Here is a 144,179-nt window from a genome sequence, read left to right on the forward strand (position 1 = left end):
CACTATCTAACTATTTACAATGGCAGCGGGCTAGTCCGACGGCTCACATATTGATGTCCCGGGCCAGGGCATCATTGAACTCCCGCTCAATGTCCTGGAGGCGGTCCTCTTCCATGGCCCGAGGGTTTGCAGGGACGACAACATGTTCACCTCCAACTCCCTGGGAATTGCCTCGAGGCACTCGGCCCACCTCAGGGCCCTCCGCATGGAGTTCTCCGCCCTGACCATTGTGAGCCGTGCCTCTTCCGCCCGCTGCCGCTCCTCATCTATTGTGTGGCCCAACTGCTGCCACACGGAAGACATTTGAAATCAGGGGTCCTCCTGCCCTATCGCTGATGCCTGCCCATCCGATGTTTAAGGCCTCAAGCCATCATTGCTCCCACCATGTTGCTGCTGCTGTGCCTGTGCCTGCGACTGGCTCTTGCTGCATGCACGTCCTCCTCCGGCTGGGGTGCAGTTGTCGTGGTGGCCACCCCTGCTGGACGTCCGAGTTCCGACTGTGACAGGGATGTGTCCTCCACCAGCCTGGCCGCTGGGTCAGGGGCAGCTCCACAGGGTACCCAGGTGACACATGGGTGGGAAGATGGCATGGAGGACGACTGGCATGTAGGGGGTTCAGTGAGGAGGGGGTCACAAGAAGATCCAGCACACGGAGAAATCCAGCACCGGTGACCAGTCCCAGTAGGTCAACGTGGTCAAAGAGGCATGCGAGACGACGTGCAGTCTCTCCACGCTACTACACCTGCATTTGCACAGCATGCTTACCAACACATACCCCATCGATCTGTCTCACACGTAAGAGGACTCACATGTGGCAGCCTCATGCCCCTGTTCATACACATCCCTACATGGCCCTTCGAAAACACATGTGCAACCTGCACACTACTGGCACACCACCACACGCACAGTGTCCAATCAGTATGCATGTACACTCACTGCTCGACTCCAGACGGGTCCGGCTCTCAAGGACCTGGACGTGGAGCGCTGGGCATATGTGTTCCAGGACCCACATCTGGTGGTCGGACAGGTCGCCCGGCCCCCCTTGGCATCTGCTGCCTTCAAGAGGCGCCGGGGGTTGTTGATGGTCCTGGAACTGAAGTCCTCCCAGAGCTTCTTGACATGGTGTAAGTCGCGGACTGCCACCCGCTCCACGTTGATGGCAGTCACAATGTCCATCCAGATCCTGGTCCATCCTTCATTGTGGCGCGCAAACTTCCAAAGAGGGCATCATACTGCCCCAGGACTTGCTCCACCAGGACACCAACTTCCCTGGCACTGAAGCTGGTGGCCCTCTGCCTCTCTGGCTGTGGGTTGCCAGTGGTGCCAGATGGTGTTGTGCCCGACATGGCAACCCCAGAGGCAGGAGTGGGTGGGCAACTGGGTCCTGGGGCTGGGCTGTGGAGCGATGGTATCCCAGTCGGGAGTCTTCGGTTCCAGCAGGGGTGGTCACAGCAACTGCAACCATGGCTGACGTGCAGGCAGCAAATAGCAGGGCACGTGGGCAGCAGGCAGTCATGCATCAGCAGATGGCAGGTGGTAGCGTGCTCGGGGCTCTGGGCGGCAGTAATTCGGCCTTCTGGGCAGGAGCGTGGTCTTCCGTGTGTTGTTGCGTGGCCAGCTTGATACGGAGTGATTTGGCACGTGAAAATCTTGCACGTCAGTGTGTAATTCGAGGAAAGGCCCAACATGCGCATAAGAGCGTCAGCACACGTACGCAGTTTCATTGGACCAAAGGCCGTTAGCGCGTAAGCGCTTCTGTGATGTGACTCGTGCGGGCGTTTCCCTCGTGACATGGGCATAGTGGTTCAGCACGCGTGGAAAACCTGCACGTCCGCGTGTGGATGCGTGTAATCCGAGGAAAGGGCCTACGCGCGTAAGAGACGTGACGCACGCGGGCATTTCCATCAACACGGGTGCATGTTCATCGTACACGTCCAAAAACTGCACGTCCGAGTGTCAGCTCGTGTAATTGGAGGAAAGGGCCTTAGCGCGTACACGCGTAAGTGACGCTGTACGTGTGGGCTGCTTTAAAAGGTGCGTGTAGGACCCCATTCCCTTGTACGTGCTTTTCGTGGAGAGCGAGTGGGTCAATTCTGTACTTCGTGTCGGTTCACACGCGATTACTTCACAGCGTTTCAAGTTCGTACTCCCTGTTACCTCTGAAAGCGTTCTTTATTTTTTTGGGCCTGTTCTTCAAACAGTGTTCACTTCTTCTTTTGTCCTGTCTCCTCAGACAGTATACAGTTCTTCTTTTGGCGGGGGTGATGCCTACGCACACACGCGCATTTTTTTTCACGTTCTTTTTCCAGACAAACGGTGAGTCGCGCACGCATTTACCAACTGTGCTTGCCCCGTGTGTCGCGTACCCCTTCAGAGGTCATTGTAGGCTGCGTGTAACACATGTACGCTTGTTTTTGTGTTTCTGGGTGCCACAGCGTAGTGCGGGTTCATTTTTCCACGCACGTGGTCTACGAGGGGTTGCGTGCATGTTACTTTTTTGTTTTTGGGGTGCCTGTGCGTTGCATGACCCGTCATCTTCCCCCAGGGGTCACAGACAGCCTTGCTAGAGCACTAGGGTACGAATTCCATCTAGTACCCTACCCCTTTCACCCCAATTGTCCAGGACAATTGTTCACTGCAACTCCCATACGCACAACAACATCAGTGCCATGGTTGGGAGGCGACCTAGCGGTAAGGGAGGCAAAGGTGGCCGACCTCCAAAAGGTGGGCGTGGTGGGCACAGTAGGGGACATGGCCAGGATTTGCAGGGTGCCCCTAGACCCCTATGTGTGGAGGACCAATCAGGGACACCCATGCCCCCCCCCATGGTTGAGGGAAACGTGGCTGACACCATCCAAGCTCAGCCCTTGTTGGACCAGCCCATTGTGACACCTGAGCCGGCACAGCATGACTCCCAGGCTGACTTCCAGGTCAGCAAGTCTAAGCCACGTGTGTCGGTGCAAGTTGGTGTCACCAGGCCACATGGATCTGGGCAGCGATGTCATCTGCTTCCCCAAGTAGGCAGGGTGGGGAGGCTGCAGGGGCAGCTGCAGCTCTATCCACCCCAGCTCTGAGTCTCCCAGCCGGGACAGTGTCGCTCCTGGTCCATCAAACTGATGTTGCCCCTGCCAACATCACACTTCAGCCAATGCCTGCACCAAGACCTATGGTCATTGTGCCTTCGCACACTCCCAGTACCCAGTCCACCTGCGCTTCTGCCCATACTGACCAGAGCGGCGCAAGCCACTCAGGCTCTGATCCACCTTTGAAGAAGAGGAAGAAGGGTGCTCTGGCACTACAGGCTGAGACCCCAGGCACGGCTACACAGTCCGGCACGTCCCGGAAGCCTAGCTTTAATGACCCTGAACTTGATGCACTTGTGAACTATGTGTCGGCACGTAGCCGCAAAATGTTGGTGACTGCAGGGTGCAAGACCACACCTGGTCAACGTAGGGCACACTGGAAGACCATCGCGGACCGCATAAGTGCCCTTGGATTTGTGAGGCGCACAGCTGATGATTGCTACCGGCGGTGGAATGACCTGAAACGCAGAGCAAAGAAAAAGCTGCCCTCAAATCATGCCTCTACTCTGGTGACTGGAGGTGGGTCTCCACAAGAGGACAACAAACTCACTGAACATGAGTCTGTTGCTGGGACCTTCGTCACAGAGGAACAGATCCAAGGTGTGGGAGATCTACCTGATTACGACGATTTGTCCGGTGAGTGCCCATGCGTGTGCGTGTGTAATCCATGTGTATGTTGTTTGGGTGACGGGTTCTGATTGAGTGCCAGGTGAGGGTGTGTACTCCTGAGTATTATGGGTTACCCATTTGCTTACTCCCATACATTCACGTGCCTTGGATTTGGGTATGACTGTATCCCTTCTGCCCACAGTTGCCAATTAGTCCCACATTAGTGCACTTTACCTTGAACTGTTATCTTGCAACTACATTGTTCAGATTTTGTAAGTTTCATTCAGGCTGATTGTTTCCACTCTCCCATTTTTGCTACGCATTATTCTGCCCTATTGCAACATATGTGATATGCTTCGGTCATTGTTTACAGCTTACACTGGGCCACTATTTGCACCTGGTTATGTTAATGATTACACCATTCAGGCCGATGGAGTATTGGGCTGCAGACATTTTTTGTTAGGGCCTGTTTGCATGTGGAAGATGACAGATGTTTCCTGTAATGTTAAAGTGATCAACCATTGATCAGCCCACAAGGACTGTGTTATTGGACACAGGATGTGTTTCAGTGTGTGGCATATGCATATTTTGCAACACTATTCAGCATCAATATTTGCATCATGTCGATGTGACATGGATGTGTGACAGTACTCATTCACTGACATATTGCTGTAGTTTTGGAATTTACCATGGCTATGCTACATGACATCTGTGTGGTGGCATGTGTCATGCATGTGTATTGGACATGCCACTCACAGCCTGATGTGTGATGCCAGTGCTACCCAACATGCTGCAAATGTGTTGCTTTTCCATCTTGCTCTCCCCAGTGTCTGCTTTTTTGACTCCACTTCCAACTCTTTGACAGTGCGTGCATGGCAGGGTTATAGTCATGTGGGACATGTGTAAATCATGTACTGGATCTCTGGCTTGTCACGGCCTATGTGTGTGCTATGTTGCTCATGCCTGTTTCCATTTGTTGCCTTTCATGTTTTTGCAGGTGATGACGCACTTGGTGCTGTTGAGGTTGAGGAGATGGTGCAGACCCAGCAGGAATCTCAGGCACGACCGGGCACCAGTGGGGGATGTGCTGTGGTGGTGGGTAAAAACCCAATGTTACTGCAGACCATACTGTCCAGGGGTGCCTCTGGGTGCACCGCCCCAGACCTCTATTCAGGTGCTGAGTCGGATGATGTGACTTATGTGCCGTCACAGATAAGTGTTTCTGGCAGGGATTCTGTTCTGTCCAACCCACCTGGACCAGGGGTAGAACCCTCTATGGGGATGTCACTGTTGGTAGGTCTGCCTTTGGCGGTTACGGATGCAGGGTCACACTCCACAACATCTGATCCTGTTCCTGGGCCAGCAGATCAGAGGGGGAATGCAGTCATGCAGCCTCAGGCAGTGCCAGCACAGCAAGGTGCAGATCGCCTTGCCCCAAACAGGTGTGGTGCCCGTCGACGTGGTGGCCGTGCGCCACAAGGCAATACTGTATGGGAAAACTCCATGTACGGTATGGCAACCCAACAGGCAGCATCAGTAGAAATGATGGCTCAGACCATGGGGAGGGTGGCCACTTCCATTATCCCCCCTGAAAGGCAGATGGAGCAACAACAGCAGGCAACAGACTCCATTTGCCAATCACACAGGGAAGACATGTTGGCGTCCAACAGGGACCGACGGGCGGCACTGGAGACTCTGCGCAAATCCATATCATTAGAGTCACAGCGCCACAGGTAAGCCCTGAGGGTGGAACTCCATAACCTCAGGCAGAGTCTGTTTGAACTTGAGGCTTCCCGAAATGTTAGGGCAGAACAGCAGCTGGAGCAGCTCACACGTTTGCTCTCAGCTGAGCTGCATGCAACACTTGAGGAGATCCGGGCATCATGCGAGGCCATGCATGCAAAAATGCAGGCAACCTGTGACGTGCTGCATGGGGATCTCTGCACTTTAATCCTCCAGAATCAGACCTTCCAGACCCGCATGCTTGCTGCCATGGAGGACCATACCAGGGCTTTGCATGGGCTGCCTCCCATACTGCTACCACCTCCTGATGCGGCAGCAGAGGATGAGCAGAGCGACAGCAGTTCTTCTACGATGGCATAGCCGTGCAGGCCATGAGCCCAAGGAGGTATATTTTTTTCCGCAACATCCACTCAGGTGGGTGTTGGTGTGCACCCTGTCCTCGAACCTCCTGGGTGGCCTCCCCCACCCCCCCTGTTCCCCACATGGCCATTTTTGCCTTGTGTGGCTCCCGTGGGCATCCACTGTATTCCGGCTGGGCACATGCAGGCTTGTCCTGAGTTTGGTTTAGATGCTTGGGTTCATAAGACACACACCCCTCCTGCTTCCAGTGTTCATGGGCTTGCAAAGGGTGTGACCAAGTGACAGTGAATTACACAGTGACGTTGGGCTCCCATGAGCTGTGTGGGCAGTCTGTAGTCAATACTGTGTTGACATCCCTAGTGGATATTGTTGTTGTATTGTACACTGCATGGTGTATTGATATGTGCTTGTGCATCCATGTCTTCCTCCTAATCTGCAGGTTCCTTCCTCATGTCTTCACAAGGCCGTCTACTTTGCAGATGCAGTTCATGTTGAATGCAGTACACTGAGATATTTGCGTGGCAGCAACACTCTACAGTTGGAAGGGGCCGATGTGCTGGCATATTCAGGTTGTAAGACTACCACTACTTGAACTTAGTACTGTCATGTTTTTGCATTTTTCCATGGTGTGTTGCAGCATTGTGTTGGTGGTAAGTGTTTGGTAATATGTGCTGTTAGTTATATATTTCTGGGAGCATATTATTTGTGGGCAGTTTCCATTAGGGACAGTGTACTTTGTGACACTTGTGTCATGTCTTGTGCAATGCTTTGTTTGCTTTCACATTGCATGACATGCCATGGTGTGTTTGGTGGTGGAGCTGGGGAGGGATTGGATGACATGGCGCTGTTCTCATGTGGTATTTAGCAAGGGGGTAATGAATTTAGCAGTATAGATGTATGTCTTTTGATGACACAGCATTGGTGGTTTTTGGGTAGGTAGGTGATGGGTATCATTAATGGGGTTGTGACATTACTCAGTATCTGACATGCATGCATGTGCAGTGGCAATTATACTCACCAAGCAGCCATGTATCGCCATGCCGCCCAGCTTCTAGGTCCCGGTTTAGGGTTGACATTCTGTAAATGAAACTGTCGTGGGTGGACCCTGGATAGTTGGCTTATACTGAGGTGATGATTCCCTTGGCATCACATACTACCTGCATGTTGATGGAATGCCAGTGCTTGCGGTTTCTATAGATGTGCTCAGATGCCCTGGGGGGACGTAGAGCCACATGGGTGCAATCATTGGCACCTAGCACTTTGGGGAATTGTGCCACCCTGTAGAAATCCTGGACGGCAGCCTGCCTTTCTGCAGGTGTTCTGGGCAGGTATATGTGCCTGCGGATTGATGGGCATGCAGTCATGATGGCCAACACCTGGTGTAGGCAGCGTGACTGCGTGGCCTGTGACACCCCCCTACTATAGCGCTTGTCCACTGAAATGATCCAGTGGACAAGAAGTGCAGTACATTGAGGACCTTCTCCAGGGGGCTGAGTGCTTGGGAGCACAGGGTGGGTGATGTGAGGTCATCCTCCCACTCACTCACCAGGTCGAGTATTATGTGAGGTAGAAATCTGTACCTCCCAAACACCTAGTCATCAGGCATCCCAAAAAGGCTGGTTCTGGGTGTAAAGATTCTGGGTCTGACTATCCTCCTCCTCCTCCTGCGATATCCCACGACCACTGCTGCTAGGAACGGTATATTAATCTTGGCGTCTGAGCCTGTTTGTTGTTTGCACGCACTTTTATGCTGCGCGGGTCCACGTACGTCTGCTTCCTGCTGGCGTACGTGTTTCCGGATTAGCACGTCTTTTTTGGCGCACGCATTAGTCCCGTTCGATTCCATGAATATGTGTTGTAGACTCGTGTGTGGGCGTTCCGCGCATTTGTCTCCTGTACTTCCCCCGTGACGCCCACATTTTCACGTGTTTTTCCCCAATCTGCGTGTTATGCCCCCTGTTCCGCCTACTTTTGTTGTGTGCGCTGCGCTATGTGTGCTTTCGCTGTGCGCTTAGCGCCCGCTGTTTAGAGACGTGTGCGCCAGCGTGCGCCACGCAGAATTTTAGCGCATATCCAGGGATTTACATGCGCACGGACTTCCATGAATCGCTATGCGCGGGTTTCACTGCGATTTTCGCACTTGCACTGCGATTTGCACGCTTTCGCCAAAAATTTCAGCGCACATTAATTCCATGAATCGGCCTCCTAGTGTATTAAACATACTATGCAAAAAGTCCAGCTTCAGAATTAGGCAATTTAAATAACACTCTTCTGCATGGTACACCCAAATACTTACAAGAAGAAATTGACTGTATTCAGAGAAAGTATTCTGGAAGTGAAAGCCACTTACAAAATGCAATAGTTTTGGAACATAGTAGCAACAATTATGCACATAGCAACCTTCTATTACACAGATACAGAAAAGAAATAGTACAATTTAAAAGGTCATCAGCTGAAGTACCAAACCATGTGTGTGTGTGTTGCCGCAGAACGTTTTACAAAAGGAACACAAAAAATGTAGTCATAGCATACAAAATAGAAGACAATGGAGATTCTAAATGGTTTGAATTAGTTCTCTACCGTTTAGCATAAAACAAATATGAACTAACTAAATGCCTAATATGTTTCAGTTACTGTAGTACAAAATTAGACAACAACCACACTCCTTCACATGATATTACAAATAATTTGGAATTGTTCCCACTACCAAAAATCCTGCAACAACTCAATTTGTATGAGAGCATAATAATTCAAACAGTTCACCCATTTCAAGCAATTATACGCCTTCATGCAAAAACAGCAAAATTACCTTCCTCTGAATTGGTGAAAGGCATTTGTGGCAAAGTAGTTTATTTGCCATTAGATCTAACGGAAAATGTACACACTCTAGGAGTGCAACGTTCAATAGAGCATTCTTTAATAGTCTTGGTAAATGGTGTACCAACAAAGGACAAAATAATTTGGCATAAACTGGTGGATTTACATAAAGTTAGACAATAATTGGAATACCTAAAAGACAATGGCCCTCATTACGACCCTTGCGGAAATCAACCGACCGGACCGCCATAGCGTAAATAGCGTTTCCGCCATTGCACGATGGAGCAAAGTGCGGCTCATTCCGACCCATTGGGCACGAGCACCACGCCATGGCGGAAGTGCAAAGTCCGCGATGGCGGAAATGACCCCAAAACGGCCCACACCGCCGCCGTACGGCGCCCTAGGTGCAATACCGCCACCCATCTCAGCGGACACCGCAGTGAGCGCCAACCGGAAAGTACGGTGACCGTAAATATACGGAAACGGAAGTAAAAGCATGGTCCCGGAACGGGAAACATCCGGCCGTACACCTATAAAACCACAAATTCCACACAACCATTAAAAATACTACCCTGAGACACATCCCAACCCGTCATCCACCCTAGTGAAACCAAGAAAAATGGGAAAAGTAGCGAAGAAAGCGTGCGACCGCAAGCGGCAGGTCCACTTCTCCCGTGAGGAACTCACCGTGCTCACAGAGACCCTCCAGGAGAATGCTGCCGCCGTCTTCTCCACGCAAATGACCAGGACGGCACTTGCGAACAAGAAGGCCATATGGGCCCTGGTGGCACAGCGGGTAAGTGCGGTGGGGACCGCACCCCGCAACCCACAGCAATGCAGAAAGAGATGGGACGACCTGCGGATACGCGTCCGTAGCATACTTTCTGCCAACCGCAACATTGCCACAGCTACCGGGGGAGGATCGGAATCACCCATCAAGTTGACCCCCTGGGAAGAAATCTGTGACTCCACCATTGGAATGGAGAGCATAGAGGGAGTCGGAGGGATGGAGAAAGGAGTGCAGACATCCGAAGATTCAGGTAGGTGTCCCAAATAAAACAATGCCAAAACCACAATGTCCAATCATGTGAAGTACCACGTGCCCACATAGTGCAACAGGAACACATGTCCAGGAGAACGTCCACATACATAGGCCTGATAGCACACTTTAAAACTCACATCAAATACATAAATAATTAAAAATCCTAAAAACACCCTCTACACGTGCAGCAGGCACACCCTAACTGCAGGCTGCCAAACAACTGCACCCTCACTCCACACACAAATGAAACCACCTCCAAGGCCCCGACCCAAATCACCCTCAGGTACCACCCCAATGCATGTGATACATTGCCATTCCAATTCCCACAGACCCATCAATAACGCTCGCCCTCCTTTACTCCACCACAGGGTCCGATCCAAACGACGAGCTCCAGGACACCCCTACCAGCACACCTGCAAAGAGGGCCAAGACCAACGGCCAAAGACCCTCCACCTCAGCTGCACGCATCAAGACACGGAAGCAGCACAAATCAAGTGGCAGCACAGAGGAGGGAACTCCAACAGGCACCCCAGCAGCCAGCATGCCCACAACAACACCACCACAGGTCCCCCCAATGGATGCCACAGTAGGCACTGCTTCTGGTGGCAGCAGCACCATAGGTGACACTGCATTAATGGCAGCATGCTCCGACACAGAAAACGGGGATGTCGAAGTTAGATCCATCCATGACCTGTCTCAATCCCCCTGTCTGTTCCATCCCGTACACCATGAGGATACCACGCAGGGGCACCCACAAGACGACGACTGGCCATCCCCCACAAGCCCTGTGGCAAGGCAACATGAGGTGATCAGCCACTCTGTGACACCACCGCAAATGGCCATGGCCCAGCAGAGGCAACAGTCCCTCGACCAGGTAATCGTGCAACAGCAGCAACTGGCCACGCTCCTCAAGGACCATGCCGATGAATGTGGGGGCACTAAGGCAGACATAGAAACATCAACTGAGACACTTAGGGCAGAAATGGAGAGAAGTACAGAGACACTAAGGGCACAAATGGAGAGTAGCACCGAGAGCCTGAGAGTAGAAATGGAGAGAAGCACCGAGAGCCTGAGAGTACAAATGGAGAGAAGCACCGAGAGCCTGAGGGGGGAACTGCATGCGACGTCCAAAGACGTATGTGCCGAACTTGCCGCAGTGCGCCGTGTGCTCACTGAGCTCTCACAAACCCTTAGGGACATGCATGGACGTGAGCAGGCAGAGACATCATCCGTTGCAAGTTCCGTCCAGGGCAGCCCCCAACGTAGATCTGGGAGGAACCTGCGCTCCACAGGCAGGGGTGCCCCTGATACCCGCAGAGGGGGCTTGCAATAGCGACTGCCCACTGACAATGAGCATCTTTGGACACTGGTGTTCGGGGGGGAGGTAGGAGGGTGGAGGGGGTGTGTTGGGCTCACTTGGGTGGCGGGTCGATAGGGTGTTTAACATGATATCACATATGCCATAAACAATGCACGATCATCCAATGAGATGTGTGGACATTGATCTTTGTGTACGAGGCCATTATAGGCGTACAGTCCATATTGTGCATGTTCCAGACACACACAGTGCCACGAGTCCCGTGTCCATGTATCAGCCACCAGGCGTGAGTGCTAGAAGCATGCATCTATGAGATGCTGACGAATGTCACAGCCCTCCTGTGCCTCGCAGACTCCTTGAGGTGCTGCCACATCCCCACCCTCATCATGACCATCATCAGGTGCTTGCAGTTCTGCATCAGGGGGCATGGGCACATTTCTACGTACGCACATGTTGTGGAGCATGACACATGCCATGACCATCTTTGCAACCTTCACATGGCGGTACAGAAGTGCCCCGCCAGACCTGCTGAGGCAGCGGAAACGAGTCTTCAGTAGGCCGAATGCCTGTTCTATGACTACACGGGTACGTGAGTGGGCATGGTTGTAGTCCTCCTCATGCTGGTCCCGTGGGTTCCGGACTGGTGTGAGGAGCCATCTCTTCAGTGGATACCCGGCATCACCTGTATGTGGACAATAAAGGAATTTTGAGGAATGCCATTGCTACGTACGCACCCCCCCCCCTTCCTGCCAGGTCATTGCCGCATCACATACCCCACATCATCATGCATGAAATGAGACTCACCGAGTAGCCAGGATCTGTTCCCTGCGTGTCGCTCCATGTAGCGTGGTATAGTAGAGTTCCTCAAGACCATAGAATCATGGGTTGATCCAGGGAATCGGGCACAACAATGTGTAATGATCCTGTTGGAGTCACACACCATTTGTACATTCAGAGAATGAAATTGTTTTCGGTTGCGGTACTGGGCCTCCATGGCATGTGGGACGACCAATTCCACATGGGTGCAGTCGATGGCACCAATGCAACCCGGTATGCCGGCAAGTGCATGGAATCCCACTTTTGTGTTGGTAATTTCCTGCTCCGAGCGTGGTAGAGAGATGTAGTCGTCTGCGTGCTTCAGGAGGGCATCGAGCACTTGCAATAGTGTCCGTGAGAACAGTGGCTGTGATATGCCATGCAACTGTCCGACTGTGTGCTGGTAGGTGCCTGTGGCCAGGAAGTGGAGTACAGACACCACCTTCAGTAGGGGTGGGATGGCGGTTGGGCTATCTATCATGCTGACAAGGTCAGCTTGTGTCATGTCCACAATGGCGGTTATGGTGTCCCGGTCCAAACGGTAGAGGGTGTGGATCTGCTCATCAGTGAGGTTGAACGGATGTGCTCGGAGGCGTTGGATTGCGGGCTGCCTGCGTAGTGGTAGTGGCTGTGCTGGCGGCCCTTGCTGGCCCTGCCTTGCCCTCCTCCTCCTCCTGCGTCTCCTCCGTGCGGCTGGTTGTAGTTGGTGTTCGTCTTCTTCTTGAAGTTGGAGTACTTGCAGTGCTATCAGGTCCCCCAGGGCCAACATAGCTAGTCCTGCCGGTAGCATTTCGGAGTGGGTGTGGTTGTGGGAGGAGACTGGGTGTGCAATTTATGTGTTTTCAGGCTGTATGGCCTCCACCTGTGGTGATTCATTCCACCTGTGCAAGCTGCTCTCCCCTTTGGGCGAGCACGTCCCGCACACAACGCTGCAATTCGACGAATGGCATCTTGCTATTACAATCATGTATTTGTACCCGATGGCAGTGTAACATTGGTTGATATGTTCATTCGGCTATGGTCCCATTGTTTCACATACTATCTTTGCAGTCGCGAACAGACTTGTGAAGGGTCAGTGGAACGTAGTACTCGAGTAACGGTGGACCCTCATGCAACACTGTACCGAGGTTCACCGACGGGCGGGGCGTCCCATTTGTGAGTGAAGGCAGTTGCCATTTTCACACACAGCCGCACTAGATGGATTAATTTGTGAATTCAAGCGGCCACAGATGCCTTTTCGACGTGATGTTGCAAATGAGGAATTCGAAGGGCGGCGCTTTCGGTTTTCAGCTAGCGGCGAGGAGATGCCCACAGGTCTGACTGCAAATATAACGTTCTATTGTTCAATGTCCTTGGGACAGGGGCCATGGCGAGGATGCAATGATTGATATGAATAGTTTGGGATGCGCAATAGCGACGTGGGCGATGAGGCCGGACGTTCCCAAATACATGTTACTTCACAACACTGGAATTACGGGCTGGGGCACAGTGGATTTTGCAGGCTGCATAACGCACAGACTCAATGGAAATTTCACATGTTATGTGAGTATGGAAACAGGCGTTTTCATTACGGGATGAGGGAATGATGTATGGATGCATGGACAGATGATTTGATACAGAGTTTGCCATGTACAGGGCTTCTTGGAATCTATCCGCCTCCCCTGCGCTATGTGATGCAGGGCTGCCATAGTGGGACCATCGTCTATCTGGCCTTGTTGAGCCCTCCCTGTCTCGACGCGCCTTCAGACACTTGTGTCTATGCACGTTACCAATCCCATCAGATGGATTCTGTTTTAACAGACGCATGCACAGGTACACTCGTTTGTGATAGTGTTTTCACCTCGATATAGATAGTTATGATTCGCAAGTGGTTTTTGGGTGGTGATGATCCTTTGGAGTGGGCTAGCATGCATATGGCTGTGGATTTGGTGTGATCATTGAAGTGAGTAATTCAAATGTAGTTCTGATGGCCATACTATTCTTTTTCATTTCATTTGGTTGACAGGTATCTCCTCCCCTTTTGACACTGCCATCTGTATGCCACTCCTGCAGATGGATTTTACTCCCGACACCTGCTGCTTCGTGTTAATCAGTGGAGCAGCATTACGATCTTATGGGACGATCGCCAATGGGCCACATGCCCTTACGCAGTACTAGTGGCTAGGAGCAACATTTCGGCCATTCAGCTGGACTAGTGCCTCCCTATTGGGACGGCCCTGCGGTTCTAGGCGCTTCCATGTTGCCTTTTCGTACGAGAATGTAGCCCCTGTGTACCATGAAGGAACAGGGCGTCACACAAGAAGTAGCTGGTCATTTATTGCGGATGCAGCCCACAATGGTGAAATGTATTTTGGAGTTCATGGCCTAATGGCTGTATGGGCTTGGAGAATTTGTTGTGCATTAAATTTCTATTCTGATATGAACCGTGTAGCGTTCTTCTTTGCAAGTGATGTGGCATATTCCTATTTGGGGAGCAATGTATTGTGAGGAGATCTGCATTGGGTTCCAGCTTTGGGGTATAGTTGCGTGGTACTGTGCTGGGCGCGTTTGCCTACGAAGCCCAGTGAGGTCAGGGATAAGGGCTGCCAATATGACTGTTTTGATGATGTCATGCTCAGGGGCGGGGGATTAGCTTTTGTGTAACAGATGCCGGTCAGCCAGTTGGATTGGTGGAATGATGTGATTATCGGAATATTGCTGGTCACAGGTGCCTGTGTTTGCGTGCGTTTCTTGGTGGGAGACTGAGGTCATGTCCATTTGTATAGCTTCTGTATTCGTGCCATCTGTGCCCTGCAGCTCCCATTGGCCCCTCTTGAGATTCATTTGTTCGTTGGCAGGCATGGATGACTAGTACATTTCACTGGTTGCATTGTGTGACTTCATTGCACCTACGGGGAGTTGTACAATGTGGCCAGGGAGCGGTGTACAGGCACTCAGTAGGGCCGTTTACGGTTGGTTTGCGATGCCGTACTTCTCACTATGGCGGAATGGTACTTTCCGCCGTGCTTGATGGCGTTAGGTGCATGTCCGCTAGGGTCAAAATTCGCGTACCGTTGCGCCATGGTGGTAATTACGGTTTGGCATGGCGCGCGCGTGCGTACTTGGTGCAGTTAGCGTTGGCGTTCACTACGGTGTCGCTAATGGCATCGTACTTTGCGGTGACGGGTCATGATCGCACCGAGCGCTATTCGATGGCGGTATTGCATTTCCGCCATCGTTTTTCGATTTCCGCCAGGGTCGTAATGAGGCCCAATAACAAGTACTACAAGGAAATAAATATTGATGAAAGCTTAAGGGAAACAACTGAAATAATTCAAAAGCCATCAGAAAGTGGACAATTTGAACTTCTGGATCCTGCTACAGTATCCTCTCTTTTGGACCATTACACAATTCATCCATTGAATTCCAACGAAAGCATAAATGATGCACTAGAAACTTACCAAATGCACCAAACCAAAGGGTCACCAATGAGTATATGGGAAAAAAGTATAGAAGCATGTGCTTTTCCACTGCTATTTCCTACTGGCAAAGGTGGAAGATACGATGTTAGACCCACTCAGATTGGGGCATCAGACTACCGCTCTTTACGAATGTATTCGCAAGATCTCAGATTTAGACAAAATGTGGAATACATATTCCACCTACTCTATGAAAGTGTATTAGCAAAAGTATGTTACAGAGTTGCACACATTTTGAAATCTGGAACCCACTTTCAAAATATGTCAGTTACGCAGTTAATACAAAAAGTACAGGAAAAAGATGAGGTTTTGCAATCAAGTATAACAAATTTGTTTGCAAACATGCATGGTACAAAGGAATACTGGTTCGAACGGCACAGAGACGTGCGTTGTATGATCAGAAACCTTGGACCACCAACTTGGTTTGTTACGCTAAGTTGTGCAGAATATGCATAGGAAGATTTACATGAGTTCCTACGCATAGATAACAGCAACAAAGACAACATAGATATATTAACACCTGGAGAACTTTGCTCTCTAGATCCAATTATTGTGTCAAGATATTTCCATCATCGTTTCATTGCCATGCTACAATTTATTTGCAATAAAACTGTTCCTACCCTTGGAGAAGTGCAACACTTCTTTTGGAGAAAAGAATATCAAGCGAGAGGAGCACCACATATTCACATGCTGTTATGGATCAAAGGTGCACCGAAATTTGCTCACGACAGTGATAGCACTGTTTTGCAGTTTATCCAAAAATATGTCACTTGTGAAATCCCTTCACAACAGACACATAGTGAGCTGCATGGGCAGATTTTACAAATTCAAAGACACAAATGTGGCAAATATTGTCGCCGCAAATACAAAAACAAAGGTAAATACTACACCAAATGCCACTTTGGTTTCCCTAGACCAGTTACAGAAACAGGTGAAGTAAACAAGTTCATGTCTTCAGTTCGACATAGTGTTAAATGTAAATCACCTAAGAACACATATTACATACAACGAAGGGAAGAATCAAAATATATCAATGATTACAATGCAATCATTGTCCTTTTATGGAATGCAAACATAGATGTCAAGACATTGCAGAAAATTCAACTGCTGTTGCACGATATGTTACAGCCTACTTAACAAAAGCAGAAAAAACAGAGCTTCAAGACCTCTGGGATGACCTAGCATCAGACAAAACATATCACAGAAATTGTACAGCCTAGGCATAAAAATGCTCTCTCATAGAGAATGTGGCATCTATGAAGCAGCAGATCGTTTAACCGGTACTGCTTTATATGGAAAATCAGACAGCATAGTATGGCTAAGTCTTGGTCCTGCTAAATCTAGAAAAAGAGTGCTGAAATCATATGAGGACATAGAAACAATTGCCAGAATGATCCCAACAGCCAAGACATTTTAAAAAACAATTTACTGGACACATACTATCCGAACAGGATTAGCACTTTGGAAAGCATGTGTCTGTACCACATAGCTCAAAACTTTGCATACAAAAATAATGTAAAACCCGATGAAAGCAAACGCAGATGTAGAGTGACTGATTGTGAAGTGAGCTTAGTGAAACTTACCAAACGAAGCTTAATTAATCATGTAAAATTGACATTAAAAACTCTTCAACAGAAAGAACTATATTACATGTCTCTGTTACAACTTTTCAAACCATGGAGAAAAGAGGAAGACATACTAGAAAACTATGACTGCTATGAAGATGCTTTTAAAGCAAATGAAAACGCTATCATCGATGTGAACTTTACGCAGTACAAAACAATGTTACACAATGAGCAGCATCAGGAAGAAGGACTTCAGGCCCAACTAGATAAGGATCTTCCGACAGTAGTCAACCTTCTGTAACAGGAAGCCAAGAACCACTAGGACAACCACTAATAGCAAATGAGGCTGAAGTAGCTTTGGCAGAAGTAGAAAACACCATGTATCAGTATCAAGAAGATACAGAAGACTTAAATGTACAACAAGCAAAACTTAACAAAGATCAGTGCACCATTTTTGAAGACGTTACAAAACAAATTGTACATGGTGTACAACACGAAAATAAAGAATGTACCTGCCAAAATTACAAACCTATACTGCGGTACGTGAGTGGTGAAGGTGGATCAGGGAAAACATTCTTAATCAAAATCATGAGCAAGTTCCTTCAACAATTGACAAACAACAAACTGTCAGCTGTTGTAACGGCCCCCACAGGTTTAGCTGCCTACAACATAGGCGGTGTCACTTTACACCGATTACTACTGCTTCCAGTAGAACATCAAAATAAATTAGACTACTACAAACTTTCTGCAGAAGCTGCAATGTAATTACGCAGAGTTTTAAAACAAATGAAAATGATATTAATAGATGAAGTGCGCATGGTCTCCAACCTAATGTTGGCTTTGATTCACCTCCGATTGCAAGAAGTACTTAAAAGTAACAACAAAGAACTCTTTGCAGGGAAACACATTATCGTTTTTGGAGATCTTCTACAATTGACACCAGTGAAAGGTGAACCTATTTTTAAAACCTTAGGCCACACACTCTGCTGGAAAACTGTTGGTAGCATAGGTAATGTCAACCTTTGGCAACATTTCCAATACAGAGAATTAACTGAGAACATGCGCCAATCTGCAGATCTCACTTATGCCAACATCTTAAAAAGTATTAGAGTTGGTGTACTATCGCAAGAAGCACAAGTTGTATTGAAAAACTGGCACATTCATGCACTTTATGGCGATAATGCATGTGCAACTGATGCTATGGAACAAATAGCGCACAAAAATGTCAATTGTATGGCCTTAATCCCAACTCTTGCAAGCTGTTACAAATTCAATGAAACAATGTTAAATAAAGAAATGCAACCAATAATGGAAATTAGCGCCACAGACAAACTAGACGTACATGGCATGACAGTACACATGTGTGAGCAAGCAACAACAAGACTAAATAGTTTAGAAAAATCAATCTCAAACACAGCAGGCTTGTAAAAGATATTAAAATTATCCTTAAATTGCAGAGTAAGACTGAAACGTAACCTTGATGTGGACCAATGACTAGTTAATGGAGCACTGGGTACAGTTGTTGGCTTTCAAACATACCCACGTGACAACAACATTCAGTTTGTCAATACTCTCTTTGACAAACTTTCAGAAGTAAAAAGAATAGGACGTTCAACAGCTCGATTCCTTCTCATGGTATGACAGTACACATGTGTGAGCAAGCCACAACAAGACTAAATAGTTTAGAAAATTCAATCTCAAACACAGCTGGGTTGGAAAAAAATATTAAAATTATCCTTAAATTGTAGAGTAATGTTTAAACTTAACCTTGACGTCGAGCAAGGGCTAGTTAATGGAGCACTAGGTACAGTTGTTGGCTTTCAATCATACCCACGTGACTGCAACATTCAGTTTGTCAATATTCGCTTTGATAAAGTTTCAGAAGTGAAAAGGATAGGGCACTCACTTTGCTTGATTCCTTCTCTTCAAAGACATGTATGTACGTAGAGATCAATTTTCTCTAACTCTTGCATATGCAGTTACCATTCATAAATCCCAAGGTCTTACCCTAGACAAAGCATTGATAGATATAGGAAACACTGGGCCTCCTTACGAGTTGGCCGGTAAAATCGGGGTCTTTACCGGTATGCCGGTAAGAGCGGGTCCGTGCTCGTATGAACCCGCTATTAGTGGGTGATTATGAGTGCGCGAGCATGCGCAAACCCCCATGCCGGTAATGGAAATACCGGCATGCCGCTAAAGGCCCTCCAACCCCCTGATAGCGGCATCGCGGGACCCGCCGATACCGGCACCGCCTCAGAGCAACCCCTAAATACTGGCACAGTAATACCACCATGTAAATACCGTGTTCGCAAAAAAGGACCCGGAAATTACGTCATCACTCAGGAGCGGGAAATGGGCCGGCGTCCATCTTTAAAAACACAATCCATTGCCATCCTCCCCAACCAGCAGTCCTTTCGTGTTGTGCAGCATCAGAAAACACTCAGGATGTCCAAGGCAACCAGGAGATGACCCCCCGGAAGCAGAAACAGCATTTCTCTGACGCTGAGCTCAATATGCTGACAGACACTCTGGCCAAACATGCAGACATCATCAGGTCAAACGACATGAAGCATGCTGCCCAGATGAAAAAGAAGCAAATCTGGCAGGAGGTTGCCCAGAAGGTGTTGGCTGTGGGGACCACCCCACGTAGAGTGCGCGACTATCGCAAGCGGTGGGACGACCTCCGCCTGAGGGTGAGGAACATCCTGGCAGTCAACAGGAGTGCGGCCATGGCGACAGGCGGGGGGCCACACTCACCAGCAAAGCTTATGCCATGGGAGGAGACTGCCAGCTCTTTCATTGATCCAGAGTCAATAGAGGGATTCGGAGAGATGGAGATGGGCGCAGAAGGAGGTGAGTGACCCAGTACATCCCTGTAGGGGAAACCATGACGTGGCACAAGTGACGTGGAAGTGAGACTAGACAAGGCAATGCATGTCCCAGACCCACATCTGCATATCCAGTCAAGAATGCGTGCCACACCCTGCCACACACAAATGCATGCTGAGTGCCAATCCCAATACCAACACACGAGCAACATAACTCAACCGTGCCCATGTAACCCAACACACAGACACCATATCAATGGCATGCCACCTGCCATGCATTCATAGCCTACATGCCCCCTCAGAACACCAAATGCCACACCCCTGTAATAAATGGATGCATGAATGTATGGATATTTCACAGCGCAATAGAATGTCACTGGCATGTGACACCATCACTGATGGCCTGCATCTCTTCTATCCCCCAGGCACCGATCAGGAAGATAGGGGGTATGGACCAAGGCCGTGAAGCCAGCGGTGCGGGCTGCACTCCGAAACCACCCCTTAGGGTGTATAAGTTCAATGTAGTTCGAACTAAAAATAACAAATTTCCATTGGTTTACTGCAAAGTGTGATAGTTTAATGTTAAATTCTTTAATCGTGAATTTTGCATCTCGTTAACTGTACATCTTAAGAACAGCAGATGTGCTGGGTGAACTATAAAAACATTAGTTTTGGCCAATGCATTTCGGAACCTTGTTCCTTCGTCAGGGCCAGCTCATTCTCAAATGCATCTGATCCGAATGCAAAATGATAAGCAATCGAATCTGTAATGTAATCCACAAACATATACGCAAGATTAATTGATTAAATATGCATCAATCGCAAAACATATTCACATGAATAATACAGGTTGATGAAACCATTAAAGCATACAGTATTGCATTTTCAATTTATGGATGTGTTCGGCATGCCGATAGTGAGTCCATCATGCCCCAGTTACCAATGTAAATACACAAGTCGAGTCACACAATTCCAAAGAGTTAACCGGGGTGCCAACGTACGCCGGGAAAAGGGGATATTGTTTACAGAATAATTAATGTTTAGGGGATGTATCACATAACCATGGCAAAAAAGTAAAATAGAAAGTATAAATTACATACGTGTCATCCCATATTTAATGCGTGATAACAGGTGGCGGGATCATATTAAGAAAAGGAAAGAAAAACGGTAGAAAAAATCACCAACAGACTGCCACAAATCTTACTGCTTGTCAACTTTCAGTGTCATAGAAATCGACCTGTACTAACCTTGCTATGGTGGCAGAATGGACTGTGAATCGTAAGACGACGCTTTGAAGCTTGAGGCTTGTTGGAAGGCGTTCGGTGAACGTCTGCTGATTCTTATCTAGGGAAGACATGCTTCGCGATCAGTTGTGTAACAATATGATGTTGCTAAAGCGCTTATAATGTCTAGGGCTCACTAGCACACGACCGTGCAGTACGACGCGTCTTACCTGAATGTTCAGATGTGGAAAATCGGCAGAACGCGGCTAAGGACGCGTTCTCGGTTACTATGGTGCTTTATCACGAAGCTTCTTACACGTCGCCTAGCTACGTGAAAAGAGCCACAGAGTTCTGTGAAAAGCCGGCGGCCATCTTACTGCGGCTGCTAGCTTCCATCATACATGTGCCCTAACGGGTATACTATAAAGGATGAAATGTCTAATTGAAATTGTTCAACTAAGGATGAAATATCTAATTGAAAAGTGATACTTGGGGGTGTAGTGGTGGTAAAAAATGTGGCAAAATACGGATAATATGAAAAAATGTTGTGTTATAAAAATTAAAATGATAAAAATATATTGTAAGAAATGTATAGTTAATAAAAAAGTTAAATTAATGAAATAATGAAAGACATAACTAGGCAAAGAACATGCCCGAGAAGACAAATTCTACTGAGACCGATAACCACAATGAGGGCCGGCCTTAGTCTGACTGATCTGGTTCCGTACGGTACACTATTCCTGAAGCTCAGGCTGATTTTACCATTACTGTTATTACTATGTTAAGATTGGAATAAAGCTAAGGGCAACGTTAGATTCAAGGGGTCTCGGTTGCCATATAGCTAGTCACTCTAGGGTGCAGGTTCATTTAAGGAACACACAGAAAAGAAAGGGAGAACAGAATAAAAGTAAGAGGAAAAAAGGAAAAAGGAAAAAGAAAAACAAATTGTTAAACAGACATCTTATATAATTGTGCAAAACGTCACTACTATTCCTTATGATTTACATCAGTCGCGGTGATTCTTGCAAAATCATGTTCCCACTCGGTGCTGCTGATGTTGACACAATCAAAATTATCAAACAAACAGTACAATGTCATAATGCGTTCTAATGTGTCCCATGCTGTTAACCCATTATAGTCTAGTGATTCCAGCATCAAAGAAAACAACTGAGGTCGAACTCCTCGTTCATTCCATTCGGTGTCAATGAGTCAAGTTTGTTGATCCAAAAAGCTTCTTTCTGTGCTCTCCACTGCTTCATATCTCGAGAGTGTCCTTTGGGAGGCATGACTTCAAGTACCAGAAATCTCAACTGGCTCACTGTGTGCCCATTGTCATTAAAATGCCTAGCAACAGCTGACATCCTGTTCTTATTCCTAATATTGGATTTATGCTCATTTATCCTAATTCTGATTTTACGTGAGGTCTCCCCCACGTAATACTTACCACATGGGCATCTGAGTGCATAGATTACATTTTCCGAAAGACATGTCGCATGCTGTCTTAGTGCAAGTTTTACACCAGTGCGTGGATGTGCAATTGTACTGCCTTTAATAATGCTGTTGCAATTACCACAACTCATACATGGATGAGTCCCGGGGAATTTGTCTGGTTTAGTAACTGGTGTTCTCTCCTTAGTGTTCATCAATAAGTTCCGCAAGTTACTGCTTTTCTGATATGCAAATATGGGTGGTGTAGGAAACAGGTCCACTGTTCGCTCATCACTTGTAAGAATATTCCATCTGTTGCGTATTATAGTCTTAATGTGCTTGCTCTGTATGGAATATTTAGTCACGAAGACCAAATCTGGACTGTTAGTAATAGGTTTCTTTACTAGCAATTGTTGTCGTTCCTGGGCATCAGTCTTGGCTCGTGCTGTTACTAAATCTACCTCTGGGTATCCTCTTGCTTGCAGCTTTTGTTGCAATTGTTGTAATCGTAAATTACAATCCTCTGGGTCACTTACGATTCTTTTGATCCTTAACATTTGACCGTAGGGCAAATTCTGAAGTGTCTTAGGTGGATGAAAACTGAGCCGATGTAGCAGGTGACGAAGGAACAAGGTTCCGAAATGCATTGGCCAAAACTAATGTTTTTATAGTTCACCCAGCACATCTGCTGTTCTTAAGATGTACAGTTAACGAGATGCAAAATTCACGATTAAAGAATTTAACATTAAACTATCACACTTTGCAGTAAACCAATGGAAATTTGTTATTTTTAGTTCGAACTACATTGAACTTATACACCCTAAGGGGTGGTTTCGGAGTGCAGCCCGCACCGCTGGCTTCACGGCCTTGGTCCATACCCCCTGTTTTCGTAGTGTGCCAGTCCACGGAGGCACCTTTCCAGCGGGTTTGCACCCAATTTTGAATTCCAATGAGCAGTGGTTTAAACAGAAGGATCTTTCGATAAGAGGAGGCTGTGCACGCACACCACACATTTTTGTTACCGATCAGGAAGATGCCAGGCAGGACAGGGGTGCAAGGGCATCAACATCACGGCAAGGGAGAAGGGCCACCACCACCCCCCAGGATGAGAAACAGGCCAGACCAACAGGCACTGTGCCAGACCGGGCTGAAACCCAGGAAAGTACACCTGCAGCCAGTGTGGGCCACACACATGGAGACCAGCAGCAGCCACCCACAACAGTGGGAGGTGGTCCTGTACCTTCACAGCCAACCACCGCGGACGTTGCGGATGCTAATGTGGACACCCAGGGTGTCACAGTCGTGTCCACTACACCCACCCCAAACCCCATGACCACCTCCCCACCACATTTGGAGGCCGACAGCAGTGACGATCCCTGCCTCCATGACTCCAACCTCGGAGACTCCGACATGTGCACCTTCGAGGAGGACAGCACCCTGGATGTGGGTCCCACACAAGCACCATCAACCACCCCAGCTACCACCACCCCGGCTACCACCACCCCGGCTACCACCACCCCGGCCACCAGCACTCCCGCTACCAACGACACATTTGAGGCTCGCCTGTCGAGGGTGGAGGCATGACAGGAATCGATGCTAGATCTAATGCGGCAGTATATTGCCGATGGGGAGGACTCCAGGAGGGACATCGCTAATGCCATTGGAGAGACCACAGCAGCCATCGCTTCAAACACTGCGGCCATTAACGTGTCCGCAACTCTCATGAGGGACTGTCTGGGGGCAATGTTGCAAGTCCTGACGTCCATCCTGCTCCAAATTCAGCGGCCATGCCTTGGAGCAGGCAAGGGATCAGCCTCTGACACGTCCACTGCTACAACCCCTTCAAACTCTGCCCACTCAAGCCCCGTGCGGATGACCCGGAGGAGTGCGCGGCACTCGGACATGCCACCCCCAGATGCCAAGAAGGCCAAGACGTGCAGCCAGACAATGGCCGTTGGACACATTGACGTTGGTGAAGGGAACAATCTTCAGAGTACATTTGGGGACATCTGGGGTTGGTAGGGTGGGTTGGGGAGTTCACTGGGGTTATTTGGGGTTTGTAGGGTGGGTTGGGGAGTTCACTGGGGTTATTTGGGGTTTGTAGGGTGGGTTGGGGAGTTCACTGGGGTTATTTGGGATTTGTAGGGTGGGTTGGGGAGTCCACTGAGTGTTGGGGGGAGTGTTCACATTGTTGCCTGTCTGAAAAATACACCTGTTGTGTGCCAAAAATTCAATGGCTGGACATTCTTCATTTTGTGCATGTACTTTTAATGTGTGATGGTGTTCAGTGGCCAACTCCAAACAATACAAGTGTGCATGTACACATGGAGCCAGTGTGTCACTGACACATGTCTATCATAGTCCCTGTATTTCAGAAGTATTTGTGAATTAGTGCTTGGTGTACAGCATGGCCATCCCTTGCATCACGTACTGTCAGGGGGGCTACTTCACCTCCGTCTCCATCCTCATCATCCTCACCCGGCCCATGCATGTCAATGTCAGGTGGCAGTGGTACATTTCTCCGGACGCACATGTTGTGCAGCATGACACAGGCCATGGTGATATTTGCCACCTTCTCAGACCTATATAGGAGTGCCCCACGAGACCTGCTGAGGCAGCGGAACCGTGCTTTCAACAGGCCAAAGGTCTGCTCAATCACAATACGGGTACGGGTGTGCACACGATTGTACTCCTCTTCATGGCTGTTCTGCGGGTTCCGCACAGGGGTGAGTAGCAACGGCCTCAAAGGATATCCTCCATCAGCTGCAAGCAGATACAAATAGGTGTGTGTCACTCTGAACTGCCACCTTCAGGGGGCACAGTCATGGCGGCAGCTATTTGGTGTGGGCATGCACATGTCCCTGTACGCATGCAGAAATGTTACCTAGATGCAATCTATACTGTCATGAGGTGTGGTAGTCTGGATGGTGTTCAATAGATGATGCAGGGTGTAATCATGCATGCTGAGGCAGATGTGCTGTGGTAGTGCAACAATGTTAAGCCTCCAATTCATGATGTTCATCCCTCACTATGCATGGTCACACTGACCACATTGCCACAGTTGCCATCCTGTTCATTCATGCATTGCTTGCCATCAACATGGTGACCTGGTTGTGCCTCTTACTTGTTATCATTGATATGCATTGATTGTGATATGTTGCCCAGTGATGTGTCATATTCCGTTTGGCTGGATCAGGTCAGGAGTGTTTAGCTCTGCATGCATTCTCCAATCACTGGCTATTGGCACCCAGGTGCAGTATGCCCCTCGCTTTCCCACCCAGGGGCAGTATGCCCTCCCTTACGCATCCCCACACATCAGTACCCCAAAGCACTGCCATAGTACAGTTGTGCTACTCACCAAGCAGCCAGGCACGTGGTCCAGCATGTCGCTTCATGTGACAGGGTAGCGTGGAGTTACGCAGTACCATGGCATCATGTGTTGATCCGGGAAATCGGGCGCAACAATGTGTGATGATCTTGCTGGAGTCACATACCATTTGCACATTGATGGAGTGGTATTGCTTGCGATTGCGGTGCACCGCCTCTATGGCATGGGGGACTACCAATTCCACATGGGTGCAGTCGAGTGTACCAACACAATTGGGCATGCCTGCCAGTGCATGGAAGCCCACTTTGGTGTTGGCTATCTCCTGGGCAGTCTATGGTAGGGATATGTGGCTGCTTGCGTGCTTCAGGAGGGCATCCAGCACTTGGTTCAACATGCGTGAAAATAGTGGCTGTGAAATGCCATTCAGCTGGCCCACTGTGTGTTGGTAGGTGCCTGTGGCCAGGAAGTGTAGCACAGACACCACCTTTAGTAGCAGGGGGATGGCAGTGCGTATTTCTATAAGGCTGGCAATGTCATTCTGTCTCATGTCCACTATGGTGGTGATGGTGTCACGGTCCAACCGGTACAGGGTGTGGATCTGCTCAGGGGTTAGGTTAAAAGGGCTGGGTCTGGTGTGAGGGATTGGTGGTTGCCTACGAGGCACTGCTGCCTGCGCTGGTGGTAATTGCTGGGCCTGTCTCACCCTCCTTCTCCTCCTGCGTCTCCTCTGTGCTGCCTGTTGTTGCTGCTGTAGTTGTTGTTGTTGTTGTTGCTGTTGTTGCTGTAGTTGTAGCAGTATGGGCATGTCCTCCAGCGCCATGATTGCAACAGCTAGTGGTAGCATTTTGGTGTTGGAAGGGGTGTGGTGTGTGGGTGTGCTCAGTTTATACTGGCTCAGCCTCCATTGACTCCACCTGTGGGGATTGTGTGCAACTGTGGCAGCTGCCTTGTATCCTGATTGCTGTTTGCGGGTGGTCCGCGATGCCTGTATGGCCGGCATCGTGCAGCCTGTGATTACCGGCTTCGCGATGCTGGTATTTACATGTCCACGTCGGTTGTGATGTCCCCCTATTACCGGCATGCCAGTATTTGCTCCACGAAGGGGCACGTGTACGCGCCTATGCCGCTATTGGCGGCACCGTTATTTAGGGTGCCGCTTATACCGGCTTTGAGGGTCGGCATACACCGGAGCGGTAAACGATGCCAGTATTACCATACCGGCATCGTTTTTGCCTTACTGCCAACCTTGTAATAAGGCCCACAACAGTCTTTAAGGAAGGCATGAGCTACGAAGCATTATCACTCTTACATACACTTGACGGTCTACTGCTAATGAACTTTGATGCAAGTAAAGTCAAAGCTGATATTCCTTGCATTCTAGAATACAATAGACTGCGTTCACTGTACACCCCTCATCTGAAACAATATCTTGTTCCAGATAAAGTAAAACGTGGTAAAAGAAACCTAAATGAAACAGAAATGCAACAGAATCCAGCAGCAAATTCCTCAAAGAAAAGAAACGAAGCTAAAGTTTCATCAATTACCACAAACAAAGAAGAACCTATTAGGGAATGTAAACCAGGGACGTCGTCAAAGAACGAACAGAAATTCAGAAAAATGCACACAGATACAGAACTAGTTGGTCCATTCAAATTTTCAAATTGAAGTGGGGTAAGTTGCTATGCAAATGTAGCAATGAATATTCTATTTCAATTGCCACCAATTGTTCACAATATTTACTTGCACAGTACAGACCAATTGTGTTTGCAAATGTTGGTGCTTCATAGAAATGCAACAAGCAATCCTGACAATACATACAGTGTTCATGGAATACGGGAAGAATTGGACGACTGCACTGGAATGGTGAGATTCACTGTGAACTCACAAGAAGATCCACAAGAATTTCTAATGTACTTGCTATTAGTATTGGAAAACAAAATCATACCTGTAAATTAAATCTTCCAGATTTCGTACATGTGGAAACATACATGCACTCCACAGCAATGTGATACAGGAAGAAATCTCAAATGAGCGATTTGTATATGTTTCCATACCAAATTGTGAAAGCATTCCATTTCAGCAACTTGTACAGAATGCAAACCATGGCAGATTATGTACTATTTGCAATTCAGACAAGCGCTCCACCTTACTGATACAATCACATAGTGCCTACATAATACTTATGCTTCTACGTTAGAATGCAGATGGTACCAAAAACAACTGCAAACTGACTGGATTCACACACGGTCAAGTGTCACTTGGAAAGAAAATCTTTACAACAATCGGTATAATCTACCATGCAGGAGCTACAACCAATGCAGGTCACTACACTGCATACATTAAAAAGAAATGTGGATGGTTCTAATGTAATGATTGCACCATTACTCTAAAGCAGAGATTGCCAACTAATCTTACAAATGCATATTTAATCTTCTTAAAGCCAAAATGTAATAAATAATGTGTACTTCAAGATTGCCAAAATATTATGTGAAAGACTACAAACAGAATACACCAACAGGTATCTAACTGCCCAAGAGGATGCAACAACGACACACATAAATGCATATCACAGATTTGTAGGAACAAATGCACAGTTATAATATGCCTACAGGTATCTAACTGTTGTTAAAAATCGGCAGGAAGGCAACAAACATAACATTAATCAGAAAGATGAAGAAAACACTCAAAAGAAACAAGGAAGTAGTTAGTACCAAAGCAAATTAAGTTTTTTTTTTTAATCCGACAATGATTTTTTTCCCCAGACACAAGGATTAGAAAAGCAAACACAGAAACTGAGCACAATGCTCAGTACACTGGTTTGTAAACTAAATATGAGGGTAAAAAAAGGTAAACTGGCTATTATGCAATGTGGTAAGTTTTCATAAAATGCAAACACTAACATACCTTTTTCTTTTATCACAGAAATTAAAAAAGAGATACTTCTGCCAAGTACGAAAGGCATTTAAAAAATATATGTGGATTCTGAACAAAGTAAGGAGTAAGTATATTGGCAGTCATTTTCTACACATGCAAATCTACACGTCTAATCTATGGTAGTAATATGCTGCAGTGGCTGTAGGCTGGCCCTTGCATCTTCGGTGTGTAACCTACGACCTACGCCTTACGACCAAGGTACAAAGAGTATAGTCCCTAGCCACAACCATTGCTGCATATCCAAACCATGGTCCTCGTAAATTATATACTTATAAATGTACTTTTGGGACCATCGTCTGCAGCCATGCAGCCAAGACATTAGGGCGGGCACACAACTAGCACATTACACCACACCCATATTCACTTATAACTCCACTGCTTATGAGTTCAGTCTTGGGTGCATGGCCTTTGGGCATGCAGTCAAGACTCTGGGTCTTGGCCAGAAACACCACATCATATCACAGCATATCAGAACCATTGTGCCTTGTGCCTTGTCATTTCACTATGTAGAAAGTTGGTTTTGGGCCATGCTCCCAAAATGCTACGCCCTCACCACAACCATCTTAATGATGTTGCATAGTACAAGTGTACCAATAGCTGTGATATGGTGCAGTAGTTTGTAACTACAGGCTACAGACGTGAGTTTGAGGCCATAGAATTATCAATGTATGGGTGTACAGTATACAAAATGCACTGTTGCTTACAACTGCAGTGCTTATTACTTTGTTCAAATACTCTGCATCCTGGCCACTACTACCACACCATATGACATCCATTGCAGCATATAACTACATTACATACAAATGTGCTTTTGGGGGCATGGCCTTCGGCCATGCACCCATGATTGCAGCCCCTCCCCACAGCCGCCTGAGTGATGCACTACCACACCATATCCCACGCATTGTGCCTTGTAAGTACACTACATATAACTGTTCTGTTTGGTGCATGGCCTACGGCCATGCACTCATGACTGCAGACCCTCCCACAGCCACCTGACTGATGTTGAATACTAGGGGTGTCTCTGTAGCTCTGAAATGCTGCACTGTTTGTGGGCAGGGCCTAAAATCTTAGGTGTATGTCCATACATTTCAATATATTGTTGTGAAGTGGCATATAACTCCAGTGCTTACAAGTGTCCTCTTGGGTGCATGCTTGGGTGTATGGCATACAGCCGGCAACCATGCACCCAAAAGTACACATCTTGAGCAAAACCACTGCGCTAGATAAAACCCACGTGGGCTTGTAAGTGAAGAGGTTATAGCTCCCCACAACCAGGCAATCGATACGATATGCATTACTATGGGTGTATCCATGGGTGTGACATGCTGCAGTGTTTGTGGCCAGGGCCTAGAGTTTTCGAATTAAGGCCTTCGGCCTTCGGCCGACGGCCATGCATCCAAGACTCTAGCCCTGGCCCCAACCACCGTAGCATGTGACACCCATGCAGCGTACTAATGAATACAATACCCATAGGAAAAAGTAATGCAATTACGGCATGTTGGCAATTTCAATGTTCCCTAACACCACGCGTGTCCTTACAACAGTTACAAGTTTTCTGTGCACTGCATGGACTGAAATGCTACCGTTACTACACCCCTCATTTTCTGTGCGTACACGGTGGCCATAGAAAATACATTGTGAAGACCGACCCCCAGAACAAATGCATTGATCACCCATGTCTTACTGTCTGAATCTGTCCCAACGCTCTGTGACACAGCAAAAGAGTTTTATAAATATAGCATGTGTACACCGGTTGTTGCTCTGCTATAGACGGATCCAAGATGTTGGGTGCAGCCAAACAATCTGACGCAGAACACGTCTCGCAGTAGCCAATCGGCAGAGATGTCGCGTGTCTGCGGTCATGACGCGAGCCCATTAGCCAATTGTTATCTTGTCCACGCAGCGAATAGGGAAGTGTTACCGCGGAGTGGACATAGATATCACACATTTTTTGAGACACACGTTTGGTGAGGATTCGTCCAGGGGGAGCGGAGTTATAAGCTGCCCAAAAAGTGCTCTTGCTCTTCCTATGGAAATAGCAATTTAACCATAACTACACGGCCACGGTATATATATGTATTACGGAGCTTGTGGTAACGTCGCTGCAGTTTTGTTTAAGCAGCTCAACTCATAGTAAGAGCACTTTTTTGGGTGGCTTAACACTTTACTCCTCACCCCCTGGAGAAATCCTCACCAAACTTTGCAAAAAAACATATATGTCCCCCTCAGAAGGATTTTGCAAAGTTTGGTGCAGTTCTGTCGGGGGGGGGGCAAGTTATATGAGGGTCGCAAAATGTGTGGAAATCCTCATAGACGCAATGGAAAAAAAAATTTGTTTGCGCTTACAGCCCAAACTGCTGGACAGATTTTTACCAAATTTCCACCAGGAGTGGGGGCTTGGTCCCAAAAGCGTGCTTTTGTAAATTTGGTGTAAATTGTCCCGAGGTTTTTCATGAAATGGGCAATAAGTAGGATAAAAAAAAAGTGATATATGGATCTGGTCCACAGACTCATTTCCTGATCAAGATTCCGCTGACTCCTCTGGACCAATCAGAGAGCAGCGTGATGTTCGTGGACATCATACATGCTCACTGATTGCTCAATTAAAACATGAGGTGTGTCAATTTTTTTAACAGTCTCCCTGTTGGATCTGTGGACAGTTGCAGGTGTCTGCGTATAGTGCAGTGAGGAAAAAGTGAGGAAAATACATTTGGGGTTATTTGGTGGCTGAAAGAGGACATGGAAATGGTGCGAGAGTGGAATCAAGTTGATATGGAGCTGTTTTCAAAGGTGATAACAAGGTTTACAGGTACCGCTGAGTCTGCGGACATCACCACTGGCCCCTGACATTGCAGTAAAAAATAAAGTGTGGAAAATATATTTTGGGTTATTTGGTGGCCGAAAGAAGGCCCATAAAGGGTTGTGGGGTAGAATAAAGTTGATATGGAGCTGTTTTTATAGGTAAATAAAAGTGTGCAGGGGCCGCTGTGTCCCCGGTCAATTTTAGTGTCCGCTGACATCTTTGTGAGTCAGGAGGTTCAGGGTGAATCTTGCTATTTGAAGGTGCAGTGTACGTACTTGTTACAGGTTTTAATTCTATTGTGGTGGTTGTGAACAGTGTAGGTAGAATTGCTGAAATTAGTTGTTTTTGTGAAAGTTAGTAAAAGTAATTATGTTCAATAGAACATTTGTTTGTGCAGTATATAAAACTCTCAAAAAAATAAAAGAAAGTTTGTTTTAAGAGCCACCATTTCTGAACCAAAAACAAGTTAATTGATTTTAATTCCCCCTCTTCATGAATGCAGTTTTCCAGATGTCTGCGGACATTCATACTGTCCACGGACTATGCAGACTTCAAAAGTTCCTGTGATATTTATTTTTAGTTTGATTTTTTAACTGTGAAAGGTGGGTCCTAAATGAAACTTTTTTTGTCTTTCTGGCTTGTACATTTTTTTGGGTATTTTTTTTTTGTAGGAGCGGTGAGGAGGTAAGGTGGTGGAGAGGAGGGAGGGAATGGGCACCAACCACAGATACAGAGGGGCAGGTGGATAGGGAAGATGTTGGGTGTGACTTAAATTTAAGGTAGGTGGCAGTGTTTCTCGTGCTCCTTGACCGCAGCCTCGAAAGCACTCTGAAACTGCTCACCTCTGCAGTCGTGTGTCACAATACACACAGAGTATTGTGATTTTTGAAAGGTAAGTGTCAACAGTGTTCTTTATGGCATGCCAGGCAGCTGGTGGGATCCTCTGCCCCACAGGAGTAGCCTGTGTGGTGGTAGGAGTGGTTAAGGAAGATGGGGTAGAGGAAGATAACCTACTTCTGCCTAAGAAAGGAATAGCCTTTCTTAGAGCACCTCTGGTGTTGCATGGAGGTGGACACAAAAGAGTACTGCCCAGGTTGACCGCAACTGAGTACGACCCTGCACGTAATGCATTGAACCTTGGCAGCAGGAATGTTGGTACACCCCCTGTCGGAATAGAAATAATATTATGCCTCCTATTGTAATAGTTATATGTATATTGGCCTACGCCAAGTTGTCTAAACATCATGCGCGAACAAACTCCACGGCAAGGTCTTGACCTCAGAGAAATCAATGTAAGCCGCCATCTTTAATCAAGCCACCATTTTAGGTTCTCTTGTTATGTAGAAGTCACCCCGAACATCAAAATGGAGGCCAAATGACATTTCAAATAGATTCTGGCCGTTGTGACCTCAGTACAGCTGAATGATTAATATGCCTGCAGGCTACTTGTCGGGGTCGTGAACTGAGACCTTGTCCTACTGTTGACCTATATGTAAATGTACTACTTATATCAGCGAAACTAATCAAAATGCATATATTAAAGGTTGACCTGGCAAGGAACCCTAGACCAGTATTGTATTTCACAGAATGGGTTACCCACAAGAGGGTTGGCCAAGGGCTGGACAAATTGTATAAATGGCCCGGGTATTCCAATGTGCGGTCTCTCACTGAACACATCGAACCCTCGTTGAAGTTTGTTATGTTATACTGAGAGCCGAATAGCTATCCGTTTGTCAGTTGACTTGGTAACTGTTGTAGCTTGAAATAAAGTACTTGTATGTTTCTTTGTAACCTGTGTTGGTGTGTTTCCTTTTGGGCTTCCCGGCTTCATATTATTTTTCTGTTTTCACACCCCAATAGTTTTAAAGAACTGCCACACCCATGATTCCCTTTTGGTTCTGAAGTTAGGAACTTTCTCTACTGCATCTTCATGTTTCTTGTCATCCTCCTCTGCATCATCATGCTTGTTCACCTTTCCAGGTCCTTCTCGTGGTGATGGTGGTGGTGGTCCCTGGGAAGGTTGGATGGTCATGACCAATGCCGTTCTTGAACTCCTGTAAGTCTCCTGGAAATAGCTCTGAAAAGATGCTCTCACCTGGTCTGCCAGATCGAGAATGACTAAAAGTAATGGCTGGGTCCCTTCAGGAACCGTCACAAACCATGTGGAATACCCAGATGAAAGCAGACCTTGAAAAAAGTTGACAGAGCAACTAAGAATGGGTCTATGAGCTCTAGATGAGTAAACCTACTACTTGAAACATTTTAGGTTGTCTGAAAATGCAGTTTCAAACTGTCTGCATTCACAGACACTGTCCAAGGACACGTTGGCACGCTGCACGAGCACGGTGAAATGATGACATCTGTGGAGCGCCCATGATTGCGGTGAATGTCCATGGACATCAGCGGGCGAGATACACTGGGTGTATAAGTGGGGATGTTTGCAAACGGGTGTGTTGTCTGTGGACTAATTTAAAATGAGTCATGCAAGGCCGGATGTGCAAATAAAGGACGTAAAGTCCACGGATGCCCCATTACACAAACAGACTCCCCGAATGGTTGAGATGTTTGCAGACTATTGATTGGGGTTTTAAAAAAGAAATACAAATGTATTATACAATAATGTACAAGATATTTATAGTACAAAAAATACATGTATTTCTGAAAGGGATTGGGTATCAGAATGGGAATCATAAATGGGAGAGTTTGGAATTTCATTATAAAGTTATCTGAGGAGGGAGGGAGAGAAGTTTCATCAAACAGTGTTGGATTTATGTTTTAGGGGAAAGGGAGCAGGTTCAAGTAGGAGAGAGATAATCAACATTTTGAAATAAAATGTTTTTTAACATTATTTAATAGTTCTTTAAAATGATTGCTATGTTTAATGAATTTTAAAGACAAGATAATTCTGGCAGGGAATTTTTAGGTGAGTCTTGTTATTTGAAGGTGTACTGTACATACTTGTTATATGGTTTATTTCTATTGTGGTGATTGTGGCCATTGGCCAGATTCTTGGGGCATGGCCGTAGGCCGTGACTCCAAGAATCTGGCCACAGCCCACATACAGTATAGTAACATGTTTATAGTTATTAAAGGTACTATAGGGGTAGTTTAGCATATTTGTAATATGTTGGAATGATATAATTGAAGTGTATCTGGTATTTATGGTAGTAGGACAATGAAGGATAGTGTTCCTTGATGTCTCCTCCGCCTTTCGCACGGTCAACCATTCTATCCTCATTAAATGTTTATATGATACCTTTAGCATCATGAACCGGGCACTGGACTGGCTGACCTGTTTTCCTCACTAACCGTCCTTCCCAGCTGCAACTGGGCCATTTCTACTCCACCACTTCACTCTCTAACTGCATAGTACCCCACGGCTATATCCTATCATTGTGGCTCCTCTATATCTATTTTGTCCCTCTGGCTGACCTCATGTCCTTCTTCTTTTCTTATTTCCAGTGTTATGCTAATGAGACACAGCTTTTCTTAAAGTTCCCTCTACTAATTTCTTCTCATTTTTATCCCTGATTGTCTGACCGCCATCTAGGCATTGTGTGCAGGTAACAATCTCTGTCTCAATGCCAGTAAGACGGAGATCCTTCTTATAGTGACACTTGTGCCCTGTTATCCTCTTACCCTCTACCCGCCCTCTTTGGCCCTCTAATGTCACTGTCCTGTGAGGCCAAAAACCTTGGTATCATCTTTAAGTCCTCTCTCATTTAATCCTTACATTTTGTAGCTTGTAAAGTAGACCCACTTTGGGCTTCATCTCCTTACAGGCATTCTACCATTCCTCACCTTCCCCCAGAAGCTCAACATCTCTAGAGCCTTGGTCCTCACTAGGCTGTACTACTGCAACAACTTCTTCTTCAACCTCCCCCTTTTTTGTCTATGCCCCCTTTGTCTAATCGATAATAAAGCTGCAAGACTTATCCTTGGCCTCAAGCCCAGGAATCGTATGGTTGCAGCCCTAGAATGTGTACATTGGCTCCTGGTGGCTGCAATGATGAAAATCAAGATCTTCTGTATCATTGACAAGGTTTTCTGGGGCCTGGAGCTACACTAACTCCAACTTTGTCTCCCTAAATACTCCCCTGCTTGAGCCCTTGACTCCTCTAACTCAAATTATCTGCTTGTCAAACCTTTTCTAAACAGAGAGTGGGAGGCATGTCTCTCCCTTTGGCCAGTGCCTCTCTATAAGAGGAACAGTATAAGTATAAGAGGAACAGCCTTTCTGCTCCTCTTATACTTGAACTGGACTTCCTCAAGTTCCAGAAACTTCTGAAAACTGTGCTTTTCTCTCACTGTTTTACTTAATTCCTTCTGTGCTAGCTCATACCACTGCCACAGAGGCTTGTGGCCTGGTTCCTCTGGAACCTCACATGTTTCAAGCCTGAAATCTAGTCAACACCAGTATATCCCGGCCCCCTTTAGCACTGCCCTTGTCAGTCTACCATTTGGCGTCTGTGTACCCAACTGCTTGTCAAATGTTTTTTTAAACAGAGAGTGGGAGGAATGTCTCTCTTCAGTCAGTGTCTCTCTTTTGAACAGCCTTCCTGCTCCTCTTATACTGGAGCTCATCTTCCTTAAGTTCCGGAAACTTCTGAAAACTGTGTTTTTCTCTTACTGTTTCACTTAATCCCTTCCCTGCTAACTTAATTCACTGCCACTGAAACTAGTGGCCTGGTCCCTCATGAACCTCACAGGTTTCAGGCCCTATATCAAGTCGTCACAAGTATACTTCCCCCCTTTAGCACCACCCTTGTGAGTCTACAGCCTGGCGGCTATCTACCCAACCCTTGGGAATCCTCTGCCGCAGCATTTAGCTAGTGGCCTCCCACTGTGGCATCTCTTGGCACTTTCCTTCTGGGATACTATCAGCACTCGGCAATCCCTACTCCCCTTTTCATTAATGCACTTCTCCTACTGTACAATGCATATGTGCATTTATAGCAGTGGTGTGTACAATTTATTGGGATAAGCAAGGGAAAGGCAGATGCAAAAGATTTCTAGAACATTGTTAAGTGCAGTTGGTGTGTGGAAGTTTAATATGTTGACATGGTTAAAAGTAGCGTTTTAAGATGTGATTGGTGGATAGATGTGTTAATGTTTGAAAGCTGGCAATGAGGGAGCGTTACAAACTTAACAGTAAAAAGGGTAAAAGGGGGTTGCCAGACATTTGGTCGAAAAAAATTGGTCGAGCAGACAAATGGTCGAACCAATTTGGTCGAAAACCAAATGGTCGAATTTTTTTATTTTTTTATTTTAACCCTTTTTTTAAATTTTTTTGGGGGGGGGCCCCCACAACCCCCTTTTTTTCTCTAAAAACCCCTTTTTTTACTAAACGAAAACCCGAAAAATAAATATTTAAATAAAAAAGAAATTCGACCATTTGGTTTTTCGACCAAATTGCGTCGACCAAATTGCAGTCGACCAGTTTTTTTTCGACCAATTGACTGGACACCGTAAAAGGGATGTCCTGTGCGATGGTGTGTATGTGCAATCTGGGTTATTTAATGATGCATGACCTGGAAAGGGAACTGTGGAGATGGAGGATAGCGATGAAGGTCCATGGATTATGGTCCTCATTGTATCCTATAGAAACGTATTTGGGACAGAAAATGTTTCTGTGCTTTTTTCTCTTTCTCTGGTGTACAATTGTCAATTATTTCCTTTAGCATAGTAGAAAATGCTCCTGCAAATGTTGGAGAATCTTATTGAGTCTAACTACTTTACAGAAAAATGTAAAGTAGATGGAGTCTGTAAGCTTATTTTTTTTTTTTTATTTGTGTCTGGTTTATACAAAATAAACCTTTACAAAATCAAATAAAAACATGTAGATAGCTTAAAACAATATGCTATATACCAAATATTTAGCCATTCTAAAACAATGTACAATTTCATTAGGAGTATTTAACATTTTCCTCTAAGGAACCAGAGAGAACAGATAACCTAAAAGAGATAATTTTCCTTCAAATAAATACACAGATCAAATGGAGCTTCTGCTAAATTTTGCATATTTACATCAAAATGGAAGACAAGGAAGACAAAAAAGCAGAAAAATAGGAAACACTGCGCTATGCATTCATGTCGATACTGGGATCAAGTCAAGATTCTTTACAATACTAGTTTTGTATTCTGTAGATGACAGGCCACACACTTCAATTAAGAAGTTTACCACAGTCAATTTTAGGGCATTTAACTTCCCATGCAGCATGTACCACCATAAAGTTTTAGACAGCACCCTAGAGGTATCGTGGACAAATTTACCAAAGTAAATAAGTCGCTGAGGTGCAATTTTTTCACAATAGAGGAGTAAGTGTTCAAGTGATTCCGTCTTGTTTTCACAGTGGCAGAAGCGGCAGGGGAATTTTTGGCCAGTACGAGATCTAATTTCTAATATTTCCCCCGTTGGTAGTACATTAAAGCAAAAGCGTAAGTATACAGCTCTCCTAGATGGGTCCGGGAATTTAATCAGGTAAGTTTCCAACCTACCTAATTCTTTCCCTTCTGCAATTAATTGTTTGTAGATCTTAGATGCGACCACCATATCTATAGTACTTGCCCAGTCCAGCCATTGTAACCGCTTATTCACGCCCACCGGGTTTTGAGTTAACATTGCATGTGTTACATTGATGGACTCCAGAAGGTCTACACAATCTTTCTGTAGCTTCAACATCCATTTCGAGTCACTAGTACCCGTTCTCAATTTACAGCCCAGTAACGTGTATAAGTAATTATTCTTAGATCTCATCAAATTCCGGTACAGTACCATTGTTTCCATTTTACTCTCATTTTTAAAGACGTGAGGCCTAATTCATAACGAATTGCTGAAACGGGCACACTTTGAGGTAAATAAAAGATGATTTTCCGCCATATTTTCGATTCTTTTTTCTGGACCAAGCATGATGTTTCGAAAGGTAAAATTTCGAAACCATATAATATTTTTGGTACAATTTTCTGGTTGTAAAACCTGGTCATGGGAGTGACCGAAAATTTACAATATTTATTGGCGACCTTCCTCATTTTATCCACCTTTTCAAGATAGAAATTCCAATATAATTGCGTGGAAGCAGTTCCAAAGACTGGAAAACCAAGGTAGCAAAGAGATCTTACTTTTACAAGGGTGCATGCATTTATTCGCCAGTTATATTTTATAGGGCCTCATTACACGGAAGGCGGTTATGGTTGACGGCCACCGTTAATGGTAACGGTGACCGTTAACCATTACCGCCTTACTACGAGGTCCCTTAGCGGGTTGGTGCTTTAACGCCTGCTTTTTGCAGGCGTTAAAAACCAACCCGCTAAGGGACCTCAGAGCTAATTACGGCACCGCAAAATTGCGGTGCCGTAATTAGCGCCTTCCCCATTCCCATAGAGCCCTATGGGGCAGAAATGGGAATGGGGAAGGGCAATGGCAGAAGGGGGATTTACCGCCCCACCAACCTTGGAATGGGGCGGTAAATCCCCTTTCCGCCAAGGCGGTGCCGGTATTTTATCGGCATGAGCCATGGCGCTAATAGCGCCATGGCTCACCGCCTTCCGTGTAATGAGGCCCATAGTCTTTTTCCTGGTTGTGAAGAATATTACCACCGATTATTTTTAATTTATAACAAGTGCATTTTCATGAATGTATGTTACCAGAGCTGTAAGTTTGCGTTGTAAACCCACGGGGGGATTGTCAACCAGGAGGAGGTCATAGGCATATGCATTCCAGCATATTTTGATTCCCTCTACACTGGGGGAAATACGTGAAAAAGTCATAAGAGGTCCGTTTACATTAGCCATGTAGAGATTGAAAAGGGTAGGAGTGAACAGACAACCTTGTCTAAGACCGTTATAGGTTTGAATTGTTTTAGCGAGGTCGCCAGACATGTTCAATCTCACTTGAATTGCGGAGTCCTCGTGCAAATTAATCAGAATGGCCAAGAGTCCAGAGGGGAGCCCCATTTGGGCTAAGTTTGTCCAGAGTCCCACCCTGTCCACCTTACCGGAGGTGAGCGAAAGATCTACTGATTCCAGGTATGTTGGAGATGCAGTTTTTTTAGAGGCCTTTTCTAAAAGAAGACAAATTACCAAACCCCCTATCTCCGTTCCCATCCCTTTTCGAAAACCAAACTGTTGTGGGGGGAAAATCTTATTAGAGTCTGCCCACTCCTCGATTCTCTGTAGTACCAGCCCCGCAAAGATTTTCGAGTTGGCATCCATAACCGAAATAGGATGGTAGTTAGTCGGCAGGTTCTTTCCCCCTTTCTGTATTTCGGGACGACATATGATATTCTCCGGGAAAGAGGTATTACCTTGGGTTGTGTAATGGACTGAAATAGAATGGATAAAGACTTAGCCCAAAGTTCCGAGGACCTCTTTAATGTATTATTAGTCAGCCCGTTTGGACCAGCCGCCTTTGATATGTTTGCCCACTTAATCTGGGATTCGATGTCTGCGACTGAGAAATCAAAATTCCAGGTTCCTCTTTTTATGATTAAAAGTTCATTTGTCATCTCCGTGTTACCTTTATATAAAGCAGAAAACTGTTTTTCCCAGGTTGCTGCCTGTACATTTACAGATTGAATAGTGACCTGGTGTTTTTCCAGTCTATTTATCAGGCTCCAGAACTCACGCCCTGACGAACGCCTGAGTTCCTCTAACATAATAATAATGTCATTGTTTTGAAGAACCATCTTATGATTTTTCATCCAGTTTTTTTTGCTTGTTTAATTTGTAGAATGTGTTTCCTTTTTTCTGTTTGAGTCAAATTAGCCTTCAGGGTTGCTCTAATTTGGCGATTTGTAAGATTTTGTTTTGCCTTAGTAAAGGGTCATAGGCGTGTACATAAAGAGGTTTTACAGTGCCTTGTTTTCTCTCTTTTATCAACCTCCCTATGAAGTCTTTGATGTGATCCGTAAAGTTGGAAACAGAGAAACATTGAAGTCTTTTCGACAATGGAGTGTTATTATATTCTTGAACAAAGATGATGTTAAATTTGTTAACATTTCCCTCATGCCAGGTTTTGCGATTTCCACCGCATGACACTATAGACTGCTTTTGCATAATGCTTTATTTAGGAGTTATGGTGTTGGTTATCATTTTAATCTCCACAAATCTGTGGTCACTCATGTTGGTATAATTTATCAATAATACTGAACATAGAGCAGATAAGGATTCAGACATAAAGATGTTCTCAATCTGCGATTTAACAACCACGTTCGACCATGTATGCTCATGCAGAGAGGAGGTAAAGATACCATTAATATGGTTAAATCCCCAGTAATCAAATAAATTCCTCCAAATCTCACCTTTAATTAGCTTTTGTTTAATTGCAAATGGGCCGCCGCCATATTTTTCATGGGCTGCATGGAATTTATTACTGACACACCCATCTTTTTCGCAATGCCTTGGCCATATCTAATTTCTGAATTTAAGTCTCCTGCAATCATGATGTCTTTTCCTCTATATTTGAGCAACATGGAAGATATACAGTTATTCAAATGAGGTATAACGTTACCAAATGGAACAAGGGGATTCCAGTAAATATTTAGCACAAGGATCAATTCGGGGTGTGGATAACTCCCATGTTCCAAAACAATAGCCAGAGCAAAGTTCAGTAATTCCATTGATTCCAGGACTTGTGTGCCTGATACAATTTTGACAGCTGTGAGAAGACCACCAGACAGTCTCCCACGAATCCACGTTTTGGCTAAAAGATGTTTACAAGCAAATCCATCTAAGTGCAAGGCGCTGGTAAGCCATGTCTCTTGTATACAGAGTAGGTCGAATATTTTGAGTTTTGCACCAAGAACCCCCGAATTCACCAAATTCGAGTTACCCCTTGAGTTCCATGAGAGCAAATTCAAGTAGGATTTTTTCCATTTACAGTACTAAGGTTTTTGCCTCATCTTTTGGATTTCGGAGATTGACTCTCTTAAGGACTGCGCAAGCCGGGACCAGTCCTGAGCCTCCTCCCCCTTATAGGCCATGTTAGTTTCCTCTTGTGTGTTAACTTCCTCCCTTGGTGTGTTGGAATTTATTTTTTCGTGCATATGAGCATTTCCATTCTCCCAGCCATTACTAAAGATCAGCATATCATAACCCATTCTATTAAATTGTTCTGTCTCCTGAGTTATCATATCAAAGATCTTTTGTGAGTTGGGACAGATACGGACATGATCTAGGCGTGAGGGATGAATGAAGTCCACTAAACAGATATCCGCCAAAGCAATCAGCCTCAAACGTGGCACCTCATTAAAAAGTGACAGAATGCGCGGTCTGTTCAAGGAGGGTGGTCCTCCAATGTCACACAGATTATACAGGAGAATGCTTGGATATTCCGGAAAGGAAACCTTCCGCCACATTGTATTCCTTAGATCACTTTCCTTTATATGAAGCGACCTAGCTGGTTCATATTGACTAGGGTTTCTCGAATCCTGTGTACCTGTAGATTGGGGCATTGCATGTTCATTGCTGGGCTGTATAGGTGCCCTCACATATTCCTCCCTCCCATGGGGATGTGCATTTTGTGTGCCCCTCCACCCCGAGACAGAATCGGTAGGCAATTTACTCGAAGCCCAACTAGTGTTTTCCTTGTCCCCGGGGTCCCTTCCAATCATAGCCTTGTTTCCAGGTAGTGCAAGGTCAGGGAAGAAGTTCATCATAATCCTTTTTATGGTATCTGGTAGGCACAAATTAAGTCATTTATTCCCTATCAGACCCTGTTGGTCTTCATTCGATTGAAATTTATGCCCCTCATTCATGTATCTCTGAGGGAGGGGTTTCTCAATAATGGGCTTTGTATTCCCATCTATTAGATCTATGCCTGAGCAATTTGAGGTCCCGGGAGGTGGAGGGACTAAGGTCTGGGCTGAGGGTAAGGAGGAGAAGCCCAATCTGTTTGATTCCGCTGAGGTCATAGGACGATGAGCCAGAAGGTTACAGGCATCTTGAGGCAATATCTTTCTGGATGTCGATTTCTCCAAAACCTTGTAGAAATGAGAGAGTTGTAACTGTTTTACTTCCTTGTTATCCCACCCCTGTTTGTTGCAATATTGCTTTTCGTTATCCGAACCCTCTGTCTTATCCTCTGCGATAAGTTTCCTTCCACCCTCCTGTTTCTTGTCGCTATTTTTTGTTTTTTTCAGGTTTTCTGTATTTTTATTTTTACTATTTCCCAGAGTTTCTTCCGGGATATATTTCAGAGTATCATCATTATTTAATTGTAGGGCCTTCCTACTCTCCTCATTCAGTTGTTTAAGATCAGATAGGGCAACTTCATTAGGGGGCATCTTCAGTTCTTTTTTAGGGATGTTTGACTTAGTAGAGAGCGATCCCTTCTTCATTAGCCTTTTTTTTGCTTTTAGTGCCAAACGTTTTTGCCGTCGCGAGAGAAAAAAACATTTCCGCGGACACTTTCATCCTCCTCTTGTTTTTCTTTTGCCTCTTCTTTTGGCCCTGAGCCATCTACGGAGTCCAATATTTTTATTAGGACGGATGGACTATCAGGTGTGTCAGTGGGATTGGAGTCCCCCTCCCGTGCAGGCAAAAGAGTCCCTGAGGGCTTTCCTATGACTGAGCTCCCTATCAATACTTGCATACCTTGTTCCAACATGGACATTTTCACAGAGAGATCCTTGAGGGCCTCCATGATCCTTTTTTCCCCTTCTAATTCAGGCTTTAGGATGTTGTTTCTATTCTTTTCCTTAGCCTTATTCATCACATTACCCATAGCAATCATATTGGCAAAAGTCGGGCCCTCCTTTCCGTTAGCTAAAGTTTGGGATCCTTGCGAATTAGTTGTTTTTAGAGGTGATGGAATATCTATCTTTATTTTGAGTGCCTTAGCTTCCTCTCTGGCCATGAGGAAACCTTCCACTTTGCTGAGTTTTATTTGGGTATCAAGTACAATTCTTTTCAGGTCTCTCATCTTCCAGTGTGTAAGCTCGTGTCCTTTATCTAGGAGGTTCAATATCCTTGAAATCACTGGAAGTGACTCCTCAAATTTATTGTTATTGTCATTAATTGGGGAGCTCGTAAGAGATACGCCTGAGATTGGAGGAGTGTTAATGTGAGAGGGCACCGCAGTATTCGGCAAATGTTCCAGCGGCAAGTGTCCCCCCTGACTCCCCTTAATGGTCTTAGGTTCCTCACCCCACCCTTCTTGTATATTTGTAAATACAGAGGCAGAGGGTAGAGGGAATTTCACATTTGCTGAGAAGACTCTGTAAGGAGTAAGGGTCCTCAACTGAGGAAGTGTATTAAACAGATGTACCTGGTCAATTCCATTTTGGGCTGCGTTAACAGATGTAGAAGGACCCCTTGAGAGCCTAGCACACTTACCCAGTTCCGTCCTCACTGTTTGACCCATCATAGATACATCTAAGTTTATATCCTTTGGCATGGTGTCTGTACCCTCAAAAATGTCTAATTTGTTGATTTTCTTAAACTAAGAAAGCTCGATTGAATAGGAATTTGAGAATCAAAGGACAGACCTGCTGGCACGAAGGATATGTCTTCCTCCCCCAGCGATTGTGCACCCCATTTTGTGTGTAATTGTGAGTGCATGTAGGAAAATTCCACCTCCTGCTTAATAGCATTCCTTTTTTCCCTTTCATCTTCCTCCACATTGGCTAACTCGGAGTTCTCTTCCTGAGTAATGGTACCAAATAGTGGGACCGCAGGCATTTGTACTTCAATCCCCTCTTCCAGGGGAGATATTTCATGTATAACGTGGGATACCCCCATTTGCTTTATCTCTGTCCCCACACATTGCAATATCAAATTATTCTCCACGGTCGTTGGGAGCACCGGGGTCTTTAGTGCGCAGATTTTACCATTGCGTAACACAGTAGACATAATGCTCTAGATTTGTAATAATGAACTGGACAGATAGGGGAAAAACGAGGTAAGTGGGGGAATCTGCTAACCACAGGTTAAGGTTTCCGGCCCGCCGCCCCAAGCCCCCACACACCCGAACAGCCCAACAGCCCACTTGCGTGCCGAACAGCCCAACAGCCCACTTGCGTGCCACTACCGGGTGCGCGCGCGTGTGCGCTAGCACTGTGAGTTCAATGCACGTAGGAGCGGGGCCGTGGGCGGGAGGTGGGGTCCAATGAATAGAAACAGAAAACAGACTCTGGAAGGCAATAGAGAAAGAGAAAATCAGTGGTGCGTTTCAATGCCCCTCGCGGTCACCCACGCAAGTCCCCAAGTCCCAGAACAGGTCCCAGAACAAGTTCCCAAGTCCCCATGTCCGAGCTCTGGGCTACGGTGCTTCACCAATGTCCACAAAAAAGCAGCATGTTGCGCAGGAAAAAGACCCACTGTGCTTCCTCTTGCCGACTCACTCACTCACTTAGGTAGAAAAAGATCCAACATCCACAGAGGCAGCACGTCCTCAGCACAAGAGTCTCCCGCAGCCCAACAGCCCACTTGTGTGCCACTTCCTGGTGTGCGCACGGGTGCGCTAGCACTGGAAGTTAAATGCACGTAGGAGCCGGGGCCATGGGCGGGAGGCGGGTCCAATGAATAGAAACAGAAAACAGACTCTGCAAGGCAATAGAGAAAGAGGAAATCAGTGGTGCATTTCAATGCCCCTCGTGGTCACCCACACAAGTCCCCAAGTCCCAGAACAGGTCCCAGAACAAGTCCCCAAGTCCCCAAGTCCCAGCTCTGGGCTACGGTGCTTCACCAATGTCCACAAAAAGCAGCGTGTTGCGCAGGAAAAAGGACCACTGTGCTTCCTCTTGCCGACTCACTCACTCACTTAGGTAGGAAAAGATCCAACATCCACAGAGGCAGCACGTCCTCAGCACAAGAGTCTCCCACAGCCCAACAGCCCACTTGCGTGCCACTTCCGGGTGCGCGCGCGGGTGCGCTAGCACTGGGAGTTAAATGCACGTAGGAGCCTGGGCCGTGCGCAGGAGGCGGGGTCCAATGAATAGAAACAGAAAACAGACTTTAGGTAGGAAAAGATCCAACGTCCACAGAGGCAGCACGTCCTCAGCACAAGAGTCTCCTGCAGCCCAACAGCCCACTTGCGTGCCACTTCCGGGTGTAAGCTTATTTTGTTCAGTTCTATTTTTCAACTGTGAAAGATGGTTCCTAAAGTAACCTTTTTTCCGTGCTTTTTTGATTTTGTCTATTTTTTTATTTATTATTTAAGGAAAAGCCAGGAAGTAAGGTGGGGGAGGGAAATGTGGGAAGAGGCACCAACCACAGATATGGAGGGTCAGGTGGGGAGTGGAAGATGTTGGGCATGCATTGAATTTAAGGTAGGGTGCAGTGTTTCTCATGCTACTTGACTACAGCCTTGAAAGCACTTCGAAACTGCTCCCCCTGCAGAGTGGTGTGTTGCAGTATATACATAGTTCTGTTGTCTTGGAAAATTATGGATCAACAGCCTCTTTTATGGCTTGCAAGGTAGCTGGTGGGATGTTCTGCCCCACAGGAGTCACCTGTGTGGTGGCAGTATTGGTTGAGGAAGATGAGGTAGAAGAAGACAGCCTACTACTTCCTGAGAAAGGAACAGCGTTTCTGAGAGCACCTTGTGGTTGGATTTGGTGTGGCGGGGCATGGAGGTGGTCCTGTAGGAGTACTGCAGGTTGTCCCCGACTGAGTACAACATTGCACACAGTGCATTTTACCTTTGTAGCCTTAGCCTTCGGTACACTACCAACAGTGGTAAAGAACCACCACACCAATTATTCCCTCTGGCTGCTGGAGGTAGGCATTTCCTCTATCTCATCTTCCTTCTCCTCTTGATTCTTTTCTGCATCATTGCGCTTTTTCCGTTGTCCAGGCCCTCCAGCTGGTGGCTGTGGTGGTGTTGGTGGTGAGGACTTCCGAGGAGGAGGGATGGCCATGGCTGATTCCATTCTAAGCATGAGCTTTCTCCTGGATTGCAGATCGAAAATCAATAAGAATAGGTCTAGGAGCTGTCACATGACACTGTCCGGAAAGCCTGCAATGATTGTAGAAGTTGGCGAATGTTGGCGAACAAAACCCATTGCAAAAAGTTCCATAAAGTTCATAGAAGTGTTAAAAATGTTGCTAGGGAGTGGGTAATTGCACAGTTTTAAGTTGAAACTTTCTAGAACATCAGAAAATGCAGCTATATTGGGGGTAAGTATGAAATTAGGAAGGTGTAGCACATTAGGGTGCACTGGTAAGAAACCCATGAAATTCACTGAAAAATGTTGTTAAAGGAAACTTATGGTTAAGTTGCACTAATAAAAATCTATGAATTTCAGTGAACAAACTTTGTTAAACTTTGCTAAAGGGACGTTATGGTAACAAGTAAAAGCAATCCAGTGTAACTACCCAGCATCCTAGTTCAGTGTCCATTATGCTCTCATAATGTAACCAATGGCCAGTGCTCATGGCTTCCATGGTCAGTCTCCACAATCCATGGGGCATTCCCATCCAAACCTAGGGCTTCAGCCATACTGCTGCCTCAAAAATCAAATCAGAGTACAGGATTATCAAGTAATTGCAGGACGGTAGAATGAGTAGATCACTGCGTTCCATCCAATAATTTAAACAGATTACCCTGCTGCTAGTGATGGGGTTGTTTGTGAAGGTGCCCTTCCTGCTTCAAGTGTTAGTTTTTGAATAGGAGAGTGAACCTTGTTCACCTTAGCACTGTGTTATTCAATAAGTAACTATTGTCGTAATAAAGCAGTCTTGAAAACCATTTTTGGTGCTATGTATATTGTTAGAAGTCAGCCAGCACGTGTTCGACTCTCTAAGGTCGTTTTCAATGCGTGTGGATTGTGGGCCAATCACTGCTGCGAGGTTGTGGAAATGAGTCCGGCATGCAATCCCAATAGCTTGTCCCGTTATGGTTGCAAATAAAGGTGGTTAATTATTTAAAGGGGTGGCCTGGTGACCACGTGGGCACCTGGTTCTGTGTCATTGTTAATTATCTGCTGATTAGCATTGTCTTAGAGTATATGCATTGCTAGTCACAGTGATCTGTTGATGCATTCCTGTGCAGTACTTTGAGCTGTAGCCACAGGCATAATTGTAGCCACACGCAAAAAAAGGGTTTCCATTCAGATCTATCCTGATTTTGAAATACTTTACCACCTAGCCACCCCTGGTGTTCATGCCCACTTTAACCCCATTGCCAGTCCCTCATGATCATGACCAGTAGCCATATTTTCTGATGCATTACCTTTGGTCATGACTCAAATAATCTGGCCACAGTCCATGACTCATACAATCCGGCTACTGTTCATGGCTACAGGCTATACCTCAGTCACCTAAAGCATATCACTGTTTTTTGTGCCTACATTATAACACTTTTCATAAAATAAAACATGGACACTTTTGCAAAGCCATGCTTTCAGGTCCTTGCTAATGCTCCTTGCATGACTTTCCTGCAAACCTATCCATGTTTTATTTTTTGAAAAGTGCCAACATGTACGCACATGAAACATTCATATAACTTACCTCCCACTTGACAAAATCCATAAAGACTTTGCACAATTATTGAAGGTTGGGTCGATAATCTTTCTAAAACCTTTTGTACAAATTTGTCAAATGGCAACAAAGTTATAAGCCATCTAAAAATGTTCAAACCCACCCCCTAATTTTGCACCCTCTTCACAAAATCCAACCAAAGATTGCAAAAACCTTCAAATCATGGTACAAATTTGTGAAATGGCACCAAATTATAAGCCTTTCAAGTATTTAGAGAGCCTCCATAATTGTGTTCCCTCTTGGCAAAACAGCAGCGATCTTTGTAGAACCATTCAAGGTCAGATCTACAATATCAAAAAATGTCATGCATTTTCATTTAGGGGCGCCGATGTTATAAGCCATCCAAAAGCTGCTTTTCACCAACCCTGGAATGCAAAAATATGAATGGATGCCCCCGAACATCTAACATGTTTGTGAACATTACAGGGCTGTCATGAACTTTTCGTAAATATCAAAACACTTGTTTATTGACTTTTCATGGTCATATCCCATCCCATCCTCATCATCCCTCAATTCCCCAGAGATTGTTTAATTAGTTTGACAAGTGCAATGTTGTTTTTTTTATATGTTTTACCGCAATTTCTATGGGCTATGGGCAGTGTTCGCCAATTCAATATGGTGGCCGTTTCAAAATATCCAGTGGCGCTCATGTTTTTCACCATCGAATTAGTGAACACAACCAAATAGGGAAGTGACTCCGCAGACCGGATCCAGATATCACACATTTTTTCTTTCTGACTTTTTGCACGTTTAAAATGTACAAAAGCATGCTTTCAAGACCAAGTCACTGCTCCTGGTGCAAATTTGGTTATAATCCGTCCAGCAAATTGGGCAGGAATCGTGGTCAAATAATTTGTTCCATTGCGTCTACGAGGAAAACCACACATTTTAGGACACCACCTATAAATTTGCACCTCCTGACGAAACAGTACCAAACTACGCAAAATCAATCTGAAGTTTGGTGAAGATTTGTCCAGTGGGAGCAAAGTTATAAGCCGCCCAAAAAGTCCTCTACCTATGGGTTGAGCGACTTTGTCAGTACCTCACAGACCATCCCAGCGGTCTGTCTTCTTCCGTTCTGGAACAACCCTAAGAAGGGTCTCGTTTATGAGGGGGACCTTTCCTATGAAGCACAAACCCAGGTTGACCAATAAAGGGGTGGTTCGCAATTCATATGAAAGAGCAAAAGATACCACCAGTTATAAATGTCAGGCTGTAAATGCAAACAAAACTGTTTTAATGGTAACATCCCAATAGTAGTGAATAAACAGATAAACCAGAAACAACACTTACCTGTCGTCTGGTGGAAAAAAGGCTCTGACTTGTTCTGTGAATATCAGAATAAAGGAGATTGTATAAAATGAAGGGACATAGGATACACTATCTGCTCTTTGGTAAAGAGCCTACCTGGTATTTTAGATATACAAATACGAAATGGAGTATAGCTAGACAAAAGAGGTAAAGCAGGAATGGGAAACCCTAGGTACAAAAGGGTAGGGATGTTAGTAAGGTTAGAGGGAACTACCCTCTGGTGAAATGAGGATTCTCTAACAACAGCAAAAGTGCATCACAAGCAGCCTAGCATCCAAAGTCCAGTCCACTGCTAATTCCCAAAAGCGGGTCAACTTCACCACAGGTCAACAAAAGAAGGTCAGGCAAACTGGAAGACAAGGAAGAAATGTGGCAAACAAAGCAAAGGGAAATCCACAAAGTAATCTGAGGGACAGGCAGAGGGTTCAAGAACCAGTTGTCACGTAGCGAAAGTACAAAGTTGAAATCCAATTTAGAAGTCAAAATAAAAACAAAGGGTCATGTGGAGCACAAGAGACGGCACTGAAACCAAAAATCTGAGCTCTCATTATACAGCCGGCATGTGATGCATAGTGTAGCGCATCAAGGCGGGTCTCCATGGCATCGCAAGATGCTGTCCGACGTGAGAGCAGTGCGTTGTATACACTCCGAGCATTGGAGTAAGCGCCAGGGCAATCGCCATCGATGTGGAGAAGGGAGCTGCGAGGTGTAAGATTTGCATAGCAGCAGGCTACTGCCCTTGTGAAGCATAACAGTATCCTCCCTCAAATATCTAGACACCTACCTTGAAGCGTAAAACCAGGCCAGGAGTATTGGAGCATGGACGTTTTCTGCAGTTTCCCAGGTCCTATCCTTAGGGCCATAACCCTTCCATTCAATGTAGTAGAACCTTTTGCCATTATGTTGTTTAATATCCAATATTGCCTCAAGCTCGTAATCCTCAACACCCTCCACTGAGATCAGAACCTGGCGCCCCAGAAATCTGGTGGTAGGGGCACATGGTTTCAAAAAAGACATGTGGAACACCGGATGTAAATGCCAATGTGAGGGAAGATCCAAGTGAACCGCAGCAGGGTTCAATACATGGACGATATTGTAGGGCTGAAATAAGGTGGCAGTTGAGCTTGCCTGGCATCCTTAGGGTTTTTATGGAGAGCCAAATCCTCATTCTGACTTGGTATGCCGGTGCGGGAGTTCAGTGAACCTCTGCAAATCTTTGTGATTGGCATTGGCATTTTCCAAATGTGCCCTAACCTCAGCATGCATAGCCGTAAGATCTCTAACACAGACATGGGCTGCCTGGTTTTCAGATGGCAATGGAAGAATCTAGTGGTATGGACCTAGGCTGCTGGTCATATAAGGCATAAAATGGAGAAGAACCCACGGAAGAATGTACTAAATTGTTGTATGCAAATTCAGCATAAAGCAGCACTGTGTCCCAATTGTCCAGGTATTGGAGACAGAGGCAATGGAGGTATTGTTCTAATGTGGCATTAAGCCTCTCTGTTTGCTCATCGGCCTGAGGGTGATAAGCGCTAGAACATCTGTCTTCAATACCAGAAGTGGAGGTCAAGGCTTCCCGGAAATGGGACGTAAATTGAGCGCCCCTGTGAGACACGATTGTTGTGGGCAAACCAAAGGAGTGAAACACATGTTTCAGGAACAGGTCTGCTAATACAGGAGAAGAAGGAATGCCGAGGCAAAGGACAAAGATGGCCATTTTTGTAAAATAATCAATGACCACCTAGATGGTGTCATGGTTTTGGACTGAGGGAAGTGCCATTATAAAGTCCATTTATATCATGTAAGAGGGTTTGAGCAGGACTTAGAGTGGTTGCAGCAAGCCCACGCACACATACAGAACATGTAGCTATATACTCTTGGACATCACACAACATTTAAGGACACCAACACCACCTGCACAGTAGTTCCAGGGTCTTCATCCTACCGGGATGGACTGCACTTAGCGAATCACGGCACCATTGGAGGGCAAACAGACGTGTTTCCTCATTGAGAATATGGATTTTAGCTGGAATATACGACACCCATTGATGGTATCAGTGTTGACATTTTCCACCTCATCAGGACTGTGGGAAACCCAGTCCATAATTCTTTCCTTCAACGAGATCTGCAGAGTGCACCCACTGGCTACTTGGTGAGGAAGCAACAAATACGGATTCTCCCTTGGCAGGGGTTCATCTCCACCCAAACCTGAGAGTGCGTCAACTTTGGTCTGCAGGACCGCTGGCCTATAGGTGATGATGAAATCAAACAAAGAAAAGAATGAATCCCAGCATGCCTGTCTAGCTGACATATTTGTTATGGTTTTGAGTGCCAGTAAGTTCCGATGATCACTACAGACCACAGCACAGTGACAGGCGAAAAGCAACAGTGTCTCCATTCTTTAAATGCGTCTTTGACTTTAAACAGTTTGCGCTCAGTGATGGTATCATTACTTTCACCAGTAGTTAATTTGTGGGAGGATTAGGCCACTGGATGAGTCTTGCCAGTGACAGGACATCTTTGTGACAGCGCAGCCCCATTACCCACATCAGAGGCATCTGCTTCTACCAGGAATGGCTGCAGAGGATCTGGATGTTTTAGCCTGTTTTAGTGTTTCAAAAGCCTTCTGGGGAGCTGGATTCCACTGGCATGGCACCTTAGGACTGGTGAAATTGGTTTACAGTGATACAATTAAGGAGAAGGAATGCACAAAGCTGCTAAAAAGGTTTGCAAAGCAAGAAACAACCGAAGGGCTTTCAATGAAGTTGGTGTAGGTCAATCCAAAATGTCTTTCACTTTCGTCGTGTTCATTTTCACCCCGTCACTAGTTATATCGTAACCTAGAAATTCAACTTCAGTGGTGTTGAAAACACTTTTGAGTTTTGGCAAATAACTGGTTCTCCCATAGCCTCTCTAGAACAGAACGGACATGGTCTAAGTGATGTTCGTCGGAGTAAATCAGAATGTCGTCCAGGTTAATGACAACATAACTGTCCATCATATCCTGAAAGACATTGTTCATGAAAAATTGGAAAGTTACTGGGGCGTTACAGAGCCCAAAGGGCATTGCCAAATACTTGAACAATCCATAGGATGTCTTAAAGGCCATCTTCCACTCATCTCCGTGCCAAATTTGAGCTAAATTGTAGGCCACCCGGAGGTCTAGTTTGGTAAATATCATGGTAGAACCCAATTGATCTAGTAGGACCGAGATGAGTGAAAGCAGGTACTGATTCTTAATAGTTATGGAGTTCAGCACCCTGTAATCAATGCACGCCCTCAGGTTGCCCTGCTTTTAGGGTCGAATTATAGCAGAGAGGCTGCTTGTAACTTAGAGGGACAAATAAAACCATTTGCCAAAGCAGTGTCCAAATAATCCCATAGTACTTTGTCTTCCTTAACCGTGAGTGAATACACCATACTACTCGGTGTTTTGGATCCAGGGAGCAATTCAATTGGGCAATCACAGTGTGAGTGAAGAGGTAACCATTTGACTTTCCTTTTTGGCAAAGACATCTGTATAAGCTAGAAAAGAGGGGCTTCTGATTCTGTCAGTACCTCACTGATAATCCCAGCAGCCTGTCTGCTTCCATTCTGGAACAACCCCAAGAAGGAGTCTCCTATATGATGTAGACCTTTCCTATGAAGCACTATCACCCCCGTTGACCAATACAGTTGAGTACGCAATTCACATGAAAGAGCAAAAAATACCACCAGGTATAAATGCCAGACTGTAAATGCAAAGAAAGGAGTTCTAATGGTAACGTCCCAATGGCAGTGAATAGTAGTGAATATACACATAAACCAGAAACAACACTATCCTGGGAAACACTTGGCGATGGACTGAAGCTCTCTCAGGGAGTCATCTGGTGTAAAAAATGTTCTCTCTTGTTCTGTGAACTGCAGAATAAAGGAGAATGTAGAAAATGAAGGGGCAAAGAATACACTATCTAGTCTGTGGTAAAGAGCCTACCTGGTATTTTAGAAGTACAAACCCGAAATGGAGGATAGGGTGGACAAGAGAGTGAAGCAGGAATGGGAACCCCTAAGCATGAAAGGGAATGCATGTTAGTAAAGAAAGAGGGACCTACCCCCGGGTGAAACGAGGATGCTCTAACAACGGCAAAAGTGCACCACAAACAGCATAGCGCCCAAAGTCCAGTGCCCTACTAATTCCCAAAGGCAGGGTCAACTTCACCACAGGTCCACAAAGGAAGAACAGGCAAACAGGAAGTCAAGGAAGAAATCTGGAAAACAATGCAAAGGGAAATCCACAAAGCAATCCGAGGGACAGGCAGAGGGTTCAGGAGCCAGTAGTCACATAGCAAAAGTACAAAGTCATAATCCAATTGGGAAGTCAAAAAACAAAATACTGGGTCACGGGGAGTACAAGAGAAAGTACAAGAGAATGCACAAGAGAAGGCACAGGTAACCAAAACACTGAGGACTCACTTTAATCAGAAGCGCCGTTGCCATAGTACTGTACAAATATGAACACTGTGGAGCCGGCCTGTGAAGAATAACAAACTTAACCATAATATAAATATATTTTATTATAGACACAAGAAATAGATACTAGGTTTGAAATTACACTATTTTTGTTGATTTGGCTGACTAATCAACATTTCAATTAAATGTTATCAGTTTACAATTTACTTTTGTCAGTTTATAAAATAGAAGTAATAAGTAGCTGGATTTAGTAAAAATTAAGACTTCAAAAAACATTAACAACTGTTGTACCGTACACTTCATAAAAATGCATTTAAAACATTTAGTATCCATATTCAATTCAGAATTATGGTTAAAACTAACATTATAACATCGAGGTCTAGCGCTAATAGAAAAAGTATAGTGGCAGTTCTAATTGCTTGTTGAGTAGCAGAAAGAATTGTGATCCAAAATTCATCAGCAGTTAAGGTTCTTTGATTAGCAAACAGTTTTCTAAAACAGTTAATGTGATTCATAGTCAACGCAGGGCACACAGCAATTTGATGTTTTAGAGTTTCTTCGTATTTTGCAAGTTTACAGAAATGACAGATGTTCTCATAATTTTTCAATTGACCTCGTCTGCATAAAATATCACGTGTGTGCCACAGATAAGTCTAAGGGCCTCATTACACGGATGGCGGATAACCATGGCGCTATTAGCGCCATGGTTCATGCCGGTAAAATACACGGGCACCGCCTTGTCGGAAAGAGGAATTACCGCCCCATTCCAAGGTTGGCGGGCGGTAATTCCCCCTTCCACCATTGCCCTTCCCCATTCCCATTTTTGCCCCATAGGGCATAATGGAAATGGGGAAGGCGCTAATTACGGTACCGCAAATTGCGATACCGTAATTAGCTCCCTGGGTCCCTTTGCGGGTTGGTTTTTAACGCCTGCAAAAAGCAGGCGTTAAATCCCCCAACCCGCAAAGGGACCTCGTAGTAAGGCGGTAAGGATTTACCAGTACCGGTATTTTACAGGTACCGGTAAATCCTTACCGCCATCCGTGTAATGAGGCCCTAAATCTAAGGAAGCGATTTCTGAATTGTGGTGACGGAAATTTAGAAAGATAAGAAGCCATAGATTTGACTTTGTTTTGGCCAAAGAGGTGAAAGCTGAAATCTTTATAAGTGGTGCATTGCTCTAAGGTAGAGATCCAATCATGCTGGTACAATTTCACTTGTGCTCGCCTTGGATTGTGTATTAATATCGCAATCGTAATATCAGCTGCATCCAATAGGTTCAAAGTAATATTCCTCCATTTGGTTGGAAATGGATGGGTAGATTGTAACCGGTATACAGCTAAAATATGAGATAAATCAGAACATTGTGCTGAGATTAGGCTTTTCCTCAGTAGAGAACACAACTTCCAAGCACAAGTAGCATAAAGTGATAGGGCATCCAGTTCATATCGAATCAAAGCTAAAGGCGTTGAATTGGGAAGGTTAAATATTGTACGCCAGAATCTGCCCTCAAGTCGATCCCAGAATATCTGTTCAGACCCATAGGTAATAATGAGTAAAACTTTTTACGTATAAAATATTAACACTGGGGAGCATGTACACTTGCAAAATCTGTATAACAACACTTTGGCTTGTGAAATCAGTGTCTGTAACTTGATTTTTATGTCACTGACATAAAGGACATCATTCACCTGATCGCTAATAACGGGGGACATTACGAGTTTGGAGGTAGCCATGGTGTTATTAGCACCATGGCTGCCTCCAAACCCATGTCCGGGTAGTCGGAATGGGGACTTACCAGGTCATTCCAACTCTGGAGGACCCGGTAAGTCCCCATTCTGAAAACCATTTCCCATTCCCATTTGAGCTCCTATAGGGCTCAATGGGGAAGGAGCTAATATAGCACCCTGGTCCCTTAGCAGGTCCCGCTAAGGGCGGCTGGTAAAACCAGCCGACCCTAGTGAGACCCGCTAAGGGACCTCGGAATATGGCCGTAGGGGGTTAACGGCACCGGCATTCTTACCGGTGCCGTTAACCCCCTATTGCCGTACTCATTATGAGGCCCAATGACTCCTAAGTATTTATACTGTGGAGTAATAGTAATGGTTGCTTGTAGATATGTCCAACCAAATGTTTTGCATCTGCCACATTTTGGCATAGCACATTCCATGATCTGTGTTTTGGCTAATTTTATTGACATGTAGTTCTCCTGTACATACTGAAAGGGTAATTCATAGAATTTCGCAGAAAAGTGTCGCAAGCGGCTGGCGCAGAGTGTCCGCGTGCGATTGTCTGCGCCAGGCACGTGTGCTAAAAACGATTTCCGCGCACAGCGTATTCATGGATTTTAGGCTCCCAAACCAGCCGTGGCGCAGAGAATCACAGCGACCCTGCAGCAGCGCCAGTAACGCCCCAAAGAACGCCCTCGCGCAAGGAAAAGCCATCAAAATCGCTAAATCATCGCAAAGGGCTGCGCTAACCCTGGACCAGTTCACCGGGCTGGCAAACAGCAAACGGCAAGTGGGGAACGTGTATTTCAGGGGTGCGTGGGAAGTTACACACGCGATTGGGCCAGTGCGAGCAAGGTATGTGAATTTCAGGGGTGCGCGGGAAGTTCCACACGCGATTTCAGCAGGGTACGTGTATTTCAGGGGTTCGCGTGAAGTTTCTCACGCGATCGGGCCTGGGGGAGCGTGCTACGTGTATTACAGGGGTTCGCGTGAACTTTCTCACGCGATCGGGCCTGGGGGAGTGGGCTACGTGTATTTCAGGGGTTCGCGTGAATTTATTCACGCGATCGGGCCTGGGGGAGCGGGCTATGTGTATTACAGGGGTTCGCGTGAACTTTCTCACGCGATCGGGCCTGGGGGAGCGGGCTACGTGTATTTCAGGGGTTCGCGTGAACTTTCTCACGCGATCGGGCCTGGGGGAGTGGGCTACGTGTATTTCAGGGGTTAGCGTGAACTTTCTCACGCGATCGGGCCTGGGGGAGCGTGCTACGTGTATTACAGGGGTGCGCGGGAAGTTCCATACGCGATAGTCCCAGTGCGAGCAGGGTACGTGTATTTCAGGGGTGCGCGGGAAGTTCCACACGCGATAGTCCCAGTGCGAGCAGGGTACGTGTATTTCAGGGGTGCGCGGGAAGTTCCACACGCGATACCAGCAGGGAATGTGTATTTCAGGGGTTCTGGGGAGTACTACACGTGAATTGGCCGTGTGGGTCCTCCCAGGTGTACGCTCCACAACCTCCACGGCCCCTGCAGGCAGCCCACACCACGGGGGACTACCCTGCCCCCCTGCCCATGTCCCGCAGGCAGCCCATTCACCATGGGCATGCCCCCCAGCCAACCCACATGTCACCTTGCACTACTGATCAACAATGCATGTCTCCCACCACCCCCACCCCCCAGCAGTGCAGGGGCAGCCTCCACCAGGCCCCCACTCATGTCCCCCTGCACCCCCACCCCCCAGCATCCAGGGTCACCCTCCACCAGGCCCACACTCATGTCTCCCACCACCCCCACCCCCCAGCCACCATGGGCAGCCTCCACCAGGCCCCCACTCATGTCTCCCACCGCCCCCACCCCCCGGCAGTGCAGGGTCACCCTCCACCAGGCCCCCACTCATGTCTCCCACCACCCCCACCCCCCGGCAGTGCAGGGGCAGCCTCCACCAGGCCCCCACTCATGTCTCCCACCACCCCCACCAACCTGCCACCATGGGCAGCCCCAACCAGGCCCCCACTCATGTCTCCCACCACCCCCACCCCCCGGCAGTGCAGGGTCACCCTCCACCAGGCCCCCACTCATGTCTCCCACCACCCCCACCCCCCTGCCACCATGGGCAGCCCCCACCAGGCCCCCACTCATGTCTCCCACCACCCCCACCCCCCGGCAGTGCAGGGTCACCCTCCACCAGGCCCCCACTCATGTGTCCCACCACCCCCACCCCCCGGCAGTGCAGGGTCACCCTCCACCAGGCCCCCACTCATGTCTCCCACCACCCCCACCCCCCTGCCACCATGGGCAGCCCCCACCAGGCCCCCACTCATGTCTCCCACCACCCCCACCCCCCAGCATCCAGAGTCACCCTACACCAGGCCCCCACTCATGTCTCCCACCACCCCCACCCCCCAGCCACCATGGGCAGCCTCCACCAGGCCCCCACTCATGTCTCCCACCACCCCCACCCCCCGGCAGTGCAGGGTCACCCTCCACCAGGCCCCCACTCATGTCTCCCACCACCCCCACCCCCCAGCATCCAGAGTCACCCTCCACCAGGCCCCCACTCATGTCTCCCACCACCCCCACCCCCCAGCATCCAGGGTCACCCTCCACCAGGCCCCCACTCATGTCTCCCACCACCCCCACCCCCCTGCCACCATGGGCAGCCCCCACCAGGCCCCCACTCTTGTCTCCCACCACCCCCACCCCCCGGCAGTGCAGGGGCAGCCTCCACCAGGCCCCCACTCATGTCCCCCTGCACCCCCACCCCCCAGCATCCAGGGTCACCCTCCACCAGGCCCCCACTCATGTCTTCCACCACCCCCACCCCCCGGCAGTGCAGGGGTAGCCTCCACCAGGCCCCCACTCATGTCTCCCACCACCCCACCCCCCTGCCACCATGGGCAGCCCCCACCAGGCCCCCACTCATGTCTCCCACCACCCCCACCCCCCGGCAGTGCAGGGGCAGCCTCCACCAGGCCCCCACTCATGTCTCCCACCACCCCCACCCCCCTGCCACCATGGGCAGCCCCCACCAGGCCCCCACTCATGTCTCCCACCACCCCCACCCCCCGGCAGTGCAGGGGCAGCCTCCACCAGGCCCCCACTCATGTCCCCCTGCACCCCCACCCCCCAGCATCCAGGGTCACCCTCCACCAGGCCCCCACTCATGTCTCCCACCACCCCCACCCCCCTGCCACCATGGGCAGCCCCCACCAGGCCCCCACTCATGTCTCCCACCACCCCCACCCCCCTGCCACCATGGGCAGCCCATACCAGGCCCCCACTCATGTCTCCCACCACCCCCACCCCCGGGCAGTGCAGGGGCAGCCTCCACCAGGCCCCCACTCATGTCCCCCTGCACCCCCACCCCCCTTGCATCCAGGGTCACCCTCCACCCGGCCCCCACTCATGTCTCCCACCACCCCCACCCCCCTGCCACCATGGGCAGCCCCCACCAGGCCCCCACTCATGTCTCCCACCACCCCCACCCCCCGGCAGTGCAGGGGCAGCCTCCACCAGGCCCCCACTCATGTCCCCCTGCACCCCCACCCCCCAGCATCCAGGGTCACCCTCCACCAGGCCCCCACTCATGTCTCCCACCACCCCCACCCCGCGGCAGTGCAGGGGCAGCCTCCACCAGGCCCCCACTCATGTCTCCCACCACCCCCACCCCCCTGCCACCATGGGCAGCCCCCACCAGGCCCCCACTCATGTCTCCCACCACCCCCACCCCCCGGCAGTGCAGGGTCACCCTCCACCAGGCCCCCACTCATGTCTCCCACCACCCCCACCCCCCTGCCACCATGGGCAGCCCCCACCAGGCCCCCACTCATGTCTCCCACCACCCCCACCCCCCGGCAGTGCAGGGGCAGCCTCCACCAGGCCCCCACTCATGTCTCCCACCACCCCCACCCCCCTGCCACCATGTGCAGCCCCCACCAGGTCCTCACAATCCCCAATCATGTGCGTAATGGTCAGCCTCCACAGCCAAAAAGCCCTACCAAGTAACCCATTCACCCACATGGAAATGGAAATCACATGTTACACCCGCAATGTTCATGAAGCTAATGAACCCATGTCCGTCACACACATTTTTTGCAATTGAATGGGAAAACACACAACATGACATGCATGAAACCAATGAGATGATACCACACAGTGAACTATGCCAACAAAATTGTATTGAAAAAAATAAATAATGCTAAAGAAAGAAAACTAACTACAATGTAAATGTGAAAAAATAAGCTGCATGTCCGCATAAAAACACAAAACTTGAAATCCAAATCCTAAAAAATTTTGTCCAAAGTCAAATGTAAAAAATTCTCCATGCAACAAAGAACTATGTACAAAAATAACAAGGGTCCATGAGCCCAACTGAACTAAGGAAACCTCCTAAAAAACCTACCTAAATATCAACTATATACAAAAAGTGGAGCAGTGTCCGTCGACTCCAAATCATAATAAGAACGAAAGGAAACCTAAAACTAAAGAACTATATACAAAGGCGGCGGGCAAGTCCAGCGGCTCACTCTGTGGTGTCCCGGGCCAGGGCATCATCGAACTCCTGTTCGATGTCCCGGAGGCGGTCCAGTTCCATGGCCCCGAGGGTCCGCAGGGACGACGCTGTGTCCTCCTCCAACCCCCTGCGGATTGCCTCGGGGCACTCGCCCCGCCTCAGGGCCCTCCACATGGAGTTCTCCGCCCTGACCATTGTGAGCCGTGCCTCTTCCGCCCGCCGCCGCTCCGCACCTATGGCGTGGCCCCACCGCTGCCACACGGAAGACACTCTCTGTCCTGGGTCCCCCTGCCCTCCGGCCGATGCCTGCCCCTCCGATGTCGAAAGCCCCGAGCCTTCATGTCTCCCACCATGTTGCTGCTGCTTGTGCTCTGCCTCTGCCCGTGCACTGCCTCCTGCTGCCTGCACATCCTCCGCCGGCTGGGGTGCACTTGTTGATGTGGCCACCCCTGCTGGACCTCCGACTCCCGACTGTGGCAGGGATGCCTCCTCCACCAGCCTGGCCGCACCATCAGAGGCAGCTCCACAGGGCACCCAGGTGACTGATGGGTGGGAAGATGGCACAGAGGACGACTGGCGCGTAGGGGGTCCAGTTGAGGAGGGGGTCGGAGCAAGCCCCATCAGACAGCGGAATCCGGCCTGGGTGACCTGTCCCAGCAGGCTGACGTGGTCAACGAGCCATTCGAGATGACGTGCAGTCTCTCCATGAAAAGACTGCAGGTCACCTCGCATGGCCCGTTGATGCAACGCCACACCAGCCAGGACAGGCTCAACCCGGACCTGGATGGCCACGTCCGCAGGCAGAGGAAGGCCAGTTGACGTCAGCTCATCCCCTGCCTGAAAACGGGTCTGGACGTAGGCATCCCTGCTGGTGCAAGATGATGCAGGGACAGGATCGGGGACAGGATTGCACACAGGCACCTCTGCGGCCGCCTGTGCTGCCTCCTGTCCCTGGTCCTGCACTGCACCACTAGCACCAGTGGGATCCCCACCTCCAGAGCCCGTCTCTGGTGCTTGCGCGGCCCCCTCCTCCACCAAACCCCCCACCAACCTGGATGACTCCGTGCCATCTTCCGCTGTTGGGCCCTGTGGGGTCCCAGCTGCCCCTTCTGCTGCCGAGGAGTCCAACTGCAAGCTCCGCCTCTTGGACCTCCCCCTGGCAGCTGCGGCCTGGGACGCGGCACCGGACTCCTCACTCCCCGACGAGATGACAACACGGGAGGGGAGCCGGGCCTTGCGTCTCCGGCTGGCGGTCGGATCCCCTCCGCTGTGCTCCACAGCACCTTCTCCGCCCTCTTCATCAGTTGACGCTGCAGACAGGGAGAAACAAAACACAGGCATCAGGGCACTGTACAATGGACACATACACGCATGACAGTTGCACATGAGTGGCATTGGCAAACCTCAGACATGTCATCACAATCCCCAACACACATGTCATTGCAACTGGCACACATGAGCCATACCACAGCCATATCGCAACTGCCAGCACCATCCCTACACATACAACAACATCAGCAGCCAAAGGGGAGCCAGACATCACATGCAACACAGGAAGTGCACCACACATGTACACACACCACCACACTTGCATGCATGTCTACACCTCTGCCAAGTGTCGCACTGTTCAGACGGGCATCCATGTCACATCTGCCAATCAGGCTTCCACATACCGCTGTCACATGCATCCATGTTGCATCACTGTTGCACCCTTGTCAAATACACACACATGCACATGTACACAGTGCTCATACATGCAGCCGAAAACGACATACATGCCTGACATCATGGACATGTCTACTTACATACACATTCATCCAAACATGTGTGCACGCACAACTGCATTTGCCATGCAAGCCCACACACACAAGCACCATCCATGTCTCACACATTACAGCCCTCGCATGTGTCAGCCCCACGGCCCTGTATACACCCCCACCCATACTCGACCCCATACAAACAGATGTGCAACCGGCACAATGGCGAATGATCACCACACGCACTGCTCACAACCAGGATGCATGTACACTCACCACTCGACTCCAGACGGGTCTGCTTCTCTATGACCTGGACGTGGAGCGCTGGGGATATGCGTTCCAGGACCCCCATCTGTTCTTCCGACAAGTGGCCCCGGCGCCCTTTGGCATCCGCTGCCTTCAAGAGGCGCCGGGCCTTGTTCAGGGTCCTGGACCTGAAGTCCTCCCAGCGCTTCCTGACATGTTGTAAGTCCCGGACTGCCACCCCCTCCGCGTTGATGGCAGTCACGATGTCAGTCCAGATCCGAGTCCGTCCTTCCTTGTCGGCGCGGGCACTTCCAAAGAGGGCATCATACTGCCCCAGGACTTGCTCCACCAGGACACCAACTTCGGTGGCACTGAAGCTGGTGCCCCTCTGCCTCTCTGGCCGGGGGTTGTCAGTGGTCACAGATGGTGTTTGCCCCGACATGACAACCCCAGAGGCAGGAGTGGGTGGGCAACTGGGTCCTGGGGCTGGGCTGTGGAGCGATGGAATTCCAGTTGGGAGTCTTCGGTTCCAGCAGGGGTGGTCACAGCAACAGCACCCCTGGCTGATGTGCAGGCAGCAAATGGCAGTGCACGTGGGCAGCAGGCAGTCAGGCAGCAGCAGATAGCAGGTGGGAGCGTGCTCGGGGCTCTGGGGGGCAGTAGTTCGGCCTTCTGGGCAGGAGCGTGGTCTTCCGTGCTTACGCGTGGCCAGCTTGGTACGGAGTGATTTGGCACGTGAAAATCCTGCACGTCAGCGTGAAAACCGAGGAAAGGCCCTTAGCGCGTAAGCGCGTCAGCACGCATACGCGATTCTATTGGACCAAAGGCCCTCAGCGCGTAAGCGCGTCTGTGACGTGACCTGCACGGGTGTTTCCCACACAGCACGTGATGACAGAGCACACGTGGAAAGACTGCACGTCAGAGTCTCATCGCGTGTGATTGGTGGAAATGGCCGTACACGCAGAAGTGACAAAGCGTGTAATTGGTGGAAATGGCAGTACGCGCAGAAGTCACAAAGCGTGTAATTGGTGGAAATGGCCGTACACGCAGAAGTCACAAAGCGTGTAATTGGTGGAAATGGCCATACACGCAGAAGTCACAAAGCGTGTAATTGGTGGAAATGGCCGTACACGCATAAGTCACAAAGCGTGTAATTGGTGGAAATGGCCGTACACGCATAAGTCACAAAGCGTGTAATTGGTGGAAATGGCACTAGCGCGTACACGCCGCATAAGTGACGTTGGACGTGTGGGCCTGTATAAAAGGTACACGTAGAACACCATTTCCTTGTACGTGCTTTTCGTGGAGAGCGAGTGGGTGAATTCTGTACTTCTTGTCGGTTCACACGCGATTTACTTCACGGCGTTTCAAGTTCGTATTCCCTGTTACCTCTGACAGATTTTTCTCTTTTTTCTCTTTTACTGGTTTACCTGGGCCTGTTCCCTCAAACAGTGTTCCCTTCTACTGTTGTCCTGTCTCCTCAGACAGCGTACAAATCTTCTTTTGGCGGGGGTGTTGCCAACCAAACGCGCTCCTTTTTCACGCTCTTTTACCTGGCAGACGGTGAGTCACGCATGTATCTAACATCTGTGCTTGCCCCGTGTGTAGCCTACCCCTTCAGAGGTCATTCTAGGCTGCGTGTGACACGCATACGTTCATTCTTGTGTTACTGGGTGCCACAGCGTAGTGCAGGTTTTTCTTTCTGCACACGTGGTCTAGGAGGGGTTGCGTGCACGTCATCTCCCTTTTTTGGGGCTCCTGTGCGTAGCGTGACCCGTCATCTTTCCCCAGGGGTTACAATCAGCCTTGCAAGAGCACTAGGGTACAATTACCATCTGGTACCCAACCCCTTTGACCCCCAATTGCCCAGGACAATATTTTACAGCCACTCCCATACCCACATCAACATCAGTGCCATGGTTGGGAGGCGAGGATTCCGTAAGGGTGGCAAAGGTGGAAGAGCCACAAGTGGTGGCCGTGGTGGATCTGGTAGGGGACGTGGTCGTTACTTGCAGGGTGAGCCTGTCCCCCCATGTGTGGAGGACCAGTCAAGGGCACCCATTATCCCCCCCCCTCCCGTTGAGGCTGATGTGGCTGACACCATCCATGCTCAGCCCTTGTTGGACCCGCCCATTGTGGCACCAGACCTGGCTGACTCCATGGCTGACTTCCAGGTCAGCAGGCCTATGACACGTGCGCTGGTGCACGTTGATGTCACCATGCCACGTGCATCTGGGGCAGCAAGGTCATCTGCTGCACCAAGTAGGCAGGGCGGAGAGGCTGCAGGGGCAGCTGCGGCTCCATCCACCCCAGCCCTCACACACCCAGCCCGGACAGTGTCGGTCCTAGTCCATGCTGCTGATATTCCCCCTGACACCATCACACTAGAGCCAATGCCTGCACCAACTCCCATGCTGAGTGTGCAATCCCACACTCCTGATACAGAGTCCACCAGGGCTCCTGCCCCTAGTGTCCAGAGCGGCGCAGGACACTCAGGATCACCACCACCTTCCAAGCGGAAGAGGAAGAGTGCTCGTCCGGCACAGGCTGATGCCCCAGACACCGCTACACAGTCCGGCCCGTCCAGGAAGCCCAGCTTCACGATGACGAACTGAATGCACTTGTCGAGTATGTGTCCGCACATGACAACGAGATGGTCATTGTTGCAGGATCCAAGACCACACCTGCACAACGCCAGGCACACTGGCAGACCGTTGCGGACATCGTAAGTGCCCTTGGAATCGTGAGGCGCACAGCCAATGATTGCTATAAGCGCTGGAATGACCTAAAGCGCAGGGCAAAGAGTAAGCTGGCCTCAAGTCATGCCGCAACTCTAGTGACTGGAGGTGGGTCTCCAGTAGTAGACATGGAAGTCACTCCACATGAGTCAGTCGCTGGGACCTACGTCACGGAGGAACAGATCCAAGGCGTGGGAGATCTCCCTGATTACGAGGCATTGTCCGGTGAGTGCACATGCATGTGTGTGTCATCCATGTGCATGGTGTGTGTGAGGGCTTCTGTTTGTGTGCCAGGTGAGAGTGTGTGCGCCTGAGTCGTATGGGTCAGCCATGTGCTTCATGCAATACATCCTGCGCAGCTGCATTTGGCCATAGCTGTATCCCTTCTGCCAACAGTAGACATGTAGTCCAACTGCACGCCAGTTGCCCTTGAAGTGTCACCTTGCCACAACATTGTTGCAAAATTTAGCACTGTTCATTTAGTCAGATATTTTCCATTCCACCACTTTTACTAGGCATGTCGCAGTCCTCTAGTCACATGTCTGACATGGCTATGGTAAAGTTGAGTGACTTCGTTACCTGGATATCATTTGTTCAAACATGTCCCTGTGCAATTGCACCATTTCGGACTGGCAGCTCCAGGGGAAGAATCTGACCTGTTTGAATTAGAAAAGCTATTACATGCGGGAACTGGACAGAATGAATAGGTGCTGCCCTCCTCTCCATCTTCACTCAATAGCAATGGTACATGCCATCTGTGTGATGGCATGTGTGTTTCACCTGCCAATCACAGGCCAATGTGTGATGCCACTGCCAGGCAGCATGCAGAAAATTTGTTCATCTTCAATCTTGGTGTCATCAGTGTGTGCCATTTGCCTGCCCTTCATACGCAGTGAGGGTGCATGCATGGGAGGATTTTAGTCATGTGGGACATGTGTCAAACAAGTACTGGTTCTCTTGCTTCTCAGCCCTCATTGTGTGCCATGGTGCTAATGCCTGTTTCCATTTCTTTGTTTTTATGTCTTTGCAGGGGAAGACGCACCTGATACTGCTGGGGTTGTGGAGATGGTTCAGACCCAGGAGGGGTCCGAGGGCCGACCAACCACCAGTGAGGGACGTGGTGTGGTGGTGGGTGAGAACCCACAAGTGCTGCAGGTCGTGCTCTCAAGGGGTGTCTCTGGCTGCACCTCCCCCGAGCTGTACTCAGGTGTTGATTCGGATGAGACCTACGTGCCGTCGCAGGTGAGTGTTCCAGGGAAGGATTCTGTTCTGTGTCACCCACCTGCACCAGGGTCAGAACCCTCAATGGGGATGTCAGTGTTGGCAGCTACGCCTTTGGTGGTTACGGATGCAGGGTCACACTCCGTGACATCTGATCCTGTTCCTGGGCCAGCAGATCAGAGGGGGAATGCAGTCCTGCAGCCTCAGGCAGTGCCGGCACAGCAAGGCGCAGTTCGCCTTGCCCCAGACAGGTGTGGTGCCCGCCGACGTGGTGGCCGTACACCACCTGGCAATACTGCATGGGAGCAATCCATTTACGGTATGGCAACCCAACAGGCAGCATCATCCGAGATGATGGCTCAGGCCATGGATAGGGTGGCCACTTCCATTGTCCCCCCTGAAAGGCTGATGGAGCGACTAGAGCAGGCAACCGACTCCATCTGCCAGTCACACAGGGAGGACATGTTGGGGTCCAACAGGGACAGGCGGGCGGCACTGGCGACTCTGCAGGAGGCCATCTCCATTGAGTCCCAGGGCCACAGGGAAGCCCTGAGGCAGGAGCTCCTTCACCTCAGGACGACTCTTGTTGAGCTTGAGGCTTCTACACACCAAAGGACAGAACAGCAGCTGGAGCGTCTCACCCGTACGCTCTCAGCTGAGATGCAGGCAACGAGGGCGGAGGTCCGGGCATCCCGTGAGTTGTTGCATGGGGACCTCCGCACACTCATCCTCCAGAACCAGACCTACCACACCCGCATGCTTGCAGCCATGGAGGAGCAGACTAGGGCCTTGCGTGGGCTGCCTCCCATAGTGCAACCACCTCCCGATGCAGCTGCACAGGGTGATAATAGCGACAGCAGTGATACTCCCACAATAGGGTAGCCGTGTGGGCCATGAGCCCATGGAGGTGTTTTTTTTTCCCCAGGATCCACGCAGGTGGGTTCTGGTGTGTATCCTGTCCTCGGACCTCCTGGGTGGCCTCCCCAACCCCCCCGAGCCCTTCAATGGCCATTTTTTTTTATTTTATTTTTTATTTATTTTTTTATTTTTATTTCATTTATTCCCAATTTTTTTGGGACGATTTGTTGGCTTCCGTGGTTCCTGTGGGCATACGCTGCATTGTGGCTGGGCACATGCAGGCTTGTAATGTATTTGGTTCAGATGCTTGGGTTTGAGTCACACACACCCCTCCTGCTTCCCGTTTCCATGGGCTTGCAAATGGTGTGCCCAAGTGACAGTGAATTACACAGTGACGTTGGACTCCCATGAGCTGTGTGGGCAGTCTGTAGTCAATACTGTGTATACATTCCTAGTGCATATTGCTGTTGTGTTGTACACTGCATGTTGCATTGATGTGTAACTCATCTTCTGTGTCTACCTCCCAATTTGCAGGTCCCTTCCTCATGTCTACACAAGGACCTCTAGTCTGGAGATGTGGTCCATGTTGGCAGCAGTGCACCTACAACTCTACAGGCGCCAACACTGCACAGTTGGTAGTGGTGGGAGTGCAGGCATTTCCAGGTGGTGAGACTACTAATATTATACATTAGTGATGTCATGTTAATGGTAGTACGTGCTCAAGTTTGTTGTTGGTCCGGCATTACTGTGAGCATTTCAGGTGTTGCAAGTTTCTAATAGGGACACTGTACATTGTGACACTAGTGTCATGTTGTGGGGATTACTTTGTTTACGTGCAAATAGCATGACATGGCACGGTGTGTCGTGTGGCGGTGCTGGGGTTGGGTTGGCTGACATGGCACTGTCCTCTTGTTTCATTTTGCAAGTGGGTATTCATTTCAGCTGCTTGAATGTGTAACTTCACAAAACTGCATTGGTGGTGTCAGTGTGGGTAGGGATGCACACATTGTGACACTTCCAGGTGAACAATCTCAGGCTGATATGGTTTTCACGGTTCTTTCTCCAGACATTCAGGATCAGTGTCAGGTTGAGACATCATTGATTGTCAGATGGAATGTGCCAGGGCAGTGTGCACTCCACAGGGGTGTGATTTCTATGTGAAGTAATTAGCCACTAGCTGTGTACGGGCTGCCTCCCCCCGTGCCCTTTCCCCTCCCATGCGCAGCGGCTGTGCATGTGGTTGGGGATGGGGGGGCACCACCATGTCCACGGCCAGGCCCCGGCGTGTTGCAACGTTGTGCAGGACACATGCTGCCACTATGATCCTGCACACTACTGGGGGAGCGTACAACAGCTGCCTGCCAGAACGGTCAAGGGAGCGAAAGCGTGACTTCAGCACTCCAAATGTGCGCTCCACTACGCCCCGGGTTGTAATGTGGGCTGCGTTATATCTTACCTGGGGTGGCGTGGTGGGGTTCCGGATTGGCGTCATCATGTGGGGGCTGAGAGGGTAGGCACTGTCCCCTGTGGAGGTGGTGATTGGTATCATTGGTGGGGTTGTGACCTTGCTCAGTATCTGACATGCATGCATGTGCAGTGGCATTCATACTCACCAAGCAGCCATGTATCGCCATGCCGGCCAGCTTCTAGGTCCCGGCTTAGGGTGGACATTCGGTAAATGAAGCTGTCGTGGGTTGACCCAGGATAGTTGGCATATACTGAGGTAATGATTCCCTTGGCATTACATACTACCTGCACGTTGATGGAATGCCAGTGCTTGCGGTTCCTATAGATGTGCTCAGATGCCCTGGGGGGACGTAGAGCCACATTTGTGCAGTCAATGGCACCTAGCACTTTGGGGATTCGTGCCACAGCGTAGAAATCCAGGGCGGCAGCATGCCTTTCTGCAGGGGTTCTGGGCAGGTATATGTGCCTGCGGACTGATGGGCGTGCAGTGATGATGTTCAAGACCTGGTGTAGGCAGCGTGACTGGGTGGCCTGTGATACACCACCCACAATGGCACTTGTCCGCTGAAATGATCCAGTGGCTAAGAAGTGCAGTACATTGAGGACCTTCTCCAGGGGGCTGATTGCTTGGAAGCACAGGGTGGGTGATGTGAGGTCGTCCTCCCACTCACTCACCAGGTCCAGTATGATGTGTGGTGGAAACCTGTACCTCCCATGCACCTGGTCATCAGGCATCCCGAAAAGGCTGGTTCTGGGTGTGAATATTCTGGCCCTGACTATCCTCCTCCTCCTCCTTTGGTAGGCCACGCCCACTGCTGCTAGGAACGGTATGTTCATCCTGGGTCTGAGCTAGTTATTTTGTTAGCGCGCAAATTAATGCGTTGCGCGTGTTGTAGGCGAGCGTGTGACCCGCGCACCCCTCAAATCCAGTGCCCAGTCCAATAACGTGTGGAAATTGGCGAGCACACCGGGCTACAGGTGTGCTGACGTACTTGCGTGTGTAAGTGTCCGCGCACACCTGATATACACGTACATAGGCCAATCGCGTGTACACGCACTTTTGTCCAATTACACGCGATGAGACTCTGACGTGCTGTCCAATTACACGCGATGAGACTCTGACATGCAGTCTTTCCACGTGTGCTCTGTCATCACGTGCTGTGTGGGAAACACCCGTGCAGGTCACGTCACAGACGCGCTTACGCGCTGAGGGCCTTTGGTCCAATGGATTTGCGTATGCGTGCTGACGTGCTTACGCGCTAAGGGCCTTTACTCGGTTTTCACGCTGACGTGCAGGATTTTCACGTGCCAAATCACTCCGTACCAAGCTGGCCACACGTAAGCACACGGAAGACCACGCTCCTGCCCAGAAGGCCGAACTACTGCCCCCCAGAGCCCCGAGCACGCTCCCACCTGCCATCTGCTGCTGCCTGACTGCCTGCTGGCCACGTGCACTGCCATTTGCTGCCTGCACATCAGCCAGGGGTGCTGTTGCGGTGACCACCCCTGCTGGAACCGAAGACTCCCGACTGGAATTCCATCGCTCCACAGCCCAGCCCCAGGACCCAGTTGCCCACACACTCCTGCCTCTGGGGTTGTCATGTCGGGGCATACACCATCTGTGACCACTGACAACCCCCGGCCAGAGAGGCAGAGGGGCACCAGCTTCAGTGCCACCGAAGTTGGTGTCCTGGTGGAGCAAGTCCTGGGGCAGTATGATGCCCTCTTTGGAAGTTCCCGCGCCGACAAGGAAGGACGGACTCGGATCTGGACTGACATCGTGACTGCCATCAACGCGGAGGGGGTGGCAGTCCGGGACTTACAACATGTCAGGAAGCGCTGGGAGGACTTCAGGTCCAGGACCCTGAACAAGGCCCGGCGCCTCTTGAAGGCAGCGGATGCCAAGGGGCGCCGGGGCCACTTGTCGGAAGAACAGATGGGGGTCCTGGAACGCATATCCCCAGCGCTCCACGTCCAGGTCCTAGAGAAGCAGACCCGTCTGGAGTCGAGCGGTGAGTGTACATGCATCCTGGTTGTGAGCAGTGCGTGTGGTGATCATTCGCCATTGTGCCGGTTGCACATCTGTTTGTATGGGGTCGAGAATGGGTGGGGGTGTACAGGGCCGTGGGGCTGACACATTCGAGGGCTGTAATGTGTGAGACATGGATGGTGCTTGTGTGTGTGGGCTTGCATGGCAAATGCAGTTGTGCGTGCACACATGTTTGGATGAATGTGTATGTAAGTAGACATGTCCGTGATGTCAGGCATGTATGTTGTTTTCGGCTGCATGTATGAGCACTGTGTACATGTGCATGTGTGTGTATTTGTCAAGTGTGCAACAGTGATGCAACATGGATGCATGTGACAGCGGTATGTGGAAGCCTGATTGGCAGATGTGACATGGATGCCCGTCTGAACAGTGCGACACTTGGCAGAGGTGTAGACATGCATGCAAGTGTGGTGGTGTGTGTACATGTGTGGTGCACTTCCTGTGTTGCATGTGATGTCTGCTCCCCTTTGGCTGCTGATGCTGTTGTATGTGTAGGGATGGTGGTGGCAGTTGCAAAATGGCTGTGGTATGGCTCATGTGTGCCAGTTGCAATGACATGTGTGTTGGGGATTGTGATGACATGTCTGAGGTTTGCAAATGCCACTCATGTGCAACTGTCATGCGTGTATGTGTCCATTGTACAGTGCCCTGATGCCTGTGTTTTGTTTCTCCCTGTCTGCAGCGTCAACTGATGAAGAGGGCGGAGAAGGTGCTGTGGAGCACAGCGGCGGGGATCCGACCGCCAGCCGGAGACGCAAGGCCCGGCTCCCCTCCCGTGTTGTCATCTCGACGGGGAGTGAGGATTCCGGTGCCGCGTCCCAGGCCGCAGCTGCCGGGGGGAGGTCCAAGAGGCGGAGGTTGCAGTTGGACTCCTCGGCAGCAGAAGGGGCAGCTGGGACCCCACAGGGCCCAACAGCGGAAGATGGCACGGAGTCATCCAGGTTGGTGGGGGGTTTGGTGGAGGAGGGGGCCGCGCAAGCACCAGAGACGGGGTCTGGAGGTGGGGATCCCACTGGTGCTAGTGGTGCAGTGCAGGACCAGGGACAGGAGGCAGCACAGGCGGCCGCGGAGGTGCCTGTGTGCAATCCTGTCCCCGATCCTGTCCCTGCATCATCTTGCACCAGCAGGGATGCCTACGTCCAGATCCGTTTTCAGGCAGGCGATGAGCTGACGTCAACTGGCCTTCCTCTGCCTGCGGACGTGGCCATCCAGGTCCAGGTTGAGCCTGTCCTGGCTGATGTGGCGTTGCGTCAACGGGCCATGCGAGGTGACCTGCAGTCTTTTCATGGAGAGACTGCACGTCATCTCGAATGGCTCGTTGACCACGTCAGCCTGCTGGGACAGGTCACCCAGGCCGGATTCCTCCGTCTGATGGGGCTTGCTCTGACCCCCTCCTCAACTGGACCCCCTACGCGCCAGTCGTCCTCTGTGCCATCTTCCCACCCATCAGTCACCTGGGTGCCCTGTGGAGCTGCCTCTGACGGTGCGGCCAGGCTGGTGGAGGAGGCATCCCTGCCACAGTCGGGAGTCGGAGGTCCAGCAGGGGTGGCCACATCAACAAGTGCACCCCAGCCGGCGGAGGATGTGCAGGCAGCAGGAGGCAGTGCACGGGCAGAGGCAGAGCAGCAGCAGCAGCAACATGGTGGGAGACATGAAGGCTCGGGGCTTTCGACATCGGAGGGGCGGCCATCGGCCGGAGGGCAGGGGGACCCAGGACAGAGAGTGTCTTCCGTGTGGCAGCGGTTGGGCCACGCCATAGGTGCGGAGCGGCGGCGGGCTGAAGAGGCGCAGCTCACAATGGTCAGGGCGGAGAACTCCATGCGGAGGGCCCTGAGGCGGGCCGAGTGCCTCGAGGCAATCCGCAGGGGGTTGGAGGAGGACACAGCGTCGTCCCTGCGGACCCTCGGGGCCATGGAACTGGACCGCCTCCGGGACATCGAACAGGAGTTCGATGATGCCCTGGCCCGGGACACCACGGAGTGAGCCGCTGGAGTTGCCCGCCGCCTTTGTATATAGTTCTTTAGTTTTAGGTTTCCTTTCTTTCTAATTATGATTTGGAGTCGACAGACACTGCTCCACTTTTTGTATATAGTTGATTTTTAGGTAGGTTTTTTAGTAGGTTTCCTTTGTTCAGTTGGGCTCATGGACCCTTGGTAGTTTTTTATACGGACATGCATGTTTTTTTTTTCGCATTCACATTGTAGTTAGTTTTCTTTCTTTAGCATTCTTAATTTTTTTTAATACAATTTTGTTAGCATACTTCACTGTGTGGTATCATCTCATTGGTTTCATGCATGTCATGTTGTGTGTTTTCCCATTATATTGCAACCATTGTGTGTGACGGACATGGGTTCATTAGCTTCATGAACATTGGGGGTGTAACATGTGATTTCCATTTCCATGTGGGTGAATGGGTTACTTGGTAGGGCTTTTTGGATGTGGAGGCTGTCCATTACGCACATGATTGGGGATTGTGTGAACCTGGTGGAGGCTGCCCCTGCACTGCTGGGGGGTGGGGGTGGTGGGAGACATGAGTGGGGGCCTGGTGGAGGGTGACCCTGCACTGCCGGGGGGTGGGGGTGGTGGGAGACATGAGTGGGGGCCTGGTGGAGGCTGCCCCTGCACTGCTGGGGGGTGGGGGTGGTGGGAGACATGGGTGGGGGCCTGGTGGAGGCTGCCCATGGTGGCAGGAGGGTGGGGGTGGTGGGAGACATGAGTGGGGGCCTGGTGGAGGCTGCCCCTGCACTGCTGGGGGGTGGGGGTGGTGGGAGACATGGGTGGGGGCCTGGTGGAGGCTGCCCATGGTGGCAGGGGGGTGGGGGTGGTGGTAGACATGAGTGGGGGCCTGGTGGAGGCTGCGCCTGCACTGCTGGGGGGTGGGGGTGGTGGGAGACATGGGTGGGGGCCTGGTGGAGGCTGCCCATGGTGGCAGGGGGGTGGGGGTGGTGGTAGACATGAGTGGGGGCCTGGTGGAGGCTGCCCCTGCACTGCTGGGGGGTGGGGGTGGTGGGAGACATGGGTGGGGGCCTGGTGGAGGCTGCCCATGGTGGCAGGGGGGTGGGGGTGGTGGGAGACATGAGTGGGGGCCTGGTGGGGGCTGCCCATGGTGGCAGGGGGGTGGGGGTGGTGGGAGACATGAGTGGGGGCCTGGTGGAGGGTGACCCTGGATGCTGGGGGGTGGGGGTGCAGGTGGACATGAGTGGGGGCCTGGTGGAAGCTGCCCCTGCACTGCTGGGGGGTGGGGTGGTGGTAGACATGAGTGGGGGCCTGGTGGAGGCTGCCCCTGCACTGCTGGGGGGTGGGGGTGGTGGGAGACATGGGTGGGGGCCTGGTGGAGGCTGCCCATGGTGGCAGGGGGGTGGGGGTGGTGGGAGACATGAGTGGGGGCCTGGTGGAGGCTGCCCCTGCACTGCTGGGGGGTGGGGGTGGTGGGAGACATGGGTGGGGGCCTGGTGGAGGCTGCCCATGGTGGCAGGGGGGTGGGGGTGGTGGGAGACATGAGTGGGGGCCTGGTGGAGGCTGCCCCTGCACTGCTGGGGGGTGGGGGTGGTGGGAGACATGGGTGGGGGCCTGGTGGAGGCTGCCCATGGTGGCAGGGGGGTGGGGGTGGTTGGAGACATGAGTGGGGGCCTGGTGGAGGGTGACCCTGCACTGCCGGGGGGTGGGGGTGGTGGGAGACATGAGTGGGGGCCTGGTGGGGGCTGCCCATGGTGGCTGGGGGGTGGGGGTGGTGGGAGACATGAGTGGGGGCCTGGTGGAGGGTGACCCTGCACTGCCGGGGGGTGGGGGTGGTGGGAAACATGAGTGGGGGCCTGGTGGAGGGTGACCCTGCACTGCCGGGGGGTGGGGGTGGTGGGAGACATGAGTGGGGGCCTGGTGGAGGCTGCCCCTGCACTGCTGGGGGGTGGGGGTGGTGGTAGACATGAGTGGGGGCCTGGTGGAGGCTGCCCCTGCACTGCTGGGGGGTGGGGGTGGTGGGAGACATGAGTGGGGGCCTGGTGGAGGGTGACCCTGCACTGCCGGGGGGTGGGGGTGGTGGGAGACATGAGTGGGGGCCTGGTGGGGGCTGCCCATGGTGGCTGGGGGGTGGGGGTGGTGGGAGACATGAGTGGGGGCCTGGTGGAGGGTGACCCTGAACTGCCGGGGGGTGGGGGTGGTGGGAAACATGAGTGGGGGCCTGGTGGAGGGTGACCCTGCACTGCCGGGGGGTGGGGGTGGTGGGAGACTTGAGTGGGGGCCTGGTGGAGGCTGCCCCTGCACTGCTGGGGGGTGGGGGTGGTGGTAGACATGAGTGGGGGCCTGGTGGAGGCTGCCCCTGCACTGCTGGGGGGTGGGGGTGGTGGGAGACATGGGTGGGGGCCTGGTGGAGGCTGCCCATGGTGGCAGGGGGGTGGGGGTGGTGGGAGACATGAGTGGGGGCCTGGTGGGGGCTGCCCATGGTGGCAGAGGGGTGGGGGTGGTGGGAGACATGAGTGGGGGCCTGGTGGAGGGTGACCCTGGATGCTGGGGGGTGGGGGTGCAGGGGGACATGAGTGGGGGCCTGGTGGAGGCTGCCCCTGCACTGCTGGGGGGGTGGGGGTGGTGGGAGACATGAGTGGGGGCCTGGTGGAGGCTGCCCCTGCACTGCTGGGGGGTGGGGGTGGTGGGAGACATGGGTGGGGGCCTGGTGGAGGCTGCCCATGGTGGCAGGGGGGTGGGGGTGGTGGGAGACATGAGTGGGGGCCTGGTGGAGGCTGCCCCTGCACTGCTGGGGGGTGGGGGTGGTGGTAGACATGAGTGGGGGCCTGGTGGAGGCTGCCCCTGCACTGCTGGGGGGTGGGGGTGGTGGGAGACATGGGTGGGGGCCTGGTGGAGGCTGCCCATGGTGGCAGGGGGGTGGGGGTGGTGGGAGACATGAGTGGGGGCCTGGTGGAGGCTGCCCCTGCACTGCTGGGGGGTGGGGGTGGTGGGAGACATGGGTGGGGGCCTGGTGGAGGCTGCCCATGGTGGCAGGGGGGTGGGGGTGGTGGTAGACATGAGTGGGGGCCTGGTGGAGGCTGCCCCTGCACTGCTGGGGGGTGGGGGTGGTAGGAGACATGGGTGGGGGCCTGGTGGAAGCTGCCCATGGTGGCAGGGGGGTGGGGGTGGTGGGAGACATGAGTGGGGGCCTGGTGGGGGCTGTCCATGGTGGCAGGGGGGTGGGGGTGGTGGGAGACATGAGTGGGGGCCTGGTGGAGGGTGACCCTGGATGCTGGGGGGTGGGGGTGCAGGGGGACATGAGTGGGGGCCTGGTGGAGGCTGCCCCTGTACTGCTGGGGGGTGGGGGTGGTGGTAGACATGAGTGGGGGCCTGGTGGAGGCTGCCCCTGCACTGCTGGGGGGTGGGGGTGGTGGGAGACATGGGTGGGGGCCTGGTGGAGGCTGCCCATGGTGGCAGTGGGTGGGGGTGGTGGGAGACATGAGTGGGGGCCTGGTGGAGGCTGCCCCTGCACTGCTGGGGGGTGGGGGTGGTGGGAGACATGGGTGGGGGCCTGGTGGAGGCTGCCCATGGTGGCAGGGGGGTGGGGGTGGTGGGAGACATGAGTGGGGGCCTGGTGGAGGGTGACCCTGCACTGCCGGGGGGTGGGGGTGGTGAGAGACATGAGTGGGGGCCTGGTGGGGGCTGCCCATGGTGGCTGGGGGGTGGGGGTGGTGGGAGACATGAGGTGGGGCCTGGTGGAGGCTGCCCCTGCACTGCTGGGGGGTGGGGTGGTGGGAGACATGGGTGGGGGCCTGGTGGAGGCTGCCCATGGTGGCAGGGGGGTGGGGGTGGTGGGAGACATGAGTGGGGGCCTGGTGGAGGGTGACCCTGCACTGCCGGGGGCTGGGGGTGGTGGGAGACATGAGTGGGGGCCTGGTGGGGGCTGCCCAGGGTGGCTGGGGGGTGGGGGTGGTGGGAGACATGAGTGGGGGCCTGGTGGAGGGTGACCCTGCACTGCCGGGGGGTGGAGGTGGTGGGAAACATGAGTGGGGGCCTGGTGGAGGGTGACCCTGCACTGCCGGGGGGTGGGGGTGGTGGGAAACACGAGTGGGGGCCTGGTGGAGGGTGACCCTGCACTGCCGGGGGGTGGGGGTGGTGGGAGACATGAGTGGGGGCCTGGTGGAGGCTGCCCCTGCACTGCTGGGGGGTGGGGGTGGTGGTAGACATGAGTGGGGGCCTGGTGGAGGCTGCCCCTGCACTGCCGGGTGGTGGGGGTGGTGGGAGACATGAGTGGGGGCCTGGTGGGGGCTGCCCATGGTGGCTGGGGGGTGGGGGTGGTGGGAGACATGAGTGGGGGCCTGGTGGAGGCTGCCCCTGCACTGCTGGGGGGTGGGGGTGGTGGGAGACATGAGTGGGGGCCTGGTGGAGGCTGCCCCTGCACTGCTGGGGGGTGGGGGTGGTGGGAGACATGAGTGGGGTCCTGGTGGAGGGTGACCCTGCACTGCCGGGGGGTGGGGGTGGTGGGAGACATGAGTGGGGGCCTGGTGGGGGCTGCCCATGGTGGCTGGGGGGTGGGGGTGGTGGGAGACATGAGTGGGGGCCTGGTGGAGGGTGACCCTGCACTGCCGGGGGGTGGGGGTGGTGGGAAACATGAGTGGGGGCCTGGTGGAGGGTGACCCTGCACTGCCGGGGGGTGGGGGTGGTGGGAGACATGAGTGGGGGCCTGGTGGAGGCTGCCCCTGCACTGCTGGGGGGTGGGGGTGGTGGTAGACATGAGTGGGGGCCTGGTGGAGGCTGCCCCTGCACTGCTGGGGGGTGGGGGTGGTGGGAGACATGGGTGGGGGCCTGGTGGAGGCTGCCTATGGTGGCAAGGGGTGGGGGTGGTGGTAGACATGAGTGGGGGCCTGGTGGAGGCTGCCCCTGCACTGCTGGGGGGTGGGGGTGGTGGGAGACATGGGTGGGGGCCTGGTGGAGGCTGCCCATGGTGGCAGGGGGTGGGGGTGGTGGGAGACATGAGTGGGGGCCTGGTGGGGGCTGCCCATGGTGGCACGGCGGTGGGGGTGGTGGGAGACATGAGTGGGGGCCTGGTGGAGGGTGACCCTGGATGCTGGGGGGTGGGGCTGCAGGGGGACATGAGTGGGGGCCTGGTGGAGGCTGCCCCTGCACAGCCGGGGGGTGGGGGTGGTGGGAGACATGAGTGGGGGCCTGGTGGAGGCTGCCCATGGTGGCAGGGGGGTGGGGGTGGTGGGAGACATGAGTGGGTGCCTGGTGGAGGCTGCCCCTGCACTGCTGGGGGGTGGGGGTGGTGGTAGACATGAGTGGGGGCCTGGTGGAGGCTGCCCCTGCACTGCTGGGGGGTGGGGGTGGTGGGAGACATGAGTGGGGGCCTGGTGGAGGCTGCCCATGGTGGCAGGGGGGTGGGGGTGGTGGGAGACATGAGTGGGGGCCTGGTGGGGGCTGCCCCTGCACTGCTGGGGGGTGGGGGTGGTGGGAGACATGAGTGGGTACCTGGTGGAGGCTGCCCCTGCACTGCTGGGGGGTGGGGGTGGTGGGAGACATGAGTGGGGGCCTGGTGGAGGCTGCCCATGGTGGCAGGGGGGTGGGGGTGGTGGGAGACATGAGTGGGGGCCTGGTGGAGGCTGCCCATGGTGGCAGGGGGGTGGGGGTGGTGGGAGACATGAGTGGGGGCCTGGTGGAGGCTGCCCCTGTACTGCTGGGGGGTGGGAGTGGTGAGAGACATGCATTGTTGATCAGTAGTGCAAGGTGACATGTGGGTTGGCTGGGGGCATGCCCATGGTGGATGGGCTGCCTGCGGGACATGAGCAGGGGTGCAGGGTAGTCCCCCGTGGTGTGGGCTGCCTGCAGGGGCCGTGGAGGTTGTGGAGCGTACACCTGGGAGGACCCACAAGGCCAATTCACGTGTAGTACTCCCCAGAACCCCTGAAATACACGTACCCTGATGGGATCGCGTGTGGAACTTCCCGTGCACCCATCTAATACACGTACCCTGCTCGCACTGGCCCATTCGCGTGTGTAACTTCCCGCGCACCCCTGAAATGCACGTACCCTGCAGAATTCGCGTGTGTAACTTCCCGCGCACCCCTGAAATACACGTACCCTGCTGAAATCGCGTGTGGAACTTTCCCCGCATCCCTGAAATACACATACCTTGCTGAAATCACGTGTGGAACTTCCCGCGCACCCCTGTAATACACGTACCCTGCTCGCACTGGGCCAATCGCGTGTGGAACTTCCCGCGCACCCCTGAAATACACGTACCCTGCTCGCACTGGGCCAATCGCGTGTGGAACTTCCCGCGCACTCCTGAAATGCACGTACCCTGCAGAATTCGCGTGTGTAACTTCCCGCGCACCCCTGAAATACACGTACCCTGCTGAAATCGCGAGTGGAACTTCCCGCGCACCCCTGAAATACACATACCTTGCTGAAATCACGTGTGGAACTTCCCGCACACCCCTGTAATACACGTACCCTGCTCGCACTGGGCCAATCGCGTGTGTAACTTCCCGCGCACCCCTGAAATGCACATACCCTGCAGAATTCGCGTGTGTAACTTCCTGCGCACCCCTGAAATACACGTACCCTGCTGAAATCGCGTGTGGAACTTCCCGCGCACCCCTGAAATACACATACCTTGCTGAAATCACGTGTGGAACTTCCCGCGCACCCCTGTAATACACGTACCCTGCTCGCACTGGGCCAATCGCGTGTGGAACTTCCCGCGCACCCCTGAAATACACGTACCCTGATGGAATCGCGTGTGGAACTTCCCGCGCACCCATGTAATACATGTACCCTGCTCGCACTGGCCCATTCGCGTGTGGAACTTCTCGCGCACCCCTGAAATGCACGTACCCTGCAGAATTCGCGTGTGGAACTTCCGCGCACCCCTGAAATACACGTACCCTGCTCGCACTGGGCCAATCGCGTGTGGAACTTCCCGCGCACCCCTGAAATACACGTACCCTGCTCGCACTGGGACTATCGCGTGTGTAACTTCCCGCGCACCCCTCAAATACACGTACCCTGATGGAATCGCGTGTGAAACTTCCCGCGCACCCATGTAATACACGTACCCTGCTCGCACTGGCCCATTCGCGTGTGGAACTTCCCGCGCACCCCTGAAATGCACGTACCCTGCAGAATTTGCGTGTGGAACTTCCCGCGCACCCCTGAAATACACGTACCCTGCTCGCACTGGGCCAATCCCGTGGGGAACTTCCCGCGCACCCCTGAAATGCACGTACCCTGCAGAATTCGCGTGTGGAACTTTCCGCGCACCCCTGAAATACACGTACCCTGCTCGCACTGGGCCAATCGCGTGTGACACTTCCCGCGCACCCCGGTATACACGCACACGTATTTTTTGTCAGCGGGTCCGTGTTTGTGGGTACCCCTTTGCACGTCATTTGTCCTGGAGGGCCACAGTATAGAACATTCATCATGGCAGTATATAGGTGCTATTTGTTGGCGCACCTTTTGGCGCACATTTCTTACAGCCGCAGAGACGCTACCGCCTGCTTTCTTGTGGCGGTCGTGTTTGTGCCTGTGCGCTGGTTTGAGCGTGCGCTTTTTTGCCCTATTCTATTCCATGAATACGTGTTGTAGGCGAGCGTGTGGGCGTTCCGCGCACTTGTGCCCTGTACTTCCCCCGTGACGCCCACGTTTTGGGAAGTTGTTCCCCATTCCGAGTGTTACGCCCGTGTTCCGCCTACTTTTGTTGCGTGCGCCGCGCTATGTGTGATTTTCGCTCTGGCCTGTGCGATTTTCGCTGTGACCTGGCGCACGCTTTTAGATGGCCTGTGCGCCAACGTGCGCCGCACACTTTTTTATCGCACATCCGCTGGTTTTCTCGCGCACGGACTTCCATGAATCGATGTGCGCTGCTTTTCGTGCGATTTTCGCACTTGCACTGCGATTTTCGCTATTCCACTGTGATTCGCACGTTTTTGCCCACTTGCGCCGCGCTAATTATTCCATGAATCGGCCTGTGAGAGAGGCCTTCAATCAACCTTTGAAGGCCACTTGGTGTTTTCGATATTAAAATAAGATCATCGGCATAGATAATCCATGCAATTTGGTGAAACTACACTTAAGCTTAGTCTTAAGAAGTCCTCTGATATGTCAAGCCATAGTTCTTCCTCACGGATCCAAATTAATATATCTGGAACATAGCCCATGAGAGGGTCCGGCTCCTTCAAATCCCAAGAGTAGCTGTAGCTTTAAGTGTTAACATGTGCTCCAGGGATTTAGGAAAAGCTATGAATTGCATACGTGCTTGTATGCATTTTGGATCCACAGAGATCACCAATGGTCATCCTTAAGTATCTGAATATTTTTCATCATATCGCTTGCCAAGTAAGGAGTGTGAAGCAAGATGAAAGTCACTACAGATTTGTTAGAATCAGATTCATGAAAGCGATTGACATATTAGATTGGAGTCCTGGGAAGAGCTATGGTTTGAAACATGTGTTGGCTTAAGGAACTAAGAATAAACGTAAGGATTTGAACGCTTAAATTATCAATTGGGTCTAATAATTCATTAATGAGTGACATTTCACAGTACTTTTTAGGACTATGGTTGAACGCTGTTAGAAACCTAGTATATATTTCTTGTTTTGTTTATCAATTGGGTCATATGGGGAACGGTGAATCTTCTAGGTTTCTCTGCGGCACCAGACACAGGAGACTTCCACCTACTAGTGCATAGGTGGGTTTGGCTCCCCACTTTGTTGTATTCATGTACTTATAGAACTTTGATTGGGCAGTCACTTTTTTGGGACGGTAATAAAGTGCTGTTTGGATCACTACTAGTTCACCTTCACACCCCTCTTAAGACCACAGTTTTCTCTCGGCCCACATTGCCGCCAAAGGTGAAGGAAGTATATCTCTTAACTGTCCCTGTTTTACCTTTCTGATTCAGTTGTATTTTGGTTTGTAGAAGTGAGAGGCTGAGTGGGCAATGTTACCCCTACTCACCCTTGTACTCCTGTGGAGCAGAATCCAATTTGTCATAGCCTCTGGGTGCATCAAGTGAAGAGAATGTAATAGCCATATACAAGTGGCCATGCAGTTCCACACATGTATAAGGCAAGGGTCTGTAATAGTCAATATTCCCATACTTTTCCAAGTATCATTGTATAGCCCCACCAAGCACAAGCATGGACAATGCCAGATATTTGGGCCAAGCTACTACATCTAAAAGAGGGGATAATCGTAATGTCGTAAGGATATATAACATGAAGCATTTCTATAAATAATAATAAATTAGGGCAGGACAAAATAAAAACAATAATTACTGTCTCCTGAGATAAGCCGTGGTGGCTCGAAGAGACATCTGGCTCACTTTTCTGCCAGTGGACTACTTTAAGTCCCAGGTTATTGAATTACTATATACTGAGTGTGCATGTGGGGAATCATCTTGTCCAAATATGCTTATCTGCTCCTATTGTTAGTACATCAACATGTTGGGTTTGGCTGAGATTGGAGAAGGCTAATGTAAGGTTTTAGTTGTTATCCATATCTCAGTAATACTTTGGATGACTAGAGAAATGACAGAAGTAACAAACTCTGGCCTCTCTCACAAGTGGCCCAGTGGGAGCCTTTCCACCATGTTCTAAATGTGGCAGAGGAACCAGGGCAAACATGTTTCTATTTTCTTTACTCATGCCTACATCTTCATCAATGACCAGCAATACAGATTCCTAAATGATCCTGTGTGTAATGATGTCTGGTTTTGTCTTGACCGCTGACGTGGCATCATTCACTGGATGGCCCCTTTAATGAAATGTTACCTACTGCCAGTGACAGGTTATTTTCTTCAGCAGTATTAGAGTATAAGTATAACTTCAATGATACAATTGCAACTGTCATTGCCCCCAATACCAAATTCATAGTTTTGTTATTAAATGGGCACTGAGTGAGACAAAATGAGCAACACATTTGAGGAAAAACTACTTTTTAAGATGAAAAAAGATTGGCTGGTTCAAAAAATAAAAAATCCTGTGTTTTTCTTTGTGTTAGTTTTAGGTACTCTAACACATTATGGAGGAGCTGACAGCCGAGAGCCAGCCCAGTGACACACTGACTGCTCAAGCTGCTTTTTTCAGCTGAGGGAGGGCTCCTGTGCTGGCTCTGGCTGAACTGTCAAAGGGAAACATTGGGCCTCATTCCGAGTTGGCCGGTAAGGGTTTACCGGCACCGGTAAGGATACTGGTGCCGGTAAACCCTTACCGCCCTATTCCGAGGTCCCTTAGCGAGACCCGCAAAGGACGTGTGGTCTGACCACACGTCCTTTGCGGGTCCCGCTAAGAGACCAGGGCACTAATAACAGGCCCGCTATTTGCGGGCCCGTAATTAGCGCCTTCCCCATTCCCATTGAGCCCTATGGGGGCCCAAATGGGAATGGGGAATCGTTTACTGAATGGGGACTTACCGGGTCCTCCAAGGTTGGAATGACCCGGTAAGTCCCCATTCAACCAGACCGGACCCGGACCCGGGTTTGGAGGCAGCCATGTTGCTAACAGCACCATGGCTGCCTCCAAACCCGGAATGACCCACATTGTTTCCCTTTGACAGTTTGATTCCACAGCTGTGCAAGCTCAATGAGCCAGGTAAGGATGGGGGCGTTTGCTTTCCCAGCTTTTGCGTAGCTCATTGGAAATGCTTGCTGGAGTCCTTGCACAGAGAAGGTTGGAGTGGGACGTTTTATCACTCATGCTCTTTCCCCTGAATTCATGTCCAGGAACCAGGAAGTTGCCTGATTCATGTTCATGCAAGCAGGGGGTGGAGAGCTGGGGTGGAAATTTCAGGAACGGCGGCAGGAGGTAAGTTTATGTTCATGCTTTTATTATTTAAATATGTGTATGGATGTGTGCATGCTTCTGTTGTTATCAGTGGTATATGATGATGGATGCTCCTGGGAATGAGTGATTGCTATGTGTATGTTGTTTAAAGATGTGTGTTTGTATGTTCATTTATTTATTTAAATATGTGTATGGATATGTGTATGCTTGTGTTATGAGTGAGTGCATGATGATGGGTGCTTGTGTGACTGAGAAAGTGCTTGCTGTGTGAATGTTGTGTGAATGTGTATGTGCGTGTGCCGTTCCATGGAGCTGATTTTTGCAATTGGGGGAAGGAGTGTTGTACAACAAAGGCATTTTGAAAAGTGCATGTGTTGCACAACCCCCCTCCCAACCAGTCAAAATCAGCTCTTCTTCTGAGATGCTGTGGAACCCAGGGGACAGGGATAGTATTTTTTGACTGCACATCTAAGATAGATGTCTAGTCAAACATACCATGCCGGCCCGTGTGCCCCCAGGCACCTTGTAAACACACATAATCACTTTGATTGTGTGCATGTGTTGGGCACAGTGGGGCCCAGAAAACAGGCATGGGATTTCTTTACTGGATATCCATGATAAAAGACCATGCCCATACCCTGGAGCCCCAGTGCCTGGCATACACACATAATCACATTAATTGTGTGCATGTGTGAGGAGCTGTGGACCTAGGGAACACTCATCTCATTTGTAAAATATCAGACCTGACCCCTGTCCCCCCAGTGTGTCGCATACACACAATTACATTCATTGTGTGTGTGTGGCACTGGGGGACTTGGGGGAGGCAAGGCATTCTTTTACTGGGAATGCCCAGTAAAGAATGCCATCCTAGTCCGCTGGGATTCCTAGAACCTCACATGCAATGTCATGCCTGGCCCCTAAGCCCCCAGTGCCTCACATGCACAAATAATGATATGCACATGTGAGGTGCTCGAGGGCCCAGGAGGAAGGCATGCCATTTATGGGTGTGTGTGAGCAAAACATCACTTCACATTTGCCCATAGATATCCTTCTGTTTGTATTTGTGGAGGAAATGGAGGGCTTTAAAGGTTACCACCTTCTGGCCACTGATGGCGATCCATTGAATGACACATTTAGGGTGATAATAAACTCAAGGATTTGTCGTTGCGTTTCTGTCACTTTACAGCAATATATACAGTGTTTCACACAGTGCACTGTGCTGTCCCTTTCAGTTATTCATATGGAACATTCATATGGTGCTAGGTCCAACAGATTACTAGCCTTCGCAGACCATCCCTTGCGCCTTCTCCCTGTCCTGTTCAGAGGAGCCTCGGCCAATCACTCGAACATGGCAACGTTGTAGAAACAAGCACGACATTCAAATCAATGCATTGTAGGTCACAGAAGACGTGACAGTAACGGGCGATAAGGGACTTCGTACAACACTATCCAACAGCGATAGCTTTCTGCATTGCACGTGAAGAGGGAGGGAATGAGGGCTGGAAGTGATGAGTCGGCGTGTCATGACCGAAACTCAATGCTGCTTTATTCAATACGTGGCATTTGTTTCTAGATTGAGTTGTGATTTGCATCGGGCACGCTTTATGCTCTGGGCAGGCATGGGGGGCGGGGACAGGAGGTCATTTCTATTCAGACCCTCCAGGTTATTGCAGCGTAAAATTGAATATTTTATGGCATAAACAAGCGCATTTTCTGGCACAGAATTGTATTCATTGAACCATGTTTTAGGCGCATTGTGTATAGACTGCAGGGTGTAAGATTGGCAGGTTGAAAGAAAGTGACTGTTTCCGAGGCAACAAGAAAGCCAGGTTGTCATTGTTTGCACCTTTTGGAGCAATTTAATAGCCGGAGTCACCGATGCCTCTTACTTGACAGAACAGTGTTTTCTTGCGTTACTTTGTCGGTTTATTGTGCTTGCTTTTTTGATATTACTAACTTTATTGATCATGATCAGCTATAATGGGGAACATATTCCCCATGTATGTTCGCCAAAGCTACAAGCGCCAACACCCCTCACACTCACCAATTCCCCATCATAACTTACACTATCAACCTCTCACTCTGCCAAGTCATGCACATACTCACATGTTCTGCCACACTGCCAAGCCACAGCGTGCAGTCCCCAGTCCCTGGCATTCTCCCAGCCATGCTCCCAACTTGCATCTTTCACCCCCAGTTCCTCTTGAAGTCTGCAGCCCTTCATTCATTCCAGCTCCTTCTGCATCTTGCACCCTTTCTTCCCACTGACCAGCATCCATTCTCCCAACCTGCAGCTCAATGCCTCTTTCCAGCCAGCCACTCTCTCTCTGCCTTCTGGCCCACGGATCCCCCAACAGCCCACCGCTCCCTCTGCTTTCTGACCTTTTAATCTCGCTCTGCATTCTGGTCCCACGCTCCCTCTCTGTTTTATGGCCCACCGCCCCACTTCCAGTATACTGAGCACCCTGTTCTTTCGGGCCCATTGATCCACCTCCAGCCCACCACGTTCTCTGCTGTCTGACCTTTCTCTCTCTCACTGTGCTTTCTGGCCTTTTACTCTCTCACTCTGCTTTCTGACCTTTTACTCTCTCCCTCTGCTTTCTGGCCTTTCACTCTCTCACTGTGCTATCTGGCCTTTTACTCACTCGCTGTGCTTTCTGGCCTTTTACTCTCTCACTCTGCTTTCTGGCCTTTTACTCTCTATGCTTTCTGACCTTTCTCTCTCTCACTGTGCTTTCTGGCCTTTTACTCACTCACTGTGCTTTCTGGCCTTTTACTCTCTCACTGTGCTTTCTGGCCTTTCACTCTCTCACTGTGCTTTGTGGCATTTCACTCTCACATTGTGCTTCCTGGCCTTGCTTGACAACAGGGTGCTATATCAAGCAATTTTTTTATTTTGTGGTGTATTCACTATTCAGACCTTCATCCGCTGATGATTTTGTGCTTTGACATCTATGGGAATGAAAACGCTCTCCAGAGAAGTCAACAAATCACCAGCCAGACTTTCCGGAGCACAGCCACGGTCAAGATTTCCATGGCTCTGTTGTGCTGTCATTTGTGAGTGGCCAAAAGAAACTGTCCCCAAGGAGTAGACACCACTGACCAGAGGCCTACATTCTTGAGAGAGTGAAGCCTGCTTTCAGTGGGACTGGGAGGGAGACTTAATTTTGTAGCTGAATGAGAATGGGCAGGTAGAGTGTGCCAAGATGAGACTGGTACTGAGAGAATGCTAGGGAATACGTTGATTGATTGTTTGATTCAGTATTTATAATGCGCCTATACACAAAGTGTTTCAATGCGCAACAAGACAAGGGGTGAGGGAAGGGAGGAAAACAAAAACAAAAAACGTCCTACTAGGCCTTGTGACATTCGGAACGTACAAGTGCAATAACAGAAGTCCAGGGTAGGGGGGAAGTGCCAGTCAGGGCAGAGTGCCTGTGAGAAAAACTAGTGCCGCGGGAAGGTGAGGCCAGGTGGACAGAGCCAGGGGAAAGCAGAGAGTGCAGGGGAAGGAAGGTCCACAAGTTAAGTGCAATGTGCGGGCTGGAAGGTCTACAAGGGTGCAGGCCCCACAAAGTGCTGGGGGGCAGGGCACATGGTTTCATGCATGACCACCGTCACCTGCCCCTTCTACTCTACCTACTCTGTTTCACCTGACTCTTCCTCACCAAACTTCTATCCCTCCAGTGTTTCACTCGTCCTCTCTCCTTCCTCCAGTCTTCAATGTTAACCCTCCTCCCACTCCTGCTCTACTCCTCCTCTACTCTACTCCTTCTCCTCCCACACTACTGCTCCTTATTCCACACTACTACTGTTCAGGAGGAGAGGAATTCGCTGACAGGCCCATTGGTCAGCACTCACCCTCTAGAACTTGTAAGACAAGATAGCTGCACCATGTGGGGACAGGGGGTACAAGATTCACCTACGCAAAAACAAAGAGGTGATGGCTGGAAGGTTTAGACTGAATCTTAACCACTGGCATTGCTCGGGGCAACCCTCCAGACCATCGTTCTTCGCCTGCCAAGCCATTACTGAAGGGGAAAGACCATATGCAAATCAGGCTTGGCCCCACCCCAAAAGGGGCAGTCCAGCCCGAACTGCTAAGTCACCTCCCTTTTGCACGAGACCACAAGCATCCCCAAACATGTTTCGCCCTTGTTGGGGCTCATCAGTGAGGATTAGCTTGGATCTCTGGGCCCAGCAGGCACGGGATATGGTCTTTCCCCTTCTGTAATGGCTTGGCTTGGCAGGCGAAGAACGGCGGTCTGGAGGGTTTCCCAGAGCAATGCCAGTGGTTAAGATTCATTCTAAACCTTCCAGCCATCACCTCTTTGTTTTTGCTTTGTCACCCCGAGTGGGACGGGTATGCCCAGACGTGGGTCCCGAGCCTGCTAGGCCTAGAGACCCAAGCTACTCCTCACTGATGAGCCCCAACAAGGGCGAAACATGTTTGGGGATGCTTGTGGTCTCGTGCAGAAGGGATGTGGCCTAGCAGTTTGGGCTGGACTGCCCCTTTTGGGGTGGGGCCAAGCCTGATTTTCATATGGTCTTTCCCCTTCTGTAATGGCTTGGCAGGCGAAGAACGGTGGTCTGGAGGGTTGCCCAGAGAAATGCCAGTGGTTAAGATTCATTCTAATCCTTCCAGCCATCACCTCTTTGTTTTTCCAAGATTCATCTACTCCAGCACGACTCAGTAAGGAAGACTCTGTAAGTTGGCAAAGGGAAGTCATTTAATGGCAAACACATCAAACAGAGAAACAAATAGGAATCAGCTGTAGTGCGATCACCTGTCTCGCTCCGACTTCCTCGAACTTCAGTTGAACAGCATTTCTTATAGACAATATTCGTCATCATTGACGTCTGACTCTACAAAAATTTGGCATGCAATCTAATTGGTTAGGAAAGGTAACTTATATATAGGTACTATATCTGCATATGATAATAGGTAGGGGTGTACCGAATAGTGGAATTACTATTCGGCCGAATATCGAATAGTTGGTCCAGCTATTCGGCCGGAACAGAATAGTGAGCCGAATAGTTGCTTTTTTAAACAAATATGTTTTAGAACATAATAAACAACAGTTCATTAAATAAAATCAAGAGACATTCTATTGCAGGAGTATTCATGTTTATTAAATGGGCATATAGATCTCACTAAGTTTATTAAAAGCTTGTTAAAAGATAAAAAGAAAAAAAACATAATGGGGAAACGCTCATGCAAAGCATGAGCATTTCTATTTTGACTAGGTCAGTGCCGCCAGGTGTCTTTTCAGACCTTTAGCAGCATTGAGCTTTCCCTGAGGCTGCCAACTTTCTGACACTGACATGGCAGCTTGATGTATAAAAAGAAATAAAACAATAAAGGGAAAACGCTCATGCAAAGCATGAGCATTTCTATTTTGACTAGTTCAGTGACGCCACGTGTCTTTTCAGACCTTTAGCAGCATTGAGCTTTCCTTGAGGCTGCCAACTTTCTGGCACTGACATGGCAGCTTGATGTATGAAAAGAAATAAAACAATAATGGGAAAACGCTCATGCAAAGCATGAGCATTTCTTTATTAACTAGGTCAGTGCAGCCAGGTCTCTTTTCAGACCTTTAGCAGCATGTCAAAATGGGCCAGTATTTTAGCCAGAGTGGGCCACTTTGATTAGTTGGTTCAGTATGTAACTAGTAGTTTTGAACAGTGGTACTGAACACATCTTTTAAAAAGTGGAATTTGCAACACATTTTACCAAAAAATGCCCACTTAGGTATATTTATAAAGTGCCATAATGTAAACAACCAAGAAATCATAAAAACGAGCATTTGAAAACCTTTCCCTTACTGATTCGCCCATCATAGGCATCCCATTGTAAGCAGCCTCACTGCTTGTTTTGGTGTTGAGGATAGTGTTCTGATGCCAGCTGCGTTATGCTGAATAGGTTAACTGCTGCCACTGGCCTCGGGTCGTTGACCTTCATTAGCCTTCATTTAAAGCCCTCCATGCCCTTCACACCTTCACACCCCAGGAAGGTGAGCCCCCAGTATGCACACATTGTCATGCAGTTTGGGAAAAGCACCAGGTGTCCCTGCCTTTGGTGCCTCTGGTGCCCTGCTGTGAAGATAGCATGGCTGTAACCCCCGCCTCTGAGGCCCTTTCATCCTGCTCTCGGGGTGTGCAGCTGCTGCAGGAGCCCTCGGTTGCCAATGCCGTGCAGACAATGTTCCCGGAATGCCCCAGGCCACCAGACTGCCTGCTGTTGTGTGATTCCGGGAGAGGGGCTGCAGGACTGGCAGTGATCGTACTGTACCCTCTATGTTTTATTAATTTCACCCTATCTCATTCGGGCACTGCCTTTTTATCTGCCCCTTTCTTTCATCTGGCGCACCTGTGCGGATTGCATGGGAGCCCTTCTCAGAGGGAGTGTGCTAGCCAACCCTCTCAGGTCCTATGTGCGTGCCCTAGGGCAGTATTTAGTAACGCAGGGTTAATTCCCCAGGCCGCAACATTGTGTGGGCCTGTGTCTCTTCACCAGCGGATCCCCACTGGCTACTGGTGGTATTGTCGTAGCTTGAGTGGTCGTATTGAAGTCCTGGGCCATTCGTTCGTTTATCACTTACACGGCCTCATTCTATGCTCAGTGTTCATCAGTGCTCAGATCTGGTTGTTGCACTTCACACTCAGGTCCTTCTTCTCTCCAGCATCCCTCGGTGTTTGGTGCTGCAGGAGCCCTGGATTGCCGACGTGCAGACAATGTTCCCGGAATGCCCCAGGCCACCTGACTGCCTGCTGTTGTGTGATTCCAGGGGAGGGGCTGCGGGACTGGCACTGAGCTCACTGCCAGCAGCTCATGTTTCCTCGGGCTGGAGCAGACGCTTCCAATGAGAGGGGCCTGGGGAGGCTCACACTAGAGCCAAGACCTGCACAGTAGCCCGTCTGCTCCTTGCAGGATTACATCTATGCGGACAAAGGGGAACCTATTCGGCTTCGAGTAATAATTAATTAATTATTCGGCCGGATGCCGAATAGCTAATTTAAGCCGGATTTCGGCCGAATAATTACTCGAAGCCGAATTTCGGTACACCCCTAATAATAGGGCATGCGGATTGGATAACTCTTATCGGGTGAGCGTCTACGCCCATCCCACTACATCACACGTGATTGACGTCACTACAAGTACGACGTCTCATTGGTTCTACTATCTATAAGACTCCAGATAACTTGTTCCATTGTGATTGGTCACGTTACACCCCTAGACATAAATCCACATTTTAATTAGCAGCATGCAGAATGGACACCTAAGGGTCTAGTGTACCAAGTTTCCCCCTGCCTCCCTTCCATCAATCAGTATATTAGGGCTATGTGTCAATTAATTGGCTGGGTTTGGCCTCGAGACTGTAGTCTCTTATCGGGAAAAGTTATGGCATCCTGGGTTCTGGATGACATCAGGCGATGGTACCTCTTTGCGCCTGGCTGGTCACGTGTCTGTTCACCATGGATCTGCTTCAGTTTCCAGCTTTCATTGTATTTAATTCTGCTTCGGCCCTACTACCTGCATGGGCCTCTCTTATCTTGACCTTCACGGGCGAGCTGGTATGCTCCGAAGTTTGGTTCTTGCGAGTTGACACTCTCCTCTCTTCTCTGGGTGACCTCGATTTCCCAGGCATGAGCCGCTCTCTGATGTGTTTCGATTCCGCTCTTCCTCTCTGTTCTGGCTGAGTTGTGAATCTTGGCCTGCCAGGCCTCTGGCAGCCTGGGCTCATTTCTGCTCTACAAAATGGAGTCGCACTTGTATAATGTGCCTCTTGAGGTAGTTATATAGTTGAGCATGCCGCTTCTAATATTCTACTAAGCATTGCAAGCAGTATCGATTTCTTAGCATCTTGTGTTCCAAGCCTATTTGCACACGGTTAATCAGGTTGGTTGCTTCTATCTTGTCTTGCAGCTCTGTTTCCTCACGTTTTAACATTGTCTCTTCTCTGTGTCCATTATATTTATTTAGTATTTACTTACGTTGGCGTGTTCTAGTCGATAGTGACCTTTTTTTCATTCACAAGTCTATTCAGGCCCTTGTGTCATTTCCACTAGTCTTCCATTAGGGCTCTTGGGGTCTCTTCGTATGTAGGCACCCCTCATTTCATATTGGTGGCAGGTATGGCTGTCTGATAGGGTACCGTGCTGCCTAGGGTTGTCTGGTTATGGGCACTTCAACAGGTACGGATCTTCTAATGTATACTGGGCAGAGTCCTAGTGCAACTCTCTGTTGGTTCATTTGCCCCTCATACGTCACGTGCCTTGGCGAGTACCTTCCAGGTACCTCGAAAGGAGGGGCAGGGGTGCAAGTCATGCTGGGACCACCTTTACACTACCCATCCTACTCCCACACTACACATCCTCCCACAGCACTAATTAGCTACCCTCCTTTCACTCTGTTTCAGTCTTCTCACACCTTACACTGCCCTCTCTACATACTTATCTTACACATCCACACACAAAGACTGAAGAACCACTAAAACTCCTAAGCCTCTCCTGATCCAAAACTCTTCTCTGCAAGACACTTCTCCCTCCTTCCTCCTGCTGGTCTCTTGGTCACCGTCCACCTCCACTCCTGGCCTCACCTCATACATCCACACATGCGGTTTTCTGCCCCTACCTAAAAAAAAAAACCCTCTCCATGTGCCAGTGGGCCATTTGTCACTAACAAATATGCTTCTCTTTTTTTCCTTCCATGGCATGTGTGTGCATAGAACACCATTAAAATGGGGTTCAGCCCCACCCACTTTTTCAGCATGACCTTGCCGCTCATTAGACTTTTTGGTGTTGGAAAAGCCATATTGCAGTTTGTGGTTTTGGGCCCGTTGTTGCGGATTGCCTTAGTGAGCTTGGGGAATGTTTCCCTTTTTTAGTCCTTGGTGGTACAGTGGATTGTTTCTTTCTCATGTGGGTTTACCGGAAAGCTCTGTCAGTCCCGATCTGTGGGCTTCCACTCTGTTGTGCTGCTTAGCAACAGCTGATGTCTATGGCTCATCCACCACTCTGCAGCTGCAAACTGTTCCCTTTGGCACTGGAGCTTCGAGCATGCAGTTATTTCTTCCAGAGTTCCCCGGCTTCTCTTCTCATCTAGTGCTAGCATATGCAATGTGGAAAAACACTGGTGAGTATAACACAGAGAGGAAAGGCTGGACACATGGTTTTGCACATATACAGATTGGCATGTAAAAGGGGGCAGGATTTGGGACCCTTTGTTCTGTCACTGTCCTCTTCAGAGGTAGGACTGGCTCTGGATTCCTCCCTAATAGGCCTCCCACCCCCAGCTGAGAGAGTCCTCTTTGACAAAGCCAGGTGTGTGGCCTTGTCACAAAAGCTTAAGTTGAGACATGTGTGAATATGGTGGCATATTTTACCTGGGCTGTCATGCAAAGTGCAGGCATTTATCGCAGCCACTTTTATGCGAAAGGTCATTACCAGGCTGTAAATGACAGCGTGGGGCATGCAGGCGAGGAGGCGGTGGGGAGGGAGTTCGAAGGTGGTAAGGAAGGGTCTGAAGAGGGTGAAGAAGGGGCGAGAAGAGGCGGGGACGAAAGCAGCAAGTAGCAGAATGTGACCCTGGAGCAACAGAACAGCCATTAGGAAATTGAGGCTGGAGGGCAGAGAAGTAGGACCCTGATGGAGTGTAAAGGCGAGGACCCCCATTTAAGAGAGACTTTCTGAGAGCTGGATGGAATAAAGGGGTGGTCCCCTCTTTAAACTCCAGGAGTGGGGTATGGCATAGGAAAAGCAAGCACAGGTAAGGTCCACGTGATGAATGTAGCATGCTTTTTCCAGCATGCGGCAGACATGCAACCATGAATAGGGCCATGGAAAAACTCAATGGATGGGTGCTTGAGATCAAGGTGGAAGCTTGTGATGGAATATACAAAGTCATGATGTGATGATAGAGGAGCTGATCTTGGACACTTGTCAAGTGGATTTCTGTAGGTATCTTGTTGGCCCCATAGTGGCTAACTCCAAACTTCAGGCTGTACCTGTATGCCAGCGGGTCTCTTAAAGGGTAAACGAGCAGAGACACTGACCTCCTGCAAAACAGCATCAAACAAAACTTCAGAGGTACATTTTACAATGGTGAAATCTCATTTTTGGTTATATGATCTTCTTTTGGTCCTTTAGCGTAGGCACACAATAAATAATGATCAATATTGTCACACTACAAAATTAATTGGCATACAAGTCCAGGCATTTCTATCACTAAACAGGGTATTATCAGAATCCCACAAAGAGGACATCGAGATTGAAATGGCAAACACTTAACAACCCAAGCCAAAGTTTCCAAGTAAGGGAAATGTCTACTGTACATAAAGCAAACTATGAATTTGAAATCATGACAATAGATGCACCTCATGAGTTAATTCAGGCATTAATGAAGGATCTTAAGAGATGTATTTGGGAAATCAATGGCCTGGGAACATAGATGACCGAGTTCTGCACTACTGAAGCTGCAGAAGTCATACCGGTTCCCCATATCACAGGATATTGCTTAGCACACCAACTTGCACAAGTGCCACAAATTGCACCAAGACAGACTAGACCTCATGAAAGCAAAAAAGAATATATATTCGATAGAACCGAGTTTGATTTCTTTAAATGAATATGGGCATCATAGGAGCTGAATTTGGAGATGGACTTGGGATATGATGGTGTGCCTTAGAACTTTAGTTATTTTAGAACATGGCACATGTTCTTTTGTAGTTTCTGTGGCTGATTGCAAAAGACTGTTTTAGTAAGATTATGGATATCGTTGTATGCATTTGTTGGCATGAATGTATTTTTTTTTTCATTACACGTGCATCAGTTGTATTTTCAATTGTATGGCTTTGTAATAAAACAACATTGTAAATCCAGAACGTGTAAATGACAGAAGGAATTGACGACGTGTTAATAGATCAATGCAGTGAGCCATTACAACTCCTCTTGTGGATCCCTGGCTGTAGAACTAGCTTTTGATGAAGAGATGAGTATGACACACCACAGCAACAACTCGTGTAATGCATGATGTGAAGACACAATGGGAGATGCCAATGAAGGCTGCTTGTGAAACTATATATCTATATATTACAGTCAAGGGCGATTTCCAGAAAATGTCAAATGTCAAACAGAAAAGCATTGGGATAGGAAATTAAATTGTATATGCCAAGAGGGTAAATTGATCCTATTGGTGAAGGCCTCAGGGAAATCAGGCAAGTTCAATCAGGGTTTGTGCTGCAATAGCAGTTTCCCTATGCAGCCAGATCAGCAGCACAAGGGCACAATGAGCGGTGTATGGCCATTTTTGCAATAGCATCTTTTAATCTGATGTCATTGTATGGGGGTTGGTTGTCCAAAGGCACTAGCGTGAGACACCATAACACCATGCTCTGGACCTCAGCACTATTAAGGCTATTTATGTAACTGGTACGTGTTTCTATGGAATCTAACTAAAGCGGACTGGTGCCCAATTGAAATGTGATGAAGATGCCCAGGACATGGGAAATCATGCCTTTTTACATACGCTCTCATATACCAAAACGTTACAAAGACTGTCGGGCTTGGACAATCACCAACTTGTCAAAGCATGAAAGAAGCTGGATTGCTTCTCCCCTTGTTACAACAAAACAAGACATTCGAAAATAAGTAGACATTTATTCCATTGCAAGTGACACAAGGAAATAGGGAGAAGTTCAACCAATCGAGAGGCAAGTACATTTACAGTCTATACACGTTACACAATAAACACGTCCAAAGACAGGCCTGCCAAACCTTAAAACGAAGTGATCTGCACATATTATAGTAACCTATAAAGTTAAAGCAAGACTATTTTAAAGAATTAGGAAAATATTAAATATCGGGTTCCTAACTTTAATTTGTTGGGGGTACTAAATTATTGTAATGCGCCATTTCAATGCAATCAGTTATGGATTATATAAAAACGTCTATAATTGATAAAAAATATGTATTATTGTTAGTTTTTCTCGTTTTTATTTTTACAATTTGCATTATAACAAATAACCATACATTTCAATGTAACACCGCTAGACAAATAATGTCCTTTTGATGCACATATTCAAGTCATAATTTCCTATTGCACTGAATCGAAATTAATTGTCTACTGAAAAAGGTTGGGGTTAATATAGTGGGAGGTTGATATTAAAAATCTGATTCAATGCTGAAGGAAACACATTTGCAGCATATATACGAGTATACTGTGCTTAACTGGAGGAAATAGAATTTGATCATTCATTATATCTTATATGTAGCCTTTTAGATTGTTTTAACACATTTCCAATCTGTATTGAATACCTTTAATTCTAATTTATATAAATTCTGCCCTGACCCATATATCGACAAACTATTCATCATTTTAAATATTGGATTTCAGCGGTGTAGGACTACGATAAGAGAGAGGTGTTTATACTCCTTCTTTTCAAAAGGCAGGCTTCAGCACTGCTCGCCAAAGACGTCGAATCTCTCTGGTACTCTTCATAAAGTGGTCTTTCATGCAGGTCTGCAGGCTGAGGTAACGATTTCCCCCGTCCCATTGTATAAGTGCATGCTTGTATTTGAACCCAGGTCAGAGAATTCCCCATTCAATGTAAAGATGCAGAGAGATGACTTCTCTGTTAATCACCTTTAAACAGCATCATCATTGATAGTCAGTGCAAACAAGGACTGAGACTTTGGGCCCGAATCATGGAATTATTTGCAGGGAGAATCAGGACTTTGCCTGCCATTCTGCACACAAACCCCCCTCCGTTGATTCATGGAATCAACTCTGCAGAACTTCTCCAGACCTCGCTTGGACTTTGCGCAGGCCCAGCATGTCTCTGCGAGTGGTCGAGTGCCTTGCGAGATACTCCTCGTAGAGTGCGTGATGGTCCTACGCAGAGACCCAAATAGGGGTGGAACATGCAGAAAAAGAAAGAACAATGGAAAATGTGGGCGTGTCGGAGGTCGGTCCATGCTTAGCAATTGCACGCCCTTTCCACTGCCAACCCAACCAACTTTAGGGATTTCAATGCACCAACTCGCATAGGGAAAAGTTACATGAAAACCATATGATACACCCGACACATGACAGAAGGTGTAAGGGCGAACGTGCAAAGGATCCAATGTGTATAAAGTGTGCAATGCACACAAAACTAACTTCGGACAGCTACAATGAACCCCGCAATAGCAGGAGTTATCGTACATGGATACAGAAGGAGAAAGAGGATACCCAGGGTCTGGATTTTCACGCAACGCACCACACTGTTCGGGATGGCTGATGACCAGTTGTATGCTAGGTACTGGTCCCTCCCATGTTATCCTACATATTGTCAGGGAGTGGGAGCAAGGCGTATCATCACCCACCATCTGCTCCCTGGCTCTTGCCCCCCTTGAAAATGTACTGATTGCATTACATTTCTTGGCCTCTGGTTCCTTCCAACATACCACGGCCTAGTTGGTGGGATATCGCAGGCCACAAAATCCTCCAGTCGTCACCAGGTAATGGCCTGCATAGCAGCATGTGTGTGTGCAGGCACATATACATGCCTAGAACACTATAGGAAAGACAACGAGTGTGCCAGGATGTCTACACAGTAGCACACATTCCACCTGTACTAGGTGCAATTGACTGTACAAATGTGGCACTACACCCCCCAGATTGGTGGAGCACATATACTGCAATATGATTGCAAGCACTGGCATTGCAATAATGTGCAGGTACTCTGTGATGCTAATGGACTGATCATGGACGTGTATGTACAATCCCCTTGCAGCATGCATGAGAGCTACATCTATCAAAACACTCAGCACTCCACAGGGCCCTGGCATCAGGAAAATATGGCACCACCTGGCTATCAGTGAGTATGAACTGTCAAGCACATGGATGAATGTGACACACTGAACAACAGACCATGACAATAAATGCCAATAACAACCTTGCACAAAATGTCAGGGGACTGTGCCTACCTGCTATGACTGTTCATGATGACACCATATGGGAATCCTGCCACACCACCTGATGTAAGATACAATTTAGCACATGTAGCCACCAGGGCAAATTGGAGTACACATTTGCGGTGCTTAAGTCACATTTCTTCTCCCTTGACCACACTGGTGGGTTTTGCTATATGCCCCACCAGTAGTCTGTAAAATCATAGTGGCAGCATTTGTACTGCACAATGTCGCCACACAGTGTGGCGTACCAGTGGAAATGCAGGTGGGACACTGCCCTCAGCCTCAGGCACCACCCTTGCCCTTGCTTGGCCAAATGGCACATGGAAAGGCTGCACACACCCAGCTCGTGCAAACATATTTCACCTAAAAACCTGCCCCTGAGGAGCACACACAGTGAGGCCACCTCCCAGGTGCCATTCATTGATGAATTGGGACCTATCCACTGTGACAATAACAAACCCTGAGAATGTGTATCTAGGTGATGCAAATTGCGTGCATCCATTAGAGATAAAACAACCTGGAATACACAAAACGGAGCGCGCGGGGCAGACTTGAATGCATGTGCGCGTCGAGCGGGCCGGAGTGTGTGGAACCAACTGGGATGCATGAAGGGGATAGGAGTGCATAGACCGACTGGAGCGCACAGAAATGCGTGACATATATAGTATGGTCGGGAATGCAGAGAATGCTCGAAAGATCTTATATCACATCATAACACACCACCACACTTACTCTCTCCCTACACCACCACTCAACTAGAACACAGAGATACTATGACACCATTCAGTATAACTGTTCTCATACCAACATTCTGCCTCATACTCCCCATCACTCTAAATAAACTCTGCTGGTTACCCACCCCCCAGCCAGGCGTTCTCTTCAGGCCTAACGCAGCCACAATCGATCTGGATAAATCCAGCCAGAACGAACACATACTCCTGACCTCTCAACCACCACACCTACCGCTAAGAAGCAGCTATTACACGAATACCGCACCAGCTGCACACATAGCCGGTGCTCACGCGCACCTTCAACCCTCTCTACTCTCTCTATTGACCTGAACTTCGGTTCCCAAGGGCGTTCAACCTACCAGCGCCTTCAGACTATACCAATGGTATATAAGGCGCTATATAAATCCAAATTAACATAACACAACATAACATGAAATAACATGCATCAACAGTGCTGCCGATAAGATTTGTGAGTGGGAGTATTTTACTCTCTATGTTTTAAAGTTGGGATTAAAATGATTTTATAGGGAGTAAACATGTAAATCCAATTCCCAAAGAGAGTAATTCACAAGCGAGTAAAAATATGTTTAAACTGGAAAACAGCATTTTTTGGTCATATATATTCCTTTGCACCTAGTCATATATGCTCATCAAATGATACATGTTTACTTCTTCCAATCAAGCAGTTAAAATGGTATTGTCCACTTGTGGTACTGCATGCACTACTGTGCCAAGCATATCTATGTTGCTCTGAGTGTAAAAGCAGGGGTGCAATATTCCACATGTCTTTTTCCTTTTTTTGTTGGGAGTATTTTTACTCCCTATAATTGTTTTTCCGGAGTATTTGCCAATTTATAGGGAGTAAACGTGGCTGATACACCCCTTATCTGTAGGGCTGTGCAAAAATCACCAACACAGGCATAGCAACTGGAACCAACAGTGGCCATGTAGTCCACCCGAAAGCACACAACATAAGTAACAACATCCCTGACACCAGCACATGGACACCAACCAGTATTCTGCACATAGCTGCCAAACTACATATATGAGAACACAATTAGGAAGGCACAGTACAAAATGGAAATGAGCAACTAACACAAGTGAGGAGTTCCCTGGACCCCCTATGCATGTTCCACAACAATATACAGGTTGAGTGGCCAACCATTCCATGACAGCAAGTATTCTTACAATACACATTCACACCACAATAGTCATACAGACTTTGAGAAATGCAAGTGCACTGCAATAAAGATGTATATCTCACCTTACAACCTTTACCATGAGAGCATTCATCAGCTGTACCCTGGAATGCATGGATGTCCCTCTCAGTAGGCCTGTAAACCACCCAACTCTGATGATGTGTCCTGTACATGTATACAACACCAACGTCCCCTTCAATCACAGCAATCATCTTCCCCCAGCAGAATGCCTCTGTAGAGAACAACACAAGGTTAAGACAGGCAACACACCCATGCACCCAATTATACTACTACTGAGTGGCATTCAACTAATGCAAACAGCAAGTCACCAGCCACCAATCACCATGTGTCCCTGCACCCATGCAGCCAGATACACCAACCTCATGTCAATACAATGAAAACAACACACGCTGTGACACCTTAACCACCCACAACACCTACATTGCCTGCCCCCAGAGTGTCATGCAGTAAAGGACACAGTACCACCTACCCCTTGTCATGGCGATGGGACATTGTGAACACTCTGATCTGGCTTCAGTCAGTATCACACGGAGATGACTCCCAAAAACAGATCACTGAGAGGTTGGAAACACTTGATCTCCCAGGAAGTACACCCAATACCATGATATGGCATCCCCTGATTAACATGGCAGCAGGACAGTGCAGTAATCACTGGCAGGGGAGCCGTTGATGTAAAGCCCAAGACAATGGGATGCAAACATATCAGTAATTGCATCAAAGACAGGATCCGGCAGAAGGCAGCTGTTCACAGAGGCAGCAGTCATAGAGGACGGCAGGGCACAAAAGCAACTGGCATGAAGGAGACATGAGACATGCAGAAATGAGAAAGGTATGAGAAACAGGGGCCATGGGATCTGCCACACAAAAGGGAGCAGGCACAAGGCAAGAGGAAGGGAAGGCAGATATCACAGGGACTGGATTTAACAGGGACAATGTGCTTGGAACTAAAGGGAGCGTTGAGATTCACTGAGCGCTATCAATAGGCTGCAAACTATCTGCTGGTATCCAGTGTATGGCACATGCTCACCATGGTAAACAACAACACCTGGACGATGGTGTGTGATGGTGTCTGTGGTGAACCTGGCATCCCCCAAATGGCCATCAATGCTCTGCTGTCTGTAGGTTTGTCTCAGGACAGCACCCCAGAAGGGGCAGAAGGACCTAGAGTGGACTGCCTGCATGGGTAGACTTGACTAGAAAAGCTCAGTGAACGGGATGTCACGCAGCACACAAGACACATGCAAAAACTGCAAGGACACACTTGCCATCACTCACCTCACCATGTGTCCCAGTACACATCCACCCGGACTTGCCACCCTCATGACACCTCACCAATTAAGGCCCTACACTGACAGTCTCCCTCACAACATTCATCTGCTACCAGTGCCACCCTGATTGTCTTGATAAAAACAGCATGCATAGACAGACCAGCCTACCATCACCATGTGTCACATACACCCATGAAGCTGGACCTGCTCACTTCAGTACAAGGAAAATCCAATTAACCCCACGCAGGACAAGACTCCTTGCCACCAATGACACAAGTGCCACCCGAGTGTCCTCTATTTACCTGCATAAGGTACCCATCTGGCTCATATCCACTACATCACATCAGAAACAACATGTTGAACGTGCAAAGACATGCATTGTATCAATATAAAGATACTGGACAGCCATGACAACTCCCGCATGGAACAAGGAAATAGGCATGGACCACCCAGTGTCAACATCTGGAAATACAAACAACCAAGTGTGAGAAACCATCAACATCACACCAGCAAAACTGACCAACAGAGAAATCCATGGGAGCAAAGCAAACACTTTACAAGAACAGCACAACATGCACCCTTGAAATAGGTGTCACTCAGCCCTGGGATTTGGGCCCAAGTGGGGACATTGATTGCAGGCATGCAAGTTCTGCACACCCATTGTCAGGTCTCATGTGTGCCTTTGAGTCAACCATGGATGCAGAGTAGGAAAAGAACACCAAGTGAGGAGGTGATGTTCTGGGAGTGGCTGTACAAGTGTGGTAGCTGATGAGAAGGATGACAGAGGGCAAGAGGGAGACAGGGCACAGAGTGATTAATGCATTGCAGTGGAGTGAAGACAGAGAGAGTGAATGGGGAAATGTGGTGCAAGGAGGAGACTGCCTGGTGGGGAGATGAGGATGGATATGCCTGACATCACAGTGGGTAAGGGCAGAGAGAAGGTGGCCAAAAGATGAAAGCAGAGACATGAACACTTGTTAAAGAAGCAGCCTGGTCAGAGAGCCTGGAAGACACATACATCGAAAATTGTACATGTAGTGGGCGAGTAAGGACACAAGTGGGTAATGGAGAAGAGCAGACTGGCAAAGAAAGGCCACCTGTAAAAGGTCAACAACATGCACAACCCACACTGACATGCACAGCAGAAAGAGACCCATGTCTGCAACATACCTGCAAACAATTGCCTACAACGACAAACCCATACGCTGCACCAACCACCAACCCCCCTCGAATGTTGGACACGGTTGTAAATGGACTTCAGGGCAATATGCAGCTGTTCACTCACCCTGCAGTAGACCACACACCCTGTGTGGGACAGTCCAATAAGTGTGCATGGATCCAAGAGTGCACTGTAACGACAACAGATTAACACAACCTGGGGGGAGTGGGCGATGTACCACATGCATGGGACCACAATATGCACGCACACCATACAGTCACGCACAGGGCTGGATTAGATCAACAAGTAATGTTAAAAAAAGTCATTAAATTCATCCAGGATTAGAGAACATACAGAAATGAACAATGAACAACAAGTGACCAGATTGGGAACACAGGAGCAGTCCATCGTGGCTACACATGCACATATCTGTGCAACCGGACATACAGCAAGTGTGACAAACCTGTCCTGTGGAGTCAATGTACACAAATGACCAGAACTGTGGCACCAGAGGCAACGCTATGAAGTGGAGCAGCTGAGGATGTGTAGACCTGACAATGGTCATGTGTGTATCATGTGGAATAGTAGTAGGGCAGGTCATGTGAAGCGATAAGGGAGTGGGGTGGGCAGTGGCACAGGTCAAAGAGTAGAATGGACAAGGAGCACACCTGCAGAGAGTAGAAGGTTGTCAGTAAGAATACATCATCAAAGTCAGGGAGGAAAGTGTTGGACCAAGAGACAGAGAGTACAGATGCACAGAGAATGCATGTCATTAATTAGCATGCACATCCAGAATGTCTGAAATACTGCCATTGGCTCAAGTGTGACAAGTGATGCACAATCCCTTCCACTTTTGTCGTCAATTGTGTAAATACATTCTCCAAAACAATGCACACGCACTGTGGCGTAACAGGAAATGTAGGGGCCCCCCTGCGAGCCATGCTGAGGGCCCCTCCGCCAACTCAGCAACAAATCACGGGTCACGCCACACTCTGGGCTGGCCTAGATGGTCACGCGTGTGTAATATACACAAACGTGCTGCTGAAGGGGTATGCCGCTCACTGCACTAGGAGAAAGATATAAATGTGTATTTTAATGCAATATACAGCACACTTTCTGAGAAAAATTGGTTATAAAGCCACAGTGTTTGCAATTGTTTTGTAGGGCAAGACCAATCCAATACATCTAAGTCACCAACAGTGCACAGGAACATTAATACTTTGCTATTAAAAATGCCATGCCACAATGAAAACATGTCCAACTGGCTGCACAATGTAGACCAGTGTAGACACGTAATAACATTACAGTAAACCATGCCAGGGCACATTTAGATATACCTAGATTGGTTGCACCAAAATACCATTCAAAGCAATAACACTCATCGAGAAGAGAACACACATTAAAGCCTGCGCCTCCGTGGCCTCTGCCAACATGGCCAAACTCTTTAAAGTCTGCAAGGAACTGGTCAATCATGTTGCAGTCTCTACCTCTCCTTTTCCCTCCAAGGCCCTCTGTATGGCTCTGGCCTCTCACTTCTCTGCTAAATCTCAGGACATCCTGTCCTCTATCTCTTCTTCCTCTCCCTCTTCCTCTCTCGGCCCGCTTTGTCCATCTCTACCACTCCCCCTCCTTTTTCCTCTTTCTCTCTGACAACACCTGACAAGGTTTCTAGACAAGTCTGATCTATGAAAGTGTTGTCCAGACAGGTGCTCCCCTGCTCCTCCAGGACCATCAAGGACCATATTGACATTGAGGCATTGGAACTGCTCTCCTGAGCACCTGTGAAGATCTGCATTCTAACCTTAATTGCAGCATTCCTTCTGTCCTCACCCTCCTTCTTTCATCTGCTTTCAACACTGTCAACAACGCCATCCTGATCAATCAACTCCTTGAGAACCTGGGCATCACGGATCAGGCCCTGGATTGACTGACCTCCTTCCACTTGGACCGCCCCCCACCCTCCCAGGTCCAACCTTGTCCTAATCTCTCTGTCACCTCTCTCTACCTGTGGCTTTCCCCAGGGCTCTATACTCTCACACTGGTTTTTCAACCTCTACTTGGCCCCTTTGGCCCACCTGATCTCTACCTTCTCCTCTAACTTTCAGTGTTATGCGGATGACTCAGCTTTCCTTCAGGCTCCCCTCAGCCTCCTCTCCTCTCTCGCTCATTCCTGACTGTCTATCCGTGATTCAGGATTGGTGTGCATCCAACGATCTCTGCCTTAATGCCAGTAAGACGGAGATCCTTCTCATTAGGACCCTGGCACCAGCTTTCCGTCTCTCCCTCTGGCCATCCGCCTTGGGCCCTCTTCCTTCACCGTCCTGCGAGGCAAACAACCTTGCTGTCATCTTCTATGCCACTCTCTCTTTATCTCCCCACATCTCGGATGTCACCAAGAAGTTCCACTACCAGCTGCTCCTCCTCAAAGGGACTCTTCCCTTTCTCACTTTCCACCAGAAGCTCAGTGTCTCCAGAGCCCTGGTTCTCTCTAGGCTGGATTACTGCAATAGCCTCTTTCTCATTCTGCCTTCCTCTTCTCTCCGTGATCTGCAAGTAATCTAGAAAAGGACTGGAAGACTTATCCTTGGCCTCAAGCCCAGGGATCATATCTCTCCAGCCTGAAATCTCTCCACTGGCTCCTGGTGGTTGCAAGGATCAAGTTCAAGACCCTTTGCATTGTTCACAAGGCTTTCTGGGGCTGGGGCCCGCACTACATCCAACACTCTCTTCCAAAATACCTTCCTTCTCGAGCCCTTCGCTCAGCTACCTCCAACTCTCTAAGGGTTAGATGCTTCTCCAGGCAGAGAGTGAGGGGTAGATCCCTCCCTGGCCTCCCTGGCCCTTCAAACTTGAGCCGGACCAACTGATGTTTTGGAAGCAGCTCAAAACCTTCCTTTTCACCTCTGCTTTCTCTCTCTGCCTGCCCTGCTGACCTACCTGACTGCTGTGCCGACCGGTTGGTTGGATACCCTCAGAGTCTCTCTGAGTCAAGGCACTTTCTTGATTGGCCCCCCTTGCACTGTGTCCGTGCCTACCATGCACTTAGGGGCTGTAACTGTAACCCTGCAGCCCCTTGTTCTCCTTGCACTACCCATAGCTGCACTGCGCTGGCTGCACTTACTCAGAGCATTGCAGCCCTGTTTTCCCCTCCCCTCTCCCTTGCACTTCCCCCCTCCCTTTCCTCTTGCACCTCTCGTTCTCACAATGACACAAGGCCTAGTGAGATTGTTTGTCTTGTCCTCTCTTTATCTTCCCTCCCTTGTCTTGTCGAGCATAGAAACACGTGTGTACAGGCGCGTTATAAATGGCTTTTATCATATAATTTTATCGCAGATGCCCAGAAAAATACAAAATGCCGCAGTAAGAAATGGCTAGACTGGCAGCACCCAAATGCCAATCTAGCCAGGTAATTACACTTAACAGAACTGCAAGAAATGGATAGACTGGCAGCACCCAAATGCTAATCTAGCCAGGTAATTACACTTAACAGAACTGCTTTATCAGAAATTCCCAGTTAAAAGAAAGTCATACCAAACTGAGGAATGACTAGACTGGCTGCACCAAAATGCCTCTCTAGCCACTAATAACAAATATCATGCCTGCTTAGCCTGGACATGGACAACCATTCTAATTTATCGCAAAATCCCAACACCCCACACATCCCCTCTCCCTCCCATCCCCTAACCAACTTCCAAAATCAGCTCCTTGTCCTAGAATTACCTGCACATCCCTCTTCCTTGTCCCAGAGGTTACATATGAGGTTCCTTGCCTCATAGGTAAGTACTGGGATGAGGAAGAGTGGGACTAGGTGTAATGAAGATTGCAGGTAGCTAAGCCAGGCATTACCTGCATGTACCCCCACCTCATCCCATTACTTGTGTATGAAGCAGAGTACACAAGTACTGCCTCATACATAAGTACTGGGACAAGGAAGAATAGGGCTAGGAGTAATGAAGGCATTAAATACAAGTAGTGACGCAACACCATTGAGTTGTCTGGGCTTCAGCACTCCCCCCTGACATTTTGGGCTATGTTGACTCAACCTAGCTGACCTTTAGAGCAGTTGCCAAAAAGAACAGGACACAGATGTCAAATGGCACCTGTGCTTTGCTCTTAATAAGGCCCAGCAATTACCAATGTAAAGCATTTCACTGTTAGTACCTGCATTCAAATGCCACATTATTTAGGCAATTGAAATCGCGATGTGGTTCTAATACTTGCATGCCAGGGGATCGATTGGAAGGGTAGAGAGGGAATAGGAGACTTAAAGGAGAGAGTTAACTGCTTGTAACATTGAAGCTGCACTAGAATAGTCTCATTAAAATGCGTAAAGATGTTAGATGCCCCCACACAAATAAGCTTGCCCCTCCTCACCACCCATGAAGTTAGCGCCTCTCCAAACATTTGAAGGTTTAGCCCCCCGAAATGTAGGTTTTGCTGTGCCCCTGTACACAAGCACACAGGCATTCACCATATACACACCTAGCCATCCATACATTTAGGTGTGCACCCTTTCACCATACAGGCACATCCAGGCAGCCACCCATACATTTAAGTGTGCACCCTTTCACTGTACACCCACACACGCACACCCAGCGACCCATACATTTGTGTGCACCGTTTCACCATACACTCACACATGCACACGTCATGGGGTTCAGGCAAGCCCTATTACTTCAAAAAGAAATTGGGGCTCATTACGGGTCCGGCGGTGCCTGACTTCCCGGTGCCACCGGGCTCTTCTAAATCTGACGCCCGTGAAGTCAGGCACTGGTAATTTCAGTAATCCCATTCCCATATGGGATTGGGGACACAAAAGCACCGGCACCATTGCAACAGTGCCGGTGCTTCCATGACGGATCTGCCAACCGTGGCCGCTGTGCGGGGGTCAGACCTGTCGTGCACAGCGGCCCCAGCAGGTAGACCAGTAATATACTGGTCCGGAAACAACAGTGCCAGTAAGATTACCAGCACCCTTGTTTCTGGGCCGGCATTATCAGAATGAGCCCCATTATTCAGTTAAGGACAGAACCATAACGGAAATCATTTCTTTATGAAGGCATAGTGACTTCAAAAATAAAATATTTATTTTTGAAGTCATAGGGCTCCCTCCGACCCCATGACATTGACCCCTCCTGCCTAGGGTCTTCCATGTCATGGGTTGGGGGAAGCCCTCAGCCTTCAAAAAGAAAGTGTCTTTTTCTAGTCACTCTGCCTTCATAAAGAAATGATTTTTGTTACAGAAATATTACTTTAATAATGCAGAGTGAATTAGAAACTAAACTTTATTTTTTTGTTGGGAACATTTTTTTTTTCTTCAAGTGCCCCCCCCCCCAGGACATGTGCTGGCAGGGCCCCCTCTTATGCCAGTGCACATGCATTAAAGTGGAAATGCACATACACACGCATGCGTGTGGACAGACACACATCTGCAGTGACCTTTCCAGTGGCTCAATGGTTACACCTCCAGCTAGAAAATAGGTGGAATCCATGCAAAGACCTTGGTGGCCGATAATACAGACATAGCACAAGAGACAGTGCACATCCTTACCTGTTGACAGAGCTGGCTTGATGTGATTCACTCATCACCAGAATATGAACCTCCAAATTCATGAAAGGAGGGCCAGTGCCTGGCAGTGGGTATGGGGACTAGGGACGTGAAAGGGTGCAGGGAGGACCTCCCATGGAGTGCATTCACCAGATGAATCAGGATCACTGCAACAACATGCAACATTGTATTTCACCAGTCATAGTCGATAATTATACATACAGCACATATGTGTCAATTTTCCATCAACCCACTGTTACCTTGCCATCCTGTCATCTTCAAGGCAACCATGGCAGTTGAAACACGCATGTCCACTACTGCACTCATCATTCCTTTGAGAGGGCAACAACACATTTCTCAAGGAAATAACAAATAAATGAAAATGTGTCCATATTGAATTGTGTGAAAAACAACACATGGACAGGGGTTTAGAAACATATGAAAAAAGGGTCCATCCTGATCAAGGGGTTAAAAATAAAAAGCAAGAGTGGAGGCTGCAGGAAGAGAATTTGGGGAAAGACATTTTAAGCCTAGAAAAGCTGATTACATGCCCAAGAGTTGTACTACAGGGAGCACTTGGAAAACCTTAAACAAAAAAGGGAAGACCTGAAAGCGCTGGGAAAGCGAGACGTAGTGAGAAAACTAACATTGCTAAAGCAGAATTGTTACGAAAAGGGGGATAAAGCAGATAAACTATTAGCCTCCAGACTGAGAGCCCAAAGAGCAGAGAGATAGGTAGAGAGAATTAAAGTGGAACAAGGGGACTGGGCACAAGCACCAGAGGAAATAACCACCCACAAGAATTTAGCATGTCCAGGGGAACTGGCCCCTCTCGCCGCTCCTCTACGCCTCATCCATTGAACCATTGGGAAATGGGTAATGGAATTAGAAAAGACACCACAATAGAGAGGATTAGGGTGGGGGTCATAGAATATAAACTGGGCATGTTCGCTGGTGATATACTTCTCTATCTGGTGCTATACCCAGAGGGTTACGCAAAATTCAAGAATTTGGCAAGTGGGCAGGGGCGAAGTTTAATGCAGAAAAGTCCACACCTTTTCCATACAAAATGCCTAATCACCCAGGAGTCGTAAGCATGACTACAGGAGGAAAACTCATGGCACACCAACCCCTAAAATACCTCGGTATCAATGCCACGAAAAAGGCAGAAGACCTATATGAGCAAACCTCCCACCACTCATATCAAAATTATCAAAGGATCTGGAAAGATGTAAAAAACTAACAGTATCCTGGATAGGTTGCCTGAACGCCATAAAAATGGTGGTACTTCCCAAAGTCCTGTATCATTATCAGATGCTCCCAATCGCTATTCCATGAAGTCACTTCATAGAAATGGAAGACATTATCCAAACATTTCTGTGGCAAGGAAAAAAGCAGTGAATATCCCATAGCACCTTAATCTAGCCGAAGGACAAAGGTGGGGTATCTCTACGTATATTATCAGGCGGCTCAATTTAGAACACTGGAGCCGCACCTGAGAGTGGACAAGCAAAAACAGTGGGTGGCCATTGAAAACCCTCTTCTTCGTCCAGTGACACTCAGAGAATGACTTTGGCTGCCCAAAAAGACATTTTCCGCCAGTGTGCTCACCCATTTTGCACTGGGATCGCTCCTGAAATTGTGGTGGACCAAAGGAGAAATGAGAGGGCTTATGACATAGCCTTCCCCTATGAGCTGTGTTTGGGCACACCAATCAGAAATGATGTTCAAGACCCACAGCGCTATCAAAAATGGTATGAAGCAGGCCTGGAAAGAGTGAGGCAAATTGTAAAAGCGAAAGGATGCATATCAATCCAAGATCTAGAAATTGGACTGTCAAACCAGCTATGGTCCAAATGTGTAAATCAATGCATAAAACCTGTCTCAGCACAATATAAGCTTCATGGAATAAAATTGTTGCACTGATGACAATACGACCCTAAGAGACTCCAAAATGTTCGAACAAACAATCTCCCAATGTTGGAGGGGATGCAGCGCCCAAACCGACGCTTGGCACATGTGGTGGTCATGTCCAAAATCCCAGGCTATTGGAAAGAGGTGCTTGGGTGGATCAGAAAGATAGACGGGATCTCACTGGAATGTGATCCCAGACTGCTGCTATTCGGGCTAGAACAACAGGTAGGCAGGTGGAAACTGGCCCCCCATGTGACACAATTCCTACTACTACCATCCAGGGTCTGCATGGCCATAAGCTGGAAATCACAGACTCTCCCGTCTGAAAGGATATGGGCCCGAAAAAAGCGTAAGAACTCTGTGACATGGAGAACATTACAGGTGCCCTCCACGAGATAACCCCAAGCAGAGAAATTGAATGGGCACCCTTTCTCGATGCCTACAAATAACTGGAGATGCAACCCGGATGATGTGGCCCACACAAAAAACGGACTAGGGGGTTGGAGGGTGAAGGGAGTTTAAGTTGAACTGAAAAGTGTATTTTAAAACTGATGTCTACTTTTTGATTTATGTAAAATCAGGAATGTGACAGTTATTTATCTTATGCTAAGAAAATGCTTAATAAAGTAAATTTGAAAAAAAAAAATAGACCACTTTGATCGTGTAAATAAACGAAATTAAATATCCATCCTGGACTGGGGGGAAAAAAGTCCACCCTGGAGGCGGAGGGGAAAGGTGCATTTCATATTCACATGAGTGGAACAAAATAAAAATTAAAAATTCCCTCCATGGGCTCATGGATATCATGGCAACTGTGGTTCAGGAGGTGTGGGTGTGCATGGCACCCCATCCTGTGCCAAGGTCTGGTCTTCACTGGCCACAGCCAGTTGTGACACAGATGCATGTGCCAGCACACCAATAGTGGTAAGGTCTTGATGCACTTCCTCACAAGTGGCCTTGTGACAAATTGAGTTGCTGGGACAGTGTCTGCCTCAAGGCAGCCATCTCCTCATGAAGATATGTTCTTGTGGCAGATGGTTTATCATGCATTCCAATCATAAAGGCCTCCATCTCACACCTCAGGGCCTCTCTAAGTGCCTGAACATCTGCATGCAGGGATCCCTGCAGACACCTTAGATCAGCCCGTCGGCCCTTTATGTTGGCCTCCACGCCCAGTCTGTGGGAGTGGCTTGAGGACCGTATGACCTGCAGCTGTTGCGCTTCCTGGGCTGCTGGTGAGGTCATGCTCTTGGCCATTTGATCCATTCCCTCTGCAATTATGTTCAACAAATTGCAATGTCGAATGGTGGCATGCAACATTTGCTGCTCCCATGCTGTCTCACCAGCCTGCACACATTCACCATGTATGCAAATCCCACAGTGGCCTAATGCAAGGGACCATGCCCATTGCTTTGGTGCCCCTGTTGTTCACTGCAAGTCTGTAACCCTCTGTTGGAAATCAGTCCCAGAACCTGACACCAACTCATGGGAGGGTGGCCTTGCATCCGAAACCAGCGCGGGCATGGGGCCCATCACTGACTGGCCTTGTGAAGGCAGCTACACAGCCGCAGACTCAATGGCCCCTATATGATCTGCCTGTTGGGGCACTCACCTTGTCCCTCTGTGATGCAAGCACATCTGGTTCTGCCACCAAATCAGCAGAGTCAGAAGAGAAAGGCCTCAGCATGACTAATGAATGTCTGAAGCACCAGTGGGTTTTCATGGTGAACGACACCACAGCCTCCACGGATGGTCCGATGTACTAACGCCTCTTCTTCCTCCGCCTCCTCTGCATTCGGTTCATCCTCACCTGCACATGGACAGAAAATGATATTTTGAGTCATGTGCCACCAGACAAAAATCAAAAATGCATATGTACACCAAAGTGCAGACAGACACAAAATGGCAGGACACGCAAGCATCGGACATCGTGACTTCCCACACTATAAGCTGTAAACCACAGAGGTATGCCTTTTGCTGACATGCGGCACCCCCCGCTGGGTCCTGTCCATGCTATCAGTGGACACATTTACATACGAAAGTGGCGTACACAATGACGGATGGTGCCTGCAACTGTCTTGTCAGCACACAACCTAGGAACAAGTACTACACATGGGGCATTGCAATTCTGAAGTCAGTCACATGGCATCAGTCAGCCACCCAAATCCACAAATATTACCACCATCAAAACATGACACACGATACATGATTTCAACTGAGAACTGGACAACCGTGTCCAGTCAATGCACACATGTAGACTGTTCAACAATTAGCACCCTCACTGCACATGCTGCATGCCTGAGATGGTTAACTGTCATATCCTTTGTAAATTTCTCCCATGGCTGTATTGGGACATGGCATACATGCATTCCCTTATGGTTGCATCCAATCCATCCAACCAACATGACAACCACTACCACATGTCACCTTAATCCAATATTGCACCCTGACCAGGACAGCATGGCCCATTGCATTGTTGTGCGAGCGTAGTGCTTGTACAAAAACGTGATATGTGTGCAGCAAAGATGTGTGTGCTGTAAAAATCACAAACCTCTCAGTGTAGGGCTCCCTGTGTCTGGCAGTAAAGTGACCACACATATGACTGCTACCGTGTGATGTGTCACATCAATGACAACACCAGGTCTCCCGGCACCCTGTGTGGGGCTCCATTTCGGCGTGAGCCCCCTGCTGTATGCCTAGCAGAAGTCAGGAATAAGCATTGTATATTGGCATTGTGTGTGATGACAGTGCCATTCACATGACAATGGCATACAAAGTGTCAGTGGATGGCAGGCCATGAGTGAGTGACCAACAGTCATTGACTGTCGTGTATGACACTGTCATCTCATAAAATGCAAACTGCTACTGCACATCATGGGTATATGTTTAGCACCATATTAGTCCTTGCCATGTGTGGCCCCCCAACTTGGTATCCCCTTGCACCAGCACTACACCAATAGTGCCTTAAATAGTGAAGTGGGAATGTTGACATATGCATCTATCATAAGTGTGCCATTCAATACACACTATCTATGGCATGCATCAATCACTGATTTCTCCACAAATGCAATATTCCACTGTATCACATACCCTTGCTACACCACCACTACATGGGATTCACTGGCTGCTGGCCCACACGGAGTAGTGACACAGATGCCAGCACTGTCAGTAGAAACATGACCCTGCTCTTTTAGTCACACTCCACCCATGATGCTGAGGAAGCTGTCTCTGTGCACATGTCGAGCCCACAGGATATATTTTTTGGACATACTTATGAATGTCATGCAAGGTCCAGGAGTATCATGTAAGTGCAAAAATCATTCCCTACATTAATGCCTCTGGGATAGGTGTTATTATTTGAATAGGTCCCTGTCTATGAACATCATCCCACGATGATGGGTCAGTGTTCTTGACTGTGCATGCTTGGATGGTGGACCTGCACTTTCTGAAGTTCATCTCACATGACACAACGAGCAACAGAGCCATCATGCCACATCTGAGTGGCGATTTAGCTGGCATGTATTTCCTCATCAAACAGATGAGGCAAGTGTGGACACGTATGCATGTCTCAAGTACACAGACGGGCAAATGTCCGTGCGAGTGTACAGCACAGTGATGCAAGCGACAAGGCATGTGTCTGTTATGTATCAACTGATGGACAAATACAGGCCGTCCATGTCAGACAGGTGCTCTAATTTGAAGTGAATAAACATGTTTGAACTACTACCATGCACATACAAGAAATGATTATCTAGTGATTCCTTCGAATGCAAAGCATCAAATGCAAAAGCCTCGAAGAAAATGCATCGAAAGAATGCATTTTTTTGTTGGTAAAGGTTTTTTTTTTTAAATTAAAATGTGTTTTAATGGGTGAAAAAAATGGGGGTTTGGAGTGTCCCCATTAAAAAAGGAAAAAAATGCATTGTTTCGATGCATTTTTTTCGAGGCTTTTGCATTCAATGCTTTGGATGTCGAGGCTATCACTAGGAACCAAGAAATGGTATGCACACAGACACACTCATTGGCTTTAACAATGCCTGTTACTGATCACATGGGCTGGCTACGGACACATCATTATCAGATTGCCAGGTTGGAAACCTCTGCATGGTGGCACACAAATATGAGCTATAGTTCAGCATCTAGAGTATAGTGTAACCCCTTACACCATACAAGTGTAATTGCATCAGCATCATGCCTAATAATGGGGCAGTGAACTGTGGGCACTGAAGCACCGTCAGTCTGGTCACACCACAGGTTATCATGACAGACAGCTCTGATATGCATCATGACAAGGCATCCCATGGGAGCAGGTGGCAACTTTAATATGCAGCTCAGCATCACATGATGTGATTGGTCAACATCTATCCCATTTACCTGTTGAGCAATGCAAAGTAACAGGCCACAATAATATAGCTCTAGGTTGGCATTAATTGGCCATGGCACAGAGAAGTACCCTGTGGGTGATGTATGCCTGTCAGAGGGACATGTCATGGGGTCTGGCAATTTGCACATGTTCTTGAAATTGATACCCTGCATGCATGTACTGACACTGCTGTGTAGGCCAGAAGTCAGTGATGTGTACTTTCACACAAACATGTGCCACACATGCCAACCACACAAGACTCTCCCAGAATGAAGGCCCTGTGACATGAGCCAAAACGTTAGCAAACATTCATTCCCCAAGGATGTTATACAACTGCAGCTAGATGTACCACTTCACATATATGTGGAGTCATACATGATTGGCGATACCTACGATGCACAAGAAATGCCACTCACCATATGTGTCCTCATAGTTCTCCAGGCCTCCCATACCTTGCACCTGCTCAAGGGTGATGTATTGACCCGTGGCCTCTTCATGCAGTGCCAGCTGCTCCTCCTCTGGTGGTCCCCCTCCAGTGGCCAGTGCAAAGGCCAGGTTGACACTGAGCTTGTGCTTGGTCCTACATGTGAGATCATTCCACCACTTCTGAAGCTATTCAGCAGTGTGCATCTCCACACCTATGGCGTTGATCTGGCCTGTAACCCGCTGCCAATGCACCATTCGTTGTGCAGGTGTATGGGTGCTCCCTGCATACTGGCACATCTCACGATAGTTGTTGGTTAGGTAGTTATTGAGGATTGTGAGTTCTTCATTAGTTAAGCACCTCTTGCTCTGTGGTCCGGTCCCCCGTGCAGTTTCTTAGGATTAAGCCTCTTCCTGCTAAGCAGGGCACCCCTTCTTGTCCCGTGAGGCCCTAGGTGGTGGTGCTTCACCTGTCTGTCTGCAACCACGTTGGTGTCCAAGTGCCAAGTCACCTGTGGCCTGAGTCCCACCACGTCCTCCTAGGGTTGGGGCAGATATGTCCTCACCGCGTCCCGACTCCATCTGCTCCCTTTCCCTCTTGAGGCCTTTCCACTCAGGATTCAGGTGTAAAGGATAATTGGAAGGTAGACTAAGATATCATTCTGGGCAATATGAGGAAGGGAAGAGTCTAACGTAAATATGTGGTCCAGCAAGGCACCAATGTACCCCAAAAGCAAAATAATACGGCACGCGATACACAGAGGCACCCCTAAACTCAAAAAGGTGATATGCGATACCCGGAAAGCTTCCAAAAAGTGAAAAAAAAGCAGTATGTGACACGCAGAGGCACCCCTACACCAACAAAAAAGTGCATAAGCGACACACTGTAGGCCTCAAAATGGAAAAGAAATACAACCCCCATAAAGAAAAATGTGGTACACATTAGCTGCGGGAAACGGCTTGTGTAGCACCCCATATACATGTTTGAGATAAGCGTCTGGCTGATACTTTGCACATACAAACAGTGATGCACGTCACAGTGCCTTATATTACACCACCATTGCTGTGAGCTGCATAGGCGTGCTCGATAGATGTGCTGGGTCCCGCCCGTCCATCTTAACTTACACATTAAGAGCCTTTACTCTATTATCATCAGCTGCTACGGATGAGTGACACACACCACAGTTTCTCCTGCCCGTAAACTGCTGATTGTGCCTCCTCCAGCCCTGCTTTGCCTCACTCATGCCTTATCTGCTGCTGTCCACTTGAGTGTGAGTGCCTACTTACAACCAGCACCACCTTGGAGTGCCAGCTATCCTATTTTTGCCTGTACTCCTGAGTTGGGCCTGTGACCATCTCTTCTGTACTTGGGACTTCCACCTCTCCCTTCCAACACCACCACATCTCCACAGTACCTACCCAGGAACTTGCTAAGCCATACCTGCCTCAGCGGTGCACTATTAGGTCAATCAACATCCTTAGAAGAGTGAGCACCCCCACCTCAAGGCAGAGGGCTTCCAACTTCATCTCAACTGAAATTGGCATCCAGATGGATCGGGTCCTGGGGGCCTATGATGCCCTGTTTAACCCAGCAATGCAACTGGGCAATGACACAAGGCTGAAGATCTGGGATTACCTCATGGCTGCCATCAACTCAGAGGAGGTGACATACCGCACAAAGAACATGGTTTGGAAACATTGGGTTGACTGCCTGAAGCCATTCCAAGGTGGTGGTTGCCCTCATCAAGGAACCCATTGTGTTTGTCTACAGTGCAGGCAGCCAGCGGTTCACCCAGGTAGTTCTGGGTGTCCTGGGGAGGTTCTGTCTGGACCTTCATGCCCAGATCTGTGTCTGGAAAAGTCATCTGGAAGCTACTGGTGAGTACCCATGTGGAGAGATGCTCTACAGTGTATGTGTGGCATGCATGTTTTCAGATGCCACATTTTGTTTGCAGCTTGTGTGTGATGTGAGATGCAGCAGCTTTCTGACTCATGCCAATTCTCGGTGTATGTGGTGTCAGAGATTGTATACTGGCATATGCATGGGTATTAGCAGTGTATTCATCAGTAACGTGTTGCCCTCGGGCACATGCTGTGTGAGATCATGGACCAAGTGCAGTGACAGTAAGGATGCAGGCATGCTATGTTGTAGGCATTTGAGGGACATGCATGATGGACACCTCCATGTGTGGCTCAACTGCAAGTACATCCATGCAGTTGAAAGTGCTAAGGGCGACACATGCACATTGAATTCTGTGAATGTGAAGTTGTTACATTGACCTCTCCAGGACAGGGATGTGACAGCTCATCCCACTACATTTGGGGGACATGTGTACATGAAATATGTGCATGCTGTGCCACAAAACATGAGCAATTGGTTCACATGTATAGTTGGTGGTACTGCTTGCTTGCTTGCAGATCATGCTGTCACATACACATGTTGGTGACTGTGTTTGTGTGGGCAGGTGCCCTGGCGCACCTCCAATCCCACTGGCTGCATGCCATCCGTGTGTTGGTTGGTCATTGGTATGGTTGTGTCGATAGTTTTGAGTGATGTGTTGGTGGCCACACAACAAAGTGCTTTGTTGACACAATCTCCACATTACACTCATACATCAGTTGACCTGCAGTTTGCATAGGCACGTACATCTGTATGTGCATTGTGTGTGTGTCAGTTCCTGGTTGCTAGATGCTGTATGATTGGTGATGTTGATGTTAGGTATGCCACTCATGAATTTACAACGATAACTGATGTCAATGACTTTTTTCCCATTTTGCACAGTTGCTGTAGCACGTAAAGAGGGTGGAGGCATCGCTGTGCAGCAGAAATGCAGGGACGAGCCCACCAGACCAAAGTGCATTCCTCGGCCAGCCAACATTGAGACAACCTCATCTGAGAGAGAATCCGCAGGGGGTTCGCACGTATAATCTAGTGGAGCTTCTGAGGGTACATCCCAGGAGGTTGGTGTGGTGGGGGACACCTCAGTGGCTGTGGGCTAGGGTGTCATAACAGGGGGGCCATCCAGCAGGGAGGAGGGCTCTCTGGAGTCATCCATGTAGATGGAGGGGTTAGTTGAGGAGGAAGAGGAGGCAAGTGAAGGCCAACACACAGGATCTGATGGGGACATCCAGGTGGGTGTTTAGACTGCAACCCATGGCCAGGGATGCAAGGATATGCAGTGCACCGTGGAGGAAGCTGCACAACCTCCTGCCCCTGGTCCATCTACGGAAGCCCTGCCCACTGTCTTGGATGCCTCCACCCAGACCAAGCCCTTCCTTGTGCACGAGGAGACCAGCCCTGAGTTGATGCACGCCCTGCTGGCTTGTCTGGCTAGGCGGACATCCACAATTCGTGATGCTGTGACAGCTACTCGTGAGGAGCTGTCACAGCATCACAATTCCATTTGCCTCTACCTGGGCCAGCTGGCACGTGCTCTACTCTCGGGTGTTCATTCACTTGCCCCCTCCTCCACTGACTCTTCTGTGTCCCAGTCATCCTCTGGGGAGCCTTCCTTGCAAGGTAACATCAAGGCCCGCTCTACACCAATCCCACCCACACAGCCCAGTCTGGTGGCGAGCACGTCCCTGCCTCCGGTGGAAGTCCCAGCTACCAGAGAAGGGATTGAAACTGATGGAGAGCTAGTTATAGTTAGTTTTTTTCTCCTTTTTCACTTACAGAACATCTGTTTTAGACTGATCTACTGCACTCTAACTATATACCCCAGAGCAAGTCTGTACACTCTATGACCTAAGGGCTCTGCAACTAGGTGACCATTACAGAATCAGTTAATTATTGGTACTGGATTTTCTAAGAGGCAAATCAGATATTTTAGACTTTTTAACCAGTGATTTAGAACTTCTTTGAATTCACAATAGTTCTTTCGTTTTTTTTTAGGTCCAGTTACTGGAGAGTAGACCACTAATGAATAAGGAACCATTAGTGTTAGGGGGAATTCTCTGTTTAGGCTGAATTTCCTAACCTAGTGTGTCCCCCAGGAGCTTTGCTGGATTCCTGGAGTTTGTTTTTGTCATCCTGCCAAGAGTGAGACTCTTTTCTCCCACTCTTGGACATGATTTGTGGTAAATTGCTTTGAATGTCAGTGTGTTCGATGGGCTATGGGGTCTTTTACTCCATAGGGCCTCATGTGTTTTGCTATGTGTGTTACACAGCACCCTCTGTGCCGTAACACTGGGGTGTTCTAGGTGACCCCCACCATAGACTCCATACCCTGGGCCTGACTACTGTCTCCCAGGGCATGTAAAGTCACTATTGGCTTTACTAGGCCTAAATTTAATAACAGAACCCGTACAAACCATCCTATTGTGGATGTACTGGTAGGGGTAATTTGATTACCCCTGGTCTGTTGTTCGAGGGGGCACTGTCCCGTCCCCCCTTGTCGAGTTTTGGCTGGTGGGAGTGGAAACTACTTTTTATATTCGACCCTGAATATATTCCTATGGGATTCTTCCCATTGTTGGAGGCTAATACCTTTTCACGTTAGTCTCTAACATACCGCCGGTTTATTTATCTTAAATAAATCCACCGGTTCGTATTTTCTGCCAGAACTTGGTTTTTAAAATGGCGTATGTGTTCGCCTCTGTAACTCCGAACCAAAGGTTGAGCCCTTTGTTCCACTTTTGGCGGGCTTCTGCACAGAAGCCGTCCAAAGTGGTGCCATTCTGTCTGGGTACCACAGGGGGTGTGGGAGGGGGTTTAGGCACCCTGGACTGAGTTGCCTTGCCAACTCAAGTCGCAATCTGGTGTGATTGACCCAAGTGGTGAGCCACCCCGCTCACCACTTAGCGTGGTTTGATTGACAGCTAGGCTGAATGAATGGGGGTTTTCTGCATAAAAGCAGGGCTTTTGGGACTGGATCTTCAGAAGTCGCCACAGGACCTAAGAATCCGACGAGGGTAAAGCTGAGCCGACCTGCAACGACGACACCTCCGGTGGAGCCCTGCTGAACCGACTCACCACTTCCCAACGACAGAGGAGATCTCCCTGCTGGAGAGTCTTCTTCCCCTGACTGGTGGGAACAACCAGTCCCTTTGCTTTTTCTTCGCTTCCAGGGCGTAGTGGTCGAATTGCCCGTGCTGAGCACCCCGGGAACCGGATAGACACTAGCCCGTACCACGACCAAAAGGTGGTGCCTTCTGACGGAGCACTCCGCGGCTGGTCTCTTCCCTGGTGGTGCAACGATCTTCAACTTTCCTTCGACGACGAGACCATCTCATCTCCTGGCAAAGCCCCGACTTGCATCCACCACCAGGAGCTGTCTCTTCACTTACAAGGTACTGTGTCCGCCTGCCTTCCCTTGTGATGGTTAGCGTGAGGTGTCTTAAATCCTTACCTTTCCATTGGGTCACCTCCAGACCTTCTTAACTTTTTGTTCTAAACTGGTCCAACCTTTCTGTGACAATTTGCTACAAAGACTCCGAAGTGCATTTCCACTGTGATACTTTTTGGGACATATCGCCTTGCCTCTCTCCGAGTGGGCCTGGCCTCTGAACTTTGTGATCTACAGTAGACCCTGCCTTACTTGCCTTGCAGTTGCTTCGTAAAAGTGTTGGTACCGAGTTGGTTTCATACCCTGCCTTTTCTCTCCTGTTCTAACGAATAATAGAGTGCCATCTAGGTTAAAGCATTCACCTCTGTCTGTAAATAAGTGGTGCCGTTGAACCTAGACTTGTCGAAATATTGTTAGGGGATCGATATACTTATAGTAATTGTAATTGAAGTTGTTTGCCGTATTAGTGCCAGTGTGTTTTTCATAGATGTGTTTTTACAATAAATAATTATATATCTTTACACCGAAGCTCTGTTCCGTGTCTGCTTGTTCTACTGTGTAAATTGCCTTATCTTGTATACTCCACATACTGCCTAACTTTTCTTGAGGGAAGTCTGACTGCTCAGCCACAGCTACCAAGTGAATCTGTGTGGTAAAGACTGCTACCAAGCGGGTTTACTGCCAAACACCTGTAGTCCTAAATCTTTTGCAGTGGTCCCAGAGGGAACCGGGTGTCCAGTCAACTGGTCGAAAAAAAACTGGTCGACTGCAATTTGGTCGACGCAATTTGGTCGAAAACCAAATGGTCGAATTTTTTTTTTTATTTATATATTTATTTTTCGGGTTTTCGTTTAGTATAAAAAGGGGTTTTTAGAGAAAAAAAGGTGGTTGGGGGGGGGACCCCCCCAAAAAAAAAATAAGGGTTAAAATAAAAAAATAAAAAATTCGATCATTTGGTTTTCGATCAAATTGGTTCGACCATTTGTCTGGTCGACCAATTTTTTTCGACCAAATGTCTGGCAACCAGGGAACTGCACAGGTTTCTGCCTAACAATTACTACAAGAAGTATTAACTAACAGATCACACATCCAGGTGATTATAAGATATGAGTCATTGGGCCTCATTACACGGAAGGCGGGAATCCAGGGTGCTATTAGCACCCTGGACCATGCCGGTAAATTACCGGCACCGCCTTGGTGGAAAGGGTAATTACCGCCCTATTCCAAGGTTGGCGGGGCGGTAATTCCCCCTTCCACCATTGCCCTTCCCCATTCCCATTTTTGCCCCATAGGGCATAATGGGAATGGGGAAGGAGCTAATTACGGCACCGCAATTTTGCGGTGGCGTAATTAGCACCAAGGTCCCTTAGCGGGTTGGTTTTTAACGCCTGCAAAAAGCAGGCGTTAAAGCACCAACCCGCTAAGGGACCTCGTAGTAAGGCGGTAATGGTTAACGGTCACCGTTACCATTAACGGTGGCCGTTAACCATTACCGCCTTCCATGTAATGAGGCCCATTGAGTCATGACAGAGGAAAATGATTCCATTTAACGCCAACTAAAAATATTTCTATCTGTTATACACTATAGATATACTGAAAAAGAGACACTGCTGGCAGACAACTTCTGAAGAAGGGGAATGTGTTACCCCGTAACGCGTCAAGTGAAAAGCATTTCAGGACACTCTGAAATTATATGACTTGATACAATGAATTGTTCGGTTTTATATATGTGTTAACTAGAGGTGACCTATACCATGCTGTTAAGACTGATTTTCTATACTCTGGCCTGGTGGACAGATGCATAGAAGGCCAACCTATATTGTGACAGGGACAACTCTGGGAAGCTGTAGCCAAACCAATTTAAGGTAGCAGTGAAAGGCGGTCTAGGCTAAGTTCTTCAGAGGGGTGAGAGTGTAAAGGGTCCACAATGAGGTCACTCAATAGGAGTCACAAATTACACTTAGACAGGATGTATACAAATACAGTTATTTAATTATGGCCAAACGCACTATAAGAAAAATGACTAGAATCAGGTAGATGTATGAACCAATACCATCAAACTAAAATACATATATACAGTCACAGGTTCAAGTACATAATACAATCAAAATGTTACTGCAAGGAAATGAATAGGTGAGTATCTCCGACAAATGGGGTGCATCAGAATTGATTACCGAAGGCAGTTGATGGCGGAGAGGCAGTGGGCTATGATGGCAAGGGTTGCTACTGCCAGGACAGAGGGGTGGAGAGAAAGACCCTGAGGCAGGCTGCCATCCTGAACGAGGCTTGCAGGGATGCAGAGGAGGAGGAGAGGTGGTTGTTGGGGGCCTGCAAGCAATCCAGGAGAGGACTATGCCCGCCTCTGAGTAGTGGACAAGCAATGCAACTCTGCCCTGGAGGATGTGATGAGAGAGTATTGAGCATGCTTCCTGTTTATACAGTTATTTGAGTGAATTTTTTTTTCTCACATTTGTTCATTTTTGGCCTTGGCCATTTCCCCCTTCCACATAGTAGTTTTTCAGGATATATGTGATTTGGCCATGTCATAATTGTTTGCAGCAGAATTGACCGTAGTCAATTGACCATGGCCAAAATCCACACATCTATGCACCTCTCCACCCCGCCCAATACATCAACACACTACACCCCACTTACTTTTTGCATGTCCGCTTTATATCTGACCCTGCAGCGTCAGTTTCATACCTCTTACACGGGTTGGATCCGACACCGCAGAGTCCGCTTTTGTCATTTTTTTTCCGTCCCCCGTCTCCAATCCTCAGGAAGCGGGGGATACCCCTGCTACCCCAAAGGCCATCAATACCGAACATGTGGAGTGGGGAAAACGCCCACAACCCCTGCTCTCCATGCTCATTAGTGATACCACGGCAAACTACATGGATTACAGAACATGAAAGGGACCCAGATGGCAAGAGAACAAAAAGGGTAACTTTTGAAGCAAGGATTTCAGGTAAATGTATGTGTATATGTTGGTCAAAAGGGAAGAAGGTAAAAATGTAAAGCGAAAAGCAGGTCAAAAAGACAAAATGTTAAAAGAACAAGCAAATTGGGTAATACCATTTTTCATAGTGTACATATTTTTAATGCAGATTTGAGTTTCTTGATTACACAGTTGTTGGTGTCTCTTTGTTCATATGCTGCATTTAGTTTACTTTGATTTCGGTATGCATTTGTTCTGTTACTTGGGTTGGGGCCTAACTGTGGATGTTTAGGATACGCTCATCACTTGTACAGTCGTTATTCGTTAGGTGTGTCCCTCCCAGTGCATGGCAACCCACCTACACAGATCAGCTATCACCCAGTGAATGCCCTCATGTCATGCCACACATCTGCCAATCAAAGGTTTCATCTTCACGTGTGAGTTTTTTAAGTCTAGCTGTACACATCATCCATCTCCTTGGCTCACACACTCTCAGACATTTTTCACATCACTCAAACACATGCCTGTTCAACTTGTGTTAGTTGCAGGAATTTTGACTGCTATGCTTTCCTACCTGACTCCATTCATTCATTGAATTTTACATGCTAATATGCAGACACATTACAAGTAACTCTGTCCTATCAGTGTTGTCTTGGACTTGTGTCCTTATAGGTCATTCACCTACATCACTTTGTGGCCCATGGGCACATTATACATCACCTTGCATTAAATTGCTTTACTATGCCACATGTACATGGTGCATTCACAGTGTAGCTGGTGCAATATTCTGCTATCCTGTTGTTGTGCAACTGGTTCTGATGTACCAGAGAGTCCTGTGATGAGCTACGGACATGGTTCTGCATCAGTGACCCCAGTTGTTCAGTCTAGCAGTGTGTATTTGGCTGGTGTGCTTCATGTTGGGGGCAGGCCAGTGGAGTTGTGGTAAGTTGCTAGTCAACATTGGACTGGTAGGGGTGTTATGTGGCAGGGCCAGGTTGGGTTGCTGTCAGAGGTGATGGGGCCTGGTAGGTAGTGTCAGGACCAGATGGGCTGCCTGGAGTGGTCTCGGAGGTGACTTGGGCTGCTGGGTAGTGTCAGGACCTGAGGGTCTGCCTGGGAGTTGTGTCAGAAGTGAGAGGGTTGGTGGGTGGTGTCAGGACCTGAGGGTCTGCCTAGGGGTGTTGTTGGAGGTGATGGGGGCTGGTGGGCGGTATCAGGACTTGTGGGTCTACCTGTGGGTTGTGTTGCAGGTGAAGGGGGCTGGCAGGTGCTGCCAGGACCTGGGAGTCTGCTTGGGGATGGTTTCAGAGGTAAGGGGTGCTGGTGCGTGCTGTCAGGACCTGAGGGTCTAACTGGGGGTGGTGTTGAAGGTGAGGGTGGCTGGTCTCTGGGCATGATGGCACTGCTGTGCAGTAGGGGTATATGGCAGCAGTTTTGGTGTGATGGGAGTAGGGGGGACAGTTTGCAGAATCGCAGGGTCGCAGTTGTTACTTACATGGGACCTCACGCAGATTGGCACGGGTGAAGCCGTTAAATACGGGGGACCTCACGGGGAATCGCAGGGGTGTAGATGTTACTTGCGTGGGATCTCACGCAGATTGGCAGGGGTGCAGCCATTACTTACAGAGGACCAAGCACAGAATCGCAGAGGTGCAGCCATTATATGACCTAGCACCTTGTGCTAGATGTTATTACCAATAAAAGATTGCAGAACAAATACCCGGATAGTATCAAAGAATATGGCAAAGTACTACTTTATTGTTATTTTAATAATGCAGGGTACCCTGACAAACATCGGCTGCGTTTGCACACACACAGACAAACTTGATTACACAGGGGTCTTGGGGTCTTATACCCCAATATTTGTCATCTATGGCATCATCCTACATGGAAAACCATAAAAACTACTGGCAGGATAGTCAGGGAACATCTCTACATATAGAAAGTATACGGGTTAGTACTTTATTGGAGGTCTCTAATCTGTAAGACACACCTCAAACTATCTCTAAATATGTATGATTCTGATTATAGCGGGCGAAATTGCAGTGAATTGGTCAATGCAACATTGTTTAGCAGGTTGCCCCATAGACCCACTGATTAGTTGGCATCCCACCCAACCTTGGACCTTCGGCTCTCTAGCAGAACATAGGGAAATCGAAACCCATGTGCTTCGTCATGTCAGATTTCTCCCCATGTTCCCAATTAGGCCATCATCTCTCATCAATTTGACCATAAGCCAAAGTTTCCCATCTGTAGTTGACCTTGGCATTGCACTCTGTTCTAGGACATTCGAGGGAGTATGAGCACATCATTTATCTTCAACCACAGCCTAATGAGTAGGCTTTGTTTTCGTCTTCTGCATCACGTGTGAGGAGACCACAAATTCTTCCATTTTGACCTCCTATTTACTGCTATTTGATTCAATTCAGTTTGGTGCTGGTGCTCCTTTGGCCTCTAGCGACTTGCTCACTGCATCGTGTATGAGTCTTATTCACTGTTAATTGTCCAAAACTTAACTCTTGTAAATGTATTCATCTTCGTTAATCTAAGAAAAATGTGGCTCATCCTTATGACATTATCTGTCTGCTTCCCTTTGTGCTCCTGGAGTTATTTCTTGAAATACTATCCTTGATCCAAGGCCAGCATAGACTCTTCTTTGTTTGCGTACAAGGCCGTTTTTCAGCATCTCCTGATTCTTCACTCTGGTCTGTTTCTGAGGTAGTTAGAATGAAATTTTGCACAAGTCAGCATCCATTTTCCAATCATGGCCATCCTTGTCACGTTATATATTTGTCTATAGCAAGCTTCTATTTGTCTCATCTACATTGCGTTGCTGCGTATTTACACCTATTGATACACAAGTTCATCTTCTTTTTGCATGCATGATTAGTTTAATCATTTCATACATTTTTCCCTTGTCGCTTCAGTTACATTGTCATTCTTATGTATTGTCATATTGTTTCAACACATTCTCATATATCTTCTTCATGACATCACTCTGCTCTTGTCAGTTAGGGTTTATGTGTCTACTTGCTCCTCTACAGTAACTTATGTGGGACCGCATACAGATTGGCAGGGGTTCCGCCGTTACTTACGGCGGACCTCACGCAGGATTGCAGGGGTGCAGCCGTTACTTATGTGGTACCTCGCACAGATTGGCAGTGGTGCAGCCGTTACTTACTTGGGACCTCACAGAGATTTGCAGGGGTGCAGTTGTTACTTACGGGGAATCTCGCACATTGTTGTTGGGGTGCTGGATGTTTGGTCAGACGTGGATACAGAGGTTTGTGGAATGGTTGGTCTATGGCTGTGGCTTTGGTTTGCGGGTGGGCGTGTTGTGGGCTTTCCTCCCACATCTCTGATTTGTTTTGCGGATGGGGTTGCTTTGCGATTTGGATTCCATGAATATGCAGATCATGCATTGGAAACGTGCACAGATTTTTTTTTGGCGCTCATACTTTCCAGGGTAAGTACTAACTTTTCCATGAATCGGGCCCTTTGTCTTCTGCTTCATTGAGCTTTGGGGAGAAAGAGAGGGCCTGGTTCACCTGCGTGTATTATAATGGCGCAATCCAATTGGAAAATGCTTTCTCAATAATGCCCATAGTCTTATTTCTAAAGCAATTCAATAACTATGTGTGACCTCTCTCGCCTCATTTCAGAAAGTGTTCTCTGATTCCATGGCCTTCTGCAAAGCACCTCCATCTTGCCCTAATAGTGGTTTAGTGTGAATGTGCTCTAAACACATTAGTGATATCATGTCAATGAGCCCACCAAATACCACGCCCCAGGAAAGAGCTATGATTTCTCTCATGGATGCATCTCGGCTATTTCTACTCTATCGTTAGGCGCCAAAATGCTGAACAATGATATTTGTTTGTTTGTTTGTTTGTTTATTCATTTATATGGCGCACCAGACCAGAAGGTATGAGGGCGCAGGCATTACAAGTATATTCTCAGCTTAGTAGATTTGGTTCTGAGGGCCACTATTTCTTCCAGTCACCCACTGCCTCAGGTCGCTGTTGCCTCTTCTATGTGCTGGTTGTCGGTGCCCATCGCTCAGTGGCGGAGGTTTCTATAGGCTCTTTTGAATCGAGGAAAGCACTGAATATTTTGAGGGCAGTCAATGATACTGGTATTAATCAAGCCGGCGATACAAATAGTGAATAAACCATACATAGGAATATATGGGTTGCACACCTGCAGCGGGTGACGTCTTCTTTACAGCTCTTCATTTAAATCATTATGCTTTTGCATCTAATGCATATACATCTATTCCTCTCATTGTTAAGGGAACACGACAACCAGGCGTAGAAATTGGAAAGGGTTAAAATATCCCCCCTATTTAAAACAGAAATAAATCAAATGCATAAGTGCCAATGCAATCAATAGAACTGCATTAAAAAGTAACAGCCGTAGACGTGTAGAATGGTACAGAGCATTACAGCGTGTTTCCATAGAGAGGGGACACTATGATATGATAGGTTATTTATAACGGGCTTAATACCCAGAGATGTCTAAGCGCGGACCCTTGGTCCGTGTTGTCTTGCTTCCAAGGCGAGCACGTCGCCCCTGGGCTATTCTCCCGAGACTATGATCAGACTGTCATTTACACGCTGCACAGAAGAAAAAAAAGTTTGTAATAATTTGCTTCACCTCTTGGATTTCAATGAGGGATGGAGGAAAGGGTACGCATATATATTATATATTCCAAGGTAAATTCATAATGCAGTTAAATCATGTATTTTAATCAATATATTATTCTTAATTATGTAATACATGCAGCGCCACTGCCATGTGTGCCTATGGATACCAACGAGATTAGCCGGTCTCTGACATCACTGTCTGCATGCCTTGGCACCCCTGATTGTAAGGGTCGTTTTAGGAGGTGCGCCCTGAGAGTCCGTGAGACATAGTTATTAAGAGATTTCCATAAAGCCGACCCACAAGGTTGAAGAATGTTTTTTAAAGAGGACGGAATTAGCCTGATTTATGTTCCCCACTGACACCCCCCTTTCCAATCGATTTGGAGTCTCCATGCTGCGGGAATCTATCAGAGGGAGAATGGTTTATATGGATCGGCGGGGGAGCTGAATAGAATGAAATTGATTCAGCGTATTTAATAAGCAAATGGTTCAGTCATAACGAGGCGCAGAGTAGGCCCATGGAAACTAGCAGCTTTGCTTTGCTTGAATCGATGCTTTGCTTGCCTTCATTTTTTTTAATACTATTTGTCCCACCGTTAAATGAGTCCCCGGGGGAATGAGTTTAAATTGAGACTACGAGGCGATACACGGTTCTGTGGGATCTGGAGGACAAGATGGCGACAGGCGTGGGTTGTGACGAAAAGGGGCGACGTGAGAGAAGGAGCACCGCGACACAGTGAAGGCATGGCCTGTAGAGGAACCAAGAAAACAGGCAGATATGAGGAAACACACATAGGATATTGAGAGGAGGAGAATGGAACGTGGAGAGAGTACCAAATAAGATCATTGAAGGGATTTACGAAGAACAGGGAATCGAAGGGATGGAAGAACTGGAGAAAGCAAGAAAGCAAAAGAAAACCTGAAAGGATGGAGGATGTGTAGAAAAGAGAAACTACATGAAGGAGAAAACCGGCATATGACTCTAGGCTGAGAAGGAGTAGAGGAAATAATAGAAGGAGGCAGGGAGGAATGCATGGAAGGAAATAAGGTGGTAGCAGGGGGAATGCATGGAAGGAAATAAGGTGGTAGCAGGGGGCAGTGGAAAGATCAAAGGAAGCAAGAATTGAAGGAAGGAGTGAATGAACGGAGCAAAGATAAAGCACTGGGAATGGGGCAGAAGGGGAGGAATATATGTGCAAAGCAGGAAAAATAGAATGAAAAAATTGAATAACATGTAGAGGAAACTAAATGATTAGTGGCGGTGAGTGAGTGCAGGCGATCCCTTCTATGACCGACTGGCAATCTTTTGCTTGATGGAACCCTTCATTTACACCAGCTTAGTGTCCTGGCCTCTGCATTTGGCCTGTCCAGCTTCTGGAAATTGAAAATAACTCATTAAAATAGCCTGAGTAATGTCACATGGGCTAGAGAAGTACCTGGCCCCTGGCCGGGATACAGTATATACTGCAGGTAGTGGATCTTTTTAGAGGTGCCTGAGCTTCATATGGTCTATAGCGCAGCTACACTATAATTCAGAACTATTTTCTAAGCGAGCTGAGTTAATGCTAAAGGAAAACTGCACATGCGCTGTTATGACACATGAGTTCAGAAAATATTTTGGGCCTAACATTGTCTCTGATGCAGGGCATCCTTGGTGTATCCTCTGCCCACACTTGACTTTTAAACTTGGAACACTGGCATACAGTAACTCTGACTGGTAATAGGCACAAACGTGAAAAATATGAGATACAGAATAGGCCATTGCAGCTAAGCCACCCACGGGACAGTGCCTCCCAGTAGACAGTTATCTTAGTTCCCTGGGCAATGCAGGGCAAAATAGCTCCATAGCATGTTTTGTCCTCCAGAAAGTCTACTTCCCCCTCCCTCTCCTCCACCTTTCATTCTCTTTTCCCCCACTAATCTTCCTATTTCTGCCCACTCCTGCAATTGAGGCATTCACTTTGACTCTTCCCTCTCCGATTCCCACCATATTTCTCTTACCTCTCGTGCCTGTTGCTACCACCTCTTCAATATTCGCAAAGTCCACTCCTCCCTTACCTTCGATGCAACAAAACTATTAATTTCCTCCCTTATCTTCTCTCGCCTCTTCTATTGCTCCTCCCTATTCTTTGGACTACCTGCTTCTCATCTTGCCCTCTCAAATCTATCTACCACTCTGCCATCCGTACCCTCTGTCTCCTTGCCCCGCATGACTCAATTTCTTCTTCACTTTCCTCCCTTGGCTGGCTTCCCTTCCACTCCCATTTCCTCTGCCTAGTCTTTAAGTCTCTCCATGACCTGGCTCCCCCTTATCTCTCCTCTCTCCTCTCTTTCTATAATCCCTCCCGCTCAGCCGACCACTTCCTTCTCACCGCCCCCCCTTCCCCATGTGCTTCCTCCCGTTTCCGCTCCTTTCACCTCCTAGCCCCCCTGCACTGGCACGCCATACCTCTCTCAATCCGCTCCATTCCTACCTTTTCCTCCTTCTGCTCTTCCCTGAAATCTCTCCTTCTCCATTCCCCGCCAGGAAACCTTCCCCACCTCTCATTCTCTTCCTTTCCCTTGAATCTTCCTCATGATCCTCTCTTCTCTCCCCCTTCACCTTATCCTCCCTCATTTCCCTCCCTTGCCCACCTCTCATTCTCTTCCCTTCCTTTGAATCTTCCCTATAATCCTCTCTTTCCTCCCCCTTCCCCTTATCCTCCCTCATTTTCAACCTATTCCCCTCCTGTTTTCTCCCTCCTCCTTCCTTCCCGACCCCTTCCCCCTCCCCCTACAGTTTAATTGCTCTACTTACTGTTTTTATTGGTTCGATTCATGATTGTAAATTGCTTCTATTGTTATATTGTTTATGTATTCTGTTGCTTAATGTAAAGCGCTTTGGATGAAAGCGCTATATAAACTAAATAAATACAAATACACATACAAATACTTTGTTTTGTAGGCCACTGCTATTTTATACATAGCTTTAGAAACCAAAGACAGACAGTTCTCAAGATTGCATATAACAACATAAGCATTTCACCCTGTTTAGGGATCATCAATTCAGTGTAGCCTGACATCCCTCTGGTTGGAACTTTGGGGTGGGCTTTGCAACATCATCAATGCTATGATTGGTTTAAAAAGTATATAGTATCAGTGCTTTGTGATCTCAACATCCCAGTTGACCTTTCCTGTGCTGGAAACAGTGGTTGTTAGCCTCAATGGGCAAAAATAGCAATGTGCCAGCAAAGGATTATTCTGCCATGGAACGTTCTGCCGAAATCAGTACTAACAACACTTTATAAAGGCATACAGCATATCATTGTTGTATATTACATAGTGTACAAATCCAAATGTCTGGTTGGTCGGTTCTAAGTGATTATAAAAAATACATTACATAGAGGGATGTTTCACCTAAAACAAAAAACAGCAAAACAAATATCAAATGTTGTTTTTCTATGTGGGGGGGGGGTACCTATGTGTTTAAGCCCACCCTGAATCCCTCCCCACCAGTGGTATCCCCTTACCCCACCCCATCTATGTTTCCACAAATAATTGTTTTTGTTTTGTTTTTGTTTTGTTATAAATTCCCTCTCTATAATTGTTTTCTCTGTAATCACTGGATAGCGGTTCGTTGAGACCCTATACATAGGCTGCCTACTCCAGAAAGGGGTCCCAGCTCCGCCTGTCCATCTTCATCCACGTGGGCCCCTTCTTGTGCATCATCAGACATACAGATGCGACTAATTGGCAATTATATGAAGAAAATCAATACTGGCTCTATCTCTAACCTGATACTGCAGACATGGGTTAAGAGGATACATCTAGGCCAAGCTACAGCTTGATTCCAGAAATGTTGGCGCTCAACCAAAATTCTCCACAATCGTTTTAGCTATGTTGCTTTATCCCTCCCGGCATCTGGCAGCACAAATTCTGGAACCTATAGTGAAGGCAAATGATCCATTTTTTCAGATATTTTCTGATCGATTGGGGTTCTAACAGTTTCATGGTTGGTGGTCTGGAACTGGCTGATGGCTTGGAATGCTGGGGGTTTTGCAGCCGGGTCTTTCAGTGCTATTACTTAGAGCTGGGAGAGAAAGGGTCAGAGGCTCACGCCCTCCTTCTCATGGCATGACTTTTCACAGTGAGCTCTCAACTCCCTTGTGCCTTACAGAGTGCATTCCTTCTAAGATACAAAATGTTGGCAACATGACACAATGAATGGTCTATGAATCTCTGCAGCTCCGGCCTTTCTCACCTGTCCCCAAGCTACATCCTATTCCCACCTACATACCATTTATTTCTGTGTGTTTGTGGTTTAGGCCTGGGGCCCCGGTTTCAGCACAAAACAAGGCCTCAATTCCAATATGGATACTACTATCTAAGATGGCATTTGATCCCCCATGTATCCTTGCCCAAGAGCATTCGCCACCCTCCCCTCACTTTGACCCTCTAGCGACACCCCTATCCTCCTGTTACCTTCCCTAGATCCTACTGACCATTCTTAGGCCTCTGTTTCATCTGGAATAACTGGGGAGCCTGTGACGATCACCCCCCCTTCCCAACAAGACAAAAGTCTGCCACACCGGAATGCCCAAACTCCTAGAAGCCTCTGAAAAGAGCATGGCATCTTCATAAGGAATCCACTTAAGATAGGAGACATAATGATTCACACAGACCATTCCAATGGTCTTTTGTGAAGACCAGAATGATAGTTTCCTGCGGTTGAGTCCTCTTGACCCTATGATCTATGGTCAAATTGGCAACTGGATATCGGCGCCAACATTACAGCACAATGCCAGTGGTGCTTCATAAATGAAAACTGACAGAGGGTAAATTCTAAGAACTGAAGTCTGTAAAGTCAGTGAAAAGTAACCTGTGGGGAAAGAACGCACCAAAGAGGCGCTGGGGTTTGTGAGATCAACAGGAGCCAACCTGCTTACTCTTTTGAGCTAAATGGAGGCAGGCCCAACTTCTACGGTCTGCTTTAGCACCAGGACCCATCCAGAGGTTTCCAAATCTCCTACATTATCTTTACAATGTCTGGTGGCATTGCTAATGCATGACAGTTGATGCTGCATAAACCAGAACCTTCAGCTCAGGGTGAAATTCATCACAGAATTATCATGCTTAGAACACTGTTTCCATGGGGCGGATGTGTGTCTTGCTTCTGAACTTTGAGACACCTCTCCTGTGGAACATTTCCACATAGGCCACAGTGCTTCGCTGTAGGCAACAACTGAGCACATCTGGCAGTGTAGCGGCCATCTCCAATGATGTATGTTTTAGGCTTGATGATTGAGGATGATCTCCATCGTCAGGACTAATCCCAATCTTCTGGCTGATCAAGCACACTGACTGCATGCTTCGAGCTGTGATCCTGCTCCTGTTTAAAGCATACCCTAAAGGAAGACTCAGGAGTGTTCTTGTCTTTTTACGGCTCGCTATAAACCTGTAATGGGACTAGATGGACCCCATGACATTATTCTTCCTAAGACTATATTTAATGCATTATTCCTTTTCAGGTATAGTAAATACAACTCTCATATTTCTATGCTGATTTATGAACTGTTTTTTTTTCTAAAATGCATTGCAACTTTGATTGTGAACCTTCCATCCGCCAGTATCTGTGTTGCTTATTTAGTCCTGGATATAGCCTTTGATGCTATCATGCTTACAGGCAAGCAAAGGACTTCCCAGGGAGGCTTTTGCCCACTGTCTGGTTGCAAACAATTGGGTGCAGTGTTGTTGGAGCTGAATAAGAGTGCATAGTTTGTTCACACTAGCTTCTCTACCACCTGACTTCCCCAGTTTGTTTCATTGTAGAATGATGTTTGCTGTGTGAGAGTAAGTGTTACAAGTCAATAAACATCTTCTATCTATGAAACGAGTGATACCTAAGGTCAGACAGGTCTGGATGCCACTACTCGATCTCAAGCTTCTCTTAATGACACCAGATGAGACGGCAACGACAATGCAAAGGGAATTAAACCTAGTGATAGGGACGCAACCAGGAATGGTGGGAAAAAGTAGGATTCTCAGGATCTAATCAGCCATTACACCAACACTGGGTCAATATAAAAGTGCCAAATCAGCAAATGCCATCACAAACCTTCTGTTATAGTCAATTAAAATCCTCAAATGACACAATATTTGTAATATTGCAGGTCTTCTCCACATCTATAGGGCAATGTCAGAGATTCACAATCACAGCGACATCTCCTACACATAGAACAACACACAAAATCTGAAATTATTTCAATATATTTAGCCATGTGTTCCAGCATGCAGACTGCTACTACCACTACTAGTAATACAATTGTTACACCAAACTAGACTACTTAATCTGTATGCATCAAAATGACTGACATAAAAGCCATTACCCCACAACTCCACTATGCTACACTAGTACTCAGCCATGAGAGCAAAGCTAAACAGAATAATGGTGGGCCTTCAACCCCCCCTCCAATATAGTACCCAAACACATTACCTTTACCTCAAAGACAAACTCTTCTTAGTTGTCCAGAGAAACAGAACGGACTAACCCAGCATAAGACCTGAGGAATAACCAACACTCAACACTCACATGTAACTTAGATGTACCCCTTATGGGAAACCTGAAGGTGTCTCACTTACTAGTCCCTGGGGATCTGTCATCCAGGAGGCCAGGACATGGCCATTGCTATTGGATCCAGTTCCTGGGGGGTGGACCAGTGCAGGAAGATCACCTGGATTGGGGTGTGCAGGGAGTGTAAGTGGGACACTGACGGGTGAGACACGGTAGCCCCTTCCTTATAACACCCTTTCCCCATCCTACGCTGTGGGATATTCAGAAACTCTACCACGTCCTTTCCCAAAAACAAACAGTTTCTTACACCAGGGAAGACAATGGACTAAGACCAGGGCCATTTACCTGACTTGTACCACACAAGGGTAAGGTAGAGTCAGGCAATTGACAATAACTGCACACATGTGACGGCCCTTTCCCTTCCCCACCAGGATAAAAGGTGAAGCAAGAGAGCATACTGGGAGCAAGGGAAAATGCACAAGGAGGCGGCTGTTCCAGGACGGCAATTCAAAAGGAGAAGAAAAGCAGTGAAAGCTGAAAAGACGACAAGGAGGAACTGGCCTGACCCTTTTGACCCAGAGCTGCAAAGGTGAATAGAGGGCATCGCCCCAGAGTACTCTGGAGACACGGTTCGTCAAGAAAGATTCAAACAAATTCCATTGCCCCATTGGAAACATTTGCTGCAGTTTCTATGGTGTGTTAGAGGCACTGGTGGTCTAGTAAGTCAAAAACTGCCGAAGGGTCCAACAGGACCAGAAGACCTGCTTTGACCTTCTCCATAATCCCTAGCATAAATGATTGAAGGTCAATTAGATTAGAGCTGTTTCAGTGCTATGAGCTGGCCTAGAGCCTGACTGTCCTCCATGTAAGATGTTGTTGGTCTTGACATGGGATTGTAACAGAGATGTGGTGACTTTATCTAGGATCTTAAGAAGGAAATGGCAGTTTGTTATTGGCTTAAGATCCAAAGGATCTGTGGGATCATGGCCTATCTTTTTGGGAAGGGCGGCGACCGTAACAACCTTGATGGCACCGAGTCAGAAAAGGGGCGAAGAGGGTGCTATGCTCTAAGATGATTTAAAGTGGCATCACATTTTCTGCACATGAGGTGGGCTTCATGCTGGATAGTATTTTCTCCATCTCAGGTACCAAGATCGAGCTTAGGGCGCATTTAGGGGAGTTTAAGAGGTCCCTAAGTGGTGTCCCGGGGCTCCTGTGGGGGACTGGGATATTTTGAGCCATGACAATTTGGTTCCTTGCCTTAATGAATTTGCCTTCGAAAGCCACCTGGACATCTGAGGGCACGTGGGACGTGGCTAGGGCAATAGTTTTTCTAAAGACTTTAGGATTTGGAAGAGTTGACCTGTTTTATTTGGGTTATCTTCTATTTGGGTATGTGTATGCGTGGAGGAGTGTTCACAATCCTTTATTGTGTGAACACTCCATTCTCCAAGGGTCGGGGAATCAGGCGGCAAAGAGGACTTATGGGAAACGGCTAGAGCATTTCTATAATGAATTGGAGCTGCTATGGTCACGGGTTGGAGAACTGAGTTGGGGAAAACCTTTGCATTTGCTTTTTGATTTAAACGGGAGTGGACTGGTTGCTGGCATGATAATTGTGCAGTTATGTGAGAATGTTTGAGTTCAGTCAAGAGGTCTGGAAGTGATAAAACGAATGAAGGAGAAGTTTAGGATTGTTCGTCATATGTAGTTGGCCACTGTGTTGTGGTGCACACACAGGTTTTGCCACAGACTGTGTGAAGGGGAGAAACACAGCCGGTGGCTATTGTCAAGACAAGGATGGAGATGATTAACAGGGAGATGTCAGGGTTCTTCAAGAATTTAGGGGTCATGGGGTGGTACATGCAGTCATTACTACTGATCAACAAGCATATTTCCGGCAGGCCAGGTCCATCTTTCTTTAATGGACACTGAAATGTATTTTCTGAAGCTGATAGCGGTAGTTGATGAATTTGCAATTGTGCGGCTGTAGTTGAAATGGCAGGGTGCAGCAAAACACCACCTGGTCTGGGTTATGCAGGGTTCCACAAAAAAAAAAGAGTTGAGAAAACCTTAAAGGTTAAAGGGTGGTTGGGTTTGAGGATTTAGGAGCAAACGGGAAGAAGGATACCTACCTGATCCTAGAGCTGGCAGGTGTGACTGAAAAAGGAAGGGGGAAAGAGGGGAAAAGAGGAAGGAAGCTACGGGAAGTTAGTATGTGGTAGTAAAAAGCAGCAGGAGCAGAGGATGATACTTAACAATGTAGAAGTGATGATTGAGGGGTGGGGATTGAAGAATAACATGTTTGGTAATTGGAGAGCACCTAAACGGAATCAATATGACTGAATGTTTTGATTGTGAGTGGAGCTGGCTTGAAATGTAGAGGTCTCCCTTTAAACATGAATTGTGTGCCATCAGTTATTTCTGTTGCACCTCTAACAGGGAGCACAGGAGGTGGAGATCATCGTCGTCTGCCTGTGGGAGATGCTTGGAGGAGGAAGCAGCAGGGTGGAGTGATGCAGGGAGAGGATTCTGGCAAGGAGATCAGTGAATGGGAGTTGCGCACCTCGCACTTAGGATTTGGACCAGGGCTCGAGTCGAGGGTACACGCGAGTGGAAGGAGTCCCCCACTTTTTTTTAGGAGTCTACCCACTTGTCTCAGAGGACACCTTGATATGCTAATTTCTGGAGACACCACATTCAATTGGTATGTTAATGAGTTCCTCCAACTTTGTTTTTTTAGGACTTGACCCCTGATTTGCCCAGGAGTGTTCCTGCTCCTTTCGGCAACGAGAGTCGATGATGGCCTTGTTTCTGTCCCTGGCATAAATTATATTGAAGGGAGGGGATTATGGGGCTGTAAGGGAAGGGGTGCCGTGTTTAGGGTCAAGACGGGTTTGCATGATAATGTTGTTGATTTTGCGATCGTTAATATTCTATTTTGGAATTGTTTCTCAGACAAGTCCCGAAAGAACAGTTGAGAAAACTTTGGGAAGAACAGGTTCAAAAGTCAAAAGCAGATCGGGTTTGAGAAGTTGGGGGCAAAATGGGGAACCAAAGAGTGGGGAAAAGGGGAAGGACGTATGCAGCTGGGATAGATGAGGCTATAATACACTTATGGAAGGAAGGTGTGACCTGGCAGGAGCGGGGTTGTAGACTAATATGTTTGCAAAAAGGGGAACATAGGCCATACATGACAAAAAGTTTTGCTTGTGAGCTGACCTACCATGAAATAAAGCATCCTTTCTACAAACAAAAATGAAGTACCATGGGTTCTCTGAATCGAGAACAGCCTATGTAAACCTCCTCATTCACAGCCAAACTGTTCCCAATAAACTGCATCCAGCCCGGTGCTGCTGAGTGCACGTGAGGGGCTCTAAACCAACCCGGCCTTAGACAGCAGGGCACAGCGCGCTCATAAAAAAAGTAAATTAGGATGTAGTGAAAGACGAGGAAGGCAAGAAGAGATCTCGAATTAGTTTCAAGCACCCGGGAAATTGCTCACTAATTGTTGAAGCAGCTGCCTGCAAACACTGGGGCAGGTAAAGAAACATTCCCAGCGTGGCTCAATCAGGGAGCACGACAGCAGAGTGCATTTTGCTGTCGCTTTTCGTCTGATTCTGTTCATTAAATCTTTGAACTCCTGGGCTGTAAGTGTGCTCAGGGGTGATGGGCTGGCAATGTTCACTCTCAGGCAGGCCTCTGCTCGCATGATACCCAATCCATTTGCAGGATTGGCTCAAGAATTTCCAAGACTCTGAGCTGTGAAACACTTGCGAGGCCTCTTCATTCGCACGTGTGTTAATAATCGCAAAATTGACATTAGATGTAAGAGACAAAGGGCCTCATTCCGAGCTCGGGGGTAAGGGATAACAGGCACCGGTGAGGAGACCAGGTCCTGTAATCCCTTACCGCCCAATTCCAAGGTCCCTTAGCGGGGACCGTAAAGGACGTATGGTTTGACCACACGTTCTTTATGGGACCCGTTAAGGGACCTTGGAGCTAATAACGGGCCCTCAATTAGCGGGCCTGTTATTAGCGCCTTCCCCCTTCCCATTGAGCCCTATGGGGGCTCAAATGGGAATGGGGAATGGCATTTGGAATGGGGACTTACCGGGTCCGCCTAGGGCGGAATGTCCCGGTAAGTCCCCTCTCCACCACACCGGACTCGGACACGATTTTGGAGGCAGCCATGGCGCTAATAGCGCCATGGCTACCACCAAAGTCGTAATGAGGCCCAAATACTTTTTTTGTGGTGTCTAAGATGAAGTGTTATCTTTTATAGTTTGTACATATGCAGAACACACACGCTTCACACATTGATGGATTGTTGGGGGTAGGAAATACACCAACCTTAGATGGAATGTCGGGGCTGGGAAATGTATTACTACTAACTAACCATACTAAAATCTCAGCCCTCTGCATACTCACCCTCAAACGCTGAAACTAAACACAACCATACCTTCAACGCACCACAAACCACACCCACTTCATACCACCCAAACCATACAAACCCAGACCTCAACACAACATTACGGCTAATGACCGAAAACGCACCAACACTCAGTGAACGGTTTCTCTGAAATGAAGCTGCCAAGAGAACATCAAAGCTCTCTTGCTGTTCTCCCTCTGAACCCCACTAATATGCCCCCAAACCCACTCGCATTGCAGATCCACCAGGGTGTCAAAACAAGTGGCGCCAGTGCTTGGTACAAGACCATTAACATTAGAATTTGTTTAAGAGCAGAAAACCGGGATTCGGTCCTAGTCTTATATATATATATATATATATATATATATATATATATATATATATATATTATATATTTTTTTTGCATTTGTATGTAGCACTCTGAACCCTTAGGCGTCTAGGCACTGGTTACATTGTGAAAAAGAAATGCCAGTTATATACAATATGATACGGTCAATAAAAACTGAGTGCAGTACGATTTGCAAGCAGTAGGTGAAGAACCGAGATTTTAAATTATTTCTGATTGTCCAGCAAGATGGTTCTTTTCTGAGTGCAAGAGGGAGGTCATTCCATAGTTTGGTATCCGTGACTGCAAAGCTTGTGCCTCCGGCTCTCATTCGTTTGAAGGTGGGCGCATTGAGGTAGTGTACAATCAATGATCGAGTTGGGTGGGATGAGTGGTATTTCCAAACATGTTGAGATGGGTAGGCTGTGGCCATGTTGGTGAGGCAGCGGTGTGTAATGGAGAGGGTCTTGAATTTAACACATTCACGTATTGGGAGCCGGTGCACATTTCTTCTGGCTTCAGTGATGTGGTTGTAATTGGCCAGCCCTAGGGCAGATTGGAAGCATTCCTTTGGATGATTTGGAGTTTGCACAGGTTTTGATTTGCGGTACCTGCTAAGAGGCTGTTGCAGTAATCGAGTCTGCCTCCAATGATGGCTTTGGGCATAGTGAGCTGATTGTCCATAGAAAGGAAAGGTCTACTGGCGTTTAATAGTTTGGTGGTGTAGGCGGCAGAGTAGGCAATGGCATTTATTTGAAGGGACATGTCAATGATGGCATGCAGGTAAATGCCCAGGGTTTTAATCGAAGGCGAGGTGGGGATTGAGTTCCCATCTATGATGAATCCTCTGTAGGCTGGATGAAGCGTACGGACTGTGATATGGGTGCCTACAAGGAGGATTTCTGTATTTTCATTGTTGAGGCAAAGGAGACGGGATGCCATCCTTTCTTGTGGTGTTGATGGTTGAAACATCTTATGGGTAGCTGCCCAATAGTAAGAGGAGGATTTGTGTGTCTTCTGCGTAGTTCATGTATGAGATGCCAAGGGCATCAAGGTGGTCTAAGAGGGGTTTTGTGCACATGTTGTAGAGTGTAGGGTATATGCAGGAGCCTTTTGGGATGCCACAGATTACAGGGGTAATGGTGCTGCATGATCATCAGCGAAAACACGAGTGGAGTGACGTGATGATGGGAGTGAGTGCTTCGGTGCAATCTTTGATGACTGGAGCGACACAGATGTCTCCTTTGCAGAGTGAACGTTTTAGACTTTTTATTATGTTTGCTTCTTTCTGCTCTGTTAGGGAGTGGAAGTTAAATGGGGCAAGGAGAGAGAAGGAAACTTTGGTTGCAAACGGGTGGTGTGCTGTGGTTTGGGGCGAATGGCAAGCTGGTTGGCACTGATTGTTTCTTGTATTGTGAGTATTTTTCCACTGAGTGCATCTTGAACCGTGGAGTACCAGGCTACATCTTTGATGAGGTCAGCGGGGGCAGTAGATGGGTTTTTGAGTTCACATAGGATGGATAAATATTCACGAGTATGAGATTTTGCATGGACTATTCGAGAGTTGTGTGTGGTGGCTTTGGCAACATGTATTGCTTTTCTGTTTTCATTTGCAAGGTTTGGGAAGAGTAGTTTGTTGCCATCTGATGGTTTTTTCTCCATGATGCTTCAGCAGTGCATTTCTTATCACGGGTGGCAAGGAGCTCGGGGCTGAACCATGAGTTTTTGTGGATAGGTGATTTGGCATTGAGCAAGTTTAAGGGGTGCTAGTGTGTTTACTGCTTGCAGGATTGCACTATTATAGACATCCACAAGGGCCTCTGGGTTGGATGCTGATTTTGAGGTGTTCTTGTGGTATTTTAATAGTGGTAAGAAACAGACTTTGTTGAGGTTTTTAGTGTAGCAGGAAAGGTCTTCCGGTAGGGCTGTGTGGGCACTTAAATGGCGTTTGCTTGTGGGTATGGTCACGGTGATGATATGATGGTCTGGCCAGGGCAATGGAGAGATGGTTAGTCTAGAAGTGCAGCAGTTAAGGTCAGCTAGCCAATTTAGGATGTGTTCTAAACTGTGGGTTGGTGCAGACTTTTGGTGCATGAGGCCTAGGTGGTTGAGGGCTGTGGCTTGGTTCATTGCATTTTTGTCTGCAGAAGTTTGGATTTGGGTTTGATGTTAGATGTAAGGAGTTCTAGAAGGTCCTCTTCACAGGATTTGGTTGGACCCGGTGGTCAGTAGATGAGTTGAAGTGTTATGGTTTCTGTGGGAGATAGGGAGAGTTTGGTGGATAGTAACTCACACTTTGATGGTGTGCTCGTGTTGACAGATCTGATGGTGATTGTTTCTTTTTGTATATGTGCTACTCCGCCTGCTTTGGTGTTTGTTTGTTTGTTTATTTGTATAGCGCTCTTGACCCAGGGGTATATGTGCGCTTTGAACATCAAGTTACAGGCAACAGTAGGGAACAATAGTACAGCAGTAATGAGGCAAAGTAAAGGTTGTCAAGCAGGCAGTTAGTGCATAGATGATAATAGGCAAAACATAATAAGAAACATTTGTACATTAGGTATGCATACATTCATGGTTGGTTATTTGTTGAGTAACCAAGTGATGACCTTAGTTCTGAAGGGTTGGAAGGTGGGTGTGGATTTGATATCCAGTGGAACAGTGTTCCAAAGTTGTGAGGCCAGAGTTGGGAAGCTGGATCCACCAGCTCTTTTGAGGGAGTATTTGGGCACCGTCAGTTGTAGTGTGTTAGAGGATCTAGTGGTTCTGGTGTTCTGTCTTAATGTAAATTTGTTAGTGAGATAGGGTGGGGCTAGATGGTTAAGAGCTTTGTATGTGAGGCAGAAGGTTTTTAGGTCTATTTTTTGTTGGATGGAGAGCCAATTGCATGCGATTCTTGTAGCGGAAATATGTTCTCTTCTAGGAATATTTAGGATGGCACGGAGTGCGTTATTTTGTAAAACTTGCAATTTGTTGATTACTGTTTTGTTGGCACCTACATAGAGGCTGTTACAGTAGTCCAATTTGGATTGAATGAGTGCTCTGGCTAAAGTGAGGCAGTTGTTAGGGGAGATCAATGGTCTGCAGGCCCTGATTAATTTACCAGTGTAGGCAGTGGCTGAGGCTGTCATATTAATTTGTTTGGCTAGGTTGGTATTCGTGTCTAAATAGAAACCGAGGGTTTTTACACTCTTGGCGATGGGTATGGTGTTACCGTCAATGGTAAAGCTGGTGTAGCTGGGACACAGTATCCGGATGGTATTGGGTGAGCCGACAAGAAGCAGTTCGGTCTTATCATCACTTAGGCATAGGCCATGTGTGGCCATCCATGCCTGAATGATGGAGAAGACTTCATTGATCCATTTGGCGTCCGGATAGGGTGAGGAGTATCTGGGTGTCATCTGCGTAGTTCGTGTAGGTGACACCCAGATTGTCCAGCTTGTCGAATAGGGGCTTTGTAAATATATTGTACAAAGTAGGTGAGACACAGGAACCTTGTGGGACACCGCAAGTAATGGGAATAGGGTCAGCCGCTGCTAGGGGTGAGAAGACCCGCATGGTCCTGTTGTCCAGGAATGATTGGATCCATGTGACCGCAGAGTGGGAGAAGTGTGCTGCTGATGACAAGTGGTTGCACAGGATTTTGTGGTCAACCAGGTCAAAGGCAGCGGAGAGGTCGAGGAGAAGGAGAATGGCAGCCTTACCTTTATCTTTGAGTTCGTCTATCTGGCACTTGAGATCAACAAGGGCCGTTTCTGTCCCATGTTGTGGTCGAAAGCCAGATTGGCGAGTTCCTAGTAAATGGTTTGTCTCAAGGTAATCCTGGATTTGTAAATAGGCCACTCTATCAAGAATTTTTAGTAAGAATGGGACGGTGGTAATGGGTCTATAATTCGTGGGTATGTCCGGGTCGAGAGTGTTTTTTTTTAGTAGTGGTAGGACCCAGGATTGTTTCAGATTGCTGGAGACCAAGTTATTGGAGAAAGACAGGTTTATTAATTTGGTAATGAAGGGGGAGAGATCCCTGGCTGCATCTTTTATGATCTGTGCGGGGCAACTATCCCCCTTACAGTTCGAGGGTTTCAAAGATGCTATAATTTTCTGTACCTCCGGTATGGATACCTTTTTGAAGGTAAAGCCTGAGCTAGTGGCGGTGGGTGGAAGTGGGTTAATTCTGTTGCTGCAGATGATGGAGTAGCCTGGGGTGATTGTAATTGATAGTGCAGAGCCGACTGCCACGTGGAGCCAAGTTTTTGATCAGCGTCTCACAGAACCCCAGGACCAAAGGAAGCAGAGTTTGTCTCACTTTGCACCTTTTACTTTGAATTATCTGACCAAACAGAGCTGTTTTCGACAGTAGATGCTTGGGCCCACCTCAAGCATATGCAGCCTTAAAGAGGCAAGGGATATGTGCCTTTCGGGTTTTGCATGTTTCCCCTTTATGATTGGGATCGCTGCTGGATTTGTAGTAGTGTGGGACTGTTTATGTTAGAAACCACTACTTAAGCAGTTGGAATCCAGCAGGTTGAACTGTATCTACCGTTGAGTAAGTATAAGAAACAAATACATGTGTGGGTAATATTAGAAACAATGCCAGGTAATGTATGCACCGTGCAACTGAATATGGATTCCCTAAAGGTCTTGACAGTTAGCACTCTTTTCAATCTGAGTCAGGAAGTGGGACTCCCCGTGGCTATAAGGTTAGTAAGCTCAAAATTCTGTCCCTCCCATATATACAATCCCTCTTATAGGAATTTGACTCCATGGCCAGCTATATGATCAATTGCGGCAAATCTTAGGTTCTACCTCTAAGGCAAGACATCCTGTTGGGTGTTCTGACCCACGTTTGGACTATTATGCTACAACATTTGGTGCTGTGGGCTTAGGAAATCCAAGATGGCCGAAAAAGCCCACATGTGCGCCAGAAACTATGAAAACCGCGCAGTTTTGTGCGCACACCAAAATGGTAGCCTGACTTGCCACCCGACGGTGCGGGTGTGCTGGGTCAGAAGAGCCATGAGTGAAATGGGGTGCCAAAGAGAAAAACAGCAGTGCCTGTTCGCTAGAAAGCACTTTAAAAATCACCCTTTTTTTCTCTGAAGGCAAGCTCAGAATGCCAATTTCAAACATTGCAGAATATCCAACAATCTCACTGAACACCAGCAGACATTTGGCAGAATGAAGTTTTGTGTGCTTACAGAATCCGGGAAGATGAAGAGCCCAGAAAAGTGTTTATAACAGAAATAGCTGAGCTATGAAGTCAGCAGTTTTAAGTTAAACTGAACTACAGACACTAAAAATCCAAATGTTAAAATAAATGAGTGACCTACTTTTGAGTGTCACATAGTCTGTAACTGTTGAAATGTCATAGTTTTGAACTTAGAATCAGCATTCTAGCTGCATATGTAAAAATTGTCTTGTCTCCAGCTTGCATCCATTTGAAACCAGAAAAGTATTGTTGCTATCTTATCCATCCTATAACCACTCATCATTGATTATAAAGAAGTGTGCTAGTGCTGGACTATCCATTATTGATTACTGCTCAGATTAAGTGTGATATTCAATTATTAATTTATTATAAAGTGTGATATATATATCTATTGTTTAAATTATCAAATAAACCTTTTAAACTTGCAAAACAGAACTACTTCTTGGCTCAGTGGGGTCAGGGGGATTCCAAGAGAGGGGTGTTATATAGGGGTAGTCATCCAGAACGCATGAAATGGAGGTAAAGATATATCAATAAGGGTTTCCATTCAGTATCCCAGACTAGGCATTGACTTAGCTGTAGTGTTGAATTGAATCCTCTTACAATCCCTTGGGATACCAGAGAAGTAACTCTGTTTACATTCCAGACACATCATATTAAATATTTTGGGATTAACATTAGCACTTTCCTTACGGAACTTCGAGACCTGACCTACCTGAAAGTCCTGCATAGGATCCGCTTAGACTTGGGTAGATGGGATAATTTGTCTCTCTCTTTGTCGGGCAGGATCAATGCCCTGAAAATGAACTCGCTACCAAAACTAGTTTACATTGCCATGATGCTGCCCATCAGCCTCTCACCTACTATGTTCAAGGACCTAGATATCTCAATCACTAAATTAATTTGCAGAGGGAAAAAAGCACAGTTTAATTTCAAAGTATTTCAAGCAGCTAAGGCGGAGAGCAGACTGGCAGTACCTTCATGGAAGGACCTACTCCCAAACAGCTCCGGTTTGCCGAATGAAATGCTGGCTGGATTCTAGTGATGACACCATCAGTAAGGCCATGGAACTGGCTCTGATGGCCCACATTCCCCCATAGAATGTACAGCTATCCCACAGATCAAACTCCTTTCACAAATTAAACTACACCTAATCCTGGGACCGACTATTATGCAATGTCACCGGATGCTATCCATGCAGGGAGCACCCACAAAGAATGCTCGACCATCATGGTCGAGCATTCGAGTGTTCTGTCATATGGGCT

Source organism: Ambystoma mexicanum, chromosome 10 (genome assembly GCF_040938575.1).
Source record: "Ambystoma mexicanum isolate Mex_15411 chromosome 10, UKY_AmexF1_1, whole genome shotgun sequence".
NCBI lineage: Eukaryota > Metazoa > Chordata > Amphibia > Caudata > Ambystomatidae > Ambystoma > Ambystoma mexicanum.